Source organism: Ammospiza caudacuta, chromosome 2, assembly GCF_027887145.1.
Source record: "Ammospiza caudacuta isolate bAmmCau1 chromosome 2, bAmmCau1.pri, whole genome shotgun sequence".
Classification (NCBI taxonomy): domain Eukaryota; kingdom Metazoa; phylum Chordata; class Aves; order Passeriformes; family Passerellidae; genus Ammospiza; species Ammospiza caudacuta.
In genome coordinates, this window is record NC_080594.1 from 30,999,355 (window position 1) to 31,143,533 (window position 144,179).

General features: G+C 38.8%; 1 protein-coding gene across 1 annotated transcript; it reads right to left on the reverse strand.

Annotated features, from left to right (window-relative positions):
* Positions 1-2,821: 2,821 nt before the first annotated feature.
* On the reverse strand, positions 2,822-89,231 carry SPAG17 (sperm associated antigen 17). Its single transcript, XM_058800061.1, is given in 47 exon segments — positions 2,822-2,949; positions 4,098-4,251; positions 5,368-5,428; positions 6,277-6,443; positions 6,908-7,053; positions 7,182-7,280; positions 8,144-8,240; positions 8,778-8,880; positions 10,200-10,236; positions 10,665-10,784; positions 12,300-12,345; positions 13,753-13,866; positions 15,508-15,687; positions 16,039-16,166; positions 17,734-17,864; positions 18,034-18,155; positions 18,934-19,110; positions 19,521-19,663; positions 20,822-20,966; positions 21,247-21,440; positions 22,742-22,874; positions 25,252-25,580; positions 27,403-27,520; positions 30,145-30,356; positions 32,679-32,789; positions 35,273-35,398; positions 35,941-36,052; positions 37,302-37,556; positions 38,837-38,919; positions 40,564-40,643; positions 45,192-45,346; positions 46,914-47,030; positions 47,690-47,778; positions 49,742-49,972; positions 51,633-51,783; positions 53,232-53,345; positions 53,429-53,566; positions 54,463-54,581; positions 55,513-55,594; positions 56,190-56,345; positions 59,207-59,388; positions 61,737-61,931; positions 64,097-64,280; positions 67,987-68,118; positions 79,803-79,862; positions 80,644-80,784; positions 89,139-89,231. Coding segments are annotated over 47 exon segments (6,390 nt in total).
* Between the last annotated feature and the right edge of the window lie 54,948 nt (positions 89,232-144,179).

A 144,179-nucleotide genomic window follows, 5' to 3' on the forward strand; every position in this document is an offset into this window, starting at 1 on the left:
AGACAGCCACGTCAGGAGATTGTGCAACTTTTGGACCACCTTTCTCACTAACAGGGAAAAGGCAAAATATTTATTCTCATTTAATCTGATAAAATGAATGGAAAAATTACACAGGATGTTTCCATAAGGTTGAACTAAAATCTAGTTATTTCAGTGTTGCTTATCCTCATGTTGATCTTCTCGGGCTCTAACCTGTAGTGGAAGAAGACAGAAAATTAACATGAATGGAAGGAACAAAAACCAAGAAATCCCAGCTCCACCTCTGTACAGTTGTTGAACCAAACCTAATAATTATGTCCAGATTCTCTGCAAGTGTTGTGTGAGCACTGTGATTGCTACAGACTGGCTTCAGATTTGGCCTTTTGCTGTTGGAAGGAAACAACAACATGAGATGGAGTTCTTACACAGGCTTCAAGTAGATTAGGGGCTTGCTTTTATTGCACAAATTGAATGGTACAAAAATCTCAACCATTCAGGATGGACAGTCTGCTTAGGAATACTGAAGCCTTTCATGGGCAGCTTCCTGTATGATATCTAATTCTGAGCGTGTTAAGAGAATATTTTTGAAATGTTTCAAATATTGATGTGAAATATGTGAAATAACAGGAAATTAATGAGATAGGACTAAGTTTGGGCAGGTGATGCTTGATCAGTGATTTTTGCTTTTTGGGCTCTGCTAGGTGTGGCAAATTCGTGATCAAGTTTAATATTGCAGGGAGGTTCCTAGGTCTCAGTAGAGACCTAGCTCTGGTGATCTGGGAAAGGTGATAAAAACTTCGACAATTCTCAGGGTGCCTCTGCAGTGACTTGACTTTCTGTTCTGGATGGCTGAACAAGACTATTTAACCAATAAAAGGCTTTAGCCCAGGAGTGTTGGTGTTTCATGTTTTGTGAGACTAAACCAACCAATCCAGAGCTCCTTGGTGTGTCTGAGATGGATATGGTTTTGGATATGGTTTTGAGTCCAGGAGACTTTGAGGGGAGGAATGTTCAAAGAGGCATTGGGCACAGTTGTTTGGGTAGCATGGGATGGCTGCAGCCAGCTTCAGTAGGAATTGTCAATCAGTTCACAAAAGGACACTGTGGAGAGAAGGGAGGTATGGCTGTGGTGGCAGCAGCTTTGATTAGCTGGATTAGACATGTGAGAGGAGAATACTGTGTAATTAATTTCTCTCCCTCTGTGCTTTGTCATGGAAGATGGCCCTGATCAGGACTTCTCTTGGGACTGGGGGTGTCTCTCTAAAATGTGAACTGACTGGGTAAGTATTTCTGTTAGGTTTCAACATGGAGTGAGAGAAGTTTGTCTAAACTTCCTTCATTATGAGCTCCAGGTGGTAAATCCCTAAGGTGGAAGGCATTAAACTAGCTGTTTTTCTAGACTATAATTGTGTGTTACTTTGGGGATAGAATTCCACACTGGAAAAGGTAAGAAGATATTTAAACAGAAAAAAAAAGCTATACTTGATGTATACTGGGCAGTCCTAGAGCAGCAGTCAGAGGTACATGTCTGTGAAGTTCTTGAGAACTGACTGATGTGGTCACTTTTTCTCCAGAGGAGAGAGGAATGAGATAAAGCTGGAATTTCTTTGCTGATTGGTTGGATAACAAGGCAGGCTTACAGATGTGTACGTTGAAAGAAAAAGATTATGTCAGTGTTACACATATGAAGCAAACAGGGATTGTTCAGCTGAGGAGAGACTTCCATAGGGTTCCCTGTTTATCAGCTGTGTTGTAGAGTGCCTGAGCTCCTGGGAGTGAGGTGAACACCAGCCTAATGTTAAACATGTTGACTGCTGCTTTGTGAGAAATTCCAAGTAAGGCTTTCTTGTTGTCTGGGAAGACTTAACCCTTCTAAGACACTCTTATAAAGCATCCAAAGAAGAGCTACAAAGATGAAGAAGGGCCTTCAGGGGAAGTGTGAGAAGTGGCTGAGGGCACTTGGTCTGTTCAGCCTGCAGGAGACAGAGGGGAGAGCTCATTGCAGTCTGCAAGACCCTCATGAGGGGAAGAGGAGGGGCAGGCACTGATCTCTCGGTGACCAGTGACAGGACCCAAGGCAATGGCCTGAAGTTGTGTCAGGGAAGAGTGAGTTAGGATATCAGGAGAAGGCTCTTCACCCAAAGGGTGGCTGGGCACTGGAACAGGTTCCCCAGGGAAGTGATCAGAGCACCAAGCCTGACAGAGTTCAAGAAGTGTTTGCACAATGCTCTAGGGCACATGGTGTGACTCTCAGGATGTCTTGTGCAGAGCTGGGCCAGATCTTTGTGAATCCCTTCCAACTCAGGATATTCTGATTCTTCATGTAGACTGAATCTGTAAGGCTACAGAAATGTGCTGTATAAAACTGTGTGTGCAGAGTTGTATTTGCACTTGTCACATTGAGGCTGCCCTATCTGTAAGACTCCTGTCCCTTATTAGACTTGCTGTCAGTGTCAATGGGTCACCAGTAAGACTTGGTTACAGATAGTGAAATATGTTAAAGAGAGGCTGATTTATTAGGGCTTAAATGTAATAAATCCAGCTGCCAGGAAGTTCAAGGATTTATTTAATGTGGAGACAGCAAGTGAAGGATTTGGGACAGGACTGAGGAGGCTTTGCTGTGAGTGCTTCTGCTGAGCTGAGCAGTTGTAATAACCTGCAGTCCCCTTGTAGTGAGTGCTTTGGTTAATGTCATCCAGTGTTTCCTTTCTCTTGTCACAGTAACCGAGTCAGTGTGCATCATTTGCATGAGCTTTGTTCAGGATGCTGCTGCTGAAGTGCAGAGTAGTTAAAACAAGTGTACTTTAATTTACAGCTGGTGTCACTGCATCCAGTGCTTACACTAACTATAAAGCTTTCGTGGGAGTGTAATCCGAAACCGTGGCCTGGGGCTTGGAGGAACTTCCTGGACTCCTGCTGCCATCCCTCCCTGGGGGAATCCTTCCGGGCGGCGCTGATAAATGTCACTGGCTAGCACAGGTGGAATACCACGTTAAGGATCTAAACATTTTGGTATGTTTATTTAAGTAAAATAACCTGTGGAGGTAGGAATGAATTCTGGAACTAAGGTTGTGAAACATCTTGAATCTGGACTAGTGTCTTCAGCTCAAAGGTTAAAGGATCAGCTAAAATATGGGGGAAGGGCACATGTTTTGGAGGCTGGTCTGCAACTGTGTCTGAGGACTGGGTGAGTGGGAACAGAACAGCAGCTGCTTTTGCTGCTATGGTGCTGTCTAGATCTGCAGCCACTGGTGCTGTCTAGATCTGCAATTATAGGTATGAAAAGTTTCTTTGGGTCAATGCAAGTAAATTTGGGGAGTTTCAATGTCACATCTAGAGCATATAAAGCCTCAGAGTTGCTGTTGCTCTGGTCAGGTTTAGAGTATCCTGAAGTTCTCCTTTCTTTGGTAAGGGTGGTCCTTACTCTGAATGACATTTCTGCCATGTTTGGATGTAGCTTGTCCTCCTATTTCTTTTATAGGTTTCCAGAGGACCACTTCTCCCAGACTTCTAAGTGTAAATTTGATTAAATGTCAAACAGAACTTCACCTGAAGCACAAGGGAAATAGAAATAATAGCTACTGACTTGGCTCTTTTACTGTACTGCTGTCATGAGTTAAACAATTGAAAAGCCCACTGAACCCACACAGGCTCATTTCTGGCAGCATTCATGCAATTCTGTGCTTGCATCTTTGCTGCTGCAGGGATTGTCCCATTTGCCTGTTCAGTATCTGGGTGATACATCATTTTTTTGCTCATGAGGTTTACCACCAGATGCTACCATAGATTCAAAAAGCATAATAAAGTATTTTCATGAGGGGTGGTGGGAAAGAGTTCCTATTATTTTCATTTGGTTTTTAAAAGCAACATTTTTCTGAGTTGCTCTTCTTCCTTTCCCCACTTTTCAAACCACGTTATTCTGATGTAAAATGCGTTTGGCATCAGAATCTTAAATTATTCATTTGTTGTGCTTTTGAAAACACCCATCTGTGTATTTCTGAAAAGGACAGTAAAGCTTGCTACTGCAACAGCCTACACTGGAAACAATGCTTGAGGCTCCCAACAGGAAGAGATCCCCAGGGTCGATGCTATGAGGTATGTGTGAGAAATAAGACAACAAAGGATATTTGCTTTCACAGGCAGGAGAAGAGTTTCTGTTTCTGTTACTATTTCAATATTATGGGAAACTTCTTCAAGGCCACCAGTGTCTTTCCCTCCAATCAGCATGGCAAAAATCTCTATCTCCAGTTCAGCCTGCAAGCCTGCTGCCACCTGGGAGAGACAGAGAATGACTCACGGGTAAGGTGCAAGTTTCATACATGGTCCCCTTCAGCAGTCCTTGGAGCTGGAGGTTGATGCCCCAAGCCTGTCAGTGTTAGAGGCATTTGGACAGTGTCTTTAATGCTATGCTTTAATTTTTGGCTAGCCCTGAAGTGGTCAGGCAGTTGGACTAGAGGGCCATTGTAGATCCCTTCCAAATGAAATAAAATATTCTATTCTGAAAAGAACATAAAGGTAGGGAGGTACAAAAGGGGCAGATGTGAGGAGAAAAGAATGGAAAGTATTCCAGCTATCTAGATGGATTTCTGTAGGGCCTTTGACACAGTCCTCTACACCATCCTTCTTTCTCAATTGGGGCCTTTAAAGATCCCTTCCAACCCATACCATCCTATGATTTCAAGTACTGCGTTGTGGCTAAAGCTCTGGACTAGGAGGTTTGATTTGCATTCTGGCACTGCCTCTGCATAAGTCATTGCTTCTTAATTCCATGCATTGGCAAGATATTGCCTGGTATTACATGGATGCCGTGGCCAGCACTATTTATTCAGAGATAGCGTGCAGGTAAAAAGAGAGACTGAACAAAAGCAGAAAGAATGAAAGCTTCCTACTTAGTGAGATAATGTGCTATGGTGCTTTGCTAGATAAAAAACTTAAGGTGGAGAACAGTTGGAAGCAGGACAAGAAAGGATTGGGGCAATAGTTTACTAGGGTCAAATCCTGAGGGTAGGAAGTTAAGGACAGGAAGTTAAGTCTAGGCGTAAGACAGAGCAGATATAACAAACACCCTAAGCAGAAGGCAATACTCAGAGACTGTTTGCTTTGAAAAAGCTCTCTATAACTTCACTGCTTGACCTGCTGCTTTCCACTGAACTTAACATTTTTATCACTCTGCATTCTGGCACAGGCTGAGACTCGAGTGCATGGAGCGCTTAGCTGAAGGTGGCAGAGGGACGGTGGAAGACAGCATCCCTTCGAGTAACCTTAAACAAAACAGTGTATCCTGTCAGCTCTATTCCCAGACAGCTGCTGTCCCAGAAAGGTGCCCTAGCTAGCCTGAGGGCCAGCTGGGTCTAGAAAAAAACCCAAAAGCTCTCCTGTGCAACCTACAGGTCCTGGTGTGTACATCACTCTCAGTCCTGTGTATGGAGGAGGCTGCTTCACCCGAAACCTGTCAGAAAGAGAAGAGAATCAGTTTGCCAGAAACTGTTTAGGCAGGAGAAATCTCATCAAGGCTGCCTGCTCTTCCTCTGCTTTTTTAAATGACAGCAGAATTTCTTAGCTCATTCTTTCCATCATAATGTACAAGTTGGACTACAGCAATTCCTGGGCTTCTTGCCAAGGCTCAGGTTTCTAATAAAAAAAACCCCAAAGGAGCAGATGAATGGGCCAAAGTAAGCCTCCAAAGAGCTTGTTAACACTGCCTGGTCCTTATAAGAGAATGTGAAACAGCACCATTTTAAATCTGCACAAAGGTAGCTGAAGTACAAACAGCTTCTTGGCAAACACCTGTGTGTTCCAGACCCAAAAGTTCATAACAATCTTTATTTAATGTCCTTTGATATGATTCTATTGCAGGAAGCATGATACTGCTATGAATTTTGTGCAAATGATCTTTAATGAAATGGTACCAACTAAAGCAGAAGTTTTGCTTCCTCATTTCTTACTGATTGTTTCACATCTGAGATTCAGTCTTTTTGTGAATGCAACTTCCTACTGCTCAGATTTTTTTTTAAGATCATTAGATCAGGTATGTCCTTTACTTTTGCATTGTTCTGGAACTGATCCTGCAGATTTCATTCCCCCCTTACCAGAATGCCCTTGCACCAGAAGCAAAGGCAGTAGAAGAGGCATTCCTAGGATATGGCTCCATCTTATGGAAAGCTCTGGCAGACCTATGAAGTGGCTGTGAGAATTCCTGTGCTTTCTCTGAGTGGTGGGTCCAGAGAAACTGTACTTAATTTTTGTCAGGATCTATTTGGAGACATAAAAGCCAGGGTACTAAGAATTCAAACTAACCTTGAGAAGTTCACACCAACATTCTTCATGATTACAATGGTTGCATAGATGCAGCCTTCCTTTAGCACTCCAAATACCACCCTGGGTGGGATGAGATGGAATTTGGTAAGATCCCGTCTTGTTGCAAGAGAAGATGTGCTGACCTTTCCTGAAGCAGGATCTTCTATCTTTGCAAACAAAATATGAGACAAAGAGAAACTTGGTGGCCATTAAGTCAGGTAGAGAATTACTTAACCTATATTTAACCTCTGTTCACTCACCCTGAAGAATTACAAAAATACATCCTAATTGAGTAAAAACGGAAGCAGCACTTCGAATACTATCTGGAAATTTATACTGGTTTGAGTTTTCAGATGCATGAAGCCCTTGAGGTGTCTCAGGGAAAATGGGGGAAGATCTGCTCTTTTGGAAACAGAGCTTTCAAGTAAGTGCCTGATGCAGAATGAGTTTTTCCTAGCAGTTGAGAGGAATGGTACTTCTAGAATTGCCAGTAAACATATATAAATTGCAACGGCCATGTTACAGTAAATAGATTCAAAATACCTTCCAGCATTGCTCCAGGGTGAAGATTTTATGGAAAAGAGGTCACTCAGAGGACATGAATATTGACAAGAAAGATGTTATTTTTTACCTTTTTATTTGATATGGTGTGTGATTTTTTCCCCTGAAGGCATGATGGTAATATTACTCTCTCTTTTCTTGTCTGTCCTGTAACATCCACCATCAGACTTGGAACTTTCTGTTGAAAGGCTGTCTCTTCTGCCCCCTCAGTCTTGTCTGGAAGGGAAAGATTTCCAAAAGCATGAAAAGTGACAGATGGATTGAAATTCATATTGCAAATATTGTGTCAGAAGTTATAAAAAGATAGCGAGCTGCTCCAACTACATTCCGGAAGGCAGGTGTACCTGTTGTGCTGCTGGAACCATCATCTTGTTTGGAAGGATACTGCAGGGGAAGGCCAGATGAAAGGGATGATTCACTTGTGGTACCAAGAAATTCAGGTGCTAAAGGGAAAATAATGGAACACTGAGTCAAGTGTTTTTTATTATCAAAATCCTTTTCATAAACATGTGACAAACAACATCAGTCTTTAGCACTTTAATTTACACAGTCTTAGAAAGCTGCTACATAACCATGAGAGGCTGGGAAAATCTGCATGCAACATTCTGCTCTACTGGGCCACAGGGATCTCAAAAATGCCTATTGTGTGATTTGTCATTTCTTGTTCTCTGGCTAACTGAACTATAAGCCATAAAGGACTAAAAGAAAATCCTGCACGGGTCTTTTGGCGATTGAAAATGAGAAAATATGAGAATTAGTGGGGGTCTGATAAAGTCCCACAGAGGAGTATTTTCCTGATATGAATCTTTGCTGTGTATGACTTTTAATCTCACTGTATAATTTCAATAACTTGTCAGGCTGCTTTTTAAACAGAACTGAAATATTCCTCTTACATCTGAAAAGCTGAAGCTTAGATAATGATCCCTCTTTCCCTGCTCCCTGTCATGGAGTCACTGCCTTCCTCCTATGTCCTCCAGTCTATCTTTAGCCTGCATGTTTCCTAGTCCATATTGCTTTTGCACCAGTTCCCTCTTACCACTGAGTTTCAGCAATAAATCTCCCATATTTTTCCTACAGTCATACTAGTTATTTTCTAAACTTGGCTCCTTGGTTCTTGCTCACCCACCCCTAACTATTATTTATTCTGTTCAAGTTTCTGGAGCATTTTTCATTGATCCAATTCTTATTCATAGCACAATTCTTCAGCTTAGCATCCAAAGCTGATGGTTCTTCCACATTCAATGATGTCTGCAAGGGCTTCTTCCTCCTGAAGAAGATACAAAACTGATGCCAGACAGTCAATTACCTCCACTGGGTTCACTTATCAGCCTCAGAGGCCAGGTCTCACTTGTTTCTTTTTGAAGTGGAGGAAGTTCCTTAGACATTGCTTCCAAATCAGGAAACTGGAGAAAAGGAAGAAAGAGAGCTTAGGTTTTGCAACTAAACACCTAGGAAAACCAGACAGCAAACACCCTCCTCCCCTTGCAGAAAAAGAAGGGAAAAAATTTTAAAAAAAGAATGCAAAGGAAACAAATAAGCAGAAACAAAGTGATGACTATAAAAGTGGTAGAAATAGTTACATCAGATTACAACCTACATTTCTGAGTATGCTTTATGCATCATTTACCAGTAGAAAAGCCCCCAAGATCACCTCTAAATTAGGAGTGTTTGTTTTACTTACTCCCTTTCTAATAAGCAAGGAGAGGGGTTTGAGGGGTAAGTAAAAAAATCCTGAGGTTGAGCTTTGCCCTGAATCAGGCTCTCTCCAGAGTTTATATAAGGAATTTTATAGAGTTTGTTATCAGTGAACATATACCATCTTCATCTGCCATGGTTGTCTTTTGTAATGGTTTGTTGAGATAAATACCCAAAATTGTCTTTGGGAGCATGGGAGATACTAGTTGGCCTAACAGACTTCATCCAGTTTTCAGCTGCATTACCTTTTGTTGGTAGAAGTTTTTGCCAAATTCAGATTCAAAATACGGAGCATAAATATCATTTATCAGTGCTGCGAATAAAGCTTTCTGTTTATCCAGTTCTTTCCTAGGGATGTTTTTCACATTGTTGGTAAGGAAAAGAAAGAAAAAAAGCATTATAACTGAGTTCATCTTGTTTTTCAGTATTGTGCATCAAGAAGTGGATTTGGTAAAGGCAAGTGGCATTTTCTTGTGTGGTTCATCACATGAAGTAATATTCTTGTAATTGGCAATTTTCTTGGAGGTGGATTAAGAATTGCCTGGCCAGAATGCAGACAGACAGCGAGCTGCCTGCTATGAGGAGCTCCTCCTCAGAACATACTCCATTTCTCTGAACCTCATGGAACATGTCTGGGACTGCCACTGGTGTCTTTCCAACCTTCCAACAAACACTTCAAGCTAAGAATTGGTATTCCAGATGCATTGCTAAAATTTTGAACACAAAACTCATCTAATTTCATTATTTTATCACAGAAAGACTTGACGGCTCTGTGGATACAGAAGAAGCTGTTCAAACTTCTGAAGGTAAGGCTGACCAGAGTAAAGATCAGTCATGTTTTCAGCTTGATTTAGCCCAGTTTTAGACTATTAGAATTTCACTGACTTGCAGCAGGATCTAATATCAGCTATAAAATGATCAGTCTTAATCATACTGAGAGTTTAAACACTGGTTTTAGAGCCAGAATTGCACATGATTATCTTGGGTGCTGACTGCTCAGATTTATATATTGAAATTATTTTTTAATAGGATCCAAAACAGTGTGAAATGCTACATGAAAATGTAACTCTGAAATTCTAAAAGGCTTTTTTATCTCATGCAAATCAGAAATAATTAAGAAGCAATATGGAAAGCCTCACATGGAGTGCTGTGTCCACTTTTGACCTGTCTGGTGCACAAAAGGGCCACAAAGATGATTAAGGGTTTGGAAGACCTCTCATGTGAGTACAGGCTGAGAGAGCTGGGACAGTTTTGCCTAGAGAAGCTTTGAAGCACCACCATGGGAGATGGTCTGGGGTTCTATTGGAAAAAATCAGCTTTTATTTGTGGAATACCTGAATCTTAACATAAAGCGTCAGCATTTGAAAATATTAATATACAGTATATTCTACACTAGTGGCAGAAGCTGAAAACAAAACAAAGGGCTTCTGACTTCAGCCTTGGTTTGCATTGTGCAAGTTAACAGTAATGCTGCTGGGTTTTGGGAAAAAAAAAAGACGAAAGAGACTCAAACCACTTTTTCAGCATTTCTGTTGAGCAGAAAATACCCCATTATTTGCAAGCAAGCCATTGCACCATCACCCAAGACCTGGTGAAATCAGTAACATTCTTTACCAAAGCGGATTGAGCTGGGTCATAAAATAACTTGATCCTACTAATATTATTACCTGGTCTCTTCCAGTTTGCTTTTCCACTTGGATGTTACTCCATCCAGACTGAATCACCCAGAAGAAAAAAAGAGAGAGTAGTGGCAATGAGAAAACTAGTAGTCTTCTATAAATACAAAAAAATTTACAAGATAACCCTGGAAAGAAAAGGCTTTTTGTGAGAGTATGTTATGTAAACACTTCAGGTGGCTTCTGACTCAGACTCGTATGGTTTGCACAAAAGTGTTCGCTTATATCTGCATTTTTATTAGATCATTCAATCCAAGAAATATGCAAAGCCCTTTTCCAACAAACTTTGAATTATCTTTCAGATATGGAAAGACAGCCATAGAAGGACAAAATAATCACAGGGCAAGACAGTAAAACGTTGCCATATGTATCTAGGGATCTAGATTCCAGCCCTTAATGACAGTCAGTAAAGCACAGTGTGCTTGGCTTCACCCTTTGCGTCGTTTCCATTTGCACCAGTGCTTGCTGCTCTGTCCTACCTGTCCTGCTGTTCCTGTCTCTGTGCAGTGCTTGCCTTCCTCGTGTGATCCTGGGCAGGAGGAGCCACTGCCTGCTCATACAGCTGGCTCACATGGGCTGCAAGGGGAAGGGCATTGATGAATGGGCTTGCTCTGCTGCACAGGGTTATGAAAAAAAAAATCAAAGGATATTTTTAAATGCGTCTTTCTGCCAAGTTATGGAAACCTAACAGAATCTTTGTTACTGTGAAGGAAAAGGCAGAAAGAACTTCATTCCAAAATCAAGATCAGAGCATTAACAGATAAGAAATTGAATTCAATTTTGAAAGGAGAAGAAGCAGATTAGGTTCACACTCCCACCCTGTATTTCCTGACATATTTTTACGTTCTTTCAAGATACAAATACCTGTGAATAGGAAAAGTTGCTGACATTCAGCCACTCTCTAACTGGGGTGCTCTGAGGTCTTTATCTACAGCTGAAGAAAATAATGTAGGCTTTCAGGGACCCTTATTACATTTAGCTTGCTTAAGCTTGCTTGTGCTTAATTGAGGCTGTGAAGCAGCCATAATCAACATTCTCATGGAAGGAACTACTAGTTCAATATATATAATGGAGAAATGCCAGCCTTTCCACATTTAATATTGTGACCAGCTCTGGGGCTTTATTAAAGAGTTGCCCTGTCCTCTGACATATTTTATAAAGTGTGCTGTTTACTTTATACCTTGAAGCTAAATCATGGGTCCAAAGAAATTTCCTTGTCTAAAAACAATTTTCTGTGGCGAAGTTTAGGAGATGTGAGTATTTGAGAGATATGATCCTCTTAGACTATGACAATATCTCTTAGTGTTCTGGGAATTACATGAGTTCAAACTTCAAAATGTGGGGGTTTTTTTGGTCAGCTTTTTCACCATAAAACATGATTTTATTTTTCAGCTTTTTCTATTTTTACCTGTTTCAAAGAGCTTTTCTTTCCCACTATTTTCTTCATTAGCAATACTACATTAAAATTGCAGCTCCACTTAAGAGGAAGCTGTTCAGCAAGCATTTGTTGCAGCAGCTTCTGTTTATTTTGCACAGTATGATGTTTTTGACAAGTAGAAATATTCTTGACAAGGAAAATAACACTTTAAAGATGAGCATCACAAGGGGATAGAATGTAATGAATTTTTCTACAGAAAAGGGTTATGGGTATTTATAAGAGATAACTTTTATTTGTACATCTTGATGTGCAAATGTGAAGTGATGGTTTGAGATTAGATTTTGAAGTGTAATAAATAACTAGGATTTACTTAGTTGCTTTGAAAAACTTGTCTGAAAAGTTGTTACTTGCATAAAAATAGCCAGTATTGTCATAGTTCTTACAGCTAAGGAAACTCACTACATGAAAATGTCAAATACACATGCCTAAAACCAGGAATTATTTTTCAGATGTACTGGATCATTGATGCTAAGAGGTCCTAATCACCTGTGAGAGTTACACAGAAGCATGTGCATAGTACATAGATGAATTCACCTTTATATTGCCTCTTTAAAAATAATAGTACAATACTTTCAAATTTATTATGATATTTTTAAATTAAAAATATTATATATTTTTAATTTTAAAAGTACAGGTATTCAAAATTTTATTACCTTTATCACTGAGCTTTTCAGTTGACTTCTTCCAGTCAGGGAAGGACTGCAATGAAGAAGGAATAACTGTGACTACATGAGAAATAAAATTCACAACAACTTCTTATTCAGAGGATTTATATTATAAACAAGTGCTGTCTTGTTATCTCCATTCTCGTAGTCACATTGTCAGGTATTTCAGTATGTCAGAAAACATACGCTGGGAAAAAAGGATATGAAGTACAATTTCCCTGTTCTAAACAGGTATTTGACTCCTTCTTGATGACCCACTGCATAGATAGCTTTCTAATTTGGTTACTTTTTATTAGGTCAACTAAGCTAATTCCTAATCAAATTGAAATCCTTTGGCAAAAAAATCTGAAAAAGATATACTTATATTGTATTAAACTTAGACTCCCAACAAGTCAAATGGGAAATGTGTTCAGGAATTTGCAGGCTTTGTTACTGAGGAGATCTCATGTGGCTGGCTTACAGTAAAGTGAATGAGGGTTAAGAGGCTCTAAAATGTTTCCTTTATTCTCGTGCTGTCTCTGAAGCAGTTAACTGGAAAGCAGAGCTCCTGACCAGGCAGTCTGGGTTGTAACAGAGCTATTGGAGACTTGGGAGCAATGTGACACTGATTCCTGGGTCACAGCAGGTGCTCACTGAGACTGCTGCAAACAAAAGAGTTGTCCAATGTGAAATCTGTAACTGGAAATGAAGGTGCTGAAGGTAGCCAGGACAATCAACAATAATTAGTCACTAGACAAGTTCACTGGATCTGAGCAGCATGTGAGGTTCAGCACCTGGGCCTCACTGAAGTAAATAAATGTCTGCCTAGAGGATAGATGCAGATGGAATTACTGACAGATCATTTCTCTGTCCCTTTTTCCAGAAAAGCTGTGATCCTCTTCTATTTACCCACCTTTCCCATTACCTTTTCCTCTCCTTTTTCTTTTTGTGCTCTAATTATCCATGAAAATTCACAGACTATATTTTAAAAAAAACAAAATGCTGCTCAGCAGTAATAACAATATTCCTCCAGACTGTTTTTGTATTATCCCAAAAGCAGGGTTTAAATTCTTGCTATGGAGGTGGCTGCGGTTGAAATAGAAGTCTCTCATGTGCAATGACAACAGACTGGAAACATTTTCACCCTGATGTTGGGGGATATTAAAAAAAGTAAATTACTGGAAAGTAATTTTGGTCTGTGTGTTTGGGAACCTATCATTCAGTAGAACTCTTGAACTGTTTTGAGCATTGCTTCCCCAAATGGCAGCAGTGCCCAGCTGAATTCAGACCAGCTGAAGGCTGACTGTGGCTCTGCTTTACCATTAATCTACACCAGAACTGGCTCTGTGCTGCTCTGACATTTGCTGGTTTATGAATGGATAATGTGCTTCAAGTCACACACTTCCAATGCAATACAAGGGTTTTGTTGAAAGAAATACTTTAAAAAAATTGATTTTCTCACTGTAACCTGTTCAAGGAGACTTGCAGCATTCTCCTTTTCCTCTTCTGTTCTTGGTTCTTTCACATTAATCTCTTCCAGCTCATTTTCCTGCTTTAAGATGTTCTCTATATATTCCTGGTGGAACAATGAAAAGGAAGAATAAAGATGCAGATGTAGGCTTAAAACAGATATTTACATTGACACAATCATTCCAGCTGCTACAGAAAAGAAGCACATTTCTTTTCCCATATCTCTTTAAATCAGTTGGATAGAAAAAAGGGTTTTAAACACACCACTCTGCCAGAAAGCTACATGCAGTACAGAACTTTACTAACAGACAGGTTTGTAGAAACAAATGTTTCCCACACCAGTTCTTTTTCACTTGTTTATATCTCTTTAATCTTATAGGAGATGGAGAAAGGAAGAATATTTTCCTTAAATCTTGATTTTGCTCTGACAAAGTGAAGGTGAGGCTAAAGATTTAAGACACTTCATTCTGGGAAAAAAAGGAATTAATTAAATATTGATTTATGAGCAATGAGAGTATTTTCATTGCACATTTATGCAATTGTTGCAACTTGTTTTTCAGTGCTAGTAATTGCAGTTCTTCCTTCTCAGTGTAATAAACAGCATTCAACTTTCTCTAAAAATCAACAATATATCTGGGTGATGAATAGACTTCCCTTGCCATTTTCTTATGGAACTTTTCTTATACTGTTTGCCTTTGAAAGATCAGTATGCAAATTAAAGAATAATTTTAATATATTTATAGACTGAAAAACTGGTAACATTTCATTCTGATAGACTTGAATATCCCAAACATGTCTGGGCTGGCCAGCTGTCAGTGTTTTTCTATTGCAAGCATGTTTTCTTTGAAATGTAATGTGGGTAAAAAAAAATTATATAAATGGCTACAATATATTACTACCTTCACACATGTCATATGCTCTTAACTTACAAATTCAGTCTGCAATGCCATTATCAAAATAGTTTAAATGAATAAATTACAGGACACATATATTTTGTTATTCTCTAATTCCTAAGTAATAATGGGTTTTTGACTCTAAATCTCTTCTAAGAGCATCTTCACAATGTGAATTAAATAAAGGAATGTTTTACACCAACACTGAGAAGGGCAAACCTGCTCACCTTTGGACACCATCTCAGAACACTGGCACAGGAGGTCTAGCTTGCACCCTGCTATGAGCAAGTCACTAAAGAGGGATGACCACAAACCTTGTCAGAAGGTTACAAAGCTATTTCCTAGACATGGATAGCGTAACAAACTCAGACTGAAACCTGGAAATGTTCTACATTGATTTATGAAAAAATATAGAAACCAAGACCAGAGTGTGTCTCAGTGTCTCAGTGACCAAGTTACTTGCAGAATTATGGTGAGCTAGAAATTCTTGTTCAGCTTCATAGATTTAAATTCTTAAGGCTTTTTGAAGGAAAACAAACCCTAAGCAAAATAAAAGTGAAGTAAGAGATATCAATATCGACAGCAAGGAAATTATATGTTAGAGCAGTGTCTGTCATGCATGCTGGATTGGATCTCATGTATTTGCTCGGAAAACTAGGTTTCATAAGAGTTAAATGAAACAACTGAACTTTTTCAGAAAAACACAGCACCTGTCTATATATGAAATAATTGTTCTTTAAGCATAGTAGATTTTTCTCAGGTATATACTTCACATTTATCACACCCAATTCATCTACTTGTTTGTTCTCTTTTGTTCTCTTTTACTGGAAGAATGAATAAAGTGGTTGAACTACCTTGAGGGAAAGATGCAGTTTTTCTCTTAGTTCCTCACAGAGTGGCTTATACTGGAATAGCTGGCGGATCTGCAGTTTTTTGGGACATTTTCGCACGGGGGCTGGCAAGGATACACGAGCTTCTCCGATGCTGAGACCCCTCCAGGAATACCTTCTCACCAGGGGACCTTTGATCTCCCTCTGAACAGAGAGGAGCAAACAAAAAGAGCAAAACCCAAAAATGCACCTATTGGCAATATGTCTCAGTTGAAAGGCGTGTCATAGACCTAGACAATAAAGCCAGTAGATTCCTGGGAACAATTAATCTACGCTAAAACATCTTCATTTGGTAAGACAAACTCCCCTTAAAATTGCTTTATCCCCTCACTAAGTGTAAAAAAATGGGACCATACATTTCCTGACACAGCCTACCATTTGCTCTGTCTGCTTAATAAACTGAGTTTAACATTCTCACTGTTTAGAGCTTCATTTCCCCACAGAGACAAACATCTATTGCTTTAACATGAAAATACAGTTTTGAAACAATTATACCTCAGGAGGAGAAGATTCTTTCTGAGTCTCTGGCTGTAGATATGGAGGAACAATACTCTCTGGTTCTTTCTTCATTACCCAGGGGGATGATTCAGCCATAGGCCGAAGGACAGTAATACTTAAAACACCTGGTTTAAAGACAAATTTTGCTAAGAACCAGTTCAAATTAAAAAACAAAAAAGTGTCTCAGACCTACAGAAAAAAACTACCTATCTAAAAAACACCTTATTACTAACAGATAAAAGTCCTTGCATCCATGGCTACAGATAATATCAGATCACTGCGTTGATTATAGAATGGTGGTACAAGTTCAGATTACTCAGCCCATTTGTAACAATAACTTGCTTATGCTACTTGCTTTGATTCTTGGTTAACAGCTCAGTTGTATAGTGTGGGGAGTAGCCCAAACAAGGAAGAGCACAGCATTGACCCATGTGTACTGAATACTAATCTCAGAAGTAGTACAACATATTCAGAACATGCATAATTCTTCATTGTACATTATACTTAATGCCCTGATCACTGGATGGATTCCATTAGAGATTATTTATTTGTATTGTTTGCATAAATTTTGATGTTCTTCAAGATATTTTTTCCAGCCCAACCCAAAAATTACTTAATCTACTATGATCTATCCCACAGGCAACCTTCAAAATGGGTATCACCACTGAGGTACTTTGTCATAATGATACAAAATTGTGAAACTTTGCTGTAAAGGCAAATAGACCCAGTATTGTGAAAGGTGGAGCAGGAAGTCAGATGTGCTACTATTACAAATGATTGCTGGCTGTAAGTAAAATTTTTTTACTGGGATTTTGACTGGGTATGTATGCTCTCCATCTTTCTGATCTTTTCACCTTCTGCATTTTTCTGGCTCCCTCCATGTCCCTTCTTTTTTCTTTTTTCCCATGGCAGAATGGCTTCATTTGGTTTCTGCAATGGGGAACCCGTCATTTGTGTGAATAAAATACATTTAAAAATGTGCCACACTTTATAAGAGTAGTAAGTGGGAAACCTGTTTTATGCCATATGCTTATGACATAAATCTATGAGAAATTTGTCTTAGGACATTATGGCTTGAAGCAAATTTCTGTCATCATCCCCTCATATTCAGGGGAACCATACTTTCCTCTTTTTAAAGATTTTTTTTTTGTTAGCAACTACCTGTTGCTACAGTGTCTTTTATAGAAACACAGCAGATCCAATTACCTTTTCAACAAGCAACAATTCCAGGACATAATTTCTTGCATTGCTACTACAATGTGGTTGTTACCATGTAGTATTGGCTAGTCCAGTCACATTTTTTCAGCTTTTTAATATGTATCCTTTCCAAAAGATAGCCTAAAGGTCAACAACAGGGCATCACTCTCCTCATTGCTACATCATTAATGGAGACTGTGATACATTCAAGTTTTTTAAATGATAAACACAAAGAATATATTTAGTTGGCAATTGCTTTTATTTGTGTGACTGAGAGTGGATAAAGATATGCCATTTGTTAGTTCACTTATCCCTTAACAGTGTCCTTCAGTTAATTCTCTGTTTCTCAGAGTTTTCCCCCAAACTCATTTCTTCCACTCCTAGAAGGCATGGATCCTTATTTACAAGGGTAAAAACATTTCCTGCCCAAATAAGAGTTTTGAAACTTTTCAATTTTTTCTATTAGTAGTCTGTCAGAGAAGAAACATTTTCTACCTGGCTGTTCTTGTACAGGATCCTGCAAGACTGCAGTGGCAGGATCACTGCAGGCCTCAGCCATATACTCGCGTACATCCTTTGTTCGCAGGAGCTCCATTCCAGAACCATCCTCAGAGATGATGAAAAACCTGCACAGCCAAACACACACATGGGGCTCTATCAAGAGAGCAGAACTCCAGCATGATGGCATCAAATGTGCAGATACAGAGTACTGAACAAAGGCAGCACGAATCCATGAGCCCTGTAAAATACTATGAAGAAAAGAAAGTGTTAACCTATGAATGCAATGCATTTTACCTGGGGACATGCTCATTATCAGTGATAGGTTTGTTAACATCATCTGCTGCTGAACTCCTGTCCTCCTTGTCATCAGAGCCACTGCTGGGAATGCACACATCTGTGCTGCCATCAGCCAGGACCTATAGCAGAAATTATGTGAAATTACTTGAATTAAAAGATCCTTTTAAAACAGTGACTTGCTGGAGAACTTTAACCTAGCCTAGCCCAGTGAAAGAGACAGAAAAACACATTTCACAATGAGCAATTGGAAACTCACAGGAAAAAGAAATAAAGAGGAAAACTGAAAAGACAGTAAAACCCCAACAACATTTCTCAAAAGACATGCTGTATCATAAATACTAATATCACATGCTGGTATTTAATAAATTCCCAAGGACTGTTACACAAAAATACTCACTCATTGGTCAAGACAGGTAACTGTAATACTCAAGACAGACATTGATGTATACCTACTGAGAGAGCTTCTACAGTATTTTCCTTCTTGAAAACACTATGTGCTTATGAACTAAGGTAACATTAACATATTCAAACAAGATAACTAACAATGACCTAAAAAGGAATACTAATGCCTTTTTCAAGATACAATTTAAATAAGGGTGATTCAAAGCACAGTCCATTAACTGAATCTGACATACCTAGTTTTTAATCCTCACTTGCAGAGCTGATTATTTGCTATAGTACAAATCATGCTAATTAAAGGTGAGCTAAATTGTACACCATGTGTTCTGTTTCAGTGTCTCTAAAGAGGGATAAATATAAAAAAATAATATCCATCACATAGTCAAGAAGATATCAGAAACCTGCTTCTGGCTACTTTAAATATTACAAGGTTACAATTTGACTTTGAGAGAAGTTTATAATAGAATGTAGAAACTTGTTTTCTTCCATGTATTTTACCTTGAAAGTATTTCCTTCAGGATCCATCATCTCACAAATAGTGCTGGAAGTGTGTTTCATAATGTATCTCCCTGCTTGTTTCTCTTCTTCCTTGCTGGTGAAATCATAAACTTCATGGCTGTAAACTGCTGAGCAGTCTTCATCAAAGAAAAGAAAGCCTCCCTTGCTGGGTAAAACCTATGACAGCAAAAAGGGAAGAGGTTCAATCCTCAAAGGTGAAAATTCTAATTGAAAGATACTGTGAAAATGAAGAACATACAAATCAAGAGGACAGCTTTCAGACATTCAATATTGAATCATCCACTTTAGAGGAATCAAAGGCGAGAAAGAAGGAATATGAGGTCCTAGAGGTAGGCTGATCTGAGTCTCTGTGATATTTAACTTCAGGAAATTTGAGACTGTGATTTAAATACACTGTACATTTGTGAGTAAGTATCTAAACATTGGCAGAGTATGAAAGAGATAGAGTAATAGGGATTAGTGAAGACTACAGAGAAGGGAGGTAATGAAGATGAGAGCTGCTAATGGCAGGGAACTTGGAACACAAAGATTAAACATCACTGTCACAAACTAAAAATAATTCCCACCTGATATGTTCCCTGTGGCTTTGCTACAATAGATGTCCCATCTCCAAAGACAGTACAACAGGTACCATCCTCCCAATTTGCTATAACAGTAGCAAACTCAGGATGCTCTACTCGTGTACCTTTGCGCTTTTTTGCGATGGCTTCTGAGGGTTCATCTAAGAGTTAATGCAGAACAATGAGACAGGAGCACAAGAATCATGGAAATGTCTTAGGATTCAATTTGCTTTTTCTCTCATAGTGCTGGATCTTTATCTTTTCAGTGCAAGACCTTCATAAACTTCATAGCATCCTTTATCACATATTTTTATGTTATGTAAACAATATGCAAACTTTTAAGTTCTGGATTTTGAATTCAATACAGGAAAACCCAACAGTAAAAAATATCTGTAACCATCTGTAGCTGGCCAGGAAAGTACACTCTAATGTACCAAGTATGGTACTAACCATAATGATCTTCATATTTGCAATATACAAGTTGGATCACTGAAATTCTTTGTGTCTGTAATACAAACTCTAAAATGTGAAGAAATTCCTATTCAGCAACACAAATCTTGGAAAACAAATGATAACAGGCATGTTAATCTGGTTACTGCCTTTCTATTTAAGAGACAGTTCAGGTCAAGGGATTTTGACTTTTGAAATCCCACAGGGAGATGTCCCTGAACATTTTCTGCTATATCAATAATGGTCTTTCCCTCCACTGTGTTTGAACAGTCCAGATGCCCACACAGTAAATGTCCCCTTCATTTTAATTAAGGAGGACAGGACTTGTCTTGAAAATGAAGCAGTCATACAGAATACACCACCAGCCAGAAGAGTCACAGATGATCTTTAGCCCGACTTATTTCAGGCAAATACAAGTTTCACTATTCTTGGCAGGCCATTTTCCACAGCCATATTCAGATATTTAGTATCTCCAAGGCTGGTGAGTCCATGGCTTCACTGGGGAATGTAAGGATGCCTTGGTCCTTTCATACCTCTTCAGTTAAAACTCAAAGCTTCCTTGTTATTGTTAGGGCAGGGGAGAGAGGGCAATGAACACACTAAAACCCTGGCACTGTGGTCTCATGGGGAAGGAGGACCATATAGGTACGAAAGAAGGAGATTAAATTACTTGCAACAGTATAATTTTTGCACTGAATATACTGCTGAAAGAAAGCAAACAAACTAAGCCTAGACTGCACTAGTGGATCTATTATCTAGGCTGCTGGTATAAGCCACCTTTAGTATATATTTGGACAACTTTCTGCTTCATAAAATATTAAGTGCAAGAAAAGTAAGTGCTCCCCTTTAGATATTACCTGCTTCCACGCTACTCTCTGGTACAGAAAGGTCTTCACATTTTTCATAAAAAGATGTGATCCTGGTACCATCAGCATGTTCTACTACTTTGTTACCATCTGGCTTTTCAACAATTATCACTTCATCTTCTCGTACAGTCATAATCTGAAAAAAGAAGGACTACTCATTTATATTGGCCCTGTGACAGCAGCAACAATATAAGGGATCAGAACTGAAACTCTAAAGAAGCTTGCCTACCACATTGTCATCTACTTGAGAGACAGAGGAACCACATTTTCTTCAAAATCTAAAGCTACTGCATTTCTAACAGTGCAGTAACACAACCTGTAGGATGTTTCAAAAGAATAAATCCTACAACTTATGATTGCTAGCCCTGTCTCTTATCTTATAGACAGTGCTGCAGTAACACCAAAGCAGTTAATACCATTCCATCAGCTGGGTTCGTGGCCTGATACATTAAGAGAGGCTTCAGATCCATTCGTGTGGCACCCTCTGTGCCCACTAGAATGCCTAATGGAGTTGTTGTTATCCAGGTTCCTGCCTTAGGTTGTGTAGAAATGGCCTTTTCATACTCATCAGACTTCTGAGACGGTAGTGATGTCTTGTCACTGCCTTTTCCTGCAGAAACAAAAATTTCTGTATCAGACTTGATGTTCTCTAAGGCAAAAAACAAAACCAGTAAAGTTCAGTTTGTGAACATTGCTTTTGACAGAATTGCAAAATAAACTATTTAACAGGCTAGAAGAAAATTACAACTCCTGCTACTCAAAGACATGATCTTGAACTAGGCTTATCTAATGTACTTCCTTACAGAAAAAGTAAATAGCATGCTAATGCCATCAATCCTATGGTGCATCAGAAGAAAAGGATCTCATTATGAAAGGCAACTGGAGAGATCTTACTAGGAATGTTCTAGAGAACTCTAGAACCCGTAGTAGAACTAGAGAACTCTAGTCTCCCGTATTCAGGAAAAATAGACAAAGTGTACGCAAAAGACAAGAGTGTAGTCCAGAGAGCAGGCAGAAAGACTTAGAGCAATTATCTAGCAAAAAAGCACCCCTGAGGCCAAAAAGAGATGAAACTCTTTACTAGAAATTTGTCAAGAATAAGTAGGGGAGAAGGTGAAAAAGTCATCATAAATAAAGAACAAGAAATAAAGGACATACACTAGTCAGAGATACTGAGTATTCATATTAGAAAACGGTTTGTCAGAGTTGTTCTTCTTTGCAGGTATCTAAAGGAATATCCTAAGAAAAAGGACTGGACTTGACTCAGAAAGTCTCTTATTGAGACACCTTTCTCTTTGGCAGCAATTTTTATTCACCTATGTCCAATAAATTTTATGTTAATACGACAGGTCAGAATTATTCTGTGTACTAAGTAATACTGACAGTGATCTTGGACTACACTCTGAGGTATGAAGTAAACATTATTTCGTTCTTTCTCAGTCAAAATACAATAAGAATGGCTATATTACCACCAAGCATATGTCCATACAACCAATTGATAATGACCAATAGTAGGTTCCTTGGAATACATGGAGTGACAAAGAAAAATTTATCCTCTGTGAGAGAAACATTTCTTAATACAAAGACTAAAAACTGTAAGAAAAAAATAAGGACTTAACACTACTGTAGTTACAAGGATTTATTTTAAAAGACGTTGTGTTCACTCTGCTACCAATGAAGTTCTTACACAACCTTTTACTTATTAGAGTCCTACCATGTTAGAAGAAAAATAAATTTGGAGTAGGAGAGAGATGATTTGCTATGAAGGTAACATAGCAGTGTGCAGCAGCTGAGTACAGATAGAATTGCATTTTCACATTGTCAGAATTTTCAGACTAAAGATATATGCTCTTTATTAAGTATCATCAGCCCTACTAACTTTATATCTGTCCAAAACACAAGAAATATTACCTTTCTTTGTGCTATTCTCAGATAAATGGTCTGATTCTGGTAAGGGACTTTTCATCCGTATTTCATCTGCAGGTGGGGGTAGGACAGGACCAGAATCAGGGCTATTAATCACCGTGCCATCAGCAAACAGAATCTACAGAAATCAAGGACATACTTTAGGTTAAAATAAATTCAAACACCACAAGCAAGTCTTAAAGAATGTGTCACAAACGTGATAGTCACTAGAATACCGTAGGTGATGAAGAGGAAAAAAGTGAAATCACTCAGAATGAATACAAGAAATAAAGAAGCTATCTTGAAGAGAATTAATAGAACAGACTATTTCAGTTGGAAGGGACGTACAATGATCACCTCGTCCAACTGCCTGACCACTTCAGGGCTGACCAAGTTAAAGCATCTTGTCAATGGCATTGATCAAATGTCTCTGAAACACTGATAACCCTGGGGCATCAACCACCTTTCCAGCAAGCCTGTTCCAGTGTCTGACTATTCTTGTAAAGAAATGCTTCCCAATGTCCAGCCTGAACCTCCCACAGTGCTCCTTTGAGCCATTTCCATGTATCCTGTCAGTGGATTCCAGCGAGAAGGGATCAGCACCTCCCTCTGCACTTCCCCTGTCAGGGAGCCGCAGAGAGCAGGAGGTTGACACTCAGCACCTGGCTCTCCAAAGCAGACAAGCCCAGACCCCTCAGCCACTCCTCTCAGGACACACCTTCCAGCCCTTTCAGCAGCTTTGCTGTACTCTGGACTCACTGCAGGACCTTCCCACCCCTCTGGAGTGGGGGTGCCCAGAGCAGCCCCAGCACTGCGGGTGAGGCCGCAGCAGCGCTGAGCACAGCGGGTGATGGGTGATCCCCTGTGCCCGGCTGTGCTCTGTGTCTGATGCCCCAGGACACGGTTCCTGCCCTCTGGGCTATGCCCTGCTGACCCTCACTGAGCTGCTGCTGCCCCCAGCACCCCCAGGGCCCTCCCTGCAGGGCGCTCTGCAGATTCCTCTCCCAGTTTGTACACGTGCCTGGCATTACTCTGTCCCACTCTGTAGAATCCAGGAGTTGGTTTTGTTAAATTTCATCCCCTTTGTCACTGCCAGAAGGAGTGCTATTTGCTGCAGTCTGTGGATCTAATTAATGGGGACTCTTCTAATAACAAAAAGGCATTATAAAAATAAACAGTAAAGATTATTCTTCGACTAAATGGTCATAGGTTAATCACATTTTTTTGGTAGCAGTGATAATGCATAATATGTATTGACATATTGACCTGTACTGAAATATTACACATGTCTAGGAGTGCTGTGAACTTTTTTGGCCATTATGATAGTCAACAAAAAAAAGTGTTGGTTACTCATCAAATTATGTCTGGTTTCTGAGATCCATTACGCTCATCTCTTGATATGCATGTTCTCTGTGTGTCTAGATAAACTCTAGAATTACTCCAACCATCCCTAAATTAATTTATAAATACAGTAAAATGTAGAAAAAAATGGACAACATATAGAAACAATTCTAGAAATTGTTACTATAAGGAATAATTTATTTTTTCTTTTTTGAATGCTTATCATATGCAATAAATTTCTGATGACTCATAGACATTAAGTTAATACAATGAAGGACGCACTCATAATCTGTTTAAGCAAAGACTACTGCAAAATCATTTTAGGCACATAAGATCTACATTTTTTCTCTCAGGAAATAGTATGTTGTGAATATATAGACATACAGCAGCTATTTCTGAAATGGATATATTTCTCAGGAATCCTGGCAAAATGTTTTAACATCTAGTGTGATGAAAAAATGTAAAGAACTTACACTAGGCATTGTGGTCTCCTTAGACAGGAAAAAGAAATTCAGGAAATAAGGAATTATTTTGACAGATTCTGAGTCAAATTAGATGATACCTCTTTCATCTCTTTGCTAACTACATGTAGAGTCTTAGAGTTAAAAAAAAAAAATTGCTTGTGGATTGATTATAAAATTTGCAAAGATAGCTTATGGCACCTAAACTAACAAAATTCTACACAACAAAAATATGTGTAAACAAAACAGATACTTAGGAATATACTTTTCCCCTGAAAATTTAGGGTATGTAAATGTGTCTACAGGAGCTCATGTCTTTTCTGGATCCCATATGAGTGTTTAAGCTGAAAAAAATATATGAATGCTTTCATATTGCCAAAAATACTCAAAGCTGAACTAATCCACACTTCAGAAGTTTAAGTTTAGGAAGGCACTTCTCTGAACCATATTCAGCTATTTCCTAATAACAAGGTTGCCTAAAATCTCAGTGCCTGAAATTTTCATACTTAAATCTTCCTAAGTTCTGACTCTGAACAAAGCCAAGAGTACTTTAGTCTTAACATGGCTGCATAATTCAGTATTACTTAACTTCATCATCTACAAACTGGACACTTCTCAATCTCAGTAGACAAAAACAAGTTTAAGGGTAATTACCTTCCGTTACAATGAACTGTACTAAATTGTACTGCTTGCAATGAATTCTACCAAACATACCTGGGTAGATCCATCCATCAGGTGCTTTATGACAGTTCCTCGACTAGTGATGACTCTTGACACCTCTTGCTCTTTTTGCCTCGCTGGAGGTGAATAAAGATAAGAGTCCTTTACCTTTTGGGGATAGCTCTGTCTAACCATAATTTCCAGAGGAGGCTGCTTAGCCTGTTCACTTTGGGTGTCTTCCTGCTTGATTTCACCTTCTGTAACCTGATGTTCCTCCTCTCCACTTGGCATAACCTCTTTCTTCTCTTCCTCATCTGCTTTGCCTTTACTTTCCTCTACTGTCTCTTTCTTTGCTTCAGTGGCAGTGGATTCACCTTTCAAATCTGAAAGCAAACTTTGAATTACTTAGTACTGCATAGCACACATTCAAACAGTGCTACACACCCAGCACCACGATGTCGACAGATGTGCAACTCTAGGTGAGACTAACCCTCCTTGGCTGAATTTGTAATCCACAGAGTAAAAGACAGACCCTGATTTGAGAGCAAAGTTCAAAACAGTCACCTACTCAGAAACTCTGCATCCTCTTGTGAAGGTGGCTGTCTTTCCAAATGAAAACAAGGGGAATGTGAAGATGGATTTCTTATGGATGCTAAACTTTTGGAAGACTAACATCATGTGAGAGGAATTCCCTAACTGCCCATAAAGGTGAAAAAAAATCCCAACTGAGTTTCACCAAGTTTGAATTTGTAGAGAAACTCAAGTAATATATTCTGTCTGCTTGAGCAAGTACATTTCTTAGATTAAATGATGGCAATGTTTTGAGTATGCTAAGGGGTATAATTATGGTAATTTTATTGAGAGACTCCATGTAAGTGTCTGTAATTGCTCTGTTCACCTCAACTACTCAGCATTTCAACTTATGCTTCCTGCCAAACTATGTATGTTTGAGAACACTCTCCATGTTCATTACTTCATACCAGATTAATCAGAGCACATTTACTGAGCTGTACAGATTTGTTGTACATAGGTATTAAATGACATCTGTACATGGCTGTTTTTAGAATTAACTAGATGACAACAAAATTCACATTTCTCTGATTCAAAATCTAACAGTGTGACTAAAAAAACCCAAGATTTACTACAGTTTAGAACATGCAAAGATGAATCTAACAGTAATTTTCAAAAACACTGCAGAAAATAATTATTGCAGAATATTTGTCAGGCACAGAAGCTTTAAAGCATCCAAATACCCTATCAGTCTTCTAAAGGAAATCCAATGATAAGGGCAGAAAGGCTTATTCTGGGTGTTTTCTCTCTATGTACTGGATGGCATAAACCAAAGGACTTCTGTGAAATAATTCCTGTTTGAAACTGATTGCATCTTTTAGAAAAGCAACAAAAAACCCCCGATTGTAAAACCAGCAGCAGAGACTCCATCAAGCCTTGGTTAGTTTTCTTAATCATCCTTACCATTTATGAGTGTAACATTTTTACCAAATAAGTACAACTTAAACCTAGTACAAAGTCCTAGTTTTCAGTTTCAAGCCCCTGAAAATTGTAATAATTTTGTATACCTGTGTTTACCAGCTATCACCAAAATTCTGTTTTCTTGTACTTCCAGGCTGGCATTAGTCACTCCTTTGACCTTTTCTTTGGTACTTAAATGGAAGTCTCTGGTGAAATGAGCTCATTATAAGATACATCTTCTGATGCTTTAATCATTTTAGCGATTCTTCCCTGAATCTTTCAAATTATTAACATTTTGTCTTGGGGGTTTAAGTACATATGCTTTCAAAGGAAGTGCAGACATGGGTAATGTAACCATCTTCCTGCTATCACTCAAGATTCCTCTATATATATCTATTTATTTATTGAATTTGCTTGTTTTTCTTTAGTATTCCAATCTGTGTGCATATTCAAATGATTATCCAACATGACTCTCAAGGGCTTTTTAGGGTTGCGACTTCCTTCCCCTCAATCTTTTATGTTCAACAACTTGTGATTCTAGATTTCATATTTGTTTGAATAAAATCATATTATTCATGTTGCAAATACTATGAAATAGACATTATGACAGACTTAGCATTCTAACATGCTGAAAACATTAGAGTTACATCTAAACCCATCAATGAAGAAATAATTTTCTTCTGTAGTCTTAGCTTCTCTGAAATTCCTTACTTTGCAGTGTCTCAGAAAACTAACCTTGAAACCTTTCATTGAGGAAAGTTAGTACAAGTCCGTTGGGATAGGAGACATTCAAACTCGGAAAAGCAGGAGCATCTGACACCTCTTGTGCTTGGGGAACTTCTTGCATTTCTACCTACAGAATGAAAAATTAATTAGGTTCTAGTCCACATTTTAAAATAATAAAGAAAAAATGAAAGTACAGTTTTAGTGTGTATAGATTCTGTTTTAACAGTGGTTTGTTTTTTTTTTTTTTTTTTTTTAGTGCTGTCTACCACTCATATTTAATATTTTCAGAGTTTATGGATTCAGAAGTGGAAATATTAGTTATTTTCTTTGACTATGTTATCTTTCATTCACCTTGAAGAATCATCCCCTCCGAAACCTATGTAACAAGGGACTACACTATGCCAGTAGTCATAGGATGAAAAAAGTTTTGGGTTGTAGACATAGGTAACAGAGAGAACTTGTCCTGTTATTATTCCATATTCTTGCTTTTTAGGACGAGAAATACAGGGGAGAAATGGCAGATGTTTTGCCATCTGTTTTTCAACATCAAAGATGCTGTATATTTTACAGTTAATTTACATAGTATTACTGGTAATTAAGGCTACTCTCAATACTCTAAGATTGTAGTAACAGCATCATGAGGTAGAAGTCACAGAATAGGGCAGAAGTAACCCTCAGTTGTCATCTACTGCTCCCTGTCTAATGGTAAAAACAATAATCATTAGTGAAAAACTCTAATGTAAGGTATTCTAAAAATTTCCAGGGCTGGAGGTTTCCTGGTAAACTGTTCCAGGGCTTTACCTTGCTTAGCCTTACTGACATTTTCCCAGAGACTGACTTGAATCACTACTGCAGAAAATCAGTTTACTTCTAAATATCTCTGATGATACAAGCTCACATAATAGATGATGGTTATTTTTAGGTCTTTACAGAAGGCTATTCTGTCTCTCAACTCAAGATCAAAGAAACCCAAACTAATTATTTTAAATCTTTCCCACTGGTTAAGTTTTCAAGACCTGTAATCTTTCTTCATGCTTTCCTTAAAATTTTCAGAGTGGCTCATGTTTTTCTCGCAGTGCAGTATCCACAGCTGGACACAATACTACAACTGAGACTCTACCTGCCCTAAAAGAAAAATTACTTCACATATTTAGCAGGCTATACTCCTCTGCATTTACATCTCAGTGGTCTTTGCCCTTCTCACAGGAAGATGGCATTGTTGACTTACGGATAGCTTCTGATTCATGACAACTCTCAGACCTTTCTCTATAGAACTGTTACTGACACAATTGTTATCCATTCTCTAGATATATACAGATTATTTATATGTAATTGTAGAACCTACCTCTTATTCCTACTGAATTCCATCCTACTTTACAGACCATATCCACGTGAATTTGTCAAGTCCGATTTGGATTCTAATCCCGTTCTCCGAAATACTTGCAGACTCAAACAGACAGGTGCTGTATGCACTAATAGGGATACTCTCTATGCAAAGTAATTCCAAACCAAGTAGCTAAAAACCTTTTGGTTTAGAAGTCATCCTGACAGATTTTTAATTATAGGGCTATTTTTCTATAGGGTTCATTTGTGCCCTACAATTGCTGTATGTTATGCTGAGTGCTGTTTGGCAACTCCTTACACCACTTTCCATGATGAAATTAGGTAAAGAGCCCTTTTTGTGGATATGCACAGAACAGCCACAGTGTTACCTCAACCACAAGGTACTAAAAACTACTTCAGAAGAGAAATTCAGAATTCAAAAGATTTCCTAAAGATTTCCAAAGATTGATTCATACTTTCCAAAGACCTGTACTATGATAGAAGTGCTTCAGTTAAAAGCTAAAGTAACTTCCTCAAATTGCTAGTTCCTGGCTTGTTATGAGCTTAAAAGACCAAATTACAGAGCAAGGTACTGCAAAACTGTCTTCACTAAATTGCTGGTTGGTTAGACTTTTGAATATGGGTTTTGGAAAGCCCAAAGAAATTCTATTTGGTTAAACTAAAAATTTAGCAGTTCTTTTAACTGAGATATTAATAATCATGGAATGGTTCAGGTTGGAAGGGACCTTAAAGATTGTTGAGATCCAACCCTGGACAGGGACAGTATCCACTAGACCAGGGTGCTCAAAGCCCCATCCAACTTGGCCTTCAACACTTCCAAGGATGGGGCATCCACAGCTTCTCGGGGCATCTGTTCCGGTGCCTCAATCACTTTCACAGTAAAGAATTTCTCCCTAATATTTAATCCTAATCTTTCAGTTTAAAGCCATTTCCCCTTGTCCTGTCACCACAAGCTCTGGTAAAAAGTCCCCCTCCAGCTCTCTTATAGCCTCATTTAGGTACTAGAAGGCATGCTCTAAGGTCTTCCTGCAGCATTTTCTTCTCCAGGCTGAACAACCCCAATGGTTTCAGTTTGTCTTTGCAGGGAAGGTGCTCCAGCCCCCTGATCACCTGCAGTGTAACAGCTGTAACTGTAAAGCCAAAATTGACAAAAGAATGTGGGTCATGGCAGACTCACTGCTTTACATCACGGAGCCATAAAGACTAAGTTCATTAACAGCTGCCAGTATGTACATATGAGAACAACTGAAAGAATAAAACATATCCTTAAGAGCACCACAAATTGTTAGGAATTTGTAAAGGCACAGCTTAAAGCCCTCTGAGAAGAATATATGTTCCTTTTACAGAAGTTCATGCTTTTGAATTTTTGTTTTGTTTCTTTGGTTTGGATATTGTCTCTGCTCTCACCTTTTGTTCTTCTTTCTGTGCCACGTTATCAGGTGGTGAAGGGGCTAATTTGCGACGGTTTCCTTTGGTAGAAGCTTTTCCTGATTTTCCTCTGTCAAGCTTATCTTTTTTTCCCTGAGATGGTGTAATAACAGAAACTGTTGGAACTACCGTTGGAAGATGAACAGAAGGGATGTTCAGAATTCTTTCTAAGACAAGAGCTGCTTCATCATCTAAGGAAGGAAAAGCAAGATTTTCAATGTAATTAAGCTTCATAAATGTAGATGGCCATGTTTTTTTAAAAAAGATTTTGTTCACTGAATTCTACCTTAAAAATAATAACCTCACTGGGGAAGTTTGTTATTTCAGATAGAGGGACTGTATATATAAGAGTACTTAGAAAATCTTTTCACAGACTGACAACTTATTAGCCCAAAAGACATCTTGAAACTATTGCTTCCCACAAGTTGTCACTTAGTTGTCACCTCAAAAATAAAAAAAATATAATTTTAAAATTATTTTTTACTTCCAGAATACTTAGAAGTGGAGACATTCGGAATCTAGTATCTGGTAAATGATCACTGTGTTCTGCTTTATCATGAACTGATCCAGCATAGGCAGACTTGACAAATTTTGTACCACATATGTCGATTTTGCTATAATTCCTCAGAAAGATTCTAACGATCTAGACTTGATAAGACTCTTGCAATTCTTCAAGCCAAGCATTAGGACAGCCTTCTAGGCAGGTCAACAGGAAGGAGTCATGTTGCCTTTCAAAACAATTTCTTTAAAATAAAAGAAATACAAATTTACATTTTCTGTAATTATTTCAACAAACTGACACTTCATAGAAATTTCACCCATGCCTTTATTTTGGTTGCCCCCCAAAATAAGAATATGGTGTTTGAGGGTAACAATGGAAAAGAGTGGATTGTCAAGACTGAGATAAAGTGACTTTAGAAATCTTGAGAGAGATGTAAAATTCCAGATACATACATTCACATGTCTAGGACTTGAAATTGTACTCTCATGATTTTGTCAAAATATAAAGAGCAAGTGCAGATGTTCTATAGTATCCAGAATCAAAAGCCCTGCAGGTGCTTAAGCAGTCCCAGTTTCATAAAGAGACAAGGAGATTATTTCTAACAAAAATGTAAGGTGATTGGAAATTAACCTTTGATAATGCTGGAGAAAACAAAGAATAATTCAAAACTTGAAGAAATATTAACATCTGCCCCACAAAAGAAAAAAAAGTTGCATAAAGCTGAAAAACATCTTGAAACCTTTTGTCACCTTAGCTTGCCTAAAAGAAAGATGAAATAGATAAAGTATGAAAAACAGTAAGAAAAATGAGAATTAGAGAGCTTCCAGAAAACGATTTCATTACTGCTTGAAAAAAGGGTAATTTGCACACAATTTAACTGATCAGTGGAGAGAAACTGCAGATTTCATGTTATACCATTCTGCATTAGGGGTGGATGGCATATGAGAATCATCTAAGGGATTATTTCTGGTCAGAATTATTCTGAGCACTTGGAATACAAAGAGCCATGGGGGTTTGGCATAAGCAATGATCATAGAAAAACTGCAAGCAATGAAAGAATGCCAGTTAGCAGCACTCTAAAGCCCAACATGGCAAGGATTATTCTAATGCAGAATAGGATGATTGTGGTGGATGTGAAAAACATAAACATCACAGCTGACATGTAGGTGTTTAATCAGACATGTCTCTCTTTTATGTCAAAATCCAAGTTTTTGCAGGCCACTATTGTGAATGCTCTTTTGACCAAAGTCTAAGCAGTCTATTTTTTTAGTAATTAATTTGTCAAATATATTTGAACAATTAAAACTGAGTGTAGAGTTGAATGGTTTACCACAGTCCACACAAAGATGCATTCAATTAAATGTTTTCATATTTTAAGAGCTGGAAAATGCTGGAATTATTTTCTGATCAGAGAAGGGTTTCACTTTTATCCATAAGATGGTTTCAGTGGCCTTCAAATGCAATGGAAAAAAAACCTCTTGGTAAAAGCAGACGCTGTTTTCACTGTGGTTTTCTGAAGCAATTGCTTCCAGTTGGTGAATGTGTTTATTGAAAGGCTGAGAGAAATCCCTCATTATGTCTGCACAACTGTAACCTAAAGTCCAACTCCTAAAGTAAAATGAAAACTCCAGAATCGCCTATATAAGTTTACAAAAATATTATTTCTTGGAAAACCAAGAAGACTCCTCAGCAAATCACATTTTCTTTGGCTCAAATTAATTGGCTGATTTTGCTGGGCTACTTAATAACAATACTTGCACTGCTCTGTTTTCACAGTAAGCAGAAAAACTTGGAGACCTCCCTCCATTTTGAAAATTGAATCAGAATATTCTTGACAATGTAATCTCATTTTGAGCCTTGCTGAAAATTCTCTACCATGTAGTAACAGCTGCTGAGAAAGGAAGAATTGCATGCAACAAATTATTGGGTTAAGGAGTGTATGAAGGGAAAAAAAAAGGAAAAAAATTCCCCCCATGGTTCTCAAATATCCTCTTCTATTTGCTTACTTTACCTGCCTCCCCTGTAGGTCCATAATAGCTCAGAGACAGCTGGATTCCATTTTCCAAGGTGGCTGAAAAAGATCCAAACTTGCTCACAGCTTTCTTTTTATTTTTCAATTTTTCTAAAAAAAAAAAAAAAGACTTAATTTTAAGGACAGCAACACATATCAGAACCACCTGACCTGTAAACCAATGGCTGGTGTGAGAAGTGGGGCTGGTGTGAGAACCTTAGTGAGGATGACTAACCTAAATAGATTAAATGGAGCAGGGAAAACCAACATTCCATTCTTAGGGTACAATATAATAGTCAGTTTTGTGCAATACACCTGTGGTTTTTAGCCAGAAATAGCATTCTAATTAGTTAGGTGTGTAAAAACAGGTTTAACAGCAACAACTAATGTAAAGTCTTATGGAATTTAAGCAGTTCTGGAGTTATGGATCCTTGTTTCTTGGCTGATAAGAATGTTAAACTGCCCATTTCTATTGCATGTGGCACATGCACTAATAAAAATCACTGTCCCTCACATGTTGTCACAAGGACAGGAGCTGAACTTCAATTATCCCTGAGGTTCCCTTCCCTCCCCTCAGGATATTCTATGATTCTATGTATGTACTTTGAGGAGAAAGTAAAAGAAAGGACAAAAAATTTGCAAAATTAGATCCAAAGACAGGTCTGGGATTTGTAAAAGTGGATCAGGAGTCAAACTCACATAGAGGGGCAGATCAAGGTGTTATGTGATGAATATGTCATGGTGAAAACCACATGAACTAGGCAAGATACACCTCCCAGACACTGGATCCTACCTTGCCTGTACTTCAGCTGCTGCTGCCTTAAAGAAATGTTCTATTGGTAAGAGAAAAACTTGGGATTTCCCATATGGGCAACATATGGGAAATATGATATAAGGGCGAGGAGTAGCAGAGAAGACTACAAAAGCAGGTTAAGGCAGGCCAAGCTATCTCCGAAACTCATCAACATGGGACACATCCTGAGACCTTGCCTGTTCCTATTTCTTGTCTGTCACTGCAATGCTTATTGCTGAATACCACCTGTAGGAAGATGTTTTAGAATTTTGACTGCATTACACATTTACCATTGTACCATCCAGCCACTGTCAAGTATCAGAGTGGATTGATTCTTGTCTTCCCTACTGCCTTTCTATAAAGTGCTCCTGTTTACACGGGAGAAAAGCCTTGCACTTGTGTCCAGTGAATACAACTTGTCTCAGACACTCACACTCTGGCAGACCCTACAATGATACAGGTCAACTGTCAGAAGTGCAGACAAAAAAAATCTGGTCTGTAGAAGGGATGCAAATTTTGTATTAAGACAACCTACAATTACATTGCTGGTAAGCAAAGGAGAGAAGCAAGAGCAGGATGCTTTCTTACACTTGTGAGAAACAACTGCTCACTTTGAAATTTTTAAAAGGTTTAATAAACCTTAACAAAAATACAACAAAAGGACTACATAAGGAAAAATTTGCAGTGTGGGAAACTGCCCCTCATGCATACCACATGGCTGGTTCACCTTCAAGATGGATGCTCAGTCTTTTATACCCCTGGGGGTTGCATCAGCCAGCCCTGGCCCCTCCCAAAGTCTCAGTCAGCTCTTCTTTGCCATTTACCAGTGGAGACTGCTTTCCTGTGACTTGATTGGAGGTCAGGTGTTGCCATGCTCCACCCCCTAAGCAACCCCCTGAGATTTTTCATTCCTAGCTGCCCCAGGTAAGGGGCACCTGTGCACGCCTTCTTTTTACCTGTCCTAGACAACTCCAGCTGTCTGATGGTCACATTACAGGGGAAAAAGGGAACTGTGGGGAGAACAGAGGGCATCTAAACCACAATAACATAACTATACACCACTAAAGCTTTTCTTAATATCTACACAATAGTAATCCCTTAATTGCAAGAGCCAATCATCTCATTATCCATTTATAATACACTGATGAAGAAGAAAAGAGCTAAAATGTATGTTATCCTTTTCCAATACTCTTCAGTTTGGTGACAGGAATTCCATAATGTTTTTGGCAAACATATACACAAATTATTACAAACTGTCTTGCTTCTTGGAAACACACTTGCCTGGGTTCAGAAAGGATTTGGATTCAATGCTTTCTGAGTATGAACAATATATCAGCCAACAGCAGAAGTTGTTGGATTGCAGAAAGATCTGTTTTCAAAGCAAAGGTCTTGAGGTAATAATGCTATGGCCATCTGACCCACAAAAGGAGGTTCACATCAAAAGGGGAAATCTTCCCTTTAATTTTGACTTTGGTCACAAAGTCACAATGGTTTTAAGATCCAAATGAGTCCTCCACTAAAGAAGAAAACTATTTTCTTAAGGAATGGTGATTTGCTTGATTTAGAAGGGAGACTGGTTTGCACATGTTGACCTTCACTGTGCTTGTACATCTTGCTAAGACCTCTTTATGCAGTGCTTAAGTCAGTCAACTGGATTTTTGCTTTATTTTATGGAACACTGACTTTTCTTACTCTCTGCCAATGGTAACAATATATTTTCTGTTAGTTGGTAAGTTTTGCATCCAATTATTAAATACATCAAACTATTAATTCTTTATATCAGTGACATCAATCCACTGACCTGATGTAATTTGCTGTTCTTCATTAATTTCTTGCTCTTCAGCTTCTTTGAAGTTTTCCTTGGGGTCTGTGACATGAACGAAGAAATTGTGCTTGTCTTTCATTACTTTCACCTTTATCAAAGTTTCTGTAAAGCAATGGAATACTATTATTGCTTCCATCAGGCTTCAGAACTTACTTGCACCCAAATAAATGGTGCACCTGCTACTTTGAGTAAAGCACTCAAAAAAAGAAAATTGCTCATAACTGGACTGAACCATGTAGTAGAAAACCAAGGTGACAAAATTAAGGCTATCTGAGTTTAGACAAAATATATTATAAACTTTCTGATAATTAAATCTGAGAGTCTGCAGAAGACTCTGTGGCTTAGATATATTGCATTTGACTGGAAAAATAATTTGAACATCCTGGAAATATGATGCATCAGTTGCCATTGAAAAAATAAATATGAACTGATTTTTCTGCATTTCTAGTTTTCTGGTATTTCATTTATCTATCAACTGTTAACATATTACAGGTAACTGTAAAGATTAATGATGATAGAGCCTAATATGGAATTTCTTTAACTGAATTTTTACTGCTGAGACATGAAAAACCATTTCTGGATTAAGAAATTATTCCATTAGTTAGCACTGAGTCAAAGCAAAACATAAAGAAAATAAGAATCACTTTTTACAAACTCTATCTTCTCTACTTGAATCTGTCCTCCATCAGATGGGAAAAGATACCGATTGGTTCCTGATACTTGAATGATATCCTCCCCTGTATTGTAGCCATGAAACTGGAAAAAACAAGTTTTAAATTATCTGTAAATGAGAAAGGCAGTACACATGAAAGAGGTAAAAGAAGGAGAGACCATCAGGATCACACTGTACTGCTCAACATCTTTTGCTTAGCTATTGAACCAATATAAAAAAAACCTTGAGCAAATATCTAGCATTCTATAGTCATATCTAAATAATTTCCCCATTACTAACTGAGGTAACTTGTTACATGTGAAAACCATAATGGAAACTGAAGAGTAGCAAGGAGACCGGTGAGTTAACATACAGTGTGAGAGAAAGAGAAGTTCTGATCAAGTACAATGCCATGGGATCACATAAAGGTCAGGTAAAGATTCAGCTTTCTGCCCTCTAGGTTTTGGAATTCAGATACTGTAAATCTAATTAGATTGCTATGCCTTCCACAGTGCTACAAGATGGAAAAAATTACGTGACCGTATTCAAATAAGTCCAGACTGAAATGCCATCTATTTCTGAGTTTAAAGTCTGTACTTAAGCAAATTTAGACTGAATTACATTGATGTGTGCAAGTTTTGGATGCATGATAGACTCTACAAATATAAGGTGGTGCAAACTGCTGAAAAACTGAACAAAACTAGTGAAGAGCTCCCTCTGTTAGTGCAACAGGCAGAAAAAGGAAAGCTGCTGTGTCCATTGAACTGTCTAAACATGAGTTCCTGGGATTGCTAGGGACATGAAATACAATTACAGTTTGGATTTCATGTGCCTTAATCTCCAAGAGTGAGCTGAGATCCACATTTCCTGTTGCACACATGCCAATGGAGTTACTTTATGAAATATGGGAAAACTATGTATTTTAGATTAGGGCACTTCAAGAACATGAATTTTGAAAGAGGATATGTAAGAAATGGTGATTTCCAGTATAGGCAGTCAAAATTTCAACTAGGTATAGTAGTTCCTTACTATGGAAGATGGGACAATTTCTTATGTTCCCCTTGCCTATCCTCTCCCAGAAAAATCTCACATGATCAACTTATGTTTGTGTTCATGTCATATTACACATAAAAAAAATTAAATAATCTGGTGTGAAGATAATCTTGAACATCAAGAACTGCTTTTTAAAACTTTTAGAAAAGGATCTGCTGCTAAACAACAGAGGTAACAAGACCCAGTTAGGCTTAATTTGCCCTGAACTCAAATTTCACAATAGATAATAGCTCTGCTGTAATCTTGAATCTGTATATAGTTAACACTTTTCTAATGTAGTATAATAATACAACTCCTTACCTTATAAACTTTCTCAGAACCTGTTTCTGGAATGCTATGATCCTCCTCAAGTTCAGCAGCTTTTGCTGACTCATTTTGATACTTGTCTTCCAAAGGTCTTCTGTTTGATCCTTTATTTCCTTTTTTATTTCCTTCTTTACTTCCTCTTAAATCCTGGCTTTTCCTTTTACTTTGCAATTTTTCTTCCTTTTCTTGTTCTTCTTCCTTTTCTTTTTCTTCTTCCTCTCGTAATCGGTCCTGTTCAATCTTCCAAGCCTACATTCAACATTAGGAATTAAACAGACTGTGTTTATCTTTGTACTACAAGATATGTGCATGCTGAAAGAAGTAGAAGCAAACAAAACCAAAGGAATCAAAGTTCTAAGCCAAAACACATTTCCAAACGTGTCAAAAGTCTCACAATATCACACACCAAATTTTGGATAAAATTAGTGATTCACTCAATCTACAACAGCAGCCATTGTTGACCACAGGAAATGAATCAGGTGATTAGTCATATCTTACATGATCAGTCACAGGAGAATGATTTTGTTGAATACTTTTCCACAGTGTTTACCACCAAACCACAATGCATCATTGGTATTGGTTTATTCCCCAAATGCAACTGTGAGATAAAATGATTTTATTTTTTTACATAAAGAGGAATGATTTGTCAATGCCAAAATTATCAGTTTACATTAGAAAGACATTTGAGATTTTTTTGAGTATTTAGGGTTTTGTAGCACTTTATAGTCTAAACATATTGAAGGAGAAGTGTTTCTGGGGAAGAAATGGCAAGCATAGAGAGTTACAAGTCAGGCATTAGCCTCGATTGAGCTGTGACAGTTAACCTCATTTCCTCTCTATATTCCATATCAGGACTTGGATTGCACAACATTATACACTGTGAGGAAGATGAGACATAATATGTCTGTGAGGAGTCAAAAAAAGGAAAGAGAATACAATATCAATAAAACTAGATTTGTGCAGATTAATGGATAGTACCAATGCTATGACCAAAACGACAGTATGCTTAATCCCTGCCTCAGCCAGAAATTTATTGTGTAAAGCTGGACAAGTCAATTAATCTGCAGTGAATTTTCATAAATCCATCTATAAAATGGGATTCTCTGACCTAAGGGAACTTGGAGGTACAATATTGACATTCCCTAATTTCAAAGAGCTGTAGACAGTGAAAGTACAGTTGGGTACACAAGTATTTCCATGAATCTGGATCTTATCTTTTCATACCTTTAAAATCAGAAGACTTCAGTAACTAGTAGGATATTATTCACAACATTCACTTCCTAGTATTGCAATTATAAATTACTTTGGAATGCCTAGTCTAACTCCAAATAGTCTTCTCTTAAGAAAACAACATAACATGACTCATAATCATGAAGGAATAAATTAAAGAAAATAACATATACAAAAAATAACAAAGAGCAGAAAGACTAAGAGGATTCAGTCAAGCCCATGTACAGAACAAAGGCTCACCTTTCTAAGAAAGCAGTGCTATCTAGTCCATTTCAGAAACATAAATATTTTTGCCTCACCTTTAGAGAATCTTCTCTGATAATGGGACTTTCTTCTTTCTCGGATTGAGACTCTATTACATTCTCAGGTTCAGTCGTGCTGCCTTTTAAAAGTGAAAGGGAGAATAAGTGGGTTTTAAATACAGGAAAATAAAATAATTTTTTAAAATGGGGAAAAAATGTGCAAGAAAATAAGAACGTATATTTTAAAATAGGAAAAGCATAATAGTACAATAAAGCAAACTTAAATATATTTAGAAATAAAATAGAAAGTCTGTTTAGGTTAGAAGAAACTTGAATCTCATGACTGGGGACCAAATACAGTAAATAATATATCAACAATTTGTGTAAAGACTGGCTCTCTGCTTCTTGCTATTGAAGACTTTGCTCTGGCAGCGTTTGTTTGTTTTTAAGTGAGCCAGAACAAGCTCAATACCAGAGTCACAGACGTTACAACCTTTCAGGACAAAAAATCCCAAATAAATGCTATTTGAATATTCAAACCTTCACTAAAGAAACACTCACCATAACCTTCATTTACTATTACAGCTTTATAGCATCTATGACTTAATGAAAAGAGTATCTTATCTAAGTATATTTTATACTATGCTTGGATACCCCATATTTACCTTCTAGAAAAGGTAATTTAAACTCAATTAAATTAACACTATCAGAAACTTCTAGTTAAATTGCTTTACATGATAAAGTAGAAATTGCAGTGTCAGTGAAATTGAAAACACCCAAGAACACTGTTGCCCATCTGCGCGTTCCAGCTAGAGGTGATTATCTCCTTTCAGCAAGTACTCTATGAATCAAAACTGTCATGAAGCACCACATGGGCAAGATTCAGTCTAGCTCTTGTGACAGCTAGAGATGTACAAATTATGATTTAGTAGTCATAACTGTACTTTTAGTTTCCAAACTATAATCAGAGGTGTTAACTGAGTTGAGGAGTAATGTTTCTATTTTTGTAAATGGTAACTGCTAGTCCTGGGAGGCTTCAAAGGGCATTCTCAAGAAAGGTAAAAAAGCAAAGGTTAAGCATAAACAAATCACTGTTAATACCATTTAAATATACAAGTAGAAAATTTTGACAGAAGTTCTTTTTTGTCAATAGGGGTTTTCAGATTCTGCTGCCTGCTGAACAGTTATTGTATGAACAGCTTACAATTTTCACTACTCAAAATGTTGCTTGTAATTCAAGTTTGCTCTGCAGTCTTGTCAATTCAAGTTTCCAGTTTTAGCTTCTAGCCCACAGCTTCTGATTTACAGCTTTTATCCTGCCCTTTAAAAAGGAATTTTCCTGAACCATGTTGCCAGCTTTAACTACTGCTTACATCTTCATATGTTCAGTCATCTGAACAGATACAAATTTGTATGTAATTATTAATCTCATTAGATAAGCACAGCTATTGAAAATGTAAATTGATACTAAAGCTGTCAGTTTTCCAAACAGAGAAAGATGCAGAATATACAAATATATACATTTAATTCATTCCAAAACATATTTATGCCTATATTTATGCCTATGTCAAAACAGTGTCATTCTATGAAAAAACATATGAAATTCTGCTCTGAAAAAATCTGTGTCTCAGCACAGAGTGAAAAATTAATTTCCTAGAATACAATAAAAAGATACCCACTTTTGGCTTTCTAAGTAAAGCCAGTTTTTTTGACAGCACTGACAAACAGTCCTAGAGGGCCTTCTGCCATGGCTTTTTCCAATTTAAAAGACTCTATTTCCTTACCCATCTTCTCTTTTTGGTATTTAGCTTCTTCCTCTTTCACCCAGTCTTCAATTAAGTTGGCCACCAGCTCAAGATAGTTTCTGAAAAGCAGAATATTCCTCAATACAATACAATACAATACAATACAATACAATACAATACAATACAATACAATACAGTATTCACTAATGTGATTTCAAGTCAAACAAGATCACTTGGCTTCTCAGTTTCTTATACAAGTATTATTCTATTATCTTTGAGACAAAACTTATATTTGAAAGGATTTCTCCCAGTTTTTACAGGAAGTAGTACTTTTGCTTGTTTAGTATTTGATTAGTACATGTTACACTAGGAATTCTGGTTATCCTTTCTGCAAAGAAATGTAAGAAACTTCTCAGCCAAAGAACACCTGCTAAAGAAAAATCCAGGAAATTAGAAAACTTGAAGACACTCAGTTCCAAAAGGTACAGACTCATTGTCAACCTTACTGTTTTGCCATTGAATAACTTATTTTCTTAGCTGCTTTTGATTGATGTTGATTTTTAAAATATGCTTTACTTGTTCATTCAGAAACTGAAGTACTATTTTATATAATGCAAGCTCTTCTTTATTGGTGTGACAAGAAAGGTGTTTGAAAATTGCCATCCAAATCCAGATGAGAGAATCAGTGTACCATAACCTGCCATGAATTAGGAATATTCACAAGTCACAACTAAGTTGAAGTGAGAACTGAAAAACAAACTGATCCAGAATTTGCTGCTGGCATCTGCAGTTGCATTGTCTCATCTTCCAAAGGTGTCTGAAATGACTGCTCAAGTAGCTCACTAAACAACTGCTTTCAAAAAAGGAGGAAGCCTGGGAATCTTATATGCAACTGCCACTCAACCCCTCATTCGGAGTTTTATCACAATTCTTCAAAGTAAAATTCTTCATGTGTGCAAAATTGAAAGGAGCTTTTGAAGAATGCATCAGATTCAGTTGCTGAGTATATATAATGACTTCATGATATTTTGTGCTTACAGTTCAAGATGATTCAATTGTACTCAAAAACTCTGTGTGTAGTGGAGGCATTTGGGTATGAACATTCAGACAATACAATCAATTCTTGACCTCATATCAGTTTTAAAGTTCTTATTGGAGCAGTCTGTCCAAGAGAATTAATAAGTCATGTACACAGGCTGGAACACACAGTTCAGGTACAGCTTCAAGATATACAAGACTCTCCCAGCTTCTGCAATGTAGGTGGAGCTTGCTTTGGGAAATTTGCATGGAGAAATTGTTGGTCATATACACACTCAGTAGGGAGAAGGTTATTCTGTTTGTATCTGAAGAAAAGTGCACAAGCTATAAAAACCTATGGTGTTGAAAACAAAAGGCAGAACTAGTCTGGAACACAGAGTTGCCGGTACTGGAATAACTTGAAGATGAATATATGTTATAAATAAAAAAGAGACTATTCGGGTGGAAAATATTTTAGGCCAATGAAACAGTCATTCAAAGTCTAAAATACACATTCTATTAATATGTATTCTGATGTCACTACTGCCAATGTCTGACTCAGAAGCATTTCTCAGAAAGGATTATTCTTTTCCAGTAACTTGTGTAATGTGTTTACTATGAAACTATAAACAAATGTCATTAAGATTAACTTTAAGCAAAATAATGGTTTTGATAATGCCTGAATTGATTTGGCTTCCTGATAGAGTGGCCACTTATTCTAACCAGAATTAAAATGTTTTATATACACACTTATCATTGGAGGCACATGTGTCCATGCCTTTGGATTTCCTTACTCAGTGGCATCTATTAGATTTCCCATGCAGACTCCTGCTGCCTACTCTTTAAACAGCATAATTTCTGAATTTTTGAATGTTCTGCACGAACTACAGGATCTGATATCCATAAAGAAGAAGGAAGGTAACTGGGATCTCCAGGAGCAAAAGCTGCTGCAACATCAGAAATTATATTTCCTCTTTGTATGAGAATTTGCTGTAGCAGGACTCAAATAAAATGAAATTATTCCATGATTCTGTGACCAACTGATTAGCAGATAACAGATTTATATTCCAGACAGCAACTATGAGCTGTCACTCTACAAAGATGGTCTGTAGTCTATAAACTGTCCCAATAAAGAAGTAACAAGTGCACACAGATGGAGAACTCTTATCAGAGAAATTTTCAAGCTCTGCATCTATTGTGCATTTGTAACACTTCTGTGATGAAAGTGTGACTCTTAAAGCTATATCGAAAATTAGAATGATAGCAATTTTAATAAAATAAAAAACAATAAATTGTTACTAAACTCATCAGGAGTCACTTATTTCTTATAAAGGTAAAAACAAGTAATACTACTCCTAATTAATAAGTAGAGTTTGTGCCCATCTCTGGCAACTCAGCAGGATCTGGAAGCTAACTGCAGGCAATAGCTTGAAGCACTCCAGGTATTTAATGAGTGTCTTCCACAGAAGTGTTATGTTGCTTGGAAACATACACTAGCAAATATTTATGATACTTTGTCTGGAAATCTGAAATGATCTTTAAAAGTAAGGCTGAATAAAGTCTAAAAATGTGCTGATTATTTTGCGGAGTATAAGCAGGTATCAGTGACACATAACAGAAGCAAAAGAGGACCTATAGGTCTTCAAAAATTCTAAGTAGCATATATAGCAGTGATGTTGAATATCTCTAGGAAAGAAGAGCAAAGCCAAACCATCTTGTCAGTGTTCATGCCATTTTCTTTAGGAACTCCTTGCTGCTTTGAAACAGAACCTGGTGAAAAGTCACTGGACAAAGTAGGCATGCCCTAAGCAGAAGTTATCTTTAATGTCTAAGCCTTGATTCAAGGGGATGTGGAAGAGTAAGAAGTAGAAAGCACACAGATATATAATGCAGATAAAATGCATAATTTCTCATTTAGAAGCAAAATCAGCAGCTTTTCTTTTGCAGGTACCAAGAGCCTTTCCCGTCTCTCAGTTGCTCTTGATCTATTTCAATGAATGCCCTTTCGAGGAGACCAGCCAATCTGAGGTTTTACGACCCCAGAGATGAAGAGTGGCTGTTTCAGGGACAAATGCTTCCTGAGGAAGTCTGGTACCTCCCTCTGCTCCTACAGCACCCATATGCTGTTGGCAGGAGGCGTTTCTCAGTGTACACAAATACCAGGTCACACATTAGAAGTTCTGGGGTGTGTGACCTGCTCTCTGGTGTTTGTTCCAAAAGTGTATGGGTCTCCTAGGGGTCTCATGGCATATGTGTCAACTCTGCCCAGAAAACCCAAATGCACCAGGCAGCTGTTTTGTGGCATCAACTGTTTATGTTTAGGAAACTTGAATTAGGCAGCTAAAGTCCAGTGTCACAAAGAAGTGTAAGAACTGCTGGCAGAGTAAAGAGCTCTGGGTGCCAACAAACTGCTCTGTAACAGCCCTTGAATCCACTGACCCTGTGCTTGGGTCTGTCTGAATGCAAGACCCGGCTTTACTACATCTTTCACTTATCTTTTGGGGAAGATTTTAGTTGCTATATAAATGCAAAACCACTGACACCACATTTTGCGGATCTGCCCAACAAAACAGCCAGCATTTTCTCCAAGGAACTTTGAATTTCTGCTGGTAAATATCTTATGGCTCAGGTCCTATTCCCTGTTAATCACAACAGCCTGTTTTCATGGCAAATAATTTAAGTCCAAATGCCTGGAAAGCTGAGATGGACCTACAGAGAGTTCCTTGACTGAGAGCAAAGATACAAAATACAATACAAAATATAGCTTCAGGAAGGCACATTTTCCTTATTTAGTGCTCAAACCTGTTCAAACATATACAGGTGTCAACAAAAGTTTATTATTAAAATTCCCATAATATGATAAACGAGGCACTACACTCAGAAAAGGATACCTGCAGACAAGTAGGGGGGAGGATAATTTGTTTGAAATTTTGATAAATCTAATTAATTCATAGAGCACCAGAGTGACATTGTTAAAGATACCTCAGCTGTCTCTCCATGGCATTTTGATATTTTAACACATCAGTACATGGACAGTTGTTCTGTTTTCAGTAGTTGTATCTACATCATCATTTATATCACTGCTTTGGTGCAAAAATGTGTTCCAAAATAAATAGGTCCACTAACAAAAGACCTAAAGTGGACATATCAACCACTTGCACACCTCTAACTGGTGAGCAGGTACTGATAAGGAATTAAGAAGAATGTGTTATTCTATGGGAAAAAAATTCTAATATTAACAAAGGAATTTGAACTTTTCTCAAAAAAAATTCCCAAAAAATCACTCAATTTATGTATATATATTAGAAAAACCTGATAAGTATATACTTAGACAGAATTTTTTTTAATGTTCTTCACCTGGAATGTCCTACAATTTTCTTGATGTGGCATTTCTAATGATTTTATATGTATGTGTACGTTATTTACATTTTGATACTTGATGATAAGGAGCTACACTCTACATTATTCTTACTCAGAAAAGTTCAACAGAATTCTGTTGATACAGCACTGTTTTTGACTCACATGACTTTCTTTCTCATAAATGTGTTACACAGTTATACCTTAATTTCTAAGGTTTGCCCTAAAGCTTAATTAAAATGTCTTTAATTAAAAATTACTGTGAAAGAGACAGGGAAGACAAAATCCATTACCTGAATCCCACGTTAGAGTGCAGAGCAATATTCCAAGTCTCTTGGCTCTGACGATGTTGATTCATGGGATTGTGAAAAACCATTAGTAAAGAGTTATCTTGGCTATGATAAAAGGAATCAATACATCTGTATTCTTGGGATGCTGTATGAAGAACCTGAAAAGGAAAGGAATAAAGATACATCTTTCCTGCAGACAGTAGCATATGTTCAGAGACTACATAGCAGAGCTTTGAGCAACAGGTGCTCCAGAACACTCTCCTACAAGATGTACCCAAAGCATTTGGATTCCAGCAACCTGAATGGTTCAGGTAGGTGGAAATTGAAACTGCATTGCTATTCATGTTGAGAAGAGATACCAACTATGCTCTATCTTCTCACTGACCATGAATGAAAAATTTCAGCTACACAAAACCCAAATAAATTAAAATATTAAACAAATACTTAAATAAGTTAAAATAATAAAATACTTAAGTAAATAGCAAATAAAACCAGAATTATCATGTACCAGATAAAAAGAAAACTAATTTACTTTTTTTTATCTCAGTTGATTTTACTTGGTATTCAATTTGCTTTATCATGGCCCGCACATCTCTGAGATTTGCTGTGATCTACATTTTTCCTCTCTGCTCTGTAGTGCCCCATCATTTTCAATATTTATATTGCCTGCAGGTTGAAACTTATTTTATAGTCATAGGTAGAAGAAAGCCTTCTTATAAATTATTATTTTTCAGAACTATGCAACTGAAGGTTCTAGAGGGATCTGTTCTATGATCTTTCCCGGAACAGACTTGAGGCTGATTAAGTTGGTAGATCCCAAGGTCCTCCTTTCTACCATGCAAAATGTTTCTCTTTATCTAGTCATCTGGAACTTCATCTGACTGCCATGACTTTTCTTTCAAAAGGTTATTTTCAGTTTCAATAAAATGCTATTTTTTATTTACCTTCAGTATATTTTTACTAGACTCACTAATTATTATAGTTGAAGTAATATTAGCCATTTATGCTGCATAAGAAGGGATGCCCCATGCATTGAAATGCATGACTAGACTTTAAAATTGTCACACTAAAGTGGTGCTGCAAAAGTCCAGGCAGCATTTCCTTCACCCATGTATAGCATGTGCCAGGTTCAAATAAGAATTACAACCTCTGAAGCTCAAGGCAGCACAGGAACTAAAAATCCACTCTTACCAAGAGGATGCCTCCCAGTTCAGGCCAAATACACTTGAGCATATCTTTCAGATTTGTCCTTCTGTCTTTATGCAAGTTTTTAGTGTTTAACTTGCAAGATTTCTATAAATTATGTTTTTAGCCCTTAAAGGGTGAAGTACTCTAACAACCAAATTTTCTATTTGCCCATAAAACATACACTGCATAGGCATTTGCAAAGTATGTTTTCACATCCACTGCACTGAGTCCCAAACCTGCTACAGAGGATGACCCCTAAGGGCAAGGTCGTTTTATCCTCCACCACACTTTCAGCTAACAGACTTGCTGCCAAATAGGACAGCTCCAGTTTGGCCAAACCAGGAAATAAAAACCTGTTACAAACTAAATTTCACACAAAGAACTGAAAAATAGCTAAAGCCCAATGATTTTTGGTAAAAATGAAAAATAAAACTGAATCAATTATTGAGCAGAAAAATACCCTGAACTTCACTACTATTACTTTATATAGGGTTCTGAGGGAGAACTGTAAAGATGAAATTGTCAGTTCAAAGATACCTGATGAAGAACATGTGGTTGAAAATGCTCTTCCAAACTCCAGTCTGTCAAGCAACGCCTCTGTGTCTTTTTTATTTCTTCTAATTTTGGTCCTAGGCCATAATTTTCGACACTCACCTCAAAATACAAGAAATCAAAATAATGAATATCAACATTTCAGTGACAGTATTAAATTGACTGTAATCTTGTTGGATTAATAGACAGCATCCCATGTTGCATCACAGTTAACTGCACAATGATGAATATGTGCAGACCCATATGGTACTGTTTAATAAAAAATACAATTACACCCAAGCAGGTCTGGTTTTGGACTTTTTATGACAAAATAATCAAAATACTTTCATTATTAGCTTATATGTTTTTGAGTTCTGTAAGCAATCATGAGTATTCAAAGATGTCCTATGCTGTAATTTTAAAATTGCTATGTTTATTATGGGATGTATGGCAGACAGGTGATTCTGAAGATGCCAAACTACAGTCTTCTAGTGTGACACAGTTTGACAATTTCTTTTAAACTTTCACGTTTGTATTTTTCCCCTGGTATTCAGCAAAACCAGAACAGAATTATCATTAACAGCTTCATCAAAACTTGTCAGCTTGGATTTCAAAGAAAGTGATTTCACAGTTCCTAAATTGATGTCAGTATTTTCCCAACATCACAGAATTAACATTTGCATGCAGCATTGCAGAGGAATCCCCAGTAACAGGGCCTGGCATTGAGCAGTATCTTCTGTTGCCTCATATAAAGCCTAGCTGACTCCATTTCTCACACTTGCCATATCAGAATAAAGATGATCCAAATCTACGTTCAAAAGAGGATAAACCGGATCGTCTTCTTCATCTTCGTCACTTGTTTCTGTATACCCTGCAAATTGAAAGGAGAACTTAAAGAATTGTTCCAGAAATTTCAGCCCTACTAAGGTTGGAGTAGTGCAATTTCTTTAGTCTCCCTGATGAGATTGACATCAAGCTGAAGCTTCCTTTATTCACACTTGTCCTATAATTACATTTTCAGCTCTGCTATGCTTCTTTACTAAGAGAGCACTTTAAAACCCAGTGGCAACAAGTGTCAGATAATTAAATAAAATTAAAAGAAAAAACAGAAGAATTTATAAAACCCACTCAAATAATCCTTTCTATCTGACCCATGCTGGCCCACTAAAAAGAAGTACCCTCCAGAAGAAGTAGCCTCCAGATTCATAAACAAAGAACCATTTTCTTCATACTTTAAAAAGTATTCTTTTGCACAAATGGCATTAAACTAAAAGGCAAGACTAATTGTTCTGGTATTTTCACACATTTTTTGACAAATGCAAATTTAAAAGTTTGAATTAATTTGGTTTACAGATCCATAAGCTACTGACAGAATATTAGCTCTCCTGAGAATCTGACATTGTCATTCCATTGTTGCAATGAGCATCTGATATGAACAGCATCAAATGAAAATTTAAATTCTATATTCTCTTAATTAAAAATAAAGCCTTTTAATAGAATTCTTTATTCCCTAAGTTAGGGCAGAGGTTACTAATATTTGATCAAAATTCACATGTACAGGAAAATTACTTTTTCTGGTGGAAAATACACCACAAAGTATTTGTTTGTAAGTGTCTTATAAGCAGCTCAGGTCCCAGACATACATCTTTAGGCTCTGCTTCTCTTGGAAATTACTCCTATTTACTGACTGTCTTTAGAAGATTGAAGAAACCTGAAAGCAAATGTTTTATCTTCCTGGTGTTTGCTTTTGTGCTGCAGAAGTGCTGAAATGTTGTTATGCTTGTAACTGCAAAATTTAATATCATGACTAAGTACAAAAGCAAAATAGACCAACACCCAAAACTGTTCCCTAGATGCAGAAGAAAAGCACATAAGCAGGACTCATTTTTGTCTGCTCCAGCCTTCTAAGGAAAGGATTCCATCTAAGCTGCTTGCTTAGACATCTCTATTAGGAAAGCATGGACTATATCACAAAGTACTGCATCCAGCTCTGGGTCTTCAGCACAGGGAACACATGGACCTGTTGAAGTTGGTCCAGAGTGGACACAATGAAGGTGAGTGCAAAGATGGAGAACCTTTCCTGTGAAGATAGGCTCAGGGGGTTCAGCCTGGAGAAGAGAAGGCTCTGGGGAGCTCTTATCATTGTGGCCTTGGAAGAGACTTTCTAGTAGGAGTTGTAGTCATAGGATAAGGAGTAAAGGTTTTAAAGGAAAGGAGAGTAGTTTCAGACTAGGTATAAGGAAGAATTTTCATCATAAGGGTGGCGAAACACTGGAACAGGTATCCCAGAAAGGTGGTGGATGCTCCATCCCTGCAAGCACTAGAGGTCAGATTGGACTCCAAGAAACCTGATCTAGTTAAAAATGTCTCTGCTTATTGAAGGAATATCAGAGCAGATGACTTTAGACGTCCCTGCCAACCTAAACCATGATTTTATGATTCTGTGATCATGAACAAGGTATAATTGCTTAAAATTATCTAATTTCTACTGTTCTTGTGTCCTGAAAAAATTATCACTTGATTTTAATGTTGCTTTTTAGCCAACACATCTCCTTTAACCAGGCCAACAACTTTTCATTATACCAGAATCTTCAGGAGAAAATGCAGAACTAGAGAAAATTCATTTTACAGTTGTTAATACTGTAGTCGAAATAACTCTTGTTGTTATTCTAGTATTCCTACAGAGTTACTCAATGTACAAGCTATATAAATATTTGAAAATTTGGTGACTTGTGCAAAGAAAAAAAATCACATCCTTGCAATAGCAAATGATATGGTAAGACAAATAGTAGATTCAAATTCTTCAGGAGTAACGTAAACAGAAAGCTTTTTACCAGAGCTTCTTGGAGATTTCCCACTAAATTTCTTTTCCATAAGGAAGAGTTGTCTCAGCTGTCTTGCAAACACGGCTGGATTATCCCAAGGGATATAAGACTCTTCAGAATCACCTCCAAGCCTAGATCCAGAGCTCTCCAGGAAACCAGAGTCACTTAGCTCAGTCAGCTTCAGGCTTTCAAAAGTAAACACTCTGAAGGCTCTTTCTACTTCAGCCCAATTCAGAAGTTCTAAAAAAGAATTACAATCATTAACTGAAAACGTCCTTACAGCTCAGCAGAAAATAAATACAAGACTATTTAAGTGTATTGTTGTTGGCAACTCTGCAAAAGCCAGCAGCAATTTCCTTAATGGTACTGGATCAACTTATGCGGGCTACATTTTACACTGCATTCAAAGTTGAATGCTTCCAAATTGCAAAATGATATGCCTACCTATTAATCCATCTTAAATGAAGTGGTTCCTACATCTGAATACCTTCTGGCTCATTAACTTTGTATAAATGATGTTGATTTTAAAATACTGTGTAGACTTTATCAGGCCAGTTAGCAACTAGTTCTTTTCAGTTCATGAAATGTTTCCATTATCGGTAGCTGCTCAAAAAAGTATCTTTTTTTTTCTCTTCAGAAAGAATTTTACACATAATTTAAACAGAAGTATGCAAGGTGCAAAGGCAACAATAAATCCTGTTTATGCTTGTATGCATCCATGTCCATATAACAATGATAATCATGCAAAGGACTGAAGTTTAAGAAGGTAGTACAATGCCCAAATCACACAAAGAATATCTTCAGTTTGAAATGGTTTTTTTTAGGGTGGCTAAGCACCTAAGCACATCATATATCTTGAGAACGTTGGATCTCTCATCTTCTGTTCAAATTCATTATCTCCTTTGATAAAAGCAAAGGCTTTGCTAGTTAGGAGAGTCTGGCAGTATAGTATGTCTCAGTGAGGATTATAAAATTCAGCTACCCATCAGCTGGAAGACTGTAGCAATAGTGAATAATAGCTTACTGTCCAAAATGTACATACCAGCAACTAGAAAAAGTACAGCAAAGTGTAAATTATTCCAACACAGGGAATTCAGGATGAAAGAGTTGGGAAAGTACCTTCAAATCCTGTGCCTTATATGATGACATGAATGCAACCAAAGGGATTTGGATGTTTATATTTCTTAATAACCTAGAGCAGATTTTTGATACTACCTAAGGGTATTTATGTAGTCTTTGGGATTGTTTCCCAGCATATGTCATGGTTGCAAGCACACTCCAAGAAAAGGTAACTGCAGAAGTGATTATGGTTGGGGAAGTGAATGTATTTTTGGTTTGATAGAGGGACTGTTATAAAGTAGCTTCATTATTAATACCAACAGCTTACACATGAATAACACAATACACAATATATTTCAGAATACATTCTGAAAGCTGTGTATTGTTCCATAAAAATTGTCTACCTAAGATACATGTGCTTTATCTCCAAAAGTGAGTTGATAAATCAACACAGTTTACACCAGTGTCTCTCAAAATGCATTCTACATTCTAGGACCAAAATTGCAATTTTTACCGCTGTTTTTTCCCCTCAGAATTAGTAAGCGTTTGTATGTTTGCAAATATAAAAAAATAAAGTACTTCCAAGGTAAGTTCCAGCTCTTAGTTATGCAATATTTAACACTCATAGAGTTGTTCCCATTAACCATAAAACTGAGGTCTGAAGTTAGGGTTAACTTTTAGAGTAGGCTATAATTATATATAAGCAAGAATGTGAAAATGGGAAATTCTGCAAAGGTATATTTGGCATCTTTAAAATCTTGCCCCAGAATTCCTGCTATTTGAGAAAATTATAAACCAGAAATAAAAAGAATGGAAATTATATCAATGAAAATCATTTTACCAGTAGTAAAATAGTACATGAGCTCATGAACTCTGGCCAAGCGTTTAGTGTTGTTTTCAGTTGAAGGAGGGGTGAAATGGATAAGTTCTGTAAGAGGCAGTTTATCCATCATTTCATGCTCAATCTTTTCTGGATCGACATTCTCTTGGACCTGGAATAAAAATCAAAGTACCAGAGTTAAAGTAAACTTTCACACATTGACTTTCCAAAACTTATGTTTGAATAAAGAAGTCTTTTTCAGTAGAAGAGATTAGCATGTGCTTAAGCCAGTTGGACATAAACTTATATTTGAACATGTGCCCACAGTGTGGTTTTGAATCATGGTGTCAGATACTGTAGGCAGAAAAATATTAGGCACATAAGAGAATGACTGACAGCATAATAACAGACATTTGTTAGAAGTTATTTGTCTGTGCTAGCTAGACTTAAAAATACAGAAATATATACTGATCTATTCAGACAGGCAGCAGGTACCTTCCATGTATCTTTCAGCTGGTCTGTGCTACCTCTTAGAGTAATGAAATCAATAAACGTATTGATCAGTCTGTGATGAGAGGCATCCCTCTATATCCAAGGATTTTTTTTCCAGATGTAGTGGTATATTTCAGTTTTACTCTTTTTAGTATTACACACTTATGGTAGCTTTTTTTTCAACTGCATATTCCAAATGTTTGTCCTCTACTCTTTCCTCAAACATTGTGCTCTATCCTGAATTTCCTCTTCAGCAAGTATATAAAATACATCAAGCAAATGTCTCCTAAGAGCATCTCTTATGTTGATTACTCAGCCCTTCCTTCTGCTTGAATACATCCAATGTGTCAAACTTGAGTTGTTTCTGAATAGTTTTAATCAATAGTTGTCAAAGTACTCCCCAGATAATTTCTAATCCAGGAAGCCAGGTAGACACACCTTAGCTGTGAAATCTAGAATTGTATTATTACTTTTATTATCCTCAGTGAAATTTTAAAGTTTAATGGTAAAACTACACCTTGCCTTTGGAAAAATTCTAGACATTCACAGTGGTTTTTTGATTCAGAAAGTCTGGGAACTGTTACTTTGCAATAATCCCAAACAATGCAGTCTCTGAAACTTTCTGCCTTTGTTAGAATTTGGCAGTATCTTGGTTACATGCTATGCTGCAACTATTTAGCCAACCTGAATACATTTGTTGTGTTCATTAGTAACTGCTATGTATTTTCTTCTACTTCTCAGCATTTTAGTATTCAGTCTAATCTCCACGCTAAATCACCATTAGCAAGTTAGCAACTCATGTTCCAGTGTATCATCAGTGTTTAACAGCAAATCAACAGTTCTGTAATACCTCTCATCTATGCCAAAAGCTAAACATTCTCATTAATAATGCAAATAGATCACTTAAATCAGTATGTTCGTGCTCCATGTTTGTGAGGTGCCCTCCATCAGTAACTCATTGCTTCTTAAGTAAACTAAACATGTGTTGGTGTGTCCACCTCAGTGGAGAAAAGATCTAGGATATGCAGTCCTGTTGTGCAAAATCAGCCCTCCTCCCCTTCTAGTGCATTGAGCATTCATGGCCTGTGAACTTTGGAAATATTTATATATAAACAGGTTGTACTGTACCTTCAGGAGGTGCAACCGCTGAGCCAGGGCATCGTGGTAGTTAAATAAGAGAGGGTACTCGGGGGTGACCCTCTCTTGTACATTGGGTTTAGGAGAAAAGTAGTCATACAGATTCTGTTTAAAAAGAAAAGGAAGAGATATTAAGTCCCAATAATGAGATCTGTCATTTTAGTAAATGAATGAAAGACAACACAAACCTTTTTTTCACTCATAGGAAGGTAAAGAGAAGGAAGGACAGAGATTATATGATCTGCAATGGCACGATGCAGCTCATCTTCCTGAGGCTCTAGTGACACAAGACTTGGTGGTGGAAGGTCTTCCTCACTTGCAATAACCTGGCAAATACAGTATATGTTAGCTTTCATCACAGTATGACTGCTGCTTAACTTTACCAGAAATACCAAGCAAATCCTGCTATAAGCTAAGCACACAACCAGAAATTCTGTGAGGGAAGAAAAGTCTAATTTTTTTCTACAGGTAGCAAAAATACAATTTTCCAAGTTAGTTGCTGCACAAAGCAAGGACTGTGGAAAACAGAATTAAATGTTTTCTCTATTAGATGCTTTTGAAAGGATAAGAAGAAAAATATTTCCAATTTGAAATGTTAAGGATTGTGAAGGAATACAGGTAATTTAAAACTGTTTTTCTATTAGGTGCTGGACTTTATTCTTACCCAGTCTATTTTCAGGCTAAGTTATGAAAAGAAAAAACCCCAAAATTATGCTGAAATGTTACTCCTAAAAGAAGGATTTCCAAATCATATTGTGTGTCTCTTCTAAATCAGATTGTGCCTGAATTCAGCAGAAGTCAGATCTCTCTAGCACAAGCATTGATGCTCTTATGTTAGACTTGACCTAAGACCTTTGAACTGAGTAAACCAACAAAAGTTGAGTATCAATGACACTGCTGAAGGGCACAAAAACTTGTTATTGACTTGGATAAGAAATTGCACCTTTCTCCTAATTTGATTATATTTGTAGTCTTCAAAAATTAATTATGGAGTAACACTATATATATATATATATATACACACAGGGTAAGTGGACAACATGAAAGAAAAAAAAGTTTGGAGTTTTGACTCCTTTGTATTGAATGTCCTTGCTCAGTGCCTCAATGCACTGTCTCATATTTTAGGTTTAAACAGATGGATTTATTGATCTTTGACAATTCATTATATTAGGTTAAGTCTAGGCCAAAATAGCCACAGAAACTAAAAAGAGAACATTCCCACCTGTTCCAACATGCAGCTCAGCATTAAGGGTACAGAAAAGTACTCCTCAGGAATTTGATACAGCAAGTCATTGTAATATCTCATGTCCACAGAAGGAAACAGAACGGAAGTTTCTTCTGCTATATTAAGAGATAGAACATTAAGATATGTTAGTTTTGAAATGCTAACTTATAGTCCAAGTGAGTTCTGCAAGTTTGCAGATAATGCAAAACTGGGAGGAGCTGTTTGACTCTCCCAGAGGCAGGGAGGCCCTGAAGAGAGACCTTAGGGGCAATTAGAGGGCAGGGCAATTATCAACCTTGTGTAGCTTAAAAAACAGAAGTGTTGGGTTCTGTGCCTGGAATGAGGCAACCCTGGTTGTACAGACTGGGGAATAAGATGCTGGAGAGCAGCACCACAGAAAGCAGCCCAGGGGTCCTGTTTGATGGAAAACCTAGTATGAGCCAGCCATGCCCGGGCAGCCAGGAGGGCCAGCTGTGTCCTGGGGCACAGCATCACCAGCCAGGCAAGGGAGGGAATTGTCCCGCTCTGCTCTGCACTGGGGCAGCCTCACCTTGAGTCAGGGGAGCTTTAGGTTGGGTATTAGAGAAATTTTCACCCAGAAGGTGGGTGTAACAGGCTCCATAGGAAAGTGGTGAAAGCACCAAGCCTGACAGTTCAAGAAGCATTTGGAAAATGGTTTCAGGTACATGCTGTGATGTCTTATGTGGGGCTAAGTTGGACTCTGTGATCCTTGTAGGTCCCTTCCAACTCAGAATATTCTGTGATTCTGTGAACTTTCAGGCAATATTTATTGAAGAGTCCAACAAAGTTAGAGGTCAGACAAAATTGCTAAAATGTTTGAAATCTGAATTTGACTAGGAACAATTAGAAAATAAGATTTTCTAAAGAACTTGGTTATCACCACTCAAACACTTCCACAATGCAATCACCAGGATACACATCTTCAGCTAACTGCACAAATAATTTTGAGGATTTGCGCTGTCAGATGAATGAATGGTTTGACAGAGGGATCAACTACAGATGGGTGCTTTAACCCTTTAAACATACTCTCTGACAGAACTATTGTTGGCAGAATTTCTTCTTGTTTCCCTCTTTTCCTTGTAGGTGACATCTGTGGTGCTGGTTGCTCCTAAGTGAATGAAAGGTAAAATAAAAAAATCAGAAACCATAAAACAAATGGGTATTGCACAAATAGGTGGGAGAACTTAGTTTCATTTAGCTTTGGTTACTCACCCTAGACTACATGCTAAACTTTTAATTGGAACAAGATAGTAAGAATGTAGCACATGGTCTAATAAGTTACTTTCTTCTGCCTATTTAACATTTTTCCTACTATAAGTAAAATAAGGAAATCAATCTTGCATAGAACTAAAAATCTTTTTTTTTTGACAGTTCATAGATCTGCAACATTGCATAGTAGCTCTGTGCAGGCCTATTGATTTTTCAGACACAAGAATGTATCATCAGACACTATTTAAGAAATTTCTACACCTATGATACATTATGCCTCTAGGATCCTTCCAATTCCCCTTTCTGTTTCCCCAATGCTCAGCTATTTTTTTCTCATTTTTTGGGGTTTAAATGCTAAAACCAAAAATACAACTTTCATTCACTGAAAATTATTCACAGAGTGATGGTCCAAGGTGAATTTTTGAGTCAATATTAAAGACAGGCAATTCTACCCTATAATTAGTTATTCTCAACAAGAAGAGAAGGGTTCGTGCCTCAAGTGAAGATGGTTGTGTTGATTTGCTCTCTGGTAACACAGCCACATTAATAAACTTGGTGTTTTCCAAGTAGTTGCAATGCTGTCTTCTCCAGTCCAGGCAGTCATACATCAAACAAGCAATGTGTTCAAACACCACAGTACCCAATTCAAGCTGTGAGAGAAAGGATGAAGAGTGTGTATAAAATGTCATGTAACTTGGTGACAGCAGTCATTAGCTCTTTAACCAGCAGATCTACATCTGTTTATAAATTTTCCAAAAGACTTTTTCCTCCACCAATTCAGTATATTTTATAGAGTTATTCTAAAATCTTCATTTTATTTGCCTTCACACTGCCACAGCAGAGTATGGACTGAATATTGCCAAAGTGCTTTAGATGTTATAAAGTCTTACTTGTCTTAACAGTAACTATTCAAGGTCTGCTACCTTGCAGATGGAAATTAAGGGGGTTTTTTGGATGGGAAGGAATGGAAGAGAAAAATTAAAGTATTTTGTAATGTATGTACATTTTCACGAGTGATCAACCTGCAGCATATTTGCAAGTTCAATAATTTCCCTGCTCTAAAAGGATAAAAAATAAACCCCTAACCAGGTAATTAATATAATCTCATATTATTTTCTTTCTTTCTGTTGCTCTTTGAAAACAAAGAAAGTCTCAAGAATGGCATTCTGAAATCCACAGTTGTGAGTGAAGGAATGTCAGCATAGTGCCCAAATGTCCAGAAGGAGGGCACTGTATCTGCAAAAATCTGACAAGGTAAGAGTCATGGTTCTTGAGGTCAAATACTGTGGTTTTCACCAAAGCTTGGGAGGAATAAAAAGAATAATAGCAACAGCTATTTTAAATATTAAAGGTTCTTGTACAAATACCAATACTCTGTAGGAGACCACATGAAACATTCAAGTTTCAGCAGCTTTAATGGATGTATTCCTCTCCTGTACAACCTGAACTTTGTGGAAAGGATGGAATTATTATCACTTTTAGATGATTTCTGTAAAAAGCCCTTTTCTGAGTGATTTTTTCACTTTTGTGAATTTAGGGCAAGTCTCTTGTAACAACATTGAATGTCTCAATTTTAAATTTCCTAAAATAGAATACAGTGAAGAAGCACGACTGACATTAGGCACTAAGAAAAATAACAAACCCAAAATAACAAACAAAAACATCTGCTTTCCTCAACTCAGTGGCTCTTCATGACACTGGGAAAATGGCAATTCCAAATCACTAAGTTATGGAATACTTGACTACATTTCCATAACATTTAAAAACTAGAAGAGACACTTAGGAAAGAAATTCTATTTGAGAAAACAGAATGTTCATTAATATTCTTGCACTTTTGTTTTTCCAGTCCAATGTTCTTCTGAAGAATGGGTTAGTATAACACCTTTTCATCCATACATTTGTATATGTAAGGTATCACTAGAGCATGTAAAAGTTTTATATAAAATGTTGGAGTGTTTTCAATGCAGTCTTTTAAACAAAATAAGATTTTTTACAAAGTCATAAGTAACAAAACCCTGCTACTCAATGGGATCCAAGCAAAGTTTAGCATAATTACAAATTTGTAATTCAATTTGGCTGGTGTCTCCTCAGGACACAGATTTTTATCCTTAGTTTTTAAGTCTAACCATTAGTGACTCTTCAACAAAGTAAATATTTTTAAAAGTATTTTCTATTTTAAAGATCTCAAATCTGAGAGCAGAGACTACTTGCAGTATGCAACACTCTGTCATTTTCATATTTATGTCTGACATTTTGCCCCAAGAATTTTCCTCCTGTGTGTCTTGCACTTCAGAGATGCAGCAAGCTTGGACTCAGAGATTCTCCAGAAAGTCCACAACAATGGACTTACTTTACCAACCTATGATTTCAGAACTTATATGCTCTGCACTTGTTTCTTAAAAAACTTACAAACTTTCTTACTTCTGTAGGGCTCATGAAATTATAACTCCTGTAGGGCTCATGAAATTGTAACTCCAATTTGTTTAAATCTGTTTCAGTGACAGATGGTTTTTCCTTTATTTCAACTATAATATAGGAGAATAATATTGCAAGATATTCAAAAGTAAAAACCCTGTAAGATGTGATTATAGGGAAGATAGAAACTGTTTTCCCAAAAGGGGCTTGGCATGGTAAGATTACATAAAGAGTATAATGATAAGTAATATTATAAGTAGCAGGCCTACATTCCACAATTAAGGCATTTTCAATGAATGTTTTGGAAATCACTGTGAGTTGTTTGTATACAGGATCTACCGTACTACAAGTAAGGGTTAGAAGAATGTAGTTTAACCCTAGAATGTCCTTTAATCCTAATAATACAGACTACAAATACAGTAGGTTAAATTATAGCATGTTGCCTTATTTTGTTTTAGCAGTTTGTATTTTTACTGCTGACACTGTAGATTGAGAAATACTGGACTCTTTTTCTTCACTATATGTGAGAATCTAGGATGGAAAACATTTCTAATGATTCACTTTCTCCTTCAGTGCCTGGTAGTAGTCCTGACTCAGCAGACTATAATAAACTAGAGCCATGTTTTGGACAAAAATAAGCAGTACTGAGTATGATAAAGCAACATTGTTTATCAAAAGGTATTCTTGCATTCAGCTATTTTTTTCTCATGTGACTATTCTGAGGTGCAGTAAGTAGACGTGATGTTATGAGGACAAAAATATAACTTCTGTATTATTTCATACACACATATGACTCTCGAACGAGATGCAAACATGTTCAATAACTTTAAAACCTCGAACTATTTTACAACCCTTTTGCTGCGGCCTACAATACAAAGAAAATTCAAATCAGGCATTTTTATTCGAAGGACTCCTTGTAAACAGATGCTGAATGAAGTTGTTGGATACATAGGAAATAATTTCTGTTTATGATTACAAATATACTAACTACTGTGGTTGTGTTTCAGAGAAGACTTGAGATTAAATTCCTAAAGTGTTCTTAAAAATTACAAACCCTAAAGCATGGCATGTAATGTAAAAAACAGAATGTACTGACCAGCATTTCTCTGTCTGTCCAATCAGGGGGAAAGTCACTTTCCTTAACTAGGTAATGAAGCCTGGCAACATCAAAGAGACTCGATCCATGCTTTCCACTGCTCAGAACGGGCTCCAGGAATTTCCAAAATGTTTCCAGGTCTTTCTTAGCTTCATCTTCCTTTCTTTTCTCTGCTTCTATATCTAAAATGTATGAGTATTTGACAAATCATGGTACAGTGTCTCCCTTTAACATAAAGCACAAATCATGTATCAGTCTACTCTAAGTATTGTTAAATTATTTCCATCCTTAGAGTCTCATCAAATATCTGACACCTAACTTGGGGATTAAAAAATACCCCCCAAATATCTTGCCATCATCTTTTATTCCAAGTACAATGCTTGATCCTGAAAGGAACCTGAGGGGCTCATCTGGTGAAACTCCTCTGCTCAAGGAGGGTCGCCAAGAGCAGACTGCCCAGGACCATGATGGCTTCTGAGTACCTTCAAGAATGAAGACTCCATGACCTCTCTGGGCAGTCTGTGACAGTGCTCAGTCACCCTCACAGCAAACAAGTGTTTCTTTGTCTTCAGCTAACACCCCCTGTTCAGTTTTGCCATTGCCTCTTGTCCTGTCCTTGAACACCACTGAAAAAGAGCCTGGCTTCCTTTTCTTTCCACATTCCTTTCAGGCATTTATACACATTGATGAGTTCTCTCCAGGCTCTTTCTTCTCCAGGGTTAACATTCCCAGGTCTCTCAGCCTCTCCTCACATGAGAGATGCTCCAGCCCTTTGAACATACTTGTGGTCATTTGATGGACTCTCTCCGATAGCTCCTTATCTCTCCTTTACTAAGGAGTCCAGAACTGGACACAGAACTCTCAGTATGGCCTCACCAGTGCTGAACACAAAAGAAAGTTCAAATCTCTTGACCTGATGCAGCCTTGGATATCACTAGCCTAGTTAGCTACAAAGGCACAGGGCTCATGTTCACACCATTGCCACCCCCCCTGAGTCCTTCTGTGCAGAGCTACTTTCCAGCCAGTCAGCCCCCACCATGAACTGGTGCAGGATTTAGCCCTTGCCAAATTCTATGGGGTCCTGCCAGACCATTTTTCCATCCTGTTGAGGACCCTCTGAAAACCAGCACAATTCTGTATTGTTTCAGCCATTCCACCCTGTTTTGTATCATAAGAGTACTCACTGAGGGAACTCTCCTGATCACTAACAAAGATGTTCAGCTGGACTCACACCACAAATCCCCTCAGATACCCTCTAGGCCAGGACATTCAGCCAGTTTTCAATCTAACTCAGTGTTTACTTACCCAGCTTCTTTATGAGAAGACAGTGCCAAAGGTCTTACTGAGTCAGGACAGACAATATTCACTGCTTCCTCCTCCTCTACCAAGACAGTCATTTTGTCATAGTAGGGTTATCAGGTTGGTTAAGAATGATTTCCATTGGCAAATCCATGCTAAATGACCAACTCCTTGTCCTTCATGTGCCTGGAAATGTTTCCAGGATTAGCTGTTCTATCATCTTCCCAGAGACACAGAAGAGTCTGAGTGGCCTTTACATTCCTGAGTTATTCCTGCCATTTCTGAAGATAGGAGTGATGCTTTCCTCCAGTTCTCAGGCATGTTTTCCAATTGCCATGTTTTTTCAAAAGTAATTAACAGAGGCCTTGCAGTGACATCACAGCCAGCCCCTCAGTATTCCTGAGTGAATCCCATCAGGTCCCATGGACTTATGTGTGTCCAGTTTGTTTAAGTAATCCCTAACTCAATCCTTTTCCACCAAGAGACTTTCTCCAGACTTTCACCCTGTCTCTGGGGCCTGAAAATTCCAAAGGCCATTCATGATCACAACCACTTTTTCTTCTTTCAAGGTCCTTTAGCCAGTCCTTATAGGGAGGCTGTTTTCTGGATTGAACAGAGTTTATTGGTATTTTTTTTTTTGTACTGTAGAGTCCATAATTCTATTCTCATGACAGTCAAGCAGCAGGGAATAACTGTTTCCCTTGATCTGCTGGCTATGTCACTGCAGCTCAGGATAGCCAGCCATCACTGATGACACATATTTAGCTCGCTGCTTACCAGCATCCCAGTTCAAGAAAAGTGTTAACAGCCTTGGGACAGCTGAGTATAATTACAGAACATTATTCTGAGGCATATTCTCCTGTGGCTGGGGTCACAGTCCCAAAGCAGCCAACTGTTCACTTTCATTGAAATTACCAAATGAGCCAAGTTTTCTTACCAGTACACTTCCTAACAATTCACAGAAGTATTCATTTGATAAAACATTCTTTGGTGGCTACTGTGGCTGCAAACTCTGCCTGCTTAGTCAGTCCCTCTTTCTACTGTCCAGTTTTTGCACTGGCAAACCATTTGGTTTGGTGGCCAACCAATGGCAATACTACTTTTGCACTGGGAAACACAGCTGCTCACACAAACACAAGGCATAGAGAGGGAGAAAAACACAGCCAGAACAGTAATTTCCTGTATATAAAATTATCTCCTTTTTACATATTTTTTTTAATGACCAGATTACCTTCAAGTGAAAGTGAAGATTGTTTTTGAAGTTTAGTTGCTTCTAAGTATATCTGCAATGGCTTGTAATTTTCAGAAGAAATTTGAATTACACTTGAAATGTTAATCCCAAGCTCAATCAAGACAGGTAACAACTGAAGATTGGGGAAACCCAGAATGATAACGTAATAATGAGCACCATCATCTGGTTCATCATCTGTTCAAAACACAACAAAAACAAATTGGAATAAGAACATTCATCATCTAAACAAAATAGATTTTTTACTTGACTATATGGGGTTATACAAATGAAGGTTACAGAAATAGTTCTTTTATACTCTTATTGGGAAAATTACATATAAATTCAAAAAATATGAGCATAAGACTCAGTTCTTCTGCACCAAACCACCTAGAACACAGCAGGAAGAATACAAGTCAGAAGTAATAATTGGAGAAAGACCAGGAGAAAAACTGCAAAAGCTGATTATAATCAGAATGTTGTAGCAGCATTTCTGTAATTGCTCCTCTCAGAGGAGTTTAGTGTCAGGACATATGCACATGTCTTAATGGTAGTTTAAACTATCCTATTTCATCCTGCATAAAGCTGGGCATAGAGCTGGACAAAAAGTAAGTTACTGTATCTTACATGAAAGATTACCCAAGTCATAATAATTTCAAAGGATTAGCTGCAGGTATCAGCTGACTCATTGCTGACTCCTCCCTACACAGCAGGTTCATGTTCACTAGATGTAATTCTTGGCAAAATCCTCATCAGCTGGTAATACCAATTCACACTAGTCCTTTTAGGTGGCAGGGGCATATCCAAATTCATATTAAAATGTAGATGAGGAGTTTCACTGAGTGCCTGTTCTATTTGGGCTTATCAGCTCACAGAAATATGCATGGCAACGTTTCAGTATCAAAGCAAAAGGTTAAGCATGATATGAGTAGACATGAACTCTCTAGAAGCTCTAGAGTTGTGTAGTTTCATTTTATGCCTTATGGAGAAATACAGGTAGTAAGATCAGTATCAAGTGACTTAATTCATCCAGTACAGTTATTTATCTTAAGTTAACAGAAACTATCTGCTGGAGGTCCTGTATCTCTCCATCAATGCTGAAACACATAGAGTTAGTGCAGACAAACCTACACTAAAAGCAAATCACAGCTTTATACTCTATTTAGCTTTAAGATCCTTTCTTATGCTTACTAACACATCAGATGTAAAAGTGCTTTACTGACTCCTCTATTTGTGGGACTCATTTATCCAAGGAAGGAAAAAAAGGTAGCCTGGTACTGACATCTGCCTGTGCTCGGCCAGATGCCCAGGGCTATGCAAATGCTGCTACCACCTGGAGTAGCAGGCTCTCTGTTGCCTGTAATATTAGCTAAACATAAAATAACACAGAAATTTAGAGAGAGATTGACTGAGGAAGCAGCCACCACAGTCCAACAAATATATTGCATAAGGTAAAAATCAAAACCAGAAGAAAACTAGCTTATTATTTCACTCCTAGTACTGAAAATGAAATACATAAATTTGTCTCAGTTACTGCAGGAAGAAAAAATATGAGCACATACAATTACTGAACTTTAATTATTTTTAACAAAAAAGACAAGTGTCTGCACAGTCACCTACAGAGATCCAAAAATTCCAATGTGTACATGCTGAAGACTGCCTGCCATTTTAAATTATAATTATGATTATGCTAATAATCATGATAAGTGAATAACAGTCAGTCAGTTCTAATTATCAGTGACTAGTCCGTATGCAAAAGAGGAAAGACATTAATGCAAGTAATCTCAATATTACTCAAAAGCAGAAATATTTAATTTCAGAAAGATGATAATGTATTAGATATGAATTATAAAATGACTGCTAGCTACCAGAAACAGATATAGACTGTCTTTGAATTTAAGGCATGTTTTTTTCCCCCCTTTCTTTATACAGCTATATTAGAACAAATATAAAGAGGGTAAGTCTAGATTGGAAGTAATGAAAAACTTTTTCACTGACAGGGTTGACAACTCTGTCAGCTGTGTTTTAAACTATAGTACAAGGAGAAAGCCACCTTTGGATACTGATATTTAATTATTCTGAAATCTTTATCTAGGATAGGCTTTCTGTGGGATTTATTTGGCTAGTTTATTGTAGCCTTACATATGCCCAAACATTTTGATGTTGACATGCCACATGTAACTTATCTGTATCTTACTTCTTGGACTGCACAATCCATCCTAACAGTGAGCAGAACACAGTGCCCTCTTCAAATGCAAAGTGGCAAAATTTTGATATTGCCAAATAGATCTTGACTTTTCAACATGGAACAAAACTAAGTATTCCAAAGGTTTCCCAGGAGTAAATAATCATATTTTACATACCAATGTATTTGTCTTTCACTTCCACTTCTCCCCGTTGTTTGAATTTGGTGTCCTTTTTAACAGGGGATGATGACTCTGACTTTTTTCCTTTACTATCTTTTCCACCTGTCTTATCAGGAGATTTCTTATCTTTTTCTTTTTCTTTTTCTCTCGCTTTCTCCTTTTCTTTTTTCAGCTGTTCTGCCTGACAAGATGAATAAATGAAGTCTCATTAAAGCCTTTGTGAAGAACAAAGGTCAGAGTGTTGAAAAACTTTAGGTGTTCAATTTTTTTTATTTTCACACTTTTCCCTCTCAGCTGCTATAATATTCATGTGGTGGAGCTGTCTTGAACACCCTGCTTTTTCCTACTCAAACACACATTCAATTATTTAGATGCTCTTACTCAGTCATAATGCTAAGACTTCACATAAAAAAGGAACTGCAAGAGGTAGGTAGACATTTTATCTACCAAACTAACAAAATGCATATGGATAGAAAGATGAGTGAAAAACCCCTGTGCTTTAGTTACTTCCACTACAGCACTTGCAGCAGCCAGAAATCTTCCTTGGACTGAAGGGAAATATGGCAAAAATTCAGTATCTGTTAATATCTTTAACATCTCTGTTAACACTCTCGACTGTGGTGTAAAATGGTACCAGCACTATTTTTCTTTGATGTAAATATCTGTCTAATGTAAACTAGAATCAAGAGTTGTGCGTTCACACAGGATATTACTCAGCTATTCTCATTATCTTCAAATAAAAACACCTACATAAAGCTCTTCCTAGTAATTTAAGAGTACAGGACAAAAAAAAGATATTTTAAGTGTCCCAAAGCCTCACTCTATAAATCCAGAAAAATTGAGTCGGTCTGAAATGAAAATGATAAAAAATATATTAAGGTAACGTAGGTTCTGTAAAGCAAGAAAGTGTCCACGTTATTTTTGCCCAGCAAAATTACTACATTCAAACTATGCAAAAATTACATTTCAGGATTATAAAGCTAAATTACATTTAAAAAATATTAATTTAACTTATAGTTACAATCCTCCTGATGCCACTTTAAAGGCTATTAAAGCAATTAGGAAAGCCCTTCATGCAAATGAGAGAGATCAGCTAACTGTATATAGTTGCTTTCCCTATATCCAGCTGAAAAGCAGACTTTCCAGCTGTGGAAGTTGTATTTTCTTCAAATTTAAAATCAAAACAGAAAATATTTTCCTGCTTTTCCCTTCCTTCTTGAATTTCCTTTCTGAAAAATTTAGAAATGTCTTTGACAGAATCTTGAAACTATTTCCACTGTGTAATGAAGGGTTTGGAGACTTTCATTACTTTCTTTCAAATGTTCCACCTTTGACATTTCAAATTAGAAATTTTGATAGTACTTCTTTGAATTCTAAGCTGATGAACACATCAAACAGATGATACAATCATCATGCCACAAAGATCACAATCTACTTGATCTATTGCATCTGCATAATTTTAAGTAATTCTTAAATAAACAGAGACATTTATGGACTTGCCAAGATTCTAACTAAGAACATTACTTGACCTAAATACTTTAGAAAGTAAGAGCCTCTCCTTTCTTGGACTCTTTCCTTTTCCTTTTAATGTCATATTACTCCTTCCCTACAAGGTGCAGCTTTTGGTGGAGTTTCTAATAACCCATTAAGTTCTGCAATTTTATTTTAAGCTTCACATTCCAAAATTTTACTACCTCAAACAGTTTTCTAATTCAGAGACACTTCTTCTCTTCTGCATAATATTTATGCCTGTCAATTTATGACAAGCTCCTGCTCCTAATGAAATACAGGATGCCTTATTTTTGGTTATTTACATATTGTATTAGTTCTGCCGATCCATTCTAGATATCTATTTAAGAAAAAGACCCATGGACAGATATGTTTGCTTTCTGAGAACTGATTTGCGAGTAAAATCCTTTTTTCAACACCCAGATTGCTGGCAACAGAACTTGTATTGTACAAGCTAGTTGGAAATGATTAAAAATTCTATGGCAGCCAATTTAGAGATGGAACTCTAAATTAGAAGTCAGTTTCTGCCCACTCTGTACTGCAGAGCATCCTCATATCCAAGAGCCTTCCAATTCTTGACTCTCCTTCAATGGCTCCACTTGTGTTTGCCTGTCACACATTGATATAGATACAATTCAAAGGAGGTGACAACTTTTGCAGTTTGGCTAAAACAGAGAAGTAACTGTAAGTGCCAGAGACTCTTCAACCCTCAACATTGACTATCCACCAATTAACCAGGGAAATAAAATTACAGTTACAAGACTAATTTTGCTAAATGAAAGCTCCAAAGACTCCATTTTAATATTGAATTGTCATTAAACTTCAAAGTTTTGTTTGACAGTTTACTTACAAGAACTGACTGCTATCTAAGAAAAAAGCAATTTTTTTTTACAATTCCAATTAACAATCTATTCTACAGCTTCAGCTTTTGAATTTCTTTTCAGATTGAAAACACATTATTTTTCTCATATTCTTCATATATATTTCTATGATTTCAATTATAGTTTCCTAATAAATTGAATTCTGTGGGAACAAGACACAATTTTAATGGAATCACCCAGCATTCAAGGTTCTTGTGATTGTGTGCTACACTTCATCCACCAACTTCTCCCACAAGTAAAACTATTGATAAAGAAATTTACAGATTTTTCAGCTATACAAAATCCATTAAACTATTTTCTGCTTGCATCTTTTACACGCACAGACTTCTTAGGTCTGCATATCATCACACTCCACACTATAGGTTTTCACCAATTAACAGGGTAAACTTACTGCAGCAATTGTATGGCTTTCTGACAATTAACTGACTTTCTTCAGTTTCATGAATGTTTGTTGGAAAAGGACTATAGCAAAACCAACTGTTTAGTAAGTTGTTGAAATGTAGCACTGACAACTCCAAAAGATGTTAGAAATAAATTAGAGGTCTGATCTGTGACTCAGTGCAAGCTTGGTGAAATTCCTCCTAGAACAAATAAGCAATCTGTCCCAGACAATCTTGGAGCTAGTAGTGACGACCTTGGAGACAAATGGAAGGAAGCTTTGGGAACACTGGAAAATGTGGTACCTGGTTCTGAGAAGTGGACTTCAAAATAAGTACTGTTTTGAGAGAGTTCAGAGGAGAGGAACATGCATAATCAAAAACGAACAACCATGGTACATATTTGGGTTTGTTAGTTAAATATGTAACAGATTTCTGTAGAATGGAGCATAGTGTTGTTCCATACAGGGAGAACTCAAACAGATTTAAATGAGAGTAGGGTTGGTAGGATCAGAAACCTTTTTCAAATGCTCACGTTGCAGAGATGGTTCAGAAATAATACTGGTTGCCATGGAAAAGCAAAGACACAGCACAGGGAAGTTTTCAGAAAAGGTTCAACAAACATCTGCCAGAAAAAGTTTATGTAAATATTATCCTGCCTTAGTGCTGGAGGATGAAAAGATAAGTTCTCCAAATTCCCTCCAGAGAGGAGATTCATAACAAGAACTCTGTCATAGTCTGCTCTGTGTCTGTCCTTGATACCTTCCACGTAACAATCTCTCCTGCCTTTACTTCAGCAGGGATACATTCAGCAGAAGCCTGTTCTGAGCTCTATTTTCTATTGGTCCTAACACTCAGCTAAGCCATTGCTAGCTGTCACTCTAGCAAAGACTTCTTCCATAGTGTTTTTATTTTCTTTTTTCCCCTGTGTTCTCATTGGCATTTGAGTAATTGAGAACTTCATGCACAAAATCTAATCAACTTTAAAAAATATTTCTAATCACATTTCTCTTTAATTACGGTTTTAGAAAGACAAAGATGAGAAGAAAGCTGGATTTATGGAAGCAACACCAAAGAAGTGTCTTCAAAAATGTAAGGTTCCTAGGGCATACTATAGTACCTTCTTTTCCTCTTCTCTTCTCTGAAGAGCCTTCTGTTTGAGACAAAGCAATTGAAATTTCAACAGCTTTCCAGTTAGTGTTGCAGGAAATTTTTCACCCTGGTCCAGAAAGGCTTTGGCTAATTCCATCACCTGGAAAGGAAAAAAAAAAAACACAACAAAACTACTACTTGCATAGCTTTAATACTGCACTTGACTCATATTTATTTGCATGCTGAAATGAGCAAGTGCTATCTCACACTGTACCACGTGTGGGTTGAAATGGCCACATTTACAGACAAAACAATGTATCGGTAACATACACCACTATTCTTTGGTTCCAAAGACCTCAAATAAAGTTATTTCAGCTATAGTATGCAATAAAACTAGAATGGAAAAAACCTATGATTTATGAGAAAATCAACAGACACAGAGTTCTCACAGGAAAATGTAATTCTCTTTAGGTTTTAAACAAAGAAACAACATTAAGCGACTACATATTATAAAGCAATAAATTAAAAAGCACCTAACAGATAGCAAATCAAGGGGAATAGTGTGCAGTACTGTTTACAAAGTGACCAGTGTCAGAGGGACTAGCCCTAAATGAAAGATAAAAACTTCTTGAAGGGAATTTGAGAGGGTCTGTCTTGGTGAAAACACACCCCCTCCCTGTGTAATTCTGATTCTGTTGGTATGCAGCCTAATTGGGGTGAAATAAGGCTATTGAGTTTTCTTAGGGTGATGACAGCAGCAGGAACATACAGCTGCATTGTCCAGATGTGTGGCATTGACAGGCTGTTTTATGACTATGTTTTTTACAGCTTGTTTCCACTAAATTTCATACAACTCACTAACATCTGGGCCGTTTTCCTTGGAGCCTCATAACCACTTTTATTTACTGCGAAAAAAATAAAATAACATTAAAATACCGTTAAAAAGTTGTTATATGTTTCTTTTCACTTGTGTTGTCTCTGTAATAAAGTTCACCTATGTAGGAAGCGCTGTTGAGGAATAATATAACCATAATATTTTCTTACTTTTGTTTTTAAGCAACCATCAGCTTTATTTATAACCATGGGCTGAATTAGGTGTTACTCAAATGCTCTGACATGTTTCTCTTTTCTCCTCATGGAGCAATTACAGTTGGGCACATATGGTGTCAATTTTGCTTGCTAATACTGAGACAATGAAGGTGCACACTGCATCTCACTGAAATGTGTCTTGTCTGTGCAAGCACCACCATTAGCTTTGAGCTTTCATAGATTCTTGCCTAGTTTAGAAATTTTCATTTCTCACCTAAATGTAGCCACTAAAATGCTTCTCTGAATAAAGCAAAGCCAAATCAGAATCCAGACTATTATATGCCAAATCATTGTTTCATGCAAACAAAAGCAAGGAGCAGAGAAACAAATGTCTTAAAATTCAGATATTTTCCAAGTTGCATAACAAGGAGAAAAACCAAAACATATGCATTTCAAAACCCTTCCAAAACAATCCTGCTCTTGCAAGACAAATAAATCTAATGATCTTAACACACAAAAAACACAAAAAAGGAACATCATGATTAAGATGAGTTTTGCTTTGTATGTTTTGTACTCAAAGTAAGACTGGTCACTAGCTCAACAAGCCAATCATAGAAGGCTTCTGGAAAGACCCACTGACATCAGAGCCACAGCAGAAAATCGAGGACATGTTAAGAACAAGACTTAAAAATTACCACACACTGTGTGCACACTAGGAGCTACTAGTCATTCCAACAAAAAATAGTCACCCAGAGCTAGGCACACAAATTGGTGCTCTGAAAGAGAAAGACATTGGTAGAAATATCATATCAGTAATTTCCCTCAGAGAGAAAAATTCTCATAAAGTTTTTTTTTTCAGAATTGTTGTCACAAACTATGGAAAGTGATGCTTCTCAGTGGTTTAATATAGGTGAGTTGCACATTTCTTGAAACACAGTAGAGGGGAAATGGAGGGATTCTGGAAGGATTCCTGAAAAGTGTATATATAGTAACTCAGTTCAATGGCAGTTGCTGATTTATGGTTCATGGAAGAAGACAAAAGTGCTTAGATTCTTAAACCCCACTCTTCCTGAGAATTTTAAAGCATTTTACCAGTCAAAAGCAATGCATAATAATTATTCCTATTTTGTAGATGGAAAATACAGGAATGAAGAGACTTGCTGAAGTAGAGTGGGTAGGAAGGACAAATTGTCTTATGTGAGCCATGAGAAGCACAACCAAAACTATTTAACAGGAATACAATCCATGACTGTGGAAAGAGGTCACACAAATAAAACAAAGACAGAATGAGTGCACTACATTTGGCAATACAAAGAAAGCAAATGTATTTTCATACAGAAATGTAAAATATGCTTTATACAGGAGTGTTGAAAGCGAAGGGAGATGACTCATCTTTGTTGATCAGCATCTACTCCAATTTATTGATCAAATCAGTCACCTTTTATAATAGTGTTAATTAACTTCATGTATATTGCAAAATCCGAGCTCATGATAGGTTACAGAGAAAACTCTAACCCCTCCTTTTGTTTACAATACCCGTGGTTGTTTATTGAAACCAAAATTAGTGTTCTCACTGTGATATGAAAAGTTCTCAAAACCTTCATATCTGTTCCCAGAGCAGCCAAGGACTGTTATGAGAAGACTGTCTGAGAATCCTGCTGTTTATGAAAAAGGTGCCTGAGAACCTAGTTATTTACAAAATCAAGCCTGGAAACTGCTGCTTTACAGCTGCCTTTTACTTTCCCATCAGCTGTATACCTTCATGGCCTCTTTCTTTAAGCCATGCTTGAACCAGGCTCTCCACACAGGAGGAAATTAAAACCAATCCTAAAGACAGAACATAGATCAATCCATGCACAGTAGATAAAAAGAAGGTAAATTTATTACACATCCATATTTACTTCATCTGTGGTCCTGTGAGTTATGCAGGCACCTGGCATAAACAGGTAAAAATCTACAGAGCCTCAAGTGAAAAAAAATACCAAACAAAAACCTCAAGACAAAAACTGGGTAGGAATACAGAAGGAAGTTTTTCAGCTACTATGAAGTGGATTTGTTACTGATTGGCTATATTTCATCCCACCAGTGATGTTCTTTTTCTTATGTGAGAAACCATGGAAACTTGGATGGACAAACTTAGTTAGGTAGGGCCTCTTTTCCTCTAAAGCAAGGGGAAACTTAGCATTCCTCACATAGCAGGGGTCACACTGGTGAAGTGCAGAAAGGCTTTGGTGATGCAGTATTTGATCTCATATGGTGGCAGTATGAAGCACACACAGATTTAGCTGTCTGGTGCAAAGGGCATGCATTTGGAGCCACCCAAACACTGCATGAGTGCTTGTAAGTGACCCTACACCACTGACAGATGTCAGCACCATTGAGATAGGTCTTAAAAGTTAGGGGAACATTTAAAGCCAGAGTCTTTGTGCTATCTTTCTTTGAAATGCCTCTTTTCACAAGATACAGAAAAATTGTTGCTGCCAAATTATAATCAGAAAACCTTCCAAAAAGATAAATTAGATTATAAACTCACAGCTTTCTTACTACCTGGCAGCAGCAACATTGCTTGCTATGAACAGTGGTCAGCCCACTTCACAGTGTAGTTCTCCCATACCCAGAGTGAGCTTTCTAAAGCCCTGTCTTCCCTCTTATTCTTGAAATTGTAAGAAAACCAGACCATCACATATGCCTCAGACTCATCTAACACTTCCTCAAAGAAACAATAGTTCCTAGAAGAACCAAATAAGTAAAATCCCATAGTCGCTGACACAGTTCAAGTTAATTTGAAGCAGGATAGTCATCAGTCAAGAGGCTCTATGGATTACACAATCAAGCTGGTAATTATTCAGATGTATTTTCCTGAGCAAAATAATAAAAGTACAGGAAAAAAGTGATCTTGACTTATTAAAATCAGCTGTCAGTCTTATGAGTCCTTCACAAGCAACTTTTAAGACAGACTAGGGGACAAAAGCTGCTTATATTTTGTTTTTCTAAAGAAGACTTCTTTAAATATATGATTAAATATTTCTGACTCTGTCATTGTCATTTCATTGACTAAAGCATACTAAAGCAATAATTTTGAAAGAATACCAGGAAGGATCTGAGCTAACTGAAATAACTTTTTTTTTCGGACGACACCTCCAGTGTGTTGAAAGAATTCAGTTTCTCATATTAGACCATTCACCTAACTTGATTTTAACTCTCAAAACCTCCTCCCACCTATGATGTCAAAGGACCACTTGCTTAATCATTATTTTTCACTACTGAATTAATGACTCACAGTTCAAAGAGAGTTTAAGGACTCATATAAATCAATAAATCAATTGCATATCTGAGCAGAGCTCCATGTAACCCTTATGTATCCACAGGGTAAACTGCAAAACCTAAGACCAGCCAAATGAGACATCTTTGTTACTCAGTGAAGATGTATTCCAGAGAACGAAAATAATTAAAGAGGATTTTATGATTTCTTGTACCCCATGGAGTTCTTTCAACTCAACCTACTACAATGAAGCAATACTGAGCAAATATGAATGCTGTTCACGTCTTAAATATCTTCCTTTCTATTGTGAGAGCATTTCTCAAAGCAGAAGCAAATGGTTGCTTGTACTCTAGAAAAATAACCTGTCACTCATATGAGTGAGTCTGTTTTTTGCCAAAACACAACACAGCTTGATCTGATTAGCAGAAACCTATTAGAATTATCCATTGTAAGAAACTCTGTTCTCTAAACCTCTCTCTACAGAAAGTCTGCAACCTGAGGGGATATTTTAACTGATTTAATCTCAGAGATGTTCTATGAGAATTTTCTAACACACATGTACAGGGTTATGTCAAGTACTTACATTGTGTTTTAAGAAAAACAGAAATGGTGAATAACCCAATTTCAGTAAAAAAGAGAAAATACTTTACAAAAAAATAAGTAGACTTTTATAAGAGAGCTCATACAGGAGCTCTCATCATCTGGCATGTACATTTCCCATGGCTCCCTGACCATTAGCTGCTATGAAAACCCAACTGCTTTAAGGGATACAAATATCCAGTGATTGGAAAGATCAGGCATTAGCAGTTCTATGCACAGGGAAGGTTTTTTCTCACGTGACATTTCATAGATCTGTTTTCTTTTAGCACTGATTGGGAGGCAATAGTTAAAACAGCATTTAAGTGATTTCAGAACAATGCCTACGGAACCCAGACCCTTTTAGAAAAAGAGGAAAGGCCAGTCTATTGTGATTTGTGCTCAGATGAAGGGATATACTGCTATGATCAAATACTGAAATATTTACATTTCAGTGGGATGAATCTGTCCAGTAAATCTTTCCATTATGGTACAGAATATTTTAAGCTTCTGAGAACTAAATTGTCTCCAGCAATTTCAGCCAACTGAATCCACACAATGAACACCACACAGCTAAAAGATTTAGTCACGCTTCTCTAACATTGCATCTGGCTAGGAAGACAACCCAATCAGAGGTGGAACAAAAAGATCAAGAAATAAAATTGCCTCATCAAACCTTGTGCTGGCAGAAGCCATCCAGCTACATCTTGACAGAATTTTCTAAGTCACATCAGAATATTTGAGCCAGGTAGTTACAACAGCCTTGTAGACTGGACACCAGAAAACTGGGCAGGATCTTTCCACCTTGGTTGGTCCAGATTTCCAGATTTGCAAGAGGGCTTTGAGCTTTTTTTTTTATTTGGAGACAAAGGATTCTAGGATTAGTTGCTGTACTTGAGAAGAATGTCATGCACTTTATTGTCCTTAATGAACCTAATACAGTCCCCCAAAAACTTTGAAGACAAAAAACCAGAAGACAGCATTGCCTTTGGCTACTTCAGAGAGTCCCTCTAACACTTCAAGGATGACATTCTCATAGACATAACTGCTGTTTCCTCTAGTTACACAGACATCTCAAAAAAACCTGCACAGAAAAAGCAGAAATTTGATACCAATTTTCATGTATGCAGGAACTCTTGTAATCTGTGTAGGAAAGTGTCTCCAGTGTTCTAAAGCAGATTTTAAATACGTAGATGAATTTCAAAAGGTTATCAATTGTCTTCCCTAGAAAATAAATTGCTAACATTTTGAGTATTACGAATGGCCTCAGGTCAAATAATTACAACTAACAGTAATAAAACAATAATGCATGTTTCTAAAATCCTAGCTTTAGGACTATGAAGAGTCACTATTCTGAAATGAAACTAGGAGATGTGCATATCAATTGCTTCATGTAAATAATAGAACCTGGCCACCCAAATTTTAGGAAGCAAAATTAGAAAACACAGGTCGTTTCCCTGCTCAAGCTTGAGACTCTTCCCCCCAATTTTAACATTTAGAATTGCTGGTACTTTTTAACATGACACATTACTCCTGGAAAGGGATACTGAACTGGAGACACCCAAACTGACAGTGAACAGCTACAATTTACAGAACTGCCTGGTTCATAGCAACAATGGTTTCCTCTCATGAAAAAATTAAATCCAAATGGAAGCCATACAATTTGATAACTTAAAGGACTACACAAACCACTTGATCATGCAGTGGCATCAGATGATCTGACAATGGCAAAGGCTGATGCAAAGACATGCTAAACCAAAATTTACAGATTGTTTCCCTAACATCCTTTTAAGTAGATTGACCTAAATACCAGGAACCAGCAGACAGAGTAAATAAATGCCCCTCAGAAAAGACATCAAATAACTCAGGTAAATACACCACCTCATTTAGTGGATCATTTATAAAGCATCTGATATTCTGTAGTATAAACTGATAGGAAATTGGTAACAGATAGAAAAGAACTGTAAACAGATGAGTAGATAATGCCCACAGCAGGATTTAAAGTCCCTTAACCTTCCCTGAAGCCAGTACCTCCCTAAAAGGCATATTCATTTAACAACAATTCCTAAGTGTACACATTAAACCTCTGTGTATCCACATAGTGTAAGGGCCAAGTCCTTCTGCAATAAAATTCTCTTCACTTGCATCCACACAGTACCACTTGACAAAGGCTGACTGGAAAACTGCTCCATTTTATTATGACATTTAAGAGTGCAGTATGAAATTTATTTTGTACTGGAATGAAAAATAAAATTAAGTATTTCTAGCCTTCTAATCATTCAGCATGGCTGCCAAGGTTGTTTCTAGTGTCAAATCCTCTCATGAAAACAATGACACCAGATAAGTTTTGGCTCCTGAGCTGTTCCATTTTACACCAACTTCTAAAATTGTTTTCGCTCCATTGGAATGAAAACAAAATCTTTCTAACTTGTATTAAGAACAGAATTCTACTGATATGCATATATAGAGTGAGGTTTGGTTTTTGATAGGGCTATCTTTACTTTTGAGAAAGCCTAATCTTGACCACAACCTTTGCTATGGTGTTGTGTCAAAATCTATACACTATCTATACACTTACACAAAAACAGGAAAGCTTTGATTATATGTTTCTACAAGAAATAAAAAGGCTTTCTAAAACCACTCCTGACTAAGATAATCGTTGAAACTGTTTTCTTAAGTGCCCCATATCCTGGCCACTACTGGGCTTGCTTTTCTGCCAGTGGCAGACAACACTTCTGAGCTTGTATTTGGGTGAAAATATTCCTTCCCACAAGTGTTATGTCTCTGACATTAAAAGTCTCCTTTCATCAAGCTAAACCCAACATTTTTGATTTTTCTACCCTAGGAGTTTATTATAATGAACACAAATAAATGCATACGCCATATTCCTAGTGCTACCCTCCTTACTCCTTTTTTTGAAGATATTGTTAGAGACAATGATAAGAGGGGCATAGACAACAGAATGATATAAGGTAATACAAAGGTATAAGGTATATAAGACCTACAGAAGAGAGGATATGAAAGATATTTAGAAAGAGAGCATCTATTCTTAACTTTTTAAAAAATGAAATTCAGGCCACTGGGGTGAGTAATATAAGGTAGTTTTGAATAATTATACACATGCACACACATTTAAAACATATTTTAAATATTTCTATTACCTAACTACAATTACATATAAAAATAATACAATTATACATATTACATTATACAAATGTATATAACACTTCATGATATAGTAGGAGCACCTATCCCAGGAAACAAACACTCGGTTCCAATCTAAAGTGGACTTCTCTCTACATCATAATGTAATTAGTGCTTCAAATAACCTTACCAGCAGCAACCTTTACTTCATAGGTCTACACTCTACACATTCCTAACAAAGCATAAATTCACAGGAATGCTTGAAAGATGCTTTACATCCACTGCTTCCTGGCTAAACTTATTTAACGTTTTTCAACATGGGCTTGTTAATTATTATGTTTTATGATCCTACAGAAGTTCTTAATATCTTGGTTATATATTTTGTTTTGGAAGTGACAACAGAGGAATCTGCTTCTTGTACGCCCAGAAAACTCAAGGATTCTTCTGTATCTGCTACAGTCTATTGCCTATTAAGGCAAGAAGTACTGTGAACATTATGCAATTTCTCAAGGATAATGGCATCACAATCTTAGGGGGGAAAACAACAATAACAATAACAACAAGCCCAAAGAAAAAACCCCAAACATCTACAGCATAAATAATTTTAAATTTAAACAATAAGATTCTATTTCTAACAAATTAGCTTTTAGTCCTTTAAATGAGCTGTACAAAACATGAGCTAATTAAGATTTAAATGCAAGCACTCAACTGAACTGGATTTTAATAGCAAAACTATGCATATTATGCTTGGCAAAAGAAGGATCTAGTTTGTGAATCTCTTTGGTTTGTTTATTGAAACTGCACAACTAGTTGATATCTCATTATGCCTAGTGATAAGGGTTGGCTGTTATGTATCTTGACAGTAAGCCTGGAGCTTCTCCTGCTTTTATCTATCCAAAGGTTTGAAGTTTCTGAGCTGACACTGCTTCCTGTCAGCAAGGAGGTAAAATAAAGTGAGGTTTTGTATGAAAACAATCTGTCATGCAGATCTGGAACAGGAGAATCAAACAGGACTTGTGTTCACCCAACGATGACAGAAAGAATGATTTGTAGTCAAAATTTTTTATTACCTTCTGTTTAAATATTTAAAGTTCCAGCATATGATTTGAAATCTTATGTTTGGTTGCTCATCCCACGTGAATATCAGAGATAATTTACATAAATCATGTGGGATTACAAGATCCTGGATAATGTAATTTAAAAGTCCTCCCTATTTCAGATCCAATGAAGAAAGGAAAAAAAATAAGAGACAACAGATACCAGCAGATATAAGGATGAGTTTATTTTTTAACTGTACCTGACAAAAAGAAAGACTGAACATGCAGACTAACCAGCATTAGAGGTGAGGTATAATTTAACCAATAGCATAAGTAGCCAACAAGCATTAATTCCTTTGTTTGCTAAAATGTAGAGATAGTGAAAAGCTTTGAATGACATTGGGACCTCCCACCACCAAAAAGCCCAGAGCAAAGAAGGACTAACAGGATGCTGCTGGATCCACGGTGGTGTTATTTTCTACTTGAACTCTCTCTCTCCCCCATCTCTCTTCTATTTCTTAATTAATTGTAAATAAAATCTGTACCATTTACTTTGGCATATGGTCTTGTTTGCACCTTAATTTGGGCAGAGGCATCTTTCAACAATCAGATCTTAACAGCACTATCATATTTAGTAGTGGCAAAATATCTTAATTACACGATGTTATTAACCTTAGTAGAAAACTGACCCAACAAACAGGTGCATAAACAATAAAAATACACACTGTAATGATAAAATACATACATTTTTAGTTGTAGCTCTTGTTAGAAAAATTGTACATGATAAATTATGAAATCTGCTGATATATTACAGGAAGCATAACATTTTCCCTCTCATATATAAGGGAAAAAATTAACTCCTCAGCACCTTTATGAGAGAATCAGCCTATCATCCTTCAATTAAATGCTTAAGTACAAAATTACTGAGCAGGACTCCTACCCCCATCAAATCATGTAAGAGTCAGAAAAGGTGTTGGGCACCTACTTCTCCTGGATTTGGAAATCTTTTAGCTACATATTTATAAACCCTGCCCTGAGCCTTTTCACTTTGTACAATAAGAGTGATATGAGATAAAAAACAATGAAATTATTGAAAGCCTAAGGGGAATAACTTGGAGCAGAAAGCAGGAATTATTTTAGTATTATATAATTAGCTTGCAATGCATCATGAACCATTTGTTAAAGATTCCTGACTTCTAGGCACTGCAGACTATTGCACTGAAATTTATTAAAACCCCTACATTTCAGTGGATGCAAAGTGTAAGTCCAATGGCATGGGTAACTATATTACTATTAATACCAATAATAAGTACCTTACTATGCATGCCATAAGTCCCAAACGTTACATGTCAGATGTTCAAAGACCATTGAATGTCATGAATCTCACAATACCTCGAAAAATGAATATGGAAACTTGTGGAAATGGCAGCACATTGAATCCTGCCACCGAGAACTGTATGTGGCAATGATAGAAATGCTTCTCTCAGAAGAGCTTTTCACAACCCTGTGTTTTGTGTCAACCTTGTATTTGTTTATCTTTGCTAGTGGAAGCAGTGAAAGATTTCACTGCCCAAACTGCACATGGAATATATGTGAATATTCAGGAACAAACTCTGCCCAGGGAGGTGGGATCTTAATGCTGTGGCAACATGATCAATCTTTTAATTTGCTACAGCCTGAACGGAAACTGAGTCCAAGCAAAAGGTCAGAACAGGCATTTTATATTCTGTGTTAAAGGAGGGGAGGAAAAAAATGTCTTTGAGGAGTAAAGTAAGTAGCTAATGAGACACAGCACTGACAGCTGGAATTTAGTAAGTGTCCGCTTCACAAGTAAAATTGCTCTTAGTAATTAAATACAGGTATCATACAAAGCTTCTGCTTAGAGCTAGACTTCAAAATCCTTCTGTCAAGTAGGACTGAAGAAGTTTTACATACCAGGTAATATAAGGGTGAGTTTGCCTGGGAGGCTAGTCTTAAATGAAGAGGGTTAATTGCATAAATTTCACAGTCCTTTCAGTGGTAAATAATTCCAAAGGGACTTGTTCAGATAGTAGCCTGGTATTATTGAAAAACAGACCACAGCTAAAAAGTACTCTTATAAAGTCCACCAAAACCTGAGACACATAAAAAGTTTATTAGTCATTGCAGAAATAAAACACAAACAAAGTCTTTTTAGAAGGATCCAAAATTCCTTACGCCCCAGGTCTGTAAGGACCATAAAACTCTACCTGAGAAAATTTTAAACAATCTTCTAATTAATCACAGGATTTTATCACCTCTCACAAGCTGTAAGTAAAACATTAACAGGGTAGGAGGAAGTACTCTTTGTGCTAAGCATGACTCCAAACCCTGCTGACATAGCCCACTAGATGAATCAGGTTACATCAAACAGATTATCATGGGTGCTAGCACACAGAATAGTGTTTCATACAGGGGACTGCATACCCATAAATGAAGGTATAAGTTTCTAAATTATTGGGAGGGTCTGAGAGAGAAGAGTCTGACAGGTTTTCCGTAATTTGAGACATCACCATCAAAATATGACCACGTAACATATCCTTCAATAATGAAACTCTTATTCCTGAAAACAGATTTTGATCATGACTTAATCAGCAGTCCGACAGAATATTTCTGGTATCACAAAAACAAAGCAGTTTAAGTATCTAGATAGTTGAATGTTTTTACCAGCTAGAGCCAACAAATTTCCATTTACTCAAGAATGTATAACAAAACCACACAGCTCTACACACTTTGGGGTAAGAGAGTACTGACTGTGCAATACCTGTTTTAACCTACCTCATAGTACATAGGCATATCCTTAAGCCTTCTTCCCTTTGGACGCCCAGATTCTGCAACCTGCAAGTAAATAAAGCATTCATTACCCAAAGTACTTTACTCATTATTCCCTTTTGCAAACAATACACTCACACTCCAAGACAGAGAGGAATCATCTTATGGCAACCCTGTACCCTAGGGAGGGAGTTTTTTTGATCAGCAACTTGAAGAAAAGTCTGTAACAAAACTTCATTTACAGGGAGCAGAGCAGCTTACGTCATAAGCTTTTCTTTTCCTATTTTTTCCTATGAATGAGAGCAATGAAGCTGGTAAGAAGACAGTAAGTTCTATGAGGAGTAGATGAGAGAGTTGGGGCTCTTCAGTCTGGAGAAATTAATTTCTTAGGGGAGAACTTATCACTTGCTACAACTGCCTGAAAGGAGCTCATAGCAAGGTGGGGATCAGCCTCATCTCCCAGGCAACAAATGACAGGACAAGGGGAAATGGCCTCAAACTGTGCCAGGACAGGCTCACACTGGACATCAGGAAGAATTTTTTCACAAAAAGGGTTGCCAAGCATTAGAATGGGCTGCCCAGGGAGGTGGTAGAGTCACCATCCCTGGAAGTGTTCAAGAAATGACTAGATGTGGCACTTAGTGCTGTGCTTTAGTTGATAAGGTGATGTTCAAAGGTTGCACTTGATGATCTTAGAGATTTTTTCTAACCTTAATGATTCTATGAATTAGTGTAATTTTTGAAACCTCCACAGAGTAGTTTATCATTACCAAACACCAAAAAAGGCAGGATCTAGAAGTGACATCTACAGATTGGTTCATTATTAAAAGTTACTTTTTTGAAATACCTGTTTGTAAAGGTCATCAGATGTTATCACACTGAAGAGTTTTCGCAGTGGCACCTGCACAGCAAGAGCCAGGGCCTGGGTGTGCATTTCATCCTCAATCTTGCTCCCGACAACGAAACTGATGCTAGGCTTCCAGTCATCCTACATTCCCAAATAAAATATTTAAGGTATTAAAACTCATGCCAACAAAAGTCCTCTGCAGTTTCAAAGAGTAATCTGGTAGAGACGGCTTTATGTCACTTTAAGACATATTAAACATCACTGTATTAATCACTGAAATTGCATGCAACTCGAAAAAGCCCCTATTACTTTGCCCCAATTATTTCTGCCATTAGGTGGCAGCATTATGCTACGCAAAACACAAATGCCTACTGACAGCCTCAACCTTTTCCCATGCAAACGATGCATCAGCATCTCACAAAGATGTACTAACTTTTAAATGGCATTTGCAGATTTGACAGTTCAGGTAGCAAACAGGAAGTGAGTTTTGAATATATGTATTATTGTGATTATTCAATGTAGAAAAAAATTAGCAATTTTCAGCTCTCTCATCCTGTGAATTAGATAATGCCCAGATACTATTTTCTGTACATTGTAGCATTATTTTTATGATGTTTTGTGAAGGTATATTTATGCATAGAATGGCTCTTGTGTGATTTCAATAAATATTCTGAATAAAGAAAAAATACCAATGGCAAGTTGTATACTACAATATTGATATGTTAAAAACATTTGCAGTTTTCAAACATTTGCAGTAGCATACAGATTACTGTAATGTAAAAAGTGTTTTCAGCACTATTAAAAATGCAGAATAAGAGAAGACTGGAACACTTTCTTTAGTGATGTACATCTACAAAGGCTTAAAAATTATGTAACTTAAGCAACTTTTACTGGTTACTGTCTTTCACATTACTACTGGAATCCTCTGCACAGAGTTTCTATCTCCAGCAATTCTACATCTCACTCTCAAGTATTCTTTATCAGCATTAGTGGTGGTTGAATTAGGAGCATTTTGTAATGGCTGTGATGTACAGGAATCACCAATTTTTATTGTTTTTTTCAATGCTAGTCTGCATGTATAAACTGCAAGGTTACCAATGCAGCTGCATAAAGGTAAACATGGAAAGGGATTCAGTCAGATCAAGGCAGTCCCAGGACAGTCACATTAATCAGAGCAGAGTCACAGTCCAGTGTGCATCATAGCAAAGAAAGATTTTAAGAGATTTAAGATAGGGTGGTGACTTTAGGATGTTGAATATTTTAATATATTTATATTACGTACAAAGTCCTTGTAGAATAGGAACAAAACCTGAGCTGAATTATGGTAAAGTGAGGAAAAGGACCATTCTAAGAAAGAGACTCAGATGGCAAGAGAAGCATCTTCTTCCATTTTTATAGTACCATTCTTAATTTGTTCCTTTTCTTAGCTGGTAAAAAGCCTACCCAAATGTCTGCAATTTGAGTAACTGATGGCTTGGGATGGGAGAAAGCCACAGCTACTTAAGTTTCAAAACACTGCATGTTTGTATGGTGGGAAATGGTTTGTCAAACACTCAAGGTAACAAAGGATAACATCACATGAGTATGCCCCATTTTTCTAACCACAGAATATTCAGAAAAACAAAAACAATGTAAAGATCACCTGGGTCATTAAGTGAAACTGCAAGTAGCTACAGATCAGATAACTAATCCAAAAGGGTGCCTACAGCTCCACACATCATGAACTTCCTTGATGGTTTATTGCAGCACAAAATAAACCTCAATTTTTTAAAATTATGAAGTGCTAGAGAGATCAAGCATATCTCTGATGCTCTAGGAGTGGGCAAACATGGTGGAATTTATGAGTGTCCAGCTGCACTGGGGCAGCAGACACTGCTTATTGGAGAAGTGGCAGCAGTAGTGGGGACTGCATCAAGTACACTGAATTTCATTTTGCTCTTTGAAGTCTTTCTGCCTAAAGCTGCAAGATAGCTACTGGTGCACTGCACTGTGAAAGAGCTCTAGGTATTCCAATACTGTCAACATGCACAGGAGTTGCAGCTAATCTGGATTAAAGCTATGACTGTGTACCTGACAAGAGTTGGACTGTAAAAACTTCAGCATTCTTTGAACAGGAAGTATTTAGATGCCCATGCTTGTGTGGAAATGCATCATTTTCTAGGCTGTCAGAACTGAAATGGAAATGCTCTCATGTGTCAGTATCCTGGTGTTCCCAGTGCTGACCAGCACACACAGAATCTTTAGAAAAACCATCTACCTGTGGCATGAGCTAATGGAGCAATTGTTATCACTACACTGCCCACTTCAGGGAGAACCACCAAGAGAGGGAAACAAGTTCCAGTAAGTCTCACAGAGAGATGCTGACAGCTCAAGAGCAGCAAGAATCAGGAATGTCAGGTTCTACTTAGGATCCTACGGTAAGCATGGTCCAGCAGAGCAATACAGAGGTTACTCCCACAACTTCCTGCAGTTCTTCACATATATAAATATATATATATATATATATATATATATATATATATATATATATATATAAATCTATCAGAGAATTCTAAACCCCTGCCTTATGCCTTCTTTAGTTCCTCCTTAACATACTGATAGCTTGCTGCCCACAAATCAATCCTGCTTACCACCGACTAATAACACCGTGACAACAATGTCTGTGGAACCTGTCTTCCTTATTGTCCTCTCTCTTCTTATTTTTCCACCCCTTGGTCACAACTGTTCCTGTTTAATTTCTCCTTCCTTTTCAACTCTCTTCTCCTGAGCTACACCACTTGTCTTAATGTCTCCCCCACCTGTGACTTGCTCCCCAGCTCTTGTCCTCTGTCTTGTCCTCTGTCTCTTGGTTCAGCTAGTATCCAGTTTCATTATCCGATCCCACTTCAAGCTTTCTCCATCCTCAGATTCCTTCTCCAAATTCTTATTCCCTAGCCCATATAATTCCCAGGCATTTTCAGAGTTATGGTTGAACAATGAGACTTTCCTTCACAAAAGTACTACAAGCCTTTCTAAGAAAAGAGAATTTTCCTTGTTTCACTGTGGTGCCCTCCTTCTCAGCAGCCTGTGATAAAGCACCAAAGCAAAACACCAGGGTAGGTCCTGATTGTGCAAAATTAATATTTAAAAAACACAACAGGACTTATGCAAACAAAATTATCCAACCCTAGATTTTTTTTTGTCCAAGAAGAAATTATCATCAAACGGGCCACATCTTCTTCCCACTGAAAATGCTCTGCTTCAAAGAAACAAGGTGATAAATCTGCTCCACAGAACAGCTATGAGAATATTTATACTATAGGCAAACCATTGGCTAATACATTAAAATAAAATACATGGAATGAGCCTCTACAAGATAACTGAACTGGTAGTGAAAATTATAAACTTACTTAATTCTACAGAAGTATATGCAGCTCGATACAAGGTTTTTGCTCACAAATTTAATTATTATTAGAGACAGCCTATGCCTCCCTGGTGCTAAATGAAGAAAAGAAACAGCTTTTCTTTAAAAAGTGCAACACCTGGGAATGGGAGCTGGAAGTAGCTAGTAAATATCCAAAGCAGCAACACACATCTTCACAGTCAATAATGATCTAGACTTCCCGGAGTCATTAATAGCATGCCATCTATTTCTAGACTCACCAGTTTTGAAGCCCTTAAAGATAATTTTTCAGAAAAGCTGCACACTGAGAACATGAATTGAAGTCAATAGTCAATGTGCAGCGTAAATACACAGCTTAAGGTGTTTAATTGATTAGACTATTTTCTGAGGTTAAAAATCTAATATTTTTGCAATACTGCCTTTATATTATCGATCCTGTAACAGTATCCTTAATGTTCAAGGCACTGAAAGGACAGAGAAGAAACAGACCCTGCTTCTACAGCTCACCACCTAAAATCACAACATAAAAATGTGAAGGAAAAGTAGTAAAATGTATATGGTTACTCTAAAAATATTTTCTCCCTCAATATACAACTGCTCCTCTACTTAGCTTTATTCTTTCAAATGTTATTGTAGTATGAAGGCTTGAGAAAGGATCTGAAAGAGGATAGATTAGTGACCCTAAGGCTACCTCAAATGACATTCCCCGCTTAATGAACAGGATAGAAAAAACCATAAAAATAACTACTGGAAAATCATGGAAACAGTCTAGGGAGGTTGCCACCAAGAATTTAACATGAGCACTACAAACTGCACAAAGACCAAAATGCAGGGAGCAGATATCCCACAGAATCAACAATGCTGGTTCAAATGTGAATTAAAAAAAAATTGAAGCTGGAAATGTGGCATTGGCAACTGAATACTGCTTAAGCAATCTGAAACAAACTCCAATTAAGGGCCAGATCACTTTCACTGGAAAACACCCAGTGACAACCATTGCTACAAATGACACTGTCCTGGTTTTAAAACTCCTGGCCATGTCAAGAGTTGAAATGCACCAAAGTCTCTTGGTGTTAGAAATAACCATCTGTGTGGGAAACTTCTATGTCCCTCAGCTGGAGAGGCTTCAAATCTGCAAGATCAACCTAATTCTGGAAGCTCCATGTAAGCAGCAAATGGCTGTCCAAAATCCTTGCTTTCACAAAACACAGAAGGTGCCTCATCTTCTCACGATTTTGCTCTCAAGGCCCCATTGTGTTCCTCTGTAATGTGATTTTTCCCAGCTCTTAAAAACCAGTACACATATCCTGTATATCTTCATCACAGCAGTATTGGAATAGCATAGGTCTGTTAAGAAAATATCTAACTTTAATTCACACTGAAGAAAAAAAGCAGATGTAGCACACAATTTTTTTTCTTCCTTTTTATACATATCTTGTTTTCTCTGCTTCATTTCCTAGACACAAAAGCCCAGCTGTTCTAGGGAAGACAGTTGAACAAGTCAGGTATATTGTTTATTTTTGCAGTACCAGTTTCTAGATCTCTTTGGCCAAGAAAAGCATCAAGCAGCCATCTTACCCTCCTCCTATTTCCAGACAATCTGGGTATATGTTATTTTATTTTTGTGGTACTTACTGTTGTGGGGTTTACAGGTTTTTTGTTTGGTTGCTTTTTTGGTTGTTTGTTTGGGTTTTTTTTCTCTTGGGACAACAACAGTAATTTAATTTCATTACAGCAGAATTTCATATTTACCTGTAAGGGCTGAGAAGAAACATTTGAAAACTCAAACACAAAACATCTGAGCATCAATTAGTCATTTATGAACAATTAGAGTAGTAACAACTCTAGCTAGCACTCTTTACTTTCAACAATGAAGGAGCTTGTAAACCAGTAAATACAACTGGTATTACTCAGAAAAGTTGTTTATCAGGAGTTTTGTAGCCTTAAGGTGACATCTCTGCTTGGAAATCTGCAGACTCACTTTCATTGCTGATGACACACCCGCATTTACTAATGGCTTGCGTTCTTAAGAGCCTGAGCTTTTGCTGTACAACATGGGCAAGTGAGAGAATATCAAAGCTCAACAGAATGTTAATTTTTCTCTGAAGATGAAGTAGTATAAATAGCAATCAAAAGAGGAGCCATCCTGTTCAGAACATTTTTAGAGGTTTCACAAGATCCTAAGCTCAATTTTCAGGCCCTAAAATGAAATGAGAGGAATCATACAGATAGAAAGTCAGCATAGAACATGGCTTACTGCTGCTATGCTTAGTTATACCAGTTAATAAGAACAAATAATAAATGACAGTTATCTCAATTAAGGGCTGTATTTGCCCAGAATTCACCTTTCACTTAGCAAATACCACCCTTTAGCTACTTAACACATGCAAAATTTAAAACTACTTAAGAATCCTAATTTATATTTTGCAATTTAATTCTGTAGTGAGCCCAACCAAAATAGATTATAAATATCTGAAGGCAAATACAGTTTGCAACTCCATGTTCTTCTGCATAGCACATTGCAAACAAGAAAGATAGACATAAACTATAATGTGAGCCTCTGGAAAATCCATATTTCCTATGTATGTATTTTTAAGTTGAGTGTTTGCCAGTTTTCACAGTGCATTCAGTAAAAGCAATTATTTGGTTAGTAAATACCATTTAAATAATATTTTAGTAAGTATACTCGTTCATAAAAATCTTAACAGCACTGGTAAAATGCTTTTCATAGATTGAACTAATAAAATAGTAAGTCATAAACACATTAAAATGTGAAATTTCACCACTCGCTCTATCTGGTACAATTTAAAACCAGTTGTAGCAAATTCCCTTTGCCTTCAATAAAGGGAAAGAATATTTTTCAAATTGGTACAAGCAGATCTAAAAATTCTTTACATATGAATTATGAGGAGAGACATTTATTTACTTGATAGGAATTCCTGTCATCTCCCAAATAATTTCCGATACATATGGTATTTCATGTACAATACTGAGGACGAGTAAGAAATAAGTTTTGTGCACTATGTCTGGTGAGATCTAAAATTCAAGCTGTTCAACACTCTCTTTTACAGACTGCTTTCAGTTCCTGAGCTTTATATATTCAAGTTTAAACTTTGTATGTTGCATGATTGCTGGGGTAGGGCGAGTGGGGCGAGGGAAAACGTGGTTAGATTATTTGCAGAATGAGATTTGATTTTTAAAAATCATGTTTATCCTTTAATAAAAACCCCTATGTGATTAAGTAGTTAAGATATTCAATGCTCTCTGTGTTCAAGAGGAAGGAATTAAATTTGGCAGCAGAGCCGTACTTGTGTCAAAGATTTGCTTTTACAGAGCATGTTTATTTACACTATGTACACCCACATTTGGCCACACTTGATGAATCTTGATTCACACATGCTCAGAAGAAATTTGCTGGCATTTGACAGTTCTGCACCGAGTGTGCTCTTGCCCATGACTGTAAGAGCTGAATAAGAACACTCCTGCAGTAAGAAATTTCAGTGGCTGCCCAGCATCTCAGAAGCCCGAGTTCAAGCTGACCACAGCAAGGGGACAGTTTTTCCCAACTTCCCAAGGCTCTGTCTGTGAACAGCATGGCAGAGAAAGTGAAATTAGCTTAACTGGAACAGAAAGCAGTCAGACAATACCAGAATTATGGAAACAAGGAATCTCAAGTCCCATGGGTACAGGAATTATGATAATCTTTAATTAGTTGATTACATACCTTTCCCTACAGAATTCTTGCCCCATTCAGTGAACATTCAACTTTTTTTTTTTTTCATCTGCCTCAATGAGTGGTCCAGAATAATACTAACTTTGACATTTCCTAACTTTTGAGCATTTTATTTCCTACCTTTAAAAATACTTCAATATAACGGTTTGCATTTAAGAAATGTAATAAACTACGTGTAGAGGCAGCAGAGCATATAGAGCACCTTGTTCAGTGAATTCACTGCACAATATCCACAGCCACAATAAACACCACCATAAAAAAACATAATCACTAATTGGCACCTTGCTAGTAAGCACTGGAGGAAGACCAGGAACAGAGTAGGTGATGGGGATTGACCCTTCACCCCATTCTTATGCTTCAGAGATGTTTCCCAAGGGAAGAGACAAGATTCACAAGTAAGAAAGGGCTCAAGCATCTTAGAACTGTACTGAAAAATCTGTGTCCTAGGGAAAAATGGAAAACAACAGCATAAGCTATTAAAAAAGTGGTCTTGTTTAGCTAAACTTGTATTATATGGTTACTACAAAATAGAAGTAAAAGCAAGTAAATATTTAAGAGATTTTTGGACATCTGCGCCCTTTTCAGGAAAAGCAATTAGCGAGTTTAAAAGCCTCCTCCTGAATTAAAAGTTCCTCATATTTAACCAGTGCTGCTGGCATATTAAAAGAAAAAAAAAAACCAACAAAACACAAACCCTCATCAGCTAAAACACAAACCTGCTTTTTTTCTTTTTTCTTTTTTTTTTTTTTTTAATAGGGCACAACAGGAACAAGAAAACAAGGAAACCACGGAAGCAATTTGTCTCACTTGCAGAAGACGTGCTAGATAAACACATGTGAGATAAATATTATTGTTTGCTAAACTACCACCCTATTTTGAAACCAAATTCTCTCTTGCAAGTCAAGATTTATGAGAATTACATTGCTTACACAGAACCTGGAAACCTAAATATGCCTTTAGATCCTCACACTGTGTAAAAGAAAAAAAAATAAAAAGGAAAAAAAGTGCCTTTTAGCTGCACACACTCGGGCAGGAAAATTACAGCCTCACATTTTCAACGCGACGGGTAATGCTGTGTCAGCACCTCCATCAAACCTCGTTGTTCAGCAGTTTATAAAAAGTTCACTCCGAGCCGAAACTTGGCACCCAGAGCCCAGAAAGGAAAGTGCCGAGGAGAGGAGGAGCAAAGAAACCCGCACGGCCACGCTGGTGGCGGGGGGCAAAGGGGCTCTGCCGCACATCGCGACCATTCACGGCCCTCCCGGGGCCCCCCTGGACCTCCGGCAGCCGCGACCCTCGGGCCAGGGAGCGGCCCGAGCCGCCTCCAGCCCGCTCCCCGCTTCCCCCGCGCCGCCGGCTCTGCCCCTCGGCTGCCTTCACCTCCTCAAGGCGGGCGGACACCAGCGCGGGCTCCCAGGTCGGCTGCACGGACCCCGGCGTGTCCCGGCCGGACCTAGGCTGCTTAGGGCCCATGGCGGTGCAACGGCGGCAGCGGCAGCCCCACGCGTCGCCCCGGAGACGGCGGCCGCGGGCGCAGCCTGCCCTCAAGGGGAGCGCTGGGCCCGGCCGGGGCGGCCGCGGGAAGGCGGGGGGAGCTGGGGCCGCTCAGCCTCGGGAAGGGACATCGCCAGTGTCTGTAAATAGCTAAAGCGGGCAGAAACTGATGCCCTGGAAGTCGCACCTGAATATGAGTGCGAACTTTGCAGTGCGGGTGGCCGCACACTGAAACAGGTTGCCCGGGAGGTTGTGGAGTCTCACTCGCTGGAGATTGGCAAGAGCCATCTGGATGCAACTCTGTGCCATTTGGTTCTAGGAACTCTGCTTAAGCAGGGAGGTTGGCCCAGATGATCCACCGTTGTTCCTTCCAACCTGATGGATTCTGTGCATTCTCTTGAGGTTTTTGGAGACTTCCATCATAACTTTTGAGACAATGAGCAGCCTTCATCACGGCCACCCGAAGGAGAAGCCTCACTGAGGCTGCATGGGGAGTTCTGGGGTGACACATGCTCACAGGGACACCAAGTGACACATCTCGTCCCCAGGGCACCAAGTGACACATCAAATCTCCAGGGCACCAAGTGACACATAAATCCCCAGGGCCACATGGCAGCACCCTGGCAGCTCTCGGCATGCCCCTGAGGAGGGTGAAGGAGCGAGCTCGGGCCTGGCGCTGGAGCATGGCCGAGCGGCGAGGCGGGGGGCGCGCAGGTGTGGCAGCCAGGCCAGCTCCCAGGCCCGAGTGGCTCTCCAAATACTACCATATGTTACGGCACTGGGACCAGGAGGGGAGAGGGAGGCACTGTTGGGAGAAAACAGGAGAGCTGCCAAGATAAAGAATTCATTACAGAGGAGTCATGTTGTGATCTCACACTGGAGACGAGTGAAATATTCTGTGTGATTTAACATTTGGTGAAAATACCCCAAACCACATGCTGCCCTTCCCCCACTCCCTTATACCGACCGGGGTTGCTCAGAGCCTCCAAATCTTTATTTTATTTTCGTCAGAGCTTAAAACCCTGCTGTGCGGTGTGTTACAGTCTTAGTCAGGATTTCATTCTGGGATGATAGTGACCTGGTGTGTGTGCTGTATAAAACACCTTTCATTATGCAGCTTTAGTGAAGGAATAGGAATTTAGCTTCATAGGGGATGTAACAGGCAAATCTCTCATATTTTTAATTTGCAGAAAGGTATCTTCCCAGCATTTCTAAATAGTGATACAGTTATTAACATGGGAAAGCTGCACAGTAGATTTGCCAACATCCATTAACATTTCCCCCTACCCATTTCTTGGCTGGTATCCATTTTTTCTCTTTTTGAGTTTTTCTTTTATTATCCACCAAAAACAAAAATCAGGCTTAACTTGTTCAAAGAAACAGGCTGCATAACATTCCCACCATATCCTTATTCTTCACCAAAGTCTTGGATACACAGCCTATGCCTGCAGAGGTGCACTGACCAGAGTATGGAAAAGAGAAATGGGGCAGGATCACCAGCTGATGTAACAGAACAATAGAAGAGTTTGGGGTTGAATGCACAGATAATGTTGCTAAATATCCTAAATATGAACCACCCTTCAGATTTTTCATGGCTCAGTTTTCAGGAATGAATATAAATTTTGGGAGGAGCGACAGGACAGGGTTGTGCACCCAGATCTCGATGGTGTGGCTGGAATGTGCATTACCATGCATTTGGTGGGAAATGATAACTGTTTAATTATGCCCATACCTGTATCTGTGTGCTCAGATCATTGGAAGGTTAAAAACCGGAGAGACTGATGTTAGCCAGCCAACAGCTCTGAGAACACAGAGTAGCTGTGAGAACCATGAAGTGGCCTGTTTATATCTACTGTGGGTTTGCCTGATCCATGAGGACTATTTGAAGGAAATGGTTTTGCTCTGCTTACCACATTAGTAAATGCATCTTGATAACTTGTTTGTTGTTGGCTGCTATGGCAGATAGCAAGTCTAACTGAAGTAGAACTGCTGATTACTAGGACTTTATACCAGTTCATTTAAAATTACCTCCACCACTCTCACAAACAAAGGAGAGGAAGAAATTGTATTTATGCTCTATTAGAAAGGGTTGTAGTGTATAAAATGGGTTATCCATCAGTGAAGTCAGCTGAAGACATGTCCTGTTTGGCTGCTTGTCCCTGTCCATTTTGTTGTGCTGCCAAAGATGCCTGTAGGCCAAGCTGTGAACCAGATCACTGAAACCCCCTTGGTTAAATTGTGAAACAGACAGACAAATCAGAAATACTGGGAAACTACAGCCTTTATTTCCTCCAAATGGTCTGGACTGCACAACATCAAGCTGCATGTTTTTGCAGTTGAGCCATCTGAAAAGCTTCAGCTTCCTTCTGATAACTAAAATAATGAAGCTGCTGCTATCTCAAAACTTGTATTAGCAAACCTGAATGTAATTCAGCTATACTGATGGGCCTCTAGTTAGAGGAATAGGCAAATTTCAGATTCAGAGAGACAGTATGCAGTTTGGGGTACCTTCAGAGAAAACAGGAATGTTCAGATGTAAGCTGGACATTTCCAAGAGGTGAAATTTGGTCTAGTGCAAGAGTTATTGGGACTATCTGCGATGACTTTGTGCGTGACAGGAATATTTATGGTGAGATTTTCAGGGAGAGTGGCAACCCAAAACTGCCAAGATCAGCCTTTAATTTTTTGGCTTATTAAAAAACACCACTTGTGAATACATGTGTGGAGTAACCTAAGACATGAATTTACAGTACACTTGCAACTGAATAATGCTCTGTTTAAATAAGGTGTAGCTCACTTTTCCCTAGGAGACAGGGTAACAAACCTGTGTGTTGTGAGTTTATACAAGAGGGTAAGAAAGCATGCATGGTTAATACTGGAGTACCAGTACTGTAGTGTACTGTGGAGTAGCTAGACACAAAAACATGTCAGCATGCCCACACTCTATACTACTACTTTTCACAGCAGTATAGAAGCAGTGTTTAAAAATGAGGTATACTCTTTACCTCCTTCAGGAAGAGAAAGAACATTGGTTGTCTTTTCTTTTAGGGCAACTTAAAGAACATTTGCACTTCCTTGTTCTTCAGTAAAGTGTGGGGAGTAGAAAGGCATTACTAGTTGTACATGTCAGTTTTTCTCTACTTGATATTTTCTGAAAGAGTATGGTTGGCTAAAGAACCAGTAAAGGTTTTGACTCTTATTAATTAAAGCCTGACTAACTGAGAGGGGAATTAACTTTAATCCTGCTTGTTTTGTTTTAAAAATGTGCTTATTTTAAATTCTTGAAAATTATTTGGAAAAAATGATCTTTTCAGTAAGAACCATCATCTTCTCAGCTTTAGTTGGGAAGTAAGAAGAATCTCTTTGCTTGAGTCCTTAAGAAAACATTTAATTGCTTTATACTGCTTTCATAAGATTTAAATGTTGCTGAAACAGGGAGGCTTCCTGAATTATGGCTTCAGAAAGCTGTTTCTGTTTTAGAAAACTGGCCAGAAAAGTTGTCTAGAACAGCTAATATGGCCCTCAGCACTGCTAAGGAAACAGCCTTTCATCCTCCTTATATTTCTAAAAGAAGAAGAAAGGTATTAAGAAAAAAGAAAAAAGCACACTTCCTCCCCCTTAACCCCCCCCCCACCCCCCCAAGAGAACACTGTTCAGTCCTTTTTCCCCTCAGAAAGGAAGAAGGGGAGGAACATGAAACTCATTTTGCTTTGCTTTCCAGTTTCATAGCACTGCAGCATCTGGGCTGGGAACAGCTTTTGCTTGAAGTTTGCAACCCCCCAGGACACAAGTGTCTCACAAGTTACACAGATTTGACAGCTATAGCACGTGTTACCAAAGCCTCCCTGAACTCTCACATACCAAGCTGGATGCAGGAGGTCTTTGCCTACAGTTGCTGCTCTGGCCACCAAATGATTCTTTATAATTTATTTCTTAGTCTCTAAATTTGTTTATGTAATTTGCATAAAGCTTCCCACATGGGCTGACTTGGCCCTGTGGATGTGGACCAAGTATCTGTTTTGGCTTTAGGATCTAGAAAGGTTATTTCTACATCAGTAAATTGTAAGTGCATGTGCCCTGAAAGGGGTAAAGGTTAAGCCAAGTGTAAATATATTAACACATTCCCCTTCTGAATACGACATGGTGCTCTTATTTTTCTAGTGCCAAAGATCAGTAACTTCTTCATTAGACTGAGTTCTAATCATGAGATAATAAAACAATCTCCCCTTCTTAGACTGTAATGGGCCTTCCTGATAAAATAAGAGTTGCTGGATGTTTGCTGAGCTGTGAGAACTTGCAGGGATGGTAGAGGGAAAGGGAACAGCTGGATTGTAAAGACAGTACAATTCAGACAAGTTTATCCACCACCTGGCAGGGCCTGCCTTACAGTGCTCAGCCATTCTCTGCACATCTGGGCCTTACCTATTTAAGCTGGTCCATCTAATAACCTGGCCAAAAGCAAAGCAAGTTGTAGATATTCACTTCTCCCTCCAGCTCTTGCATTTAGTGGATGCCTGGCCAGTCAGTTTTTTCTATTCACTCAAATGTTTCCAGCCATGCTGAGTTATAAGTGTTTGTAGCCTCTGTTGTTTATCACCACTATAACATACAGAACATATCAAACTTTCTGTATATAAATATGTTTACATTTAAGAGTCTCCACCAACTTTGTTTTACCAGGAAAAAATCTGAAAACTTGCAAGGCCCTGTATTTAATTTTGGAAAAGATGCTTTCTTAGTCTGGTCTCCCATGTGCATGCATATGCAAGGAGAATGTTTTTTTTCCTCTCTGTAGCAAATGGCATAAGGATTCCTGGCAAAGCTCAAAATGAAATCCATTATCATCTGTCAGTAAAATGATTTCCAAATTCCAGCTGGATGCTGTGCAACAGACTCTTTAAAGAAAGATCCCTGCATTTGGTATTGTAGTTCTACTGTCTCTAGGTAAATGAATTTTGAAAGTAGATCAGTGCTATCAGCCAGCAAAAAACATCCAAATGCAGGTATCTCAGGTTTTATTCCTGATCCTTTCCAAAACAGATCACAAGTTGTTATATTTCTCTCTAAAGGAAGAAATCCAAAGAAAACATTCTCCCAGTCTTCCAGAAAGCCAAACTCCCCTTCCTCCACTCAATTCTCCAGCATTTTCAAATCCTGCATCATTGCATGCTTTCTTCTGCTTATAACTCTAAGGTTATAAAGTCTTTCATGGAGATCTACTTCAGTAGATAGTCCTTACTTCTACCACCATCCAGAAAAGGTGACTTGCACAGTAGTGCTGAGTACTAACTGCTAACAGCCAAACAAAGCAAAGTCTAAATAAGTAGGATTTGAAATATTATGCCATTACTGGTGAAAAAAAAAAAAGTTTCTAATCCATTAAAAACAAACATTAGCACCATAGAGGGTAAACAGACTTGAGCTGTATGCCAGAGTTTGCAATGAAAACATTGATGAAAAGAGATGGAAAGACATGGCGTGTTTATTTTTTTTAAAAACAAGAGATCATTTTTTAAAATAAGTGTAAGCTGTACTGGAATTGGAGTAACTTAATGGCTAGGGCTATACTTCTTTGGCCTTGGTGGTCTCATTTAGTGAACTTTTACTTTTTAGCTGGATTTTCTTAAGGTGATGTCTAATGGCAGAATAACTAAATTGCCACATTATAGACTATACTGAAACTGTTGCTTTGACTTTATTTCCCCTCATTTCTTTCTAAAGCATTTTTCTGAGCGTATACACCCCCCCAATAGATCTGGTTCAGTGAGCACATTTTGGAAAGAAGTGCATGGAGTAATGACTATTTCCTGCTCCATTTTGGCTCTCAGTCACACTAGTGCCTGAAATCTGCTTTTTAGAACAGACATGACTAAACTTCCCAGTCCTAGGGCTATATTACGAAACACTGTCATGCCTTACAGTGTCACCCACTAAATCCTTTACTCTTTTATAACCTGAAGTGCAGCTACTGTCTCCTTACTGCAGACTAAAAGAACATCCTGTGCTTCTCTCTTCCCCACCTGCATCATCCCTACTTCACCAGCTTTTTTTATCCTGCATCTCCAGAATTCAAGCTGGACCTCACACTGTGGCACCATAAAGAATCAAATCCAGCATTGCCCAGCAGGAGCTCGTCTTTCATCAGCACTTCTCTTCTGCCAGTCCTTGCTTCTAGACACAGCTGGTCCATGTGATCTGAGCTACACCCGCCAAGAACCCCATCCTGAGAACTCCAAGCACAGTGCTCCAATTAACATATTTGTGCAGGTGTGGTCTTCTTCCTCATCAGCTGTGCTGGAAGGCCTCCTCTCTTGTTCTTTATTGGGCACCCCACTACCAACCATTTCCCAGGCAATTAAATGAAAGAAAAGAACATGGAAAGGTGAAATAAAAGAACATGGAAAGGCTGGCTTCTGCGATAGCTGGTGAATTCAAAGCCTAAAAAAAATTTGTGAGCACTCCTATAGAAAGTCCAGATAATTCCAGAATTTACTTACTCCTAAGGGCATCAGGATCTAACCCTGAGCCTGTACAGTGTCCTCTGCAAGTGTTGTAGCCCCTGTTGCTCAGAAAAGGAAGGTGAGAAACAGGTGATGGAGATGAGCAGGCTATTGGCAGTGTCTGCCTGCCAGGGCCTCATCTTACGCTGTCCTACCAAGACAGTGAGAGTTGGAAAGTACTATGAAATGTGGTTTACCTTTGTGGAATTATCTGTAAGGGAGTAGCATTCTTCAGCTTCTTTGGAAGGACACTATGCAGTTATGTGAAATAACCACAAAAAAGGACAGTTTTCTGCCCCACCAAAGTCCACATATGTATCCTTTGTGCAAGATTTTAGCAAGTCTTAACAATATGGGAAGTTGAAATAATTTATGGTGTCTTTTTTTCTGCAAATGACAGCAAAACCAATGCTCTGTCAGAGTGATTTAATTCTCAGAGAACTATTTATTTAAAAATCAAATTAAATAATTTTAGGAAAGAGAAATGGTATTTTCATCTCTATGAGATGCTAACACTTGCTTTAATGTAAAATCTCCACATATTACTGACAGATGCTGTATAATAAATAAAAGTTAGAAATACTTGGTAATGATTTATCATCAACATTGGATGGCTTCTGCCATGACCAGCCATTCATATGGATTCAGTAAGCTTTAAACAAATAAAATATGGCAAGTTTTTATATTATATCATTGCAGAGATTGAGTTCAAAAGCATTTCTAATTAACACTTTTCTTAGTTAACAAACTGTGTTAGCATTAATTCCCATCAGTCAAATTCCTTAACTCACATTAAGATTAGTCAAAATGAAAAAGCAGGCCTTTTTCCATCTCTCTCCTTCTCATTACTTCAGACAAAGCAAAACATTTACTGTGGCAGGGATGCAAGATGTGGAGGGGCATTAATGGAAAAGGTACAGTGCACAACTAACATCTGGCCGTGCTCCAGATACATTGAGTTGCCTGTGCCAGTGCTTTCAGATCGTGCATCCTTAGTATTTACTTTTGCATCCAGTGATTTTTAAGAGAGGTAGTAGTCAGCATTTGAAAATAATGTGGTTAGATTTGAGATAAACACTTGAGCTCAACAGTTTGGCCCAATGTACCAGCTACGGTGTCTGAAGGCTAATTCTCAACTGCACACTTAGGCTTGGAGTATGTAAATGTTGTAATGTCATTGTGTTAGTCATTGGGTATGTCAAATTAGGACTGTGAGCAAAATGAAAGAAAGCAGACTTCTTAGTTTTCTCTAAAATATAAGTTACATGCCAATAGAAAGCTTTTTTTGGTGAAAACATATTTTTTCACTTGCCTTGAATTATCTTTGCTTTTCTTCGTCATCCCACAAAATTCTCTGATGACTAAACAATAATAATTTAAAGAAAACACTGACAAATTAGTTATTTTTACTGCAAACCCTCACTACTAAACCTTGAGTACCATTACTACCAGTGTGGATCAATGAGCTGCAACTTGTCTGGTTTTCATTTAGACAAACAGCTAACATTTGCAAGATTTAATTGATCTTTTAATTTTTTTTATTTTGTAACAGCAAATATTGTCTTTCAGAACAGAAGGTTAATTAACTGAAAGTCTTCTAGTGTAATGTTGTTTAGACAACACTACAAAGACAGAACTTTGCCACCAAAAAGTGTGAGAGTTTGGATGGAACAAAAGACTACTCTGAAAATGAATCACTCCTAGAGTGGTTTTCATTTCAGAGGTGATGGAATCATACTTTGGAGATCATCATGGCTTTTACACAAAAGGCACAATCAGCACTTTGTGTTCCTTTCTGGAGCTCAGTACTTGAAATTCCAAGCTGGAGCAAATATGTCTCTGTTGGTTGTTTTGGGGCAGTAAGTTAGCTGTGGGTAAAGCTGATCAGTTCTGAAGTAAGGAAATTATTGACTACTAAAGCTCAACCCTTTGCTCATTCAGACCTTGCCGTCAGAGTTCAAGTAATTCTAGATGCTTTGAACAAAAGGCTGAGGCCCAGATCTGTAGGCACTGAGCTCCCCAGACACCTTGAGTGACCTGAGCTCTTGTACCTACGGCGTCTTGGTGGCTATTACCAGCTTCAGAAGGTGTATCTGCCTTGCTCATCTTCACCCACACTCCCTGGATCACTGGAGATATCCTTGCCTCTGATCAGAGTGTTATCTGATCGGGAAAAAACAGGGCAGACTGAGGTGGATTTCCCTTCTTTTCTGCCCAGAATGAGTGGATTAGCAACGTGCAGTAGGTATGATTTGCAGCACTTCTTATCCAGTGGTTCTAATAGATTTTAAGGAAATGTTAGTCAGTTGATTCACTGAATTCACATGTACTAGGATCCTCTTCAAATCAGAGACTTGGAGATCTTTCCTGCCCAAAACAGTGGAGTGCCCTGTAGAAATCAGTGTCCATTTTTGCTTTTCAGAGCATGGAAAAATGGTTGAAGGCTTCACAGTGCCCTAAACCAATTTTTTTCCCCAAGTGTTCATGATAAAGGACTATTGATGCATCTTGGCCTTTGGGAGGCATTCCTCAAGGTTTCATTAGATCATCATTGATATTTCATCAACTAGCCAGGAACAGAGTGATCTTCTGAAAGAATGAGTACATTCCCGATCCTGATTTTATCTATAGAAGTAATGCAAAGGTGAATAGAGAAAACAAAGGAGTGACAGAGCTCAGAACCCTGGGAGATACTGCATCACTGCTCCAACACACAAACAAAGCAGTCTGTACAGCTCCAAGTGTGGTGAAGGGTGAGAATGCACTAAAGGCAGGAATTTGAGGCTGGAAGAAAATAATTCCGATTATCCTAATGCACCTATGCTACAAGTGAGGAGGCATGGCAATATTACCATTTGAGACTATGCTATGTGTTCAATGTGTTTTTAAACTGAGATATCTTGGCCTGCCTTAACCCATTCATTTGCCCATCCTCCCATGCTGGTATGTAAACCTGCACTTATCCATTTAGAATTTAAAGAATTGTTGAAAGGAAGAAACATTATGCACACACTTTAATCCATTATTTTTCTCAAGTCAGTGGGGAAATTGAATATTTTAATTGCATTTTAAAAGGCTCCTGACCTGGATGGGAAGCCCTGGAACTCACTTGCATAAGACTTTTTAAAAGACCAGCTTATCAGCTTGATAAAGATCCAATTGGGCATATTTTGCCCAGCTGCTTTCTGAGTTATGTATGAGAATCTGAGGTGATGTTTTTTGAGTTTTTTTCTAAGTGCATAAGACACTTTTGTACCATAGTATGTATAAAACAGAAATTTAAGAAAGAAAGAACAAGACAAAGCAAAGCTAGTTGTAATGTTAAATACCCATATTTTCAGTGTGGTTCAGTATGCATTTGTAAAGCTGGAGCTGCAAAACTCAGGAGAGATTGTTGGTAGCAGTGGAAGAGCAAGACTGTTCTCTAAGCTAACAAATGCTCAGTACTTTGTATACATTAAAAGTACAAACATAGGAAAGCAAACATCAGTAGGGATTCCATCCTTCAGGAGCAGATATACATGTTACAGAGTTAACATCTGCATTTAATCTGGAGCAGAAACAATGGAATCTGTGTACATGCTGAATCATGAAACTATAGTATTTCCTATCTTACCATTTGCTTGTTTCAGACTTACACTCATGACCTACACCACTGGAAAATGCTCCAAATTATGAAAATATTCCAACAAATCTGGTGAAAGGTTGACTTGTTACCTGAGACATATCTTATGGTAGAGACCTCGATTATTGGCTAGATGGCAGTAGAGTTTATTTATGTTTTTGATGTACACTGTGTATGATACCACTTTGAAATTTAGCTTACTGTACTAGTGGAAAAGTTTCTAATACCACAGATCCACTCATCCCTATGTAATGCTACTGTGTTCTGTTACATTGAGCAAAACCCAGTTTTCATAAGAAGAGTTCACTGTTTGTCTCCATACTTCCTTCATATTCGTGGAACGCAAAACCAAGCACTTGTCCCTTTTCAAGATTAGATTTCTAATTAACATTATACAAATCAGCCAGATGCCTACTGCTCCAGGGGAGTGAAAGCTGTTTTCTCTCAGCTTCTCAGTAGACTCCCAGTTTATGTGTTTCCAGTGGTCCCTCTGCTTGGCTTGTACAATAGAGGGTTTGGGCAGGATATGGGCTTTGGTTTGCTAATGTAGTGATGTGGGCTATGATAATTAATCTTCTTCATGGTGGGGATGGGAGTAGCTGTGTGAGCACGAGGACTTTTGTGTTCACTCAGGGAATATAATTCAAGATGGTTGTTTAACTCCTCCAGCAGAAGGATCCTGTTGGGGTGGGAGTCTCCATGTCTCCACAGGCAGGGTGGCTGCAGCTGGGGAGATCTGAAGTTTAGGCAACACAGCATGTAGGGGAAGCTCTGGCAGCCAATCCCTGTGATTCCCAAGAATGCTAAGAAAACCAGTAGTTTGCAGACCACATAAAGTACACTATGGCAGGATCCCTGGAGGCTGAACTTGTACAAGCCCTGTGGTGCAGTACCAGTCACCAGCCCACCAGATGTTGGCAGGGCAGGGGAAACACAGACCAGCCTGGCCCGAATATCTTTCATAGGATCAGGCGACATGCTGATGCCACCTTTGAGTCACAGACCACCAGGATGATTTAGGTCTGGTCCCCTAAACAGGTGTTGATGCAGCTTGATGGCATTATACAACCCCTGTCTCTTTCAGAGAAGGAAACTGCCCTGCAAGGGAGCTTTTCACAGTGTCCTTGGCTTCACTCTGTAGCTGACTGGGACAGGTTTCCTGGGGCCTCAGGGAATGGACACACTGAGATTCAGGCTTGGATCTGAAAAACCTAAGGCCCAGAGGAGCTGTTTTACATCCTTCACCTCCTCTTTGATGCACTGCTCACAGTGTCCTGTGGAGCTCTGTGTTGCAGCTGAAGCTGGTGCCCCTCTGTAGCAGCGACGGCCTTCAGCCCCTCTGCTCTGCCCTTGCCTTAGCACCTGTTGGGGACACGCTCTCCCAGGCAGCCTCAAACCCGAGGAGATTAGACCCATTCATATCTGAAATGACAGGGGGTGCGAAATTTAAAATGGCTTGTTCTCCTTAGTGCTGCTCCCCCACAGACCCCTGTCCCCCCTGAGCAGCTGCCCCCTCCCACCCCCCAGAGCCCCTTGGAGCAGCTGCTGTCCGTCTGGCTGCCTTGGCCTCCCTGTCAGCTGTTTGATGTCACCCATCAATCTTCCATCTTTCCTGCAAATCTCTGATGATCAAGTTTCACGTATCCAGGACTCTGGCCGTAAAGCCCCTTTCACTGGTATAATTAGTAATTAGAGGAATAATGTTAGCAAACTCCTCTTGGCATAAACAGACACTCAATCCCCATCTGTCAGGTCAGGAAATTCACATTAGGGTGAAGGCCCAACACAGATTTTTCTATCTGAGGTGAGTGACCGCACACGCTCTGCACTACTTAATTAAGCTGGCCACATGACATCAAGTGGGAGCTATTTATAAGTGACCACATCAATTATAAACAATTTTCAGTGTTTTGAAAGTCATAGCATCTTTCCTGCTACGAATCCCCATGGCCTTTGAAAGGAATGGTGTCTCTCAGCAATGCTCTGTAACACTCTGTAAGGAGACAGAGGGTCGTTAATCTGGTGTTCAAGTCCATGGTTTTTTTGGAGCTGCACTGCTGAGATGACACCATTCAGTGGAGTTATCCTGTCATTCAAGTGTGACAGGTAAGGAAAACTGAGGACCAGGTCTCTTCACTGTAGACCTCTTCAGTGCAGCTAACAAACTCCTGATATTCTGCAGTGGGTAAAACTCAAGACAGACTGGAAACAAGGCAGCATGTATTTAATGTGGAACAGGCAAAATGGAATGTTTTATTGTCTTGCAATAGACACTATAACTCAAGGATAAGATAATTGAAGGAAGCCTGATGCCTTATGCAGGAGACTGGAGCAGATGATCACAATGGCTTCTTGTGGCCTTATCATCTGTATTGTTTGGCTCCTCATAAGAACTACTGTTTCCCCTTCTGCAGAGGGGAAGGTTCAAATATGACTGAGGATTGAGCTTCTGGTCCTTCCATAATTATATGAGGGAAAGCCAGAAGTTGTACAGCTGGGCAAAAGCTCAGCAGCGGTTAAGATCAGAAATCCTTTTCTGGGTTTTTTGTTTCATTTATAGGTGTTGGTGCAACCAAAACAAAGATGAAGAAGCCAAGTCTGTGGCTGTGTTCCATGCCTGTAGTTGGGCAGACTGTAAATACAAAACCACAGCACCACAACCAAGGCAATTCTTATGTGCCCACTGGTTTGTGTTGTTCTGTAACCCAGTCCTGCCTGGTCTCTCCAGGAGATAAGCAATCTCTTTTCAGGTTTCTGAGCTAAATAAGACATAACAGCACACAAGTGTTTCAGGAGTGGGCAGAGAAACTTGAGTCACACTCAGATGAGGACCCATCGCTAAATGGAAATGGGAAAATATTATCTGATTTTTCAAGCAGTATTTAACTTTAAATTAAAGCAGTATTTAACTTTTAACTTTACGAAGGCCACTCCATAGCTTAAAGGGACCCACCTCTAGGAGCTTTAGAGGGGTAGGATGAACTACAACTGCTGGAGTAGGAAAGGAGGACTTTGTAAAGAAAGAGAGGACCATTGAAAGTTATATATTTCCTGTCATAGTAATTTTCTTTGCAAGGTGTGTAGCTGAAGAAGGATGCAGACAATTATTTTTTGGTTGGAACCATTCCTAGGTATTTTGAACACTGTGTCTCAGCGTACTAAAAATCAAGCTGGAGATTGAGTTCACTGTTACATACAAAATAGAAATTAATACAACATGACAGGATAAACTGTATGAAAAACAGGGTTAAATTCATACAGTAGCATAACCTCATACTTTTGATCTGATACATACCTCGCAATGCTGTGCTTATTTTAAACAACTTAAGAGTCTTTGACCTTAACAGTTCAATAGTATTGTCTTAAAATATTTTTCTGAATTATGTTCCTAGGCCTCAAAGAGGAAAGGTGAGCTCAAGGAAAAATAAACCAGTTATGTAGGATCACACTGACATCCTTAACAACTGATAACTTAAGGTCACTTTCTGAAGCGCCTGTCACTTGAGCTAACTGAAACAACTGGTAACAGCAGAGGTTTGCTATGTGATGGTGAAGGTGCATGAAAAAGAGATGAGGTCATACAATTTGTACTACCCCAAACTATTGGATTCTGGAGAGAATGTGTGGCAGCTGAGGAGTGGTGGGATGCAGACTTTGCTCCCATGGAGACCGTGATCACAGTGGATCCCCTCTGCCATCTCCAAACACACTGTGATCCTTGTGTTCCATCTCTGTTCCCCTAACCTTGCTGCACTTCTTCCTTTTTCCTGTTCGCAGGTACGTATTGACGTTCAATCCCTTCTCCCCCATGCCTGCCCCAGGTTCTTGGCTCAGCTTGTCTCTGACCTCTTTCTCTGATTTGTGTCACTAGCATTGAGTCGTTCACTGATCAGTGTTTCTCTTCCATGCTAAGTTTACAGTAATTTCTCCCTACCTGTGTTTCTCACTCTCTCTGTTGCTCTGTCCCACTCCAGCTTCTCAGAATCTTCAATCCCCCTTGGTGTTCACTCTTTTTTCTGTCTTCTGTATGCTCTGCTCGCTCTCCAGCCTCAGGCTCTATGTAGACCAACTCTTTTACCTTGCACACAACTCTTACTAGAATTAATCTCTCTCCTGCCACACCTCTTCATCTGACAGGTTTCCAAATAGCTTGTGACTTCATCCTTCTCTCCAAGCCATTTCTTTTCAGATGCCTCCTCTTCTACTCTTCTGAATGTGGCCTTCCCTTTTACTCAGATTCCTGTCCCAAGTATTCCATCATTTCCTGCTCAGTGTCAACTGGGTTTTATTCCTTCCCTCTTCTCTCTCCCCTCCACATCTGTTTCCATTCAGTAGGTCTTCTCCACCATTTTCTCTGATTGCCAGTAGCAGATCATCACAGTCCTGAGGGGAGTCTGTCCTACCTCTATTAACTACAGGAGCAGTAACTATAAGAAGCAACTTACTTGACTTCTTATGCATGCAGGGAATGCACAAAATCCTCAGTGACTTCACATGCACAGCTCTGACCTGCGCGTATCAAAATGTGACCTTTGAACTTGGCCAAGCTTTGATAGTTTTCACAATGAGAAAATGAGGAACAGTCCTGACTCAAAAGACATTCTTTCTGATAGGGCTTCATTTTCCTTTGAACATTAATACTACTACAACTTAAAAAAAAAACCCTCAAAATATGATCAATATGAGAAAAAAATGTCTATAAATTAATTATTTTTTTAAGTTAATTTTTCCAAACAAGTGTCTTACCATGAATATGACCATGACCAGGCAGGGAGGGCTAGGAACAGAGAGGGAGAAGAGAAGGAAAAGTGAGTGGAGACCTGAAAAGGAAAAAACCTATCCCAAAAGTGAATATGTCTTCATTTCTTTAGCAGCAGTTTCAGTAAGTCTTTAACAGCATATGGTTATTATGGTCCTCTTTTTACTCCTCTGCCTGCGTTATCTCCTACTACTTCATTCAGCCTTTCTGTAATTCCCTGTCCCCAACATTTTTATTGTTCAGTTCTGTACCTGTTTTGTCTCCTGCTGTATCTCCTTATGCTCACTTTGCACCTCATTTTGTTTTTCTTTCTTACTCTGCCTTTTAATTATCTCCTAAATCTCTTATATTGGCTCCTCTCTCATGTCATAATTTTCTTTCCCCCCTCAGTCTACTTAATGGAATAATTCTGGCTATGAAAAAAAAAAAGAAAAAGCCAAGAACAATAGCTATAAGGCCAGATGTCTGGACATCAACATTCATTTGTGCTCTTACTTTTGGTCATACACAAAATGTGCCCAGCTGTTGCACTAAGCCCTTTAAACAATCAACAAATCCCTGCTCTGCCTGCCTGAATATATTAATGCATGGAACTCCATCTGGAATTGCTCGTCTTTTCTCAGGTCCTCTTAAACTAACTTATACTTCTGGGTCTGATTGAAAAAGGATTTTATAAAGAATATTTTGAGAGAAAAATAGCAAATCTTGTCGGTTGGAAATCTCTTCACTGACACTATGTTTTCCACTGTGAAAGCAGGGTGTGTTTCCCATTCACTGTTCTCTGTCCTCTGTTTGTCCCTCTGTTGCTTCATCTCCATTCCTCCACACATCAGTGCTGTGCTGCAAATTGGCTGGAGAATGTGTCTGGTTTGAAAGCCCCAGGCTGCTTAGTGATAACACCTGTCCAACCAGTTAGAGAGGGTACTGATCTAACAGGGACTGTGAAGGGAGGCAGAGGCAGCTCTCTCCATTCAGCATGACACTGAGGGTTAATAGAAGGAAAATATTGATGTTTTATTGAATTACTCCTATAGGTCAGATCATATAACATGCCCAAGATCTAAACAATGATCCTGTTCTGGAGGAATGTGTGGTTCAGACTGATGAGATAAACCGTTTGCTGGAATATCTCTCTGAGTTCACTAAATTGCTTCCCTTATTTAATTACAAATTAATTGAAAACACTCCTTGCCCAGTGGAACAATACTTAAATTCTGATTTGTTGATAGTATCCTAATCCTGCTTCATATTCTGTAGACTCTCCCACAATTATGTCATCAGTTTTGCACGGTTTTAGACTTTGGCAAAACCTTTTATGCAGGACTCATTAACATAAATAAAAGAAAAATCTGCAACCCTGTGGCACACAAAGCAACATTAGTCCCAGCCAGGGTGATACTGACATAAATAACAAAGTGGCCCACTTGCATCTGATGTAAATTTGTTAGCAGAGGTGCTATCAAAGCTCAGAATGGAAATATGTGTAGCTCTGTTAGCAGAACAAGGAGATGAGTATTCAGACAGGAAGCAAATTAAATCTTCCTTGCTAATGAAATCTTGCAGGAAGAGGCTGAGTTATGGAATTAGTTGAATTTAAAGCATCTAAAGGGTTACATGCCCTCTGCCTGTTGCATTTCTAATCTTTAACCAGTACAAGATTACTCACCTTGCTGCACTTTCCAGTGCTTAGCACAATCTTGCTCTTAATATTTGAAGGGAGGCAGAAACCACCTTGAAGCTGACAGCTCCACAGTGTGGTAGAAAAACCTGGCTGTCAAAGAGAAAAATCAGAGTAACTTTCAGTCCACAGGAAGCAGGTTGCTAATTTTGCAGTCAAGTCATTGGCCTCTCTGTTTGGGATGATAATCTGTTTGCCTACTGTGAAATGCTTTGTAACAATAGAATTCTGAATACAGCATTGATAAGGTACTTATCAAATTCTTACAAAACATCTGTCAGCCAGCATCACAAAGTATTCTTGCTCAGATAACCCAACACTATAAATTCAAACCACTATCCACTTTCCTTCACACAGGTAAAAGCTCATTCTTTACCTTCCATTCTGTGTCTGATCCTTTTCCTGAAACACTGGTCATATAAACAGTTTATACGGTGTACCGAAACGGCTGACAGATCTGGGGAATTTTGGACACCACAAAGAAGAAAAGATATGATATGATTGATATTATATGATTGTGATATGATTGATTTGATATGATATGATATGATATGGTATTATATGATTGATATGGAGATTCTGGGTCTGGATTTGTCAGCCATCCCTAGCTTCAGTGAGGACAAGGTCCTGTGAAGAGGGGATGTTTTATGCATATTGGTTCTACCTATTTTGTGTCAAAATGAGAAAGTTGGAGCCTAATAGGCATGTGGTACAAATCCTAGGGCTGTGGGGACACATTATCTCAGGAAGAAGCTCCTTTTAGAAGGCAATTAATACTTCCAACTCCCGTCTTTATGGAATTTACTTCAAGTACCAGCCCCTCCCTGGTACGTAACAGAGATCTACTTGTGAAGTAATGAAAGCATGAATTGTAATGGCACAGTGGCTGAGTCCCCACAAAACTCACACCCTAATACAGCTGGAAAGGCTGAGAGTTACTACCATTGTATGAATGCCAAACAGCTACAGAAGACTTTTAGTTAGCTCACAGATGGACATAGTTCAGAGACTTCTCTGAATTATGCCCATCTGTGTTTTAGATCTGGAAGGATGAGACTGCATGTGCTGAGTTTTCCAAATACCTGGGTCTCTTACCATAGAGGAACCAGAAGGTCTGAAGCTCTGCATTTGGTTCGGCTATTTAGCAAGGGTCCTGGGAAAATGAGATGGTAAATACAGCCTGGGGTGATGTATAAGCAAGCAGTTCCACATTTAATCTGCCAGAGCTTATTTCAAGCTGGCACTACCCATCCTAGATATAGCTGGGTGTTCTGGTAATGGCTCCAGGACCCATCTGGACATCTGAATCTTCACGAGCAAAACAGGTACAGGGTTTCTGCTAGTTCCTGTCTTCCAGTGGGGTGGGGAGACCACATTCTTCTCTTGTGGGGGTGGGAGAGATGGATATGTCCAGTCCCTGTGTGATGGCTGCTCTCAGTTACTTCTTTTATAATTTCCAATATGCAATGTCCCCATCCATTCCCAATATTTTATCATCGGTCAGAGAAATTTTAATAGTGCCTTTTCCTGAGGAATACTGTTCAGTGCAAGTATTCTCAATTCAGTTCTCCAAAATAACACCGAAATAAAAATCACAATGTACCCAAGAAATAGGGATCATGAATCAGGGATTGCAAAAAATGCCCAGGCTTGTTTGGGTAATCAAGTAACAGAAGTATAAATGTATTGATGGGTACAGTGAACAAAAGGCTGTATCAATGAATATAGGTAATGGACTCAAAACTTTCAAGTTATACACTTTTTTGTGTTTGCAGTGTCCCTGGAGTTTTCAAGATAAGGAAAACCTAGCATAGGTTGCAATGAGTACAGGCACAAATGACTGAGGATTTTTAAAGATCATCTGAACATGCAAAGACTAGGTTCCTGCATCCCCATCTATGTTTTTCTAAAAGCCAATTTACAACTTTTCTAACTTTACTTTTCCTAAGGCTAAAACAATCCCTGTCTTACTATTTTGACATGGTTGAAGTCACTTTAACAAAAACCAAGAGGATTAGTTTATCTTTAAATACAATGAGAAGTGGGAATGGAAGAGAGCAAGAGACCCAAAAGTCATGGACTACTTAGGGCAGAGAGGAAAATGTTCACAAACTGCTGACAAGATTAATATGGAGTTGATGGGAAACGCTTTCACACCAGGGTGCCAACAAATAAACACAATTCAAAAATATCATGCCTGCTGCACTGGGTAAGGGTGGATTCCCAGCAACAGAGAGGGAGGGAGAGAGGGAGGGGGAGACATTTAGAGAAGGCGGGAGACCTGTTTGCTCTGTGAAGCTACATGCCCAGAATTCCTCTGTTGGAATCTGATAGCGGGGGGCTAGCTGGGCCAAAGGGTTACTGCTTTCTGCATTAAAAAAAAAAAAAAAAGCATCAGGGAAAGAAAGCTTGGGCAGGGGAGGTTGAGGACTGTGTGTGAAAACCTGGAGATCAAGTCTGTGCACAGCTGCTGCGGGCTGGGAGCTTCCACCTGCTGTGAGGGCTGAGCTGACTTCATGAGTGCTTCAGCGTCAGGATTTGCAGAACCTGAAGATGAACAAAAGGGCAGAGCCCTCTCCCTGCTTGGCACATAGTGGGAGGCTGTGCCTGGTTAAAGTAACACATACATGTCTTGCTAGTGTGGGCTGTCTCAAAAGAATAAAAACCACCCTTGGGGGGAGGCAAGCTGGAAGAGCATGAGGAGAGGCACCTGCACAAACTGAAAAATGTGCTCTGAGACTAACAGTTTACAATCACTTTACCAAATTTAACAACGAAAAAAAAGGTGCTGATTATTTTCCTTTTCCCTTTGACCTTTTCTGTCTTCGTTCTTTCTTTCCTCTGCCTTGTCTCATCTCCCTCACATGCTGCCATATTCTACTATTGAGGGAAATGCTGCCATTTCACTGCCAATCACCTGTTTAAAAATGCAATTTAGATAATATTTCAGTTAAGCTGGGTTGAAATTGCCAGGCTTGAAAACTGAACAGCACTGGATTATGTGTCTATATATATCAGCGGAGGAGATTTAATGAAATTGTTCACTCATGAAATGTTAGCTTTAAGACTTCACATCCCTTCAGAGAAATGTGACATTAAGAGCCCTCTGCCTCTATGACAGCCAAGAACTTGAACTGAGATTTTACTCAGTAAAACTTTACAGTAGATTTACAGTAGTCTACAGTAGATTTTACTGTAAACAAATAAATAATATAAAACATTGCTGAAGTCAATGTGATTGCCACCAGTTACTTTAAAAAGGAGTTTTTAACCCCTATGTTCATCTCCTTATGGTTGAAAACACAGACATCGTAGTCCTGTCCTGCAACTCTTCACTCTTGCAGTCCTAAAACTTCCATCCCATGCTAATTATTTTCCTCAAGCCTTTCCACTCCTGCCATTTCCCATGGGCAAATCTACTTCCCACCCCCTTCCAGCCTTCAGCCGTTCAATGTCTAGTGCAGGCTTTGCACCAACAAACCACACAATGGTTTAGTGATGTGCAAAAATGGGGACTATGAAAGGCAATAAGCAGAGTCCCTCTCCTTGCCTGTTTGAAAGGGACTGTTTAAATGTAGGTTTCCAAAGGGAAAAGGCACTGGAGGAACTCTGTCACACCGCTCCACCTGTACCTCTATTGGATGAGGAAGGATGGTTTTGCTTTTGGGGCTGGTTCAATTGGTCTTGTAACCTTTGGGTTCCCACAGGAGCATGACGGCTCTGTCTGTGTAGCAGCTAATGCCTCGCAGTTGACCTCCAGGGTCAAGGACATTGTGCTGATCTGATGACAGTAATAGTTCTGTTGACAGATGCATTTCAGCAGCTGTACTGCCACTTGGTGGGACTTCAAGTTAACTCTTCCTGTGCCACCTGACACCGATGGCTCAATTGTAACTTGCATGAGACAGATTGTCTACAGCCCCTTTCCCTCCACGCAGCATAAACCTCCCCAAAATAAATTGCCTCATCACTTTAAGAAAGAAATATGCAGATTCTAAATACCAAGCTCTCCCTACAGCCTCTCCTTCTCCATGACTTAGTCTGTCCAGCTTTATGCCTCCTCCCTCTTCTCTCTTTGCTTCCTCTCAAATCCCTGCTTGATTATTAAAATGCCCATTTAGACCTTGTGATCTTTTTATGGTTCTACTCCCTGCCACTGAGACCAAAGTTTTCCCCTGATGAAAAGCCTGACTCAGCTGCACTGAGGATCCTGGATGACTGTTGTTGATGAATCTCCTTCTTGTTCTGTCTCCAGTCTCTCTGATTTATTCCTCTGAATTTTCTATCTGTCTACCTCTTTCTCCTTCATTGATGCCTAGTCCTTATGTTGAATGACATCCCTCGTTGCACTAGTGATGTTTTGAACTTAGATTTCTTTTCACTTTCATCCTCTTCAATATTGGTCCAATATTCTTATGCACCCACTCAGATCTTCTTACAGCACATTTTCTGTGACACCCTGCCTTCTGACAGGTTTCTAAGTTTCTTCCTCTTTATTTTGTTTCTTCCTCACTTCTCTCTCAGCTCTTCCAGAATCTTGGTGGGGTCTGCTTCCCTAACAACATCTCTAGCATCTGTGCTTATACCTACTCTGCTTCGCTTATCTTTGACATGTTTTTTGCCTTGTTTTCCTGTTGACTCCTGTTGACTTTATTGCCCCAAATATGTGTGTTTTCATCCCTGTTCTCTGAGTTTCCCTTAGGACTTTTGTAGGTGATGTAGGAAAGGAAAGCTATTCCCAGCTTTCCTCACCCATGAAGCTGCAGCATCAGCTGTTATACCTGCTGAGAAGCACCACAAACTGGTGACTTAGCTGAGAAGCACCACAAACATTGCAGGATGCTGCATGGAGGCCGCAGATCAGGGCCAGCTCCATCATCCCTCTGCTTCTTGGAATACTCCTGAGGTTTCATGACAGCTACACTCAAGCCCAGACCTAATTATCCCATGTACAACTGGTTTGTGTATGTGGACAGTAAGATGAGAGAGCCTCCCAAAAGGGCTGCAGCCTTTGGGTGTACAAGTCTGACAGTCCCAGTCTGCAATCCTGTAAGATGGAAGCATGTCCTTTGTGTTTCAGGACTGGCCTGTAAAAATAGAAATAGATGGTTATCCTGCATCTGGAAAATAACAGTCTGGTGCTTTCTGGCCTCTCTCACTCCTAGACCTTTTTTTCCTTTCCCCTCCCTCTCTCATGTTTTAAGGACTAAATATTCTTACACAATTGAAAGCTCCTTCTTGGGTAATAAAAGTGGCTTTGGAATCCATTTCTGTAAAGGTGAAAAAATACACAACTGGGGAAAGAGAAAGAAATGTAAAATGTGTGAGATTTTTAAGAACTTTTGCAATACATACAGAAATAGAAAGGTCAAATTTTTTTTTTCTTCTGCTTTTGACATCAGAGTACCATTTGAGATACACATTTTAATTTTTACTTGTTTCCGTTCTTTCCATTCTGGACTGTTTTTGCTTATGCTTAATTTTCCACTGACTTTGCTGAACTTCTTTGACTGCTTGGGAGCTTTTATGGAGCGAACTGGCACATCTTTGTCCAGGTCCTAGCAAATAGAAACTGATCATGTGCCTAAAATCACCAACACAACTTCCTTTGGCATACACTACTCTTCCTGTCCTAATCGTAAGAACAATCTACAACTTAATTTCCCAGTGAGACTGCAACATTGCTTAACACCCATTTTGATAGAGTATTTGTGAAGGGTTTGAACTACCAGAATGATATGGATCAGTACAAGCACCCTCCTGCTGCCTCTCAACTTTATTAGATTAAGGAAAATTGATCTATCTCCAAAGTTACTCTCTAGGCTTACTATTGCATATGACTTTTTCCTGCTCTGGATTTAAAGAAATAGTGCACGTCTCTCCATTGTCATCGCTTAGCCACAGGAATTTTGTCAAGCTTGGAAAAAGAAATAGTCAAAAAAAAAAAAAGAGAAAATGTGAGATGCTTGTATTCCTGTGTTTCAAATATATTGTATACATATTTTTTAGTGGACAGCAGTGAAGTGGTTATTTCCTTCTAAATGTGATATTATATAATTCTGCTAATAACCATGATGCTTGTACATCCCTTGTTACCATGACTGTAGTGAGTAAGTGATAAAAAACATTATACTCTCCCTTTCCTATGGGGAAATGTTAAGTTTGGTTTGATTTTCTAAAGGAATGCACCACAAAAAGTATTATTACTTAAAAACAGCAACAAAAACAACCACCCCCCCCCAAATAAATGAAAGTACCCCAAGTCTTTCCAAATATATATGTATAGCATTTGTTTCTAAAATTGGCAAGACTGAACATTCACTTTTCACCAGACAGAAAAATTCTGCAGCCTGACCTGGGTTCTGGCCAGGCTCCTGCTTCCCGTGGTCAGAAGCCTCCCTCTATCGACCAATAATCTCACTGTTCAGGAGGAGGGAGCTTTGGCCAGAAGCAGGAGCAGGACCTGATCTGCCAGGTATCGGGGACCTCTTGCAAATGGTATTCAAATCTGCAAAAAAAAAAAAAAAAAAAAAAAAAAAGTAATGATTTTATCAGCACGGTTTTGAATAGTCTCTTCACTAACTTCTTTTTGTTGATTAAATGTATGCTTATTCTGTTGAATGAGTTGGTCCAGCAGGACTAGGAAAATTAATTCTTTCTGTTGATACAGAATAAATTCTCTTTCTGCTGCTGTGTCTCTGCTCCTAATGATAGTGAAGAAAGGAAAAACTTTGGCCTACATGTTTCTTATCTGAAGGGCCTTCAAACAAGGGCTGTGAAGAACTTAATCAAGAACTAGGTCTTGCATTCAGGGATGACTGCACCACCTTGGCTATATTAAAACAGTTATCATTTGAAGCCACTCAGAAAAACTAGAAAAAAATTTGCTGAACCTATTCTTTCATACTTCTTTGGGACAAGCACTCAGAATGCATTTTTATATATAAAAAGCCATTTTCCTGGCTCCAGTAATAATTTTTTTTTTTTAAATCCATTAGAGTCAATAAATATATGCTCTGTTTTTAGGTTGTTTATTCAAATGAGATTATCATGGGAAAATACAAATTTGCAGAATTGTACTTGCTAACAAATCCCAGTGTACCAAACGACAGAGAACCACGCTCAGGCAGGCAAGTAAGCAGGACCCTTTCTAAAATGTGCCTTTCCCTGAGTCACAGCGATGATGGAGCAGATCCACACGCAGTGTAAACCAGCATGGTGCCTTAAATGACAGTGGAGTGCTGGTGAAGTGCCACTGGATGCCTGAATTGTCTGGGAGAAACTGGCGTGGTTCTGGGCTTTGTCATATGCACTGACATGCTGATTTGTTATTAAAATTTAGGGGTGCACAGGAGAACTGGACAATGTACACTGCGCTGCTCTTTTGAGTTTCTTAGGAAGGCTGCAATGTGCACCCAGACATTTTAACAGGGCTGCTCAGAAGGCGCAGCTGGGGCGCATGAATTAAGAAAATGGAGAGAGTGAGAAAGCTCAGGGAAAGAGGAGAGTTTGAACATATTTCTAGACTTGCAAGACTACAGCTGTGGGAATAATTTAAAAAGCACATTTTTCGGATAATTTATTTTTGAAACTCTGCAAAATTTGTCAAATCATTTATTTGATGAGCATTATTTGACCAGCTGTACAGAGAGCCACACTGGAGTGCTGTAATGAGTGCTTTGGAATGCGATCAGCGTTAATGTGCCTGTGATAGTTGGATAATTCTTTTACCCTGCTCATTTCTGTGGTTTGCCTGTAACTATGGCCCCACTTGATTGCTGTTATGATGTGAGCTTTGAATTCTCTCTCTCTCCTTTGGCCTTTTCCTCTTGGCAGTTCCTGCCGAGCTGAGCCCTGATTAGAACCACAGCAGGTCATTTGATCTTCAGATGGCTATAAAAGGTCTGTGCAAGTGACCATCCTGCTCCTGTCCCAAATGGATGATCACGCATAGCGCACATTGCCGCGCTCCTGGCAGCACTTCAGCAAAACTGCCGAGTTTTTCCTTCCAGAGCTGAAGCATAACACAAGGTACAAGGAGCAATTCCATTTAATGTCCCTTTAAACTGTCAAATTTAGCAGGACCTTTAAAACAGATCAGACTTTTAAGTGATGAGGGAGAAGTACTGTTCCCCTGCTTGAAACTGCAGCTGGGTTTGTTACCATCAGGTGTGATATGAAGTCAGCATTTTCCTTGATGACTTTTTCCTTTGCCATTGTTGCAATCTGGCACTGGAGATCGGTGCCTCATTCCAGGTTTTTAAAGGGAACTATAACTTTCCTGAAGGATTTTATTCCTTGTCTCCTTCTAAATGGATTTCGTTATTTTGTAATTTCTCAAAAATGAGTGAGTTTGATAAAATCCAGATATTTGGAATCAAGATGGAGAGTTCAGATAATAACAGTTTTACTGCAGAAAAAATAGAGGTTTAAATACTCATGCTATTAAGTAAAGTTTATAGTAATGTGCTGTTCTCTTTCATTCATGGGGTTCCTCAGAATACTGATGCCCTTTCTTGAGAAACTTGTGCTGTTCAAGTGCTGGTGGCATTTCCAGGTGAAACAGCATCTAGATTATCTTCCCACCTTGGTGGGAAACACTCACGAGAGGGATCTCCATATCTCAGTATCTGCATGCACCTTGCTTTGTTCAAAGATATGTTCTCTGGAGCACAGGCCTTTAGTGCTGGACACAATTGTTTCTTTGGGAATCTCAGCCTCTAATGGAACTCACAAAAGACAGTGTTTTGAGAGTTCACTTCGATCAGACATTGAAACAGAGAGGGAAGAATTTTTCCAGCGTTGTCCTTAGACACAGATTATATCAAAGGCTGAAATTCATAATGCAGAAGATCTTCATATAATTAAAATGCTCCCTTTATTCACTAATTACAAGTATTGCCTGGTGCAGGAACAAAACCAGTTTTAGTTTCATTATTTGTTTTTATTATTTCAATAATATTCAAATGGTGCACTTACAGAAATCTGAAGTTCAATCCCAGCTCAAAGATCAGCTCATTGGCACTACTTTGGGCTCAGCTTGTGGCTAAAGGTCCCAGTAGGAAAGAAACATTATTTTGCTGTTCTGTCAAACTGTCCTTTAAGGTCTCTCAATACACTCTACAGTTCTCACAGGACTGATCTCAGACTTGAAAATATTAATAGCAAATGGCTTATGAGATTGAAGTAGCCCATTTTAGTTTTTATGTCCCCAAAAGTTATCCTTATAAATACTTTCAAAAATTACATTTTTAAAAAATATAATGGAAAGAAATTATAAAATGTAAAGCATCTTGGAACATATGATCTCATTTTTGGTTTTGGTCATTTTGACTGATAAGCTGATATGTGAGTGTTCAAATCAAGGAGTTTTTTTACTTTATTTGTAAAAAACTACAGTAAAATATATTGAGAAGAATAATCAGCTAAGGAAAAGAAACGTGGTTCACAAGGTGGCCTACAGAAAAGTGATTCAGCACTGAAATAAACTCTGACTGTTCAGTTAATCTTATATGCAGATAATTATCATTATAATTAACAGTGCCACTTCAGCAAATCATGATAGCTTATAAATATAGAAAAGATACTCTTATTCTCAGTGAATTAATTTTAAAAAATTGTCAGGTATATTTTGTTTTCATATTGGAAGTATTTTTAACTCATTCAAACATTGGTGCAGAAATTAAAAGCTAAATACTGGAATGCCCACACAAATTCAAACCTAAATTCCTCTTTTATTAGTGTTCCATCACACTTACATTACACAAAGTTATATCACAGAGTTCTGCCAGATGTCAGGGAACAAAAACTCACACACTACCAGGTGAGGGGAGGGCGAAGAAATCTGTGTTGCAAAACCAAAGGCCAACCACATCAGTATTTTGGCAATAGCTTTCATGTGAGGGATCATATGTGTCTCCTGGAATGCAAGTTCAGCAGTACAGCAAGTGCAGGAACTCCATGTGCTGAGATGACCAAAGAAACCTCTTTCCCCTGGCATTTCTGCTTCGGTCCTTTTCTGGAGGCATCACCTGTTTTAGCAGAAGTGCAAGGATAGGAAGTACATCTGTGCTTAGATGCTGCAGCTTACACACTGGCATTTCAGCTTGGCCCAAAAGTTACAAAGCCACTTTGTGATGAATGGTGGGAACAGACATAATGTCTGTCCTCCCATTTCAGCAAAATTCAGCAGAGCTTCTCAGTTGATTACTAGTGAACAGTTCCCATCAGAAGGAACTGAAACAGGACACAATTTATTTACACAGCATGACATTCTGAGAAATTCTAATATTTCAACATTCATTTCTGTTCCCTAATCAAAACACAAATCATAGGATCACAGAATATCCTGAGTTGGAAGAGACCCACAGGGGTCATTGAGTCCAACTCCTCACCTTGCACAGGAGACCCCAAGAATCACACCATGGTGCCTGAGAATGTACAGATGCTTCTTGAACTCTGTCAGGCTGAGCGCTGTGACCACTTCTGTGGGGAGCCTGTTCCAGTGCCCAACCACCCTCTGGATGAAGAACCTTTTACAATATCCAATCTAAACCGACACAAGTCAGGCCATTCCTTCGGATCCTGTCACTGGTCACCACAAATAGATCAGTGTCTGCCTCTCCTTTTCCCCTCTCAAGGAAGTTGCAGACTGCAGTGAGCTCTCCCCTCAGTCTCCTTCAGGCTGAAGAGACCAAGTGACCTCAGCTGCTCCTCACAAGGCTTCCCCTCAAAGCTCTGCTCCATTTTTGTGGCCCTACTTTGGATGTTCTCTTAAAAAAAATTAACAACCAAAATTTCTCCTTAAAAAAAAGTGATTCAGAAATAGTGAATGTTTATATATTTATTTAATATCTTGCCCAAGCTAAACCCCTGAAACTGATGACATTGTTTTGAAGTCATGTGGTTCATCCTGTGAAACATCAACATGATACACTGAATTCTCCCCAGTAAAGCCAATGCTCTCTAAGGAGTTCCTTGCCTGATTCCCCTTTGTCACAGCTCTGAATACAGCTTAGTACCTGCATTGCAGCCTGCACCTATGGTCAGTTTTTGGTTAGAAGAGAAGCACTGTGACATGAAGAGGAAGGTAACTCACAGGGAAGAGTGACAGAGCAGACACCTCAAAGAAGCAAACAGAACAGAAAATCCAAAGAGTTCAAACAAGCAATGGTCTGATGGGGAAATACAATTCAAGAATGTAATGAACTGAGTTGTCTAAAGTTGTAGATAACAAAGCCTTGAAGGAACAATCATCCTTACATCATCTTTTAGTAAAACAGAGGCTCCCAAACTTCTCCCATTGCTTGTGTGGGAACATGTGAAGTAACAGGAATGGCACGGTAGATTTAATCATCTATATATCACTGTCATAATTGTGCTTACAACCTCAGAGGCCTTTGTGATGGGATGAAGATCTCTTCATGCTAAATGTGATACAAAAAACACAAAATAATCCCCTTCCAAATAAAATTATGATGGAGACAAAGAGAGGATGCAGAAGAAGGATCATAACTGATACAAGTTGCATGTACTCTCCCCTTTATTATAGCATCAACCATACTCCCTGCATATGCAGCTCCTTGCACCTTGCTCAGATGGGTCCTGTAATTGTCCCCAAAAAACCAAAATGAAGATACCATCTTTTCTTACACAGAAGGGATGTGGATCCAAGGAAGCATACCATAAACAGTACTGGAGATGGCTCAGAGGATGCAGGTGTTATAAATTACCAAATCGTGAGCCAAAATTATCAAAAATTTAGCAAAGATTTATTAATTTGTCTGCGAGACCAAAGTTCAGTCTTCGAAACCACCACAGCCAAAAAGACAGCGTTGGGCCCGGGATTGGCGCCAGGTGAACATGGATCTGACCTCCTGAGTGTCAGAGTCTCCCCGCTCACGCTCGCTGCTTCACGCAGCGAGGTTTTGTACAGTTTATTCTGCCCGAGGCAAAGATGACCAAATTTTCTTTGTGCCTCTTCACATGCATCGCTGTTGCTTTCCATGTGCAGAGGTGGACAAAAGCCTTGTCCATCGATCATCACCCTGGAAGCTTCTATTCTTACGTTAAAGCGTTGATCATTATCTTAACATGCATCCGGGAACTAGTTGAATCTAAATAAGACAGCTGCTCCCGGCCAGGGTAATCAAAAGACATGGTTTGGATTTCACAATATTTTATACCATACTTTAATAGCATGAATTATCCCTACCATATATTACGCAGGGGTGAAGGAAGTGATCCTGAACAGTGGACACAAAAGTGGAAGAAGCTGCTGCTGGAAGACAAATGGTTGCTTCATGGGGAGAAACCCTTTGATTGTTTTTTTTATTATTTTAAAATATAAAAAGAATATTCTGCTACATGTCTCTATTAGAGAAGAGTGTATCAAAAAGCACGGTGGACATGTGGAGGAGCAGATAGTAAAGAAGATGTTTATCCTAATTTCCTATATCCTTATTCACATTCTGCACATCTTTGGAGCACACACCCTGAGCACAGGGGGAATCAGACATCTTGGCTCACCAACCTGTATGGATGAAATGACGGCCTGTTCCCCTCTGTATGTAACCAGAATTTCCTGTGGGTTAAAGGCTTCTTCACAAAGTCTGTGACCTTGGTGTAGTTCAGCCATGTGATGATGAAGACAGAAGACACAGCCAAGGCATTCTCTGCTAGGACAGCCTCCCAGCTGCCCATTAGTCGAAAGAAGTGTCACTTGAAACTGTTTTTGGAGGTGGCTGAAGAGGGAGTGTTCTGCAGAGTGGAATAATTTTTCTGTTCGTTTTTTGTTGCTGTCAACTTTTCCAAGTCCCCACAGCCCTTCCTTCCATCAAGTGACAGGGAGGGAGATGAACACATGACTGAATGTTATTCCCCATTATGCCACTGCAGACGTGCCCCTCACATGATGTGGGGTGGTGGCATTTTTGGCACATGGCCTCTGTGCATCTGATCACATGTCAGGAAAGGAGAAAACAGAGAGCAGCTCTCCCATATGAGGCTGTGTAGCTGGCCCCGTGCTTCCCCTATTTAAAACTTTGCCTTGGTTATCTGACAGGGAGTGGAGAGTGGAATTTTGTGAAGCAAGGTAGCAAGGAAGTCTCCTGAAGGGATGAAACATTCTCTAGGAAGAAAAGTCAAGAGGCTGTTAGTTTATTCAGATTTTAAAAATCTGTTTACCAATGCTCAAACCTCCAATATAAATACAGAAAGCATAAACTGGACCCTAGTGAACTTTCTCCAATTTCTTCTAAACCAGAGGTTCTTGGTTTTCTCAGAAGACGCATGAGAGAGATGGCAGTCCTATTATCATAACCTGACAAAAAAAATCAATTCCAGTGGTACTTTCAATGTTCTCACTATGAACAGAAAATCTGTTTGATACAGTAGGCCTTACTAAAACTATTTCCACTACAGTTTACAGGAGGCATCATTTTACCAGTCTACCATCTGAAGAAAGAACAGTCTTCAGCTCACAAAGACACCAGATTTCCATTTCAATTACTTGTGTCACAGGATCTGATTTACTGCTGGAGAGAGGCTTGATTGAGATCAGCACAGATCAGTTTAGCATCATTCTGGAGAGCTCCCTCCCTTCCCCCAGCCTTACGCAACCCTTCTGGACAAGTGTGACCTGCTTAGCATGACAGTGAGTCATCAGGTTGGCTCAAACTGTCTCCCCATACATTTGAGATGGATGATTAAGATCCAATTGCAGGCCAGTTGAAAACTTAACTAACTTCAGCAGTGCCAGTGGTTAAAGCTGAAATGAATTAATCAGTGAAGCATCCAAGGATTCTATCAGGGGTCATGTATGAGTGATCATTGCTGTATCAATTTTCCACCCAGACACATTTATTTAAGTTGTGACTACCTGTCAGAAGGAAATAGTGGCAATATTTCCTAAGGCATCCCCTGATAAGGTTTTGGCTATTCTGAAACAATGTGCCTTTCATCACAGAAGAGCCCTCAATGGAGCTGTATGCCAGTTTGCTTTTTCAGAAAGCCGGGTGTCAGGAGTACGATACTAATGAGAAGTCATCAACATCCAATGTTGAGAATCAGGAGGTGGGAGCAAGGCTACAGGGCATTTTTGCTTTTCTCTAAGTCAGTATGAAGGATGTAAAGAAAATCATGTTCCAGAGCCTACCTGTCCATGGAAGTAACAAATAGTGCCTCTTTATTATGTATTAGTTGTATCTTTGGTAGGCCCCACCCTACCACTCTACCTACATCACTGCTTCCTAACATGGTGGGTGTCCCACTGCCGCCCTTCCTTCTCAGCATGCTCACAAGATAATTCTGATTTCACCTGTATAACTGTGTACACAAGAAATGTGAAAATACTGACTTTGTCTTTTTCATAGTAATGTCAGAATCTCTCACTTGAGGGCAACTTACAATGTGGGATTACAATTAATTGCATTATTTTCTTGGAAAAAATATAATAGGACTCTCTCCCACTATGTCTGATGAGAATAGAAATGTGGAGGAAACATATGAAGATGAAAAGCTAGCAGCATGAAATGATCTTGAGAAAACAGAGGGTTTTTATTCAGGCTCTCCTTTGAAAGTTTGGTCATGAGGTGAGAAAAAAAATCTGATATTTTACTGGGCAGGCTTCTCAAATTACTTTTCTATAGCTTAAAGTTTCATGGTATCTGCAGTACCAGCTGGCAGACCAGGTATTTGTCATTTGAATAGTGTTATGCAAATGTGACCAAATATCATTTACCTTTTGCACATACTGTGAGCACTGGTAAGAGACAGCTCTAGGAAAGGCAAATACAACTAAGCATCTGGATAAATGCCAGCTTGGCAATGGCAGACCAAGCAGGTCTCATATGTCTGGAAGCTTCCTCAGAATTGAACTAAATCTAAACTTAAATTGCACCACAGTGAAGTTATTCCTCAAACTTCCTGTGAGGTGAAGGATTTAGACCTGTTATTGAATCAGGGAACTGACTTTGTGGGTCCAAGAACATCTGAAACGCACGAAAGAAAGATCATAACACTGAGATAGTTCCTGCATTTGGATGGTAAAACTTGTTTAAATTGCTCTGTGGTATAATGGGGAAGTTTTCTTTGGCCATCACTGATGCTCCAAGAGTTTCTTGAAGGGTTTCTTTATAGGAACATCTGGGTTGGCTGCAGAAATTTCATCATCGGCTCTCTAGCAGTATTTGCAAAGCTGGTTGTCCCCGTGGTTCCAGGATGAGTCATGTAAGAGTGCTGAGCTTTTCCTGTGTCACAGCCTCCCATGTGTGACTGATCCCCCTCTGCTAGCTCACACACCAGACTCCATTTCATGGCTTTTCCTCATCTTTCATGGTTTAGTCACATCACAATATTCCTTTACTTGCATGGCAGAAATAACATCTGCGGGAGCTTTCCAATGTCCTGTGATTGAAACCAAGATACAGCAGGGTTTCTGTGTGGGTCTAACATGCATGTGAGGATAACACAAAAGAGTGCCTTCTCACAGCTTTCCCAGCAGGTCATTTTGATTGACATATTTGTAGAGGCTTCAGGGTGGATTGTAGATTCAGCTGGCATGTCAAACCAGATGGGAGAATTCCACCAAATGCACAATGAAATGAGAAGTGCTGTTGTACGGCTTTCTCTGCTTCTAACAGATGGATGGGAAAATAAAATACCTCCTCATAATCTCCTTTTCATTCTGAGGGCCACCCCTATTCCTCTTATCACCTTCCCCTTTTCTCCTTCTGCTGTGTTTTCCTTCTCATTTTGTATATCCCTTCAGCTTCTCCTGTCTTTGGGCTTTTCCACATAACCATTCTTTTCTCTTTCTTTCCCTCCCCCAAGTGTTCTTTGTTGCTCTTATTTTTCTATAACCAGAGGTGTTCCCAGCAGAGAAAGAGCAGACAATGCACAACAATTTGTGCAGCTCCGGGAGGGGTTAGCGAAATTTTCTATCCCAGTGTGGAATGAAAAACACCAGATCAGATCAGGGAATGAATGAACCTTGTGGCGTTAGAGGTTTGGCAGAATTTTCTTGCTATTTTGGTATCTCATTGAACTAGATGGAGTCAATAAGTCTTTTTCTCTTGTAATTTTATTCCCCTTTATTTTAAAATTTCTTTTGGTGATTCAGAACCCAAAGATGTTTTCCTAGCCCAAAGGAATCTTTTGTATATGTCAGGGACAAAAGAAATACTCCATTTGCTGGGCTGGTACAAGTAGTTACCCTATATTATAGCTTTCAAAACAACAGAAGCTATCATCAAGGTTATGTCTGGACTTTTATTATAATCTCCCATTTCAGTGCGTGGTCTTAGCTCTGGAGGTAAAATGTTTTAGGAAGTTTGACCACAACCTCATTGTATGTTTCTTAGCTATGCTAGGGAAAAAGGTTTCCCATCACATGATATGTTTAGATGCTTTTTAATCAAGGAATACTAAAAAAAAAAAAAAAAATAATAAAAAATACATATAAAATGAAGGCACTTTAAATATGAAGTTAATCTAAATCACACTAAAACAATTCTTTGCAGCAAAAGCAATTATCATGTTTTAAAACTTAGCCTTCTACCAACTGGATGCCCTTCTGTCCTCCGGCTGCTCATAATCGTCTGTATGAAGAAGGTAGCTGAAGAAAGCAGTAAAAGCATCCTTCTCCTTTCACAGATCTGCACACATTGTCTACAAGAGGCACCTACACTGCTGCAGGGCTGTCAGTGTACCCAGCATATTTTGCTTTAAAGCTCAGACTCCCCTAAATGTTGGATTGCAGTCCTTCAAGCTGTGCTCAGGAGTTTGACCTGTAGATACAGACACAGGGGAACACACCATCTACCAGCCATTAAATGCAGCACAAGTGAAAGAAAAATAAAGGTGTTCAAGCAATCCTTATCATCAGGGCCAGAGTTGTTCAAAAAAACAAGGATTTCTTTGGCTACAGACTGAACAGAAGGACCTTGTTTACATTATTTTTGGCAGGGTGGGAAGTGTATGGTAGAGCTGAATGCAAGTCCTCTGGGAGAAAAGTAATGCACAGAGGTCTCCTTTGCCTCTGGAGAGCCTCAGTGGTCAGCTGTGGGTCAGGATTTAGAGAAGATGGTTCCTTTGGGCTGCTGAAATGCATATGCTACAGGTCATGAACTATCCTCAACTGAGCACCCCTTGAGTCTTCCCACAGTCATGTCCTGCCTTACTTCAAGCCATGGCTATTTCAAAAGCTTCTCCCCTCAACCACTATCCAGTCCTTTGTGGACATTCCATGTTTCTTCTCAAAAACTGATCAAGGCCCTTCTTACCATGGAGACAACTCAAGTCTCTTGGCAATGCCAGAGGGAGGGATTTGGTGCATGGTGAGCACTGAGCCATGCTCAGTGGGCTGTGCTGGAGCAGGATCTGCACACTCATTGAGGTACCTGAGAATATTCTAAGTGTGAAAACTTGAGCTCAGACTTCATCCAGACCCCCAGTTTTCATCCACAGAGTCTTTCATCAGTGCCCTCTTTGCTCTTCATATCTGTTGAATGAAACAGTATTTGTGAATGTCTAAGCAGTTGTTGTAAGCATGAACATGAGGCAGAAGTTCCCCTACAAGCCACCAATGTCCCCAGCTGCCCCTGGCCCTACACCTCTCATGACATCCAAAGTGCAAAGAGTGTGAGATCAGGCATGTGGAGACACCATCACAGCCATCATTATTTGTTTTGAAAGTGGTTGAGTGATGCACAGCCACCTTGCTGTAGCTGCCCACAGATTTGGTAACAGCTGAATCTTTTTTTTCTCACCCACTGACTCCTGCATCTTTTTAAGGATTTGCCTCCAAAGCTAATGGCTGTCCCAAATGTTGTTTAATAGTTTCCACTTCCACTGTAGAGCAGCCTCAAATTCTGATAGGGTTTTGCAGAGTTCATAAACTCCACAGGAGGGAGTCTTTACCTATACTTAAATACCACACCTTGTTACTGAAGGTATTTGCCACCTACAGTGATGATTGGTAAATGCTGATTTGTGCTTTTTCTGCCAAAGGGTCATGGATCAAATGGGGTGCACCCTCTTGGTCAACATGGTCATGCCTTGGGATTGGAATCTGGCAAACTTTGGAAAGTCCATGAAAAATATTTCATGTGTAATATTGTAGCATTGCTGAATGTTTTCCAGTGAAGCTTCAAGCTTGGTTTTCTTCTAGAAATTGTAAAGTGATTGTTTTCCCTTTCTCCTGCCATGACTTTATGAAAGTAATTTAACTTTGCCATGTGTTATATAAAAGAGAATAAGAAGACCTGAGGTCTGGTAAAAGAGTTGGAGATATAAGCAAAAACAAAAACCACCAGGGAGATAAAAAGCAAAGCTCCTAAATATAGACAGTCCAGGATATTTTGAAGAAGACAGCAGGATAGGAAAGCACATAAACTCATGAGAATAGAATGCATTTGCTGTTTGCAGCATTTGACAGCATGGTGCTGCCCTGAACTGGGAGGCTGAGTTGTGCCAGCCACTTCAGGTGTTGCAAGTCTACATACAGCGACAGATAGGCTTCTTCATCCACCCCATAGGGCAGAGTGTATCAAACAGAATCTTTCTGATTCATGAATGAGACAGAATTAAGAGCAGAGTTGTGAAGTTGGAAATAAAACACATAGGCTTACTGTGGAAAAGAGGAGGAAAAAGATACAAGGGTATAGCTTGAGAAGGGTACTGCAAACAAAGGACTTGGAGTGCAGGAACCAGGAATGACAGTTGCAGCCTGCAGTGCAGCTTGGGAAGGGAATTAGTGGTGGCTTTGAAGGACTCCTAAGGCACCCAACACAGACTGAGAACCTCCAGGTAGGCTTGGCTGGGTAATGGGTACAAAGCAAACAAGCACTTTATGGAACATTCCTGTCTGCCACATTTGAAGTTTGAAGTTCCTGGTGGAGAATGCTTTGATACTGCTGACTTGATAATACTGATTTGAGAAAGGGAATAAACCTACTTGTTTTAGAGGCAAAATTCAAGTAGTCAAATTTTACCTGAGTTTCCTTTGCCTTTACTGAGACAATAGTAGTGGAAAACTCATTTGCATGCACATTCCTCCTGTGAATCAGAGAAGGACAGGAGTAATCTTAGTGATTCATAAGCTTATTAATCAAGAAGTGCAAAGGAGATTTTCCATTTCTACTTCCTCTATGTTTTGGATAAACAAGTGGCATGCTTTCTAGATGATCAGAAGCTCATTTTCTACTTGCAGCTTGAAAATATATGTGTTGTATAAAAACACTCTCTTCCTATTTCATGTGCTGCAAACAATGGAGTTTTCCATACAGGGAAATTATGGGGGCTTGACAAAGTACAAAACCAGTTTCTTAGAAGGTTTCTTAGGCAAAGCTTGGAACAGAATCCCAGATGCACAGTCTGGTGGGCCCTGCAAGAATGGCTCCTCTCTTATCTGCCCACTCTAACAGCCAAGATTTTTCTTCCGCAGGCATCCTATTGTATGCTGTGATAACTAAGCAGAACAAAAGTGGTATTTCTCTCCCTAAAAGGCCTCCCCTCCTTCTGTCTCATTTCTCCACCTGCAGCTACTCTTCTGATAGGCGCTTCTCCTTGAGCAGAGTGCTTTCTATCAGATCAGGTTTTGCTGGATGCCCCTGAGAGCAGTGTAACCCCTGCCCCGTGCTGATGGATTGAATAAAGCCACTAATCGTTAAGTGAAAGTCACACCAGACTTTGTATGGAGTGAAAGCAGGGGGCACAGTCTTCAGCCTCTAGGGCTTGGCAGGTTTCACAACAAAACAGCTGGCTGTGAGACGTGGGTGCTGATGGAATACATTAATTACTGTCGTCAAGGTTTTAGACACACTTGTGTGTTGCTGGTAATACCAGCATGCAGGATTATCAGAGGAATCACTTGTGAAAAAGAAAAGAAGTGGAGAAGGGAAGAAAGGAACTTGGAAAGAAGGTTGTCTGACAAAGGTCCACACTGCGTTTTCATGGGCAAGACAGACTTCTTGACGTTGACCAGCGCATTCCATGGCATCCACAGCAGACTTTTTCTGAACCCACAGCAGGGAATTTTTCTGAACATAGTGATGCAGCTCAGCCCTGTTACCTGTAATGGTATTTGCAAACCAGACCTGTTTGAGGGCCAAATTCTAGAGCATTTTAGCCAAGCTCAGTTGCAGTTTGTCCAGTGGTAGCAGCAGGCTCTAGGTTTCCTCCTGCAATGTGGTAGAACTTTGTATTTTCATCTCATATCCACTGCGGTCTTGAAACAATGGATGAAAGTGTTTTTACTTTCAGTCTATACAGAAGCAAGTGGAGGCAAGGCTATATTTGCAAAGCAATTTAATCAGCCAGTGGAAGAACCAGGATGACATGTCACAGGTTGCCAGACAGGATGTCTTATTTTTGAGTTCAGAGGTGAGTGATGAGTCTCACTGTTTTCCAGCACAGAGACAGGCACCTGGTGAGGCTGAAAGGAGCTCTTAGCTTTGTGGTCCAGGGCAGGGGTGCCTCTGCTGCCCTGTGGACTTGTTCATTACTAAGATGAGCTGCCAATTTTTAAGCCCCACCTGCCATTTCACGTGCAGTGGGGTAGAGCTCAGGCCACAAAACTCCAACTAGTCATTAAGAGAAAAACTAATTGACCTTTTCTTGCTTGCATTAACTTTGCTGATCTTCAGCCCTGAAGTGTTTATTTTGCAAAAGATTCCATCACTGCTACTGCACCAAGGAGGCAGAATAATGCCATTAATATGGTTTGTTTTGGTTGGAGGAAAAACACTCTGAGCCTCTGACAAATATTCTCTTGTTAGCAATTGGAAACATATAATTAGGGCAGACTCTCCTGTTACTTTAATGAGATTTCAATTCCCCCCCTTGCTGTTGCTCTTTCCCATTTTTAATGAGATACCAATTTCCTCCCTTTTCATTTGCAGATGCCTTTCCAATAAAACAGACAGCTTTGATTTTCATCTTAGTGTGCATTCTTAGCCTTAATTCATTCCTCTACATAAGCTGCCCACCACACTCTCCATGTGCTAAACGGCTGTTAATCGCTGAAAAATTAACAAGGTGTTTAACACCAAAAAAAAAGAGCTAAAAAAATCCTTTTCTTGTTTGGTGGAAAGACTTGTATTTTTGTCACCTGCCAAAGCTCAACTAATCCTGGGCAACACAGGACATCTTTTTGCAAATCCACCCAATCTCTCTTCGTGCTATACTGCTTCTACTCTGTATCTACTACTCTATCTTTCCCCAAACCTCTAATCCAGTCTTCTTTCCTGTAAACTGTAAAGAAATCCTCCACTTTCCTTTTGTGAAATTGACTGTAGGCCAGTATATTTTAGTTGCAGAAATGCTGTCAGCTTGTGGGCAGCCCAGGAGGCCCTGGAAGATTTGTAGGTGTTGAAGGCATGAAGAGAGGGACTTTTCTTAGTGCGGCTGATTCAGAACAGCCAATTCTTCCCCCGAGGTTTGGAGAGATGCAGCCTTGGCAGGTTTGGTCAATAAACTATTTATTTATGAAAATTTATTTTTATTTCACTTAAATAGCTCTTTAAGACCTGCAAAAATCCTGAAACAGCACAGAATAGACATCACCTTGCAGCAAAGAATCTAGGCCTTGTTTTAGTCAGCCCAGCTACCAGATGAGATTTTCTGTAGGTCTTACATGTTGTTTCTGTTGTCTGATATGTACCATCATGGAATGCTAACTCAATAATTCTTATCTCTGTAGAACTGAGATGGCCCTTTGTTTGGATTTTGCCTCATGTCCAAGGGAGAAGCAGTTGCTGCAGTCAGTAGCTGGCCGTGTGCTGAACACAGCTCTGATACTACCTGATGCTGGAAGTGTTGCACTACAGAAAATGGTCCTGTTGACCCATACTGGAGCATTTTCCCTCTCTTGCTCAGTTAGAAATGGAAAAGTGGCTTGTGCTCACTGTTTCATCTCAGTTTTAGTCAGATATCATACTACTGTAGTATCAGAAAACCTTTTGCTCCCTTTGCAAGTAATCTTTTGTACTAGACCTTTCTTGGCTGGTACGTCTTAGTCAAATCAGTCACTGAGTAGCAGTGCCAAAGGGCAGCAAGGTCATACAAGGAAAACTAACAAAATTCTTTGTAGGAGATGGAGGAGCTCAGAATGCCCTCATTGCTTTCTGGCCTGAATTCTGTGATTTTGCATTGATGTTCTCCTGACTTTATTTTAAAACAGAGGTTGAATCAACCTAGGAGGTGGTCTACAAGCAGTCTCTGTACTTTGACCAATTCCCTTTGTGAATAGTGGATTTATTATGCAATCCCCTTATTTAGAGATTATTGTACTGTTGCTTTAGTTAAACTTTACATCCAGTCTCTCACTTGTATCCATTCTCTCCTGTGGAAGGAGAGTGCTAACAGTTGCACAGGATGGGTGGAGGAGGTGACTCTGCCATGACTGCATGGCCATTAATGCACGTGTGATCCAGGCCCAAACAGACTGCAGGTGATGCTCTGGGGAACCACCTGTGGCGAGAGAATCCACACCTCTTTCCATTGGTGTAGCTTAGTTCCTTACTAGAGGAAGAAAATCTATACCAAGATAAGCATGAAGTGTGACTGTATCAAAAGCTGAGGCAATAACTCAAATGCAAAAATAAAGTCAAGCCTCAGTTTATGCTGGTACAGAAATGAAAGTCCAACAAGGCCTAATGTGTAAACCACAGTGAAACATTATTATTATTTCTATTGTCAAAGAATTTTGGGTGCATAGGATAAATTCCCTTCTGTTCTGCATGTTGAAAGGCTTTTGGGAGGAATCCTTAAAAGCCAGGATCCTATTTACTCAGAGTTGGTGTTAGTCTTAAAATGGCACATGAAGGTTTTGATAAAAAACAAATTAACTTAGTAACAGTGGTATTCTGGGGAAAAGGATTGTTGCCCTCTCCTCCTTTCTGGACTGGTGCATAAATTCATCGGACCCTTCCCATCCAGCTCCCTCTCTTCATGAAAATGAACTCTGCATCTAATTGTTCTCCTTGGGACAGATAATTTGGATCTTCTGAATGAAAAGTGTCACAAAGGTAGAGTAGAAAAATTGGTAATGATTACTCATTCAAAATTAATTTTCTTTCTTTTGGCCATTTTGATGGAAAGATAGGCTGGAAAGGCAACAGGCACAAAAATTGATCTTTTAAGGTATGGGGCGAAGATCCCTGTCAGTCATGAGTGACATTTGCTGGATAGTTCTGGGTAATCTGGAGATCTGTTTCCCTGTTTCTCTGACAACTGCAACACCATAGTCAGACAGCATAAAACCCACAATTGGTATAAGCTAAATGAAAACTAACGTGTTACTCAAGCGGAGTTGAAAATAGAGAATTCTTTAATGGCAAAAGTTGAGCAAGTGTTGGTGACTCAGCGTTCAGGTCACTAAAACACAGAATTAAAATTGCAACCGTAAGAATAACGATCTGTTGTTGAGCTTTACCCAGGGACATCATAAATTCTTTGCCATTTGAAGTCTCTTAATGGGGACTCATTGTCTTTCTAAAAGTTATGCTTTGATTCTGCCAAAAATTAAGGGCTGAGATGGAGCAATTGCTTGACATTTTTTTCTATGTTATATAGAAGTCAAACTAAATCATCACAGAGTTCCCTTCTAGAGTCTATAAATCTGTGTGAGCGATCCACATGTAATTCCAGCATCAAACACCAAAGAGGGTAAAGTATTGCGGTTTGACTAATGAGATAAGAATGAAGAAACCTAAACATAGGTGGTCTACTAAGGGAAAAAAAAATCAGTGACATTTATTAGCTGTGGAACTCCATCTACAAGAGATGGTGAAAGCCAGTTCTTGAGTCATTTGAAACAGTGATGCATTTGAAAGTAGTACAGAATTGCTGAATATAGCAAAAGGAGTATGCCTTCTTTAATAGTCTAACAGACTATTAAAACAATGGACTTTTCCAATTCTACTCCCATGATTGCTCCACAGTGTGGAAAATTTGGAGAATATTAATGAAGAGCTAGGTCGTGGGAAAATTACTGCTGGTGACTGAACATCCATGGACATGTTCATCTTATGCCTGTAGCGAACCTTTGTCAGCAGCATAGAAGTTAATATCACCACTGGTTTATTTTCCTTCCTCATTTCTTTTGCCACAGTAGATCAGTGAATGCTGCTGGTCACTTGACTACTGTGGAAAGACAGAGAAACTGATCCCTCAGTCTCTCAGAGGTCAGTACCTGAGACTGGCAGGCATAACCTTTGTAACTGAGGGCCTCACCACATCTAACCATTGCTTGGTATCTAGAAATTATCTGGCTGAATTGAGGCCATCCCTCAAGGCAATGTTAAAAGGGATTCAGATGGTAGACTTCAAGTGACATCCGCACTTTACAATATATTTTACAGGAGAAGATAATTTCTAGGTTTGAAAACTCTGTAAGCATGGCTAGGACATTGATGTGGAGAGAGGGGAACAGCAGGGTAGGATAAGAGGGTAATTTGCAATGGTTGGCTAAAATTGTACCTTACATCTCATATTTTGGAGGCTTTATGGGCACACCAGAATCACTGAAAGGAAGAGAAGTATAATTTCTGCAAAGGTGGCTTCAAACCTACTTTTTTCCCAAGAGTGACCCTCAACTGGATGTGTTACTTTAAGTTGTTCTGGGCTAGTATTGGAAAGGTCCAGGTTTTCATTAGCACTTAATTAAGGCACAGTGGCCCTTCCTTCCCACCAGGGGCTTCCCTCATTTGCAGATTTAGTTAAAGGGGTTCTGTCAAGTTGGTTAGGCTTATAATGTGACTGATCTTTCCAGCTGCATAGTCCAGCAGGAAATGCCCAGAACGCACCCCTAGGGCTCTGTCTGTCTCTCTAAACTAAAGCCCATCCTTCAAAAAGCAGAGAACTACCATTTTCTCAAGCAGCATTTTATAGCCCTGGGTGTGACTCAGGATGTGATGGATGCGTGCAGTCTGTACCCTTGTGCTCTGAGTGCAGCCAGTATTTACACATCTATGATAGGCAGGCCAAGCCTATGCTTGCCTTTCTTATGAGATACAGAGAAATACTGAGACATGAATGGGACAATCTGAAAAATAATCCTGCATTTGTGTGCAGGAGTCACAATAGACAAAATTTTATTACTGAGTGAGTTTTCAGCATGTAGCCACATGCAAGCTTGGTTTAGGCTGGGCTGAGAGGGGCAAAGGTTCAGGAGCTGTGTCCTTTGAGTGGGTTATTCACTGAGTGTACTGGCCACAGCTGGAACTGCAGGCAGGGAGCACATCTCTCCCCTTCTGCTGCTGGTTAATCCTGGCAGGAGAAGCGGCCATATGGCGGCCTCTTTTGGAGTTCATACTTGATATGCTTCTGTATGCCCAATTGCTTAAAAAGATTAAAAGAATAAAAATTATAAGGAGTTAAATATACAAAAGTTAAGAAATCATGGGATTAAAGTTGCCTGCCCGAGCTTAGCTCAACCTTTTTTGGAAGTGTGTTGCAATGTTGACTTTGCTGACTTAATTGTGAATTTGGTTTTTTTTTGTTTCTTTCAGTACACATAAAAAAAAGGGTGCTCAGGGACTGATCAGAATGAGATTATTAAGGAGGTGCAGCTGCTTGGACCTCACTTCTTATAGATGGTGGAAGGTGGACATAGTCTTCCAGGTCAGGCAGTAGAATGTTGTTGAATAGGGGAAAGCAGGTGTGGGTAGGCGAGGAAGCACTGCACTAGTAAAACCAAGAGTTTACCTCAAGGTTTTGGCAAGGATTGACAACTTTGCTGTTATCTGAGTTTCTGATAAGTGGTTTGAGCTTCCTACGTTGTGCTCATAGAAGTTTCTCTCCTACTTATGATGTGCATCACAATCAGCACAAAAAATTATTTTGCAATCAATAGCCATATTGTCCCTAAATCTGAGAAACCTCTTACAATTTTAAATCATAAGCTGTTTCAAATCATGTGCAATTTGGAGTTTGCAATTCATCAGGGCACTCTCTGCCAACGCTTTCCACGCGACAAGAAGATTGACTGCTGGTGGTTCTCTGAGCACATTGTGGAGAAAGGGGCTTCCTGGGAAGGCAAGAGTTCATGGACACACACTGCCTTTAACAGCCAGATAACAATGTCATTCTCCTGTGGTGGTGAAGATAATCACATCCACTGGAATCCACCACACAAGAAGCGCCATGCAGTAAAATATGTGAGTGGCAGAACTGGCTGCCAACAGCACATCCTCCTGCTACTCTGTCAAATCTCCCTGTCATTTTTTAGGCTACCTTCCTGTCACCCCCGAGACCTAAGCATTTGTTTAATTTGTGTCTTGCATTGATCTGTGAGGACTGATAGTTTCTCTAAGAATCACTCATGCATCACAAAGTTTCAAACTCAAGTTTGCTACAAACCCATCTGATGTCATCAGTTATCCTAACCCCAAGCAATCCGGGAGCATAGCATGTTGTTTTCCTGGCAGTGTGTCAGCAGATTAGCTCAGAATGACCAGAAAAAATATTTAATAACATAACAGTGGCCAGTGTGCAGTTCTGGACATTCCTCTTTTAGTCTATAAATCAAACAAATGACTTATCAGCCATCCTAGACTTAGTGAGTTTTTGGGTTTTTTTACATATAGGTAGCATCCACATATAGAAAAGCCTTAAAGAAGCTTAGCATTGCTCTGATGATTTGTATGAAGTAATGGCTGTAGGACATCTGTGCTATCATATGACAATGCGACAAGCTTGAAAGAATTTTTCCCTGCAATGAAAGAGCACACTTCATACAGCTTATTTCATAAAACGTTTGTGAATGCTATTTCAAGAGAGAGAAGTGAACCTCCTACAGGAAATACAGTCAGCCACAGAAAATAAATAAAACAACCTCCTGCATTCTCCCCTACTTTAGAGGTGTTGCAATGGATAGGGAATTGTCGTAGAGGGTGACATGTCACAGCTATTCCTGTAGCTGTAGTTTGAGATACACTCTAGTAAGTGTTCTTCCCTCAACTGTAAGAAATCCTGGCCCATGCAGGTCCTGAAAAGTGTAGGTGTTTCACTATAAATGTTAACATCTCACTGTAAATGGGAGCATCTCATGTTACAACTGGTTTCTGTGTGGGACTTTGTCTTCCCTGACATGTACCAGGAACCTTCATGTAGATCAATACCAGTTAGAGCTGAGAGACTCAGTAACATCTTGTGATTTTTGTCAGATGTGATATTAGAAACTCAGAAGGTCATACGAAGCAGAACTAATCCTTAACATCAGGACTCCTGGGCTGACATAATGGAGTTGGATAAAGGCCATGCTTGCACTGGTAACCTCATACTGGCGTGTGCCTTCTCCTCTTTCCTACCCCAAAGTGCCCTCCTTACCCTCAGAGGGTGACCTGGCACAGCTGTTCACAAAAACTGGCAAGGACAGGCCTTTCTAGAACTTTATTCTTTTGTGCCAATTGCAGAAAAAAACCCTTTCTTCTTTTCAGTATGAAACCCATATCCAAGTGATTCAATATTTTGGACTTGAATGTAATTTCCTCTTTTGGGCCAAATGACTTACCACATCATCAGCACGTTTGTTCTCTGTACAAATGGTATTTTGAGATGGAAGCATATCTAAGGAACTGTTATCTATTAGAAGCTGAATCCTCTTTTTCCTGGCTTGTTCAACAGCCTACTTTTAGGGGATTTAAATTCCTCTCATCTTTATGTTCCTGTCACTCTTTGGAAAAAATATGTAGGAAATGATGAGTGACAGGTAAAAGTTAGTAAAGAACAGATCTAAAGGCCAGTGGCATCCTTGGCACTGGCTGTTGATTACTCCATAAAGAGTCCTGCATGAATGCTGAGACAGCCTGATAGTTTTGGTTCATGGACATTAAAATGAAATAATCAATGATGTAACCATTGGAGCACAATGCTCCCATGACTTCACTGTCTTCATTGACTCCTGACTTCAACAAATTAGTACCATCTAATGATTCACTAAAAGTTCACTTGCAGACTGACATGACATCTGTATTTTCTCCCCAGGTTTACCAGAATTTATTATTTTAAACAGAATTATTCTGCTTTGCCTGTCTGTGCACATGTACTTTCCTGGCTGAACTCAGTGGTGCTTTTTGAACTGAGACTGTAAGTCAGACACAGTGTGTCTCAGTACATACCTCTTCCAAATGATCGTTCTCTAACAATCAGGATGGTTCCTAAAACGCTTCTTTCCTGAAGTAACCTAATTAATGAAAAAGAAATCAGTTAGATTTGCCTATAAACGTTTCTCTCAAACTTCCTAATTACAGAAACACATCACTAAAGGGAATGATTGCAGATTTAAATATGCGCAAAGAAGATTTATATATGCTGCCTCTTTTTTTTATTTTTTTAAACATTTCACTGGACGGACTGCCTTATACAAACATGAATGTTATAAATAAGCACCCTGTAGCTTGCTTGGAGAGAGCTGCTGTGAGTCTGTAAAAGGATTTTTTTATTCTTGAGGCAAAAAGAGATGAGGCATTCTGAAGTGAAAAGTTTTTTTCTTGGTTACTGTTTTATTTTCTCCTCTTTATTCTGGAAAATGTACTGTTTCACAGTATTATGTTTTTGAGTCCGTTTATCATTTGGGAAATATCATTTGACAGTAGCAGAGACTATGCAATGTATAATCACATAAAACCTCACATTTGTGTCTGCCCATTTCTTGCATTTGTACTGCACACATGTGACTATTCAACCATTTCTCTACGTGTTTCTTATTTTCAAAAAGGCTTATTCACACTTTTGACAAAACAGTCTCCTGTATTTTTTCTAAGCTGTATATCCACACATCTCTAAGCAGAATCAGTAATTTTTAAATGGGAACAATTCCTCAAAGATCTATGTATTGCAATGTAAGAATGTCTAAGTTCAATATGTGTTTGTGTAATCTTCATGTTGTTATTAGCTCCATTCACTTTTAGCATTAATTGTAACATCCTTTGTCTCTTTTTTGTAAGATTACTGACCAACACTTAATGTTAAATCAAGTTTAGAATAAGGTGTTTTCTTCTAGTACACAAAGAAACATCACAGCCTAAATCCTCTGAATGACTAAGTCTGTGATTTGAAAATTAGTACAGGCACTCTGATTATTCAGGGGGACTACAGACAAGGGGCCAAGAAGAAAAAACAGAAGCATTTCAAAGGATTTTGTTCTGAGGTGGTGATGAAGCCTCTGTGTAAGTTACTCCAAAGGTTACTTCGTACTCGGTGCTATGCCTAATTTTGGTGTTGGTTCACAAAATAATGTTGGAATACTGAAGAAGGTATGAAAATCAGAAAGAAAGAATTCTGGAAAACACACCTTAAAATGAGAGATTAAAAGAGCTTACTCTTTTTAGCCCATGATTTGGAACATTAATGGGTAAATAAATCATTGTCAGTAGAAGCCTACAAAAGGCAGAGATTTATATAATTTTGAGACCCTTTAATCTAGCTGATGGTGGTACAGTAAAATGTGGCATCTGGAAACTGAAGTTAGCAGATACAAATTTGAATAAAACGTACAGCTTCTCAACCTTCAGTATAATTAATCAGCTTATCAATCAAGCTTTCAAAAAGCTGAATTTGTAATGGATTGGAAACTTCAAATTAAGAATGAATGTCTATTTTAAAGTGTCTTTCCAGACCAGTCCCAGGCTACTGAGCAATTCATCATGAAAGCCTTCTCCAGGTCATGGAAATGAGAATTTTTCGCCCATTTCAATAAAGGATATTACATAAGTAAGGAAACAAATCTTTGAGTGAGGATGTGATTTGCATTACATCAGATTCAGTGGTAACAGTCCTCTGGTGTTAACATCTATGAAGTATCACAATAAACAAATTGACAGATACATATTTAATTTTGCCCAAGTTTAAGTTTTTCCAGTTCCATTTACGTAACTGCTCAGATGTAACCCTTTGCATAGGCCATATTTTGGAAGAAAGCACCAACCATTTAGTGGAGCAGGGAATAAAGAATGTTCCCACTTTTGAGCTATTCTTGCAAATTTTCATCACATCTAGAGCACTCACCTGGTTCTGAGATATGGTGTGAGGAAAATAACTAACATGGTTTTCAATGCTACAGTGAAATTCTGTTTTGGCTGATGCACTAAACCATCTTTGATAGAAATTTGTCATCATGGCAGGCATCACATCCAGATTCCTCGTGCTATATGTGGGTCTGTTCTATCAGTGTTTAATCTCCAACCCCCCACCAAAGCCAGTGCAAATTGATTTCTATATTTACTGATGAGCACTTAATCCTATAGACTTCCTTCCTGCTGAATCGCCTTGACTAATGACATAGGGAAAGGCATGAGGAAGCAAGAATGTTAGACTCAAATTCTGGTTCTTCTATTAATTTATTGTATAAGCAACTACAAGAGATGTCCCCTGTATGGTTTTGGTTCCTTCAATTGCAATGCCACTTGTTTAAGATGCTTTTGATTCACAAAAACTGAGAAAAAATGTATTCTTGTTTCGTCATCCTGCTCTCATGTTCTTATACTATTGTGTAGACAGCATCTGAGTTTCATCATGGGCTTCTTAAAATACGGGAAACATCATGGTAACACAGCTTAAATGAAGTATGTAAAAAGAAAAAGTAAAATCTTATGCCCCCCAAATTCTAGTTTATGTATAGCTCAGTCTATAATGTTTATAAAGTAGTAGTGTGTTCAACTGAAAATGTCTTGTCAGAGAGATTTGGAGGCTTTTATTGTTTAATTTTAAACCTTAGGAATATCATCCATAGAAGTTCTTGTTTATTATGCTGGCTAAAATACCTTGCTGGGAATACCCAGAGACGCTGATTTGAAATTCTGAATAGTGAAGATATGTTGAATTGTTTTCTTTGAGCTGATAAAAAGAGCACTTCAAAAAGGTGGCTGTGGACAAAATCAAATAAAAACTAATGTTCTATACCCTAAGTAGAAACTAATTGTCCTTTCACCCTTTATGCCCAAGTATTTTAAGTGCTGCCTTTGCTTGGCAGATGTCTTATGTCAAGCCCACAGCCGCTTCATGGGACATGAGGGTCTACTGTCATCTCTTCCGTTGTGCCCCGCTGGCTGTAGGACAAATAATTGACCCGTTACCCCTAGCTGGAAAGGCCCCTGAACAATGGGCTTACAGCTCCCCATTCTAGCACCAAGCTGTGACACTGGGAGAGTTACAAGACACCTGTGTTGGACGAGCACTCCTGCTGTCCCTAAAGCCCTGCGCAAAAGGGGGGAAATCTGCTGCTGCCACTGTTTTAAGCAGCATGTCAATTAGACTTGTTCCAAGCAGGGTTCAATGACATGGTACATAAATTGGCAGTAGCAGCTGGTGACACAACTATCCCAGGTCTCCACCTCAGCAGTGAAGCAGGACAGACGTTTGCAAGCAGTGGTCCACCCTAGTGTTCAGGGAATCATTTCTCTCCCTGGTTTCCCTACTGCCACACTGTCATCAGGAAAAGACCCAAGGCAAATATGCATAGTGCCAAAAATGAGCTAGTGGTCCGGTTTTTAGGGGATGTGAGGAAAGCCCACTTTGAGTCCACACCTAGAAACATGGAAGCTAAACATTTCTGTCCAGACAGAAGCTGTTGTCCCTCTCTTCATAGCTTGTTCATATCTTGTAATCACAATTTGCAGAAATAATTTGTTTTCATTTTAATCTTTGTTCCCACCCCAGCAGGAAAGGTTCTGTTGAAGAGGCTTGTGCGCCTTTCTCAACTCAGCACAAGGTGAACATCCTTCCCTATTGCTCTCACAAAGTGTAAATCCTTTCTACTGCTCTGTGCTGACTGATCTGTCCACTGCTCCTGCTGTGCTGGTGACCACCTCCAAATCTCTCCTGCTGTGCTTCAGGATTTTTCTTAGAGGTGAATGAGTGACAGAGTCCTGATGCAACAGAGCCACAGCAAAGGTGGTGCAAGAGAAACGAAGAGACGAGGTTCTCTCCTGTGAGTTTTCTCTCTGCAGGAGTCCTCAAGGGTCAAACCCCACCACTTAAAGCCCATTTCCTTTCCTCTGCTCCTCACTACTACCTACTGCCACCCCTTCGATTGGCAGGGCCAATAATGGTTCCAAAAGGTCAAAAATGGGGTATCAAGTCTCATAATTTCTCACAGGAGGATGATCTCTGGGATGAAGGAGGAGGAAACATATCACCTAAGTTTAACCAAAACAGGACAATGGGGTCTGGGAAAAGGAAACCCAGGTAAGCACTTAAAAATCATTTACCTGGCGCTCCCTCATACTCCTCTGGCAGCCTATCTGTTCTGTTTTACCATGGGAACACATTCAAAACCCTGATGTATCCCACAGAAGCCCAAGTGTCCTTCTGGGATCCCCAGCTGCAGGGCAGGCTGAATGCCTGTGGAGACCCATGATCCAAGGAGCTCTGACTGGTGTGGACTTTCATTGCACGGGTATTTCCCATTTCAAGCAAATTGGAAACAGCTTTAATGGGCATTTCCTGGTACCTGCTTTCCCCCAGTTTTTCATCTCTCTTGTCTTTGCTACAAACCCATGAATCCAAGCCAATCATATTTCTCTATGACACCTTTATTTTATTCATTCTGTTGCCAGAAATATGCAAAGCCCTCAGCTGAAGCTGTGTCTGTCCTCAGCAGAGACATTTAGACAAACTCCAGCCCCTTTTCCCCATACTGCAGCATACCCAGAGCTTATGGAGCACACATTGCAGAAAAATATCCATTTTGTTGAGGGAACAAGAATACATAAATGCTTCCTTCTTTGTCCTCCCTTTTGTCTAACTACCCACCAGATGTTTCAGATTCTGTGGTTCACACATAGCCAAGTAATGCTCTTGTTTTTGCACAGCAGGAAAGAAAGGGATTTTGAAAATGGACACATAGCAGTTCCTTAGGTCTGCTGCTTATCAAATATTTCCTGGCAACTCTTTGTAATCTCTGATCCCTCTTTCAGATTTTCTCTCTGAAGCAATTGAAGCCTTCTGTTTTACAATCAGCTCCCCTTCCATTTGAGAAAGTTCAAAATGGCCTTTAGTGGAAATCATTTCACTTGGTAAAACCAGCTCTGATGTGGCACCCTGCAAAAGACATCTGACCCTACAATCAAGCCTGTGATATAAGTGAACTCCCTACTTCATTCACTATTAAACGTCTTGTCCTCGTCCAATTTCACATTTTTTCCGGTTGCATTTGTCAGTGCATATTTTTTTCTTTATGAAAATTTCTTACAGGAAAGGCACTATAACCACATTTCTTTTATTTTTCAGATGACTACAGGGCCAGATTACCTACTAGCAATCTTTATTCCCTATTGTTCACTTTCTTCAACTATGGCACCTTTGTATTATTGCAGTCTAAAGCTGAGGCCTTGATGAACTGGAAAAGTTTGTGCTAGTAAACTGTCAACTCTTCCTAGCTACCAATCTGATTTTGCAGATTTTATTCCTTTTGAAACTTTCCAAATGTTTGGTGATAGACCCATACACATGCTATGTTTAGAGCTTTACAGTTTATGGGACATGGCTCAGAGTTTTGCTGTTTTCTTCCTCATCTTGCTTTCAGCCTGACAGCAAAGAATAAACTGATTTTATGCATGACACTTGCTGGAGAATCATTATGTGTTCTATAATCCCAGGCAAGTTTGAGACCAGTAAAAGGGATAGTTTTAACATTATAGAATCATAGAATGGTTTGAGATAAAAGGAACCTTAAAGATCACCTAGTCCAACCCCAAAGGTCATTCCTCTTCAAAGTCTCATCCACTGTCTAGCAGCAGCTCACAGACACACTTGATTTTTATCATTTAAACCCTTCAGTTTTTACCACTGGATGATATCGGGGAACAAGTGTTTGTCCAATTACCAAAATAGTATTTTGTGCTTTTTCTGCTGGACATGAAATGCTGATTTAGAATCCCATTCTCAATGTCTATTCTTATAGAAGCCATGTATATTTTAGGCCTTCTTAAATCTCCAATGTCTGCCTTTATCCAGCAACTCCAATGTCATTCTTCATCCTGTCAAAGTATTTGACTGACATTATCTACACTTCTGCTATGTGTTTTGATTCAGCATGATATCATGATAAAATACTGCAATATTTAGGTTTTATTCAGTCTTGCCCACGTAGCACTCAAACTCTCATAATTGTCATCTAGAATTAGAGTGCAAATTTTATAGAAATAGTCCTGCTACAGATTATGTTTGGGTGGTGGGGTTTTTTATTTTTTTTTTTTGGTTTGGTTTTTTTTTTGCAAAATTACTTGGAATAAAATAAAACATGAAGAAGATAATCTGTTCACATTATAACACTGAGTAATAGTCCCATAAAACCTATTTAAGCCGACATACAGAAAAAAAGTGGCAAAATTTCTCTCATGTTGCCCTGACAAATGCAATGGGCTTTTTAATTCTGCTCTTGTTTTGATTGTGTGTTTGAGTGTTATCTGTGCTTCCAGGGAAAACCGCCTTCCACTCTTATATTTCTGAACAAATTTTGTCTGTTTGACACCTGGGATTTTTTTCCCAGGATGAAATTTCTCTCAAGAGAACAGTTTCATCTGGGACGCTTTTTGTTCAGATATTGCACCTCTGGGACATTCATTTTCTCTGGAATAGCTTAGTGAGTAATTTCTGCAACTTTGGAAGAATATTAGCAATTTTAACAGTGTTCCCATTTGATTTGATGGAGATAATCATTTTCATGGACAATTTCTGAAAGAAAACCAAACTATTTTGCGTTTGGGGTATGCCATGCCTGCTGAAATACCTATTTTCTTAGTCTCTGCTTGCTGCTGCTGTAATATCTGGCAGTCCATTTAGCTGCCAGAAGTCTATATAGCCATTAACAAATAGCAAAGTAGTTTGCATGGATTCCTGTGGGGGAAAAAATAAAAACAGCAGCACATAGCGCGTTTCTTCTTTACTGCAGTACTCAGAGTGATACAGTGTGTTTCCTTTTCTTTTTTCTTTTTGCATGAATTCCATGTTTGTACACTGACCACAGCTCTTCAACGTATCTCTGGTACTTATATTTTTCTTTGCTCACTGCATGGCATATGAGACCAACTTGTTTCTGTTCCTGAGTTATGTGCTCCCAGCCCGACTGTTCTTTTTCCTTCAAGCGCTGTCTGCTGTGTGTGTACCTTAAATTTTTGGATGTTGTCATAACACAGTGACCTCTCCTGGAGATCCACTATCACTCTATCATTGCTGCTTCATTTCTGTGGAGACTTTTCCACTGTCACTGAAGACACTGATTTTTCAGCCAGCACATGGAAACATTGTATTACATGTGATTCCAGTTTTGTTTAATCTCAATCGATCTTAGTTTTAATAACCTATTAGTAATTTGTGTCACCTTGTTTAGTTGCTGCAATCCCCAGTTTGTTGTGTAGGTAAATACCTCAGTATTCTCTAGTCCTTTCTCTTAAATGCATGGTAACTGTTGTTATTTGACATTCGGCAGCTATAAAAGTTATAGTTAAACCAATTGCCTCCTTAACTGTGTTTAGGGCACTTAATCTGCTCCAGAGAATTCGGAGATTTTCTCAAGTTCTCCTAACACCTCTGACTGGGTGTAAAAACCCATTATGTGCGGAGTCTGCTGCATCAGGCCCGTGTTGTCTCAGTTCCTTGCAAACTCCCTCCAGATGTTAGAGCAACCTCCTGCTTCATAAAACTAATCAGAGTCCTCACTGAAGCACGTTCCCCCTGCACAGGCTCCAACTGTTGCTTTTTGTGCTCGAGTGGCCGATTCCCCCCTCTCCCCTGCCTCTGGTGTGCTGCCTGGCACAGGTAACAAATGCTTCGGCACTGACCCGTGCTGGTGTGAAGGCCCCTGGGTTCCATTAAATGGAGCAAAAGGCAGTAAATAAACTGCATGGGCCAGGGCATTAAATCACTCCGGGCGGGGAAGAATCAGATGCCGAGGAGGTTTGGTTTGGAGGTGGGCTGTGTGCACTTGCGCCCACACTGCAACTTAACACCCCTGCTGCAACTTAATGACAATTGCAATCAGGCAGGGTGATGTCCCCTTTCTTCCTTCCACTCCCGCTCTTTTTACATTCCCAGCGCTCTCCCCAATAAATTAAAGCCTTTCTCCCCCTGCCCCTGCGGCCCCCTCCCTCCTTTTCCTATTTTGTTTTACTGCCTTCATGCTGTTCTTCTTTATTTCCAGCATTTTATTTCAAGGAGAGGGTTTGAAGTGCTCTCAGCCCATCTGCTGGTTTGGTTTAGAAGAAGGACTGGAAAGAGACAAGGGCTTTTGGAAGTCATGAACTATTTATAGCATATTTGTTCTTTCACGTTGGCACTAAACTTTGTTTGTAGAATCACCTGCAGTAGAACCTGAGCCAGGGGACCACAGCTCACTTGATCTAAAATTGGCTTTATTTCTTGGGATTCTTAACAAAGACCACATGTGTGTGTCCAGTGCAGGCTAAGGTGTGTTTGATGCTCCCAGACATGTCAAAAGCACAAACGCAAAGCGCCCATGAGTGCCTCTGTGTGTGTGTAAAGGGCTCAGAGTGTGCCCTTATGAAGTATTCTTATAGATCACATGTGTATGGAGAATAAGAAGTGAGTTGTACGTGTGTGTTACCACTGTCTAAAAAATAAAGGTTCCCAAGAGAAAACTTGAATGAAAAAATTTTCATTACGATTTCTCCAGTCGGTTTTCATTTTCTCCAAACTGTATTTTTGTCTTGGGTTGGCCCGTTAAAACACAATGCCCATTTTTGTTTTCATTCTGCTTTAAATATTTTTTTTTCAAAACAAAACAACAATTTAAATTGAAACTGAAGCATATCTGTCATTTTAAATTGTTATTTTGACGTAAAAGCGTTTCATTTATTTTTCTAGCCAAAAAAATTGACATTTTAATTTGAACCCAAACAAAATTTTTCATTTACTTTCAAAGTATCAATTACAAATGAAAATATTTTCGTTGCTTCTACTCAGAAAGTCAGACTGTTTTGTGCTTCCAAAATTGTAGGAGCGCGGGTTTGCAGGGTTTGTGTGTGCATAATTGTGGTGGTGTGACTATTGTGCAGGATGCCTGTTGAGTATTTGCAGGTGTTACACATCCATATTTCTGCAGAATGGGCCCTCATCCGTAGAGTTTGTACATCTACGTTTGCACAGCGGTGGTAAGATATGCACACATATGTTGAGTCCCTGCCAGTAATATCTACTTGTATTTATGTTTTTAGGTTTTCCTTGTGAATGTGCTTTTAATGTTCATGGGCTTGTTGCAGTGCTGCCAACAGTGTTAAAAATAACAGAGCAAGACTGAGTAAGTAACTCATAAGTTTTGAGAAACTGATAGATTTTGGTTTCTTTTGACCACTTTCCCCCTTTTTTTTTTAGCCTGTTGGATTCATGTTTTCAATCTGATCTTTACAGCTTTGATGACAGAAAAGCAACGTTTTCATTGTAAAAGTAGATTTCTGATTCTGCAGTGATCAGTTTAAGAAGAGGCATGAAGAAGATAAGCAGGACCCGCATTAAATTTTGGGAGCTGGTAAAAAAGAGTTTCTGTTCCTGTTTGCAGAGTAAAAAACCGGGTATGTGCTTGTAATAACAATATCATATACTCATGCTTTGTGTTTGCATGCATCCATAGGTTAGCTAAATGTTTATGTGTTCTTGCCTCATGTTGGTGGGTATAATGTATAATTTTAGCCATGTTGAAGTTTAGCTTCTAGTCTAAATCAGACATTTAAGTACTTCACAGTAAGTAGAGAGAGCCTTTCTAAGCAAGGAAGTCATCCTCTCCTAAGATTCGTCTCCTCTAATGGTGGGGGGATTTTGGGCATGTATTTGGGCTGGCCATCTGATTTTTGGGTATGCTGACTGTGTGTGTTCAGGATGTGTGTTTGCTTGTGATTTGAATTTATGTTGGAGTTTACATGGCAGTTCTGTTTCTACATGCAAAATGCATGCAGACATTTCTGCAATGTCTGTGCCCATATTTATCTGTGTGAAAAGCAGTCAGCAGGAGTTTCTGCAGAGCGCACTGTAAGTATGAAATACTTCACTCATCCTTCAGCCTGGATCAGACAATTCTGCTATGTTCTGCTTACCTAAAATATTTCAGAGCAGCTTGTACAGCGTGAGGCTAAATGCCCGTGTGATAACTTATTTTGATAACCTTTTCCCAGAGCTAAGCTCCCAGAAAGTCCCCATTTCACACAGTGCCCTACAGGTTTCTTGCTGCCCTGCTCCTGCCTGGCCCCAAAGGCAGGAGCCAGCTGAGGAGAGGGAGCAGGGTTCAAAGAGTGCTGAGCATGTTCATTAGGCCACCAACCTGCAGTCTTTTCCAGGCAATTTACCATGATAAGGGAATGTAGAATCATAACAGCATCGATCCATTGGAAGTGCTTTCACTTGGGAAACTGTG